General features: G+C 40.2%; 1 protein-coding gene and 1 long non-coding RNA gene across 6 annotated transcripts; one reads left to right on the top strand and one right to left on the bottom strand.

Annotated features, from left to right (window-relative positions):
• Window positions 1-3,868: 3,868 nt before the first annotated feature.
• LOC311595059 lies at window positions 3,869-14,288 on the top strand. Its single transcript, XR_014778299.1, has 5 exons — window positions 3,869-3,938; window positions 4,031-4,189; window positions 13,046-13,171; window positions 13,969-14,006; window positions 14,185-14,288. It is a non-coding gene; the product is annotated as an uncharacterized lncRNA (long non-coding RNA).
• Window positions 14,289-26,081: 11,793 nt separating this feature from the next.
• Window positions 26,082-125,182, bottom strand: PKIB (cAMP-dependent protein kinase inhibitor beta). 5 transcript variants are annotated; one of them, XM_084777252.1, is made up of 6 exons: window positions 124,963-125,181; window positions 105,430-105,522; window positions 66,306-66,373; window positions 43,714-43,818; window positions 31,061-31,237; window positions 26,082-26,799 (listed from the first exon to the last, which is right to left on the bottom strand). In XM_084777252.1, exons 4-6 carry the CDS (start codon window positions 43,796-43,798, stop codon window positions 26,732-26,734), a joined length of 330 nt encoding a protein of 109 aa, XP_084633378.1. In that variant the 5' UTR covers window positions 43,799-43,818; window positions 66,306-66,373; window positions 105,430-105,522; window positions 124,963-125,181; the 3' UTR covers window positions 26,082-26,731. The 5 variants fall into 5 exon arrangements, 4 of the variants coding, with proteins under 4 accessions (XP_084633378.1, XP_084633379.1, XP_084633377.1 ...); XM_084777253.1 differs by lacking the exon at window positions 124,963-125,181 and adding an exon at window positions 124,870-124,944; XM_084777251.1 differs by lacking the exon at window positions 124,963-125,181 and adding an exon at window positions 111,369-111,474.
• Window positions 125,183-144,179: the final 18,997 nt, after the last annotated feature.

Genomic DNA, 144,179 nt, shown 5'->3' with positions numbered 1-144,179 from the left:
GGGAAGGTAGCAATCAGAACTTCTCAGTCGGAAATGAGTTTGAATTACTCACTATACATTTAAGTCAAGTAGGCTTCTAAGCTCAGACCTATGGAATTCATAGAGGAAGTATATGAGGATGCTCATGATAAGTGTGGGACTAGCATATACAGTAACCGGAAGCTATAAACCCTCTTAAAACCCAGGGGTGTTGTTCTGCCATCTATCCAGAGCAGGAACTCAGAGAGTCACAATTAAAAGATTGATTCTACAAATAAGGACATATACGGATCCGGACAAGAAACCTGAAAAATCTGGATGTTTGCACATGCCTGTAGTTCCGGCACTTTGGACGCTCAAGCAGGAAGATCAGGAGTTAGAAGTCAGCCTCGACTACACAGCAAGACCCTGTCTCAGGAACGAAAGCAGCAAAGTAGTGGGAGGAAAGCCAAAGCAAGGCCCGTGTCACACTCCACAAGTTAGACGTGCTGCGTGGAACGGCTGCCTGTCAAACGCTGATGGGAAATGTGTCAACACAAGGTGGAATCAATAGTCACATTGAGTAACTTAAAGGTCAGGTATGTTGTTAATAACAGTGCTTTGCACAGCCTGAAAGACTAGATTTAAAGGGAATAAATAGGATACCGTAAGTACAGCTAGACCCTTCACAGAGCTCAATCATTTAAAAGGACCGAGAGCTGGAGGCACACAGGTTTTCTGGAGGGATAACGGATGTTATCCCTGCATAACGTTTGTGGAGTAAAGATAGATACCAGTGTCACAGGAAGGGATAAGGGAGCTGCAATTCCTGTCTGGATAGATTTTCTGTGTGGACATTGCGGATGGCATGTATCGTATGAGAGAAGAATCCGTAAAAAGGAAAAAAGAGGTTAAAGGGGGGCGGGGGGGAAGAAATGGAGTCTTTGGAGGGAGTTAAGTCAGAAGGGTGGAAGCATTAAATCAGATGGCATCGTATTAAAAAATAAATAGGCCCACCCCAAACATCAAGCTTGCTGACACCTTGATCTTGGAATCTTAAGCCTCCTAGGTGAGGAGAAAATAAGTTCTGCCCTTTAAAGTCTGCAACATCTTGGGTATTTTGCTACTAACAGCACCAGTGAAGGCCAGAGAAGCTGTCTCAGAACTTGTGTAGGGAAATGACTGGGCAGCTGGTGATTATTTCCCAGTAGAAGTCAGTGACTGGCACTACTGTTCTTATCAGTGTAAGCCTGGGGCACCGTGGTGGTCTCAACAGCACTGGGCCTTCGGAGTCAGCTTTAAGTCCTGGTAAAACATCAGATTGATGACGTAAGCAGCAGCGCAATAGAATAATAAACTGTACTGTTATCAAATGTATCTTCTGCCTGCGATGTCTTTTTTTTTTTTTTTTTAATCTCATTGCATTTTCAAAGTCAACTTTGAGGAACCTCTTGTGATCACTCACTGAAAAGCAGCAAGTGGTGAGTTTAAGGGACTGGTGCTCTGGAGGGGAAGATGACTGAACTTTTGAGTCACAAAACTCTAGGCCTGAGATTTTAGAGCAGATGAAGAAAACGGGGACAAAGTTTGGAAGTGAAGTAGGGTGGAAGGATGTAAAAGCAACAGGGTGGTTTGTCTGGAATAGAGAAGGAAATCCGAGTGTGTGGGCGCCAAAGCCATGAAACTACCAACTGCCGTGGGAGAAACATGAAAACTCGCCTGGTTTTCAAATGAAATATGACAGTTTCAATAACACAAAACCAACCTTCAGTGAACATATCACTCAGCATTAATGGAGACATAGTAAAAAAGTACTTGATATATTTTTTCTATTTGAGGCCAACTTTGATGTTTTTAAAGCTTTTTTAAAAATAGTGTTGTAGTAAATTTTAAAAACAGCTAATAATGTTTATTGTTAAATTTAGCCTATAATTATTACGGTGGCAATATCTATCCTGCTATCATAATCAATAAAGATACAGTCACCTGTTGTATTTTAGAATAGCCTCATTTTTTTCTGGGGCTGGGCAGATATTAACCCTCTAAACTACCCTTATCACTTCCCAGCCCCCACCTCAGGCCATCTGCTTTAATCATTCCTCTCTGGGCTACTTCCTGCCCGTAATCCCAAAATACGCACTAATGTTCTCCATCTGGGCTGCTTTCCTCCATCCACGCCGATCTGGCCATGTGCTTCTCTCCACACTAACCCATCACAACCTCTTCTTTCTTCCTCCTCCTGTACCTGTCTCCTCTCCCCATTCTGCCTCATCGTTTCCTGATCCCAGGCCTGTGCACCGCAAAATCTGCCTCTCTCTCTCTTTTTCCAAATCCCAAACCTCAGCATTATTATTATTATTATTTTTTTTTTTATCAACTGATCAACTTTAAATAGGTAGAGCAAGCTTTACACAACAAGGATAGGTGTACTGCTCATCTGGGTGGCAACCAGGGCTTGAGGGCCAGTAATTAGCATCAGAACACACAGCACCAGACCAACCCCCAACAAGACAGGGTTTCTCTGTGTAGCCTTGCCTGTCCTGGACTTGCTTTGTAGACCAGGCTGGCCTCGATCTCACAGTAACCCACCTGCCTCTGCCTCCCAGAATGCTGGGATTAAAGACTTGCACCACCACTCCCAGCTATGTTTCTTGTTAAAACAATTACATTTATTATTTGGGGATGTCGGCACGCATGCCATGACATATATGGAGGTCACAGGACAACTCATAGGAATCAGTTCCCTTTTTCTTCCAGTGGGCCCCAGAGATTAAACTAAAGTTATCAGGTTTGGTGGCAAGGGCCAAACATGCTGAGTCATCTTGCTAGCCCCACAAAATCATGTTCCTTACATAACTGAGGATTGACGATAACAGTGGGACCCAACATGTGCAGGAGCCCATTAGAGATGACCACTCAGACACTCTTTACCTTACTGTCTTCTTCTTCGGCCATTTGCACCTTGTACCTTCTGAGACTGTAAGAGCTACTGTCAGAGAGGAGGCTTCCATGTTCGTTCTAGCTCAGTTCCTCCAAACCCCATGTCTAATGTGTGTGGTGTTTTCAGCAACCGAGGGTGATCACAATACTCTATATTGGGTGTCTCTTGGGCCCCTGGCCAACATCTCAAATGGAGGTTTCCCTTGCCTAACACTATGGTTTTTAATAGTCTCTAACTCTGAGGCGTGGGAGGGAGCTTCTGTGCAGCAAAGAACGCAATCAATTGAGAGAAGAGAAGGCCCACAGCATTGGAAAGAATCTTGTGTATACATCCAATACAGGGTTAATATATATAATGTATAAACTCAAGGAATAAAAAGTGGGAGAAGGCTGAATGTGGTGGTGCCCACCTTTAATCCCAGCACCCGGGAGGCAGAGGCAGGCAGATCGCTGTGAGTTCTGGTCTACAAAGTCAGTCCAAGACAGCCAAGGCTACACAGAGAAATGCTGTCTCGGGAAAAAACAACAACAACAACAACAAAAACCAACAACAATAAAAAGAAGTGGGAGAAGGAAAGGAAGAGAAAGACAGAGAGAGAGAGAGAGAGAGAGACAGACAGACAGACAGACAGAGACAGAAAGACAGAAAGACAGAGAGAGATAGAGACAGAGACAGAGACCAAGAGAGAGAGAGAGAAAAGCCAAACCAAAAAAATGGGCTATGGATCTAAACAGAATTCTCAAAAGAGGAAATAAAGATGACTAATTCACTAAAAAGCTAAAAATGTTCACCATGCTTGGCAACCATGGAAATGCAAATTAAAGCTAAGTGTCTCTCATGCAGGAGGTGGTGGCTGTGTAGAAATGGCTCGGGGTAAAGTGAAACCAGAAAACTCTGTGGGTAGGATGTGGTCTTGACTCCTCTGCAAACTTTAAAGGAAGGCAGCCTCTCAGTGTGAAAGCCTTCATACCCTACCTTACAAGCAGGGCGCCAGATACTCTCCACAGCACAGTGCTCCTGCACCAACGGCCACTGTAATGTACGTGTAATAAGGATCAACAACACTTACAAAAGTCTTTCTTTGGCCCAGACACCATTCTGTTTCCATATATTCATGTGTTTAATTCACAGGCTTTGTGATGTAGGCTACTATAAAAATCACTGAGCCAATGAGGCAGCAGATAGGCAACAATCGGAAATGCTGAATTCATCTAGATAGATGAAGAGGAATTGACTGATATCAGCTTGATGGTCTATTCTAAGGAGCCCCAAAATTAGAATTCAAAACAGGTATGTGTATTATATCTGACTTTCCCACGGAAATGAGCTCATGGAAAAGTGGCTTACTGTGAACTGTGAACTTTTAGCTGGGTGGGATAGAGATATATCAGGTAATAATCAGACTATCAAGATGTTTAGCAAAAAAACCACAGAGAGCCATAATAACACAACAGTCCAGAAGAACGAGAAAAAGGACTTTGCATCTAATCTAATATTTCCGTTTTGTTTGCATCCGTCAGTTAACACTTGGTTTCATTTTCTTTCAGCACAGGCTTTGCTCTGGAGTAAAGACTTTAGGCGCTGCTGCTATGGGCATCTTACTCTCATGGCTAATTCTAGAGCAGGTTTCTTCTTCTGTTCAACTCTGTCTCTAACCTTAATGAGTTTTAGAAGACCCGTGAGCCAGTAAGCATCTGAGCCATCTCCCTGCTGTGGCAAACATGTCTTAAACAATAAACCCAAAGACACCTATACTTATCATTTCATGATACTGAAAACTAGCAGCATGCTGAAAACTAAATTATTCTTTCAGAGATATCTGGTTGCTCTCTGACAGATTGTGAACATAAGTATAGATGACTAATAAAGGCAAGAGCCATACTTTAAACATTATTATACATATTATACATAACACCCTGCTAACTTTATTTTAACAAATAATTATGCTGTAGCAGTATTTTTCACTTGGTTTATGTTCGTGTGTGTGTGTGGTTTTTTGAGACAGGGTTTCTCTGTGTAACTTTGGCTGCCTGGACTCACTGTAAACCAGGCTGGCCCCGAACTCCCAGTGATCTGCCTGCCTCTGTCTCCCAAATGCTGGGATTAAAGGTGCGTGCCACCATGCCTGTTGGTTTATGTTCTTTTATTAGCAATTGTTGTAAAAGACGAAGAGACACTATATAATTACATTCAATGTATATAAAACTTAAGAATGCTTTTATTTTAAAAAGGTAAGCTAAATGCAAAAAATATAATTTTTATTTTTCAAAGTATTCCTTTCTTTATAAGATAATCATACTATTGTTTTAAAAATACAAATTACAATTAATGAACATTAAGCATTTTAATTCATTTTCAAACATTTGCATAAGTCTTATGTGTGAATAAAATTATTATGTGTTCAATTTTCAGACAGTCAGATTGGCGTTACCATTCTTGTTATAGCTGAAATAACATAAGTTGCTTAATGCCATAAAATGTTCCTCAACCACCGTGTGTGACAGGTATGAGTGTTCTTAAGTATTAGTTGTTAATACTGAGCCTAACGTGATTTAAAAAAAAATAGTATGCTTGGAATTATAGCATCTTATTTATTTATTTATTCATTTATTTATTTACTTTGAGAATATAGCTCCTAGTCCATGTTGGCCTCCTGGCTCAGTCTCCCTAGTTCTAGGATTTTAGCCACGCCCCACACAAACTGATAGGGAGCAAGAATCTACTGTATATTTCCCTTTCTGTGATAGTGTGTCTTCTTCATTATTTAATTCTACTGCCTTCTACAGTCTTCCCTACATTCACAGCAATGCCTCCTGCCTCTTACTATGGCTTGGAGACCTAAGGTATAGTAAGAGAGAGTAATAGTAGGCACAAATATTCATGAACTTTAAGCAGAGCTGCCTTTGTTTTAAGGACATAGAATATATGTAAAGCTATTTTCCTGGTATTGGTCATGACGATGGATACTAGAGATATGGCATTATATCCTCTCACAGACTATCAGACCCTTTCACAGAGGCACTTTTCTTTCAATAATACAAATGTTCATGAAAATACACACTCAAAAGGAAGCTGTTAGCTGTTACTTAATTTCCATGGTTATTATCAAGGATTTGTGTTCTTTACTAACTGTGGGAAGCATCATACTTTCAAAATTAGAAAGCAAGGTACTTGTCTCTTTCATTGAGTTGCTACTTTGATAGACATAGTTACAAAAGTCTCCTTCAGTTGAACTCTGGTTTCCAATGGGCCCTTTCTGGGTTCTTACAGCAGCAAGGAGAACCAGTCCAGGTGATGGCCAATGCGAGTGTTCCTCCAGAGGGCCAAGATGATCCACTAAAATAACATCCAAAGGGACTGAATCATCTCAGAAATGATTTGTTGGAACCCCTGTGGGCAGGGAAGGAAATAATCTCTCATAGTATTTAAATAGGGAGTCACACAGCCAAGCTCATAGATAGACATCTCTCCCTGTCGCACGTCTTGTCCTAGTTTGAAAAGTCAAAACCCAGCAGAAACAAGCCAAACTAAACAATGTGAACCTCTTGACAACGCTGACCTGAACATGGACTTGAATACAGCAAGCAAGATACAGAGACAACACGTCGCCGGAGCTGAGCAGCGTACAGAAACCCCTAGACCTCCTCATCAGACAACTGGTTCACCTCTAACAGCTGTATACAGTCTGATATACAACATGACTTTTCTCTCTCCCTTTACCTAAATGCAATGTGAATTGAGCATGTCTTGCCATCAGAAGTTTAGGTGAATGTTTTAAATTTTCTATGCCATATTAGGTTCCAGAAAAAAAAATATAGATCACGATGACAGACTGTCTGGAAACTGCAATTAGAAGTGGAGATGCTGAATGCTCATATTCTCAGTGTTGAAATACATGACACACACTGACCAGGATACACAATGTGGCAACCCCTGAGCCACGTTGGAAAATTTAAGAAAGCTGTGGAGCTGTTTGACTGGAGTAGTATCCACAAACACAGGGTCCAGGGCTAAAAGAGTGATGGATACATAATGTGAAGAAAGCCACTGTTGGTCTTTCCATCGGCTCGACCTGCATTTCCCTAATGATGTACCCCTTCTAGAGGAGGCACGGCTCAGAAAGGGTAGGGCATGCTTCATTATTTCATTATTTTCCTCTGAGAAATAGATATTTTTTAAATAATAAAAATAAATAAACACACAATAGTCTGTCTGAGAAAAAGTAGTAGAAAATGGGATATTTGAAAAAAATTTTAATTTGTTTTTACTAGCACTTTATTGAAACATGGTTGATAGAGAGAAGTCTCTACACATTTAACATAAATCACCTGATGCATTAGGAGATCAAGAAACATAACAATAGCATCACAAGACTCTATTTTTGTAAATATATCTAATATATATATATATATATATATATATATATATATATATATATATATATATATATATCAGGGCAGATTCTAGAAGCTGCCTCAAGGAGAAGAATGGGGAAGAGAACGAAAAAAAACTGGCATCAAGTTCAGACACAGGGCAGACAAACAACCACAAGAAAAGGGAGGGAGGCTTTAAAGAGTAAGGAAGCCCACATGTTGGGGGAAAGGATCAAAGGGTTAAGAAAACACATTTAATAGTTGAGTAGTACTCCATTTGTAAAAGTACAACATTTTCTTTATCCATTCTTTAGTTGAGAGACCATCTAGATAGTTTCCAGGTTTTGGATATTGCAAATAAAGCTACTATGAGCATAGACAACCAAGTGTCCTTGTGGTAGGATAGAGTCTCCTCTGGGCATGTTCAGGAGTGGTATATCTGGATATTGATGTAGATTGACTTCCAATTTTCTAAGAAACTGCCATATTGATTTCCAAGATGGCTGTACAAGCACAAACTCCCACAGCAATGAAGGAGTGTTACCTTTTCTCCACATCCTCACTTGCATCAGCTGTCCCCTGTGCTTTTGATCTTAGCCATGCTGACAAGTGTAAGATGGAATCTCAGAATCATTTTTATTTGCATCTCCATGATAACTAAAGACATTGAATATGTCTTTAAGTGTTTCTTGGCCATTTGAGTTTCCTCCGTCAAGTATCCTCTATTTAGTTCTGTACCCCAATTTTTTAATTAGATTATTTGGTTTGTTGATGTCTAGTTTCTTGAGTTCTTTATATTTTGAATATTAACCCTCTCTCTGATGTAGAGTTGAAAATTTGCAGCCAAAAGTATGGAATTATAAAAAAATCCTGAGTGAGATAACCCAGACTCAGAAAGACAATCATGATCTATACTCACTAATAAATTGGTAGTAAGCCAGGCGTGGTGGCACACGCCTTTAATCCCAGCACTCGGGAGGCAGAGGCAGGTGGATTGCTGTGAGTTCAAGGCCAGCCTGGTCTACAAAATGAGTCCAGGACAGCCAAGACTACACAGAAAAACCTTGTCTCGAGAAAAACAAAACAAAAAAACAAAGACAAAAAAGAAAATAAGTTGGTATTAGCTGTAAAGTAAAGGATAATCATGCTACAATCCACAGAGCCAGAGAAACTAAGTAACTAGAAGGGTTCAAGGAGCACACATGGGTCTGTCTGGGAAGGGAAGTAGACAGGGTTAGTAGGGTGGGAACAGGAGGATTCAGGTGGGAGGAGGAGGGAGGGACAAAGTACTGGGAGAGACTGCTGGAATTGGCAAACATTTAGGAGCAAAGTAGAAACCCAGAGCAATAGAAACTCCCAAGAATCTATGAGGATGACCTAAGTGAAGACTCTTGGTAATGGGGGATATTGAGCCTAAACAGACCATCTTCTGTTACCAGGTAAGGCTTCCACTGTAGGGTTTGGAACACCAACCCAGCCACAAAACCTTCTACCTACAATTTGTCCTGTCTGCAAGATGTGCTGGGGTACAGGTGGCAGAGAACTTCTGGGAATGGTCAACCGGTGACTGTTCCAGCTTGAGATCCATGCCACAAAAGGAAGGCTACTCCTTACACTGCCTGGAGGGCCAGGATCTGGAGGTTGGAGAGCCCAAAGACCTAGAATAGAACTGAACAAGACTAGGGGAAAAACAGTCAGTGAAATGATTCCTAATGGTATTCTGTTGCCCTCACAGGCAGAAACCTAGTATAACTGTCATCAGAGAGACTTCATCCAACAACTGATGGGAAGAGATGCAGATAATCACAGCCAAACATTAGGCAGAGCTCAGTGACTCCTACTGAAGAGGGGCAGGAAGGATTGTAGAAGCAGGAGGTGTCAAGGACACCACAAGGAGACCTACAGAGTAAACTAACCTGGGCTCGTGGGGCCTCATAGAGACTGGAACAGACAGACAGACAGTATGGATCTGATGTAGGCCCTTTGCACATATGTAATGGTTGTGTAGCTTGGTCTTCTTGTGGGACTCCTAACAGTAGAAGGAGGGTCTGTCTCTGACTCTATTGCCTGTTTTGGGGACCCTTTTCCTCCTACTAGGTTGTCAGCCTTAATATGAGAGGAGGTGCCTAGCCTTACTGCAACTTGACATGCCGTGTTTGGTTGATACCCTTAGAAGGCCTGCCCACTTCTGAGGAGGAGTTGATCTGGGGAGAAGGGAAATATGTGGGGGTGGGGGTGAGAAAGGGAGAGGAAGAGAAAGAGGAACCGCAGTTGGGATGTAATATATGAAATAATAATAAACAAACAAACAAACAAATAGAAAGAAAAGATTAAGTAAAAAGAAAAAAGAAAAAGAATGGGAAGCAGAGACAGGCAGATCAATGTGAGTTGGAGGCCAACCTGGTCTACAAAGGGAGTCCAGGACAGCGAAGATAACACAGAGAAACCCTGTCTTGAAAAACCAAAATAAAGAAAAAAAAGAAAATGAAAACATATTCAGAAAATAGATAGAAAGGACAAAAGGAAGTTATGTTTCTGAATAATGCAGAAAAGCAGCCTAATTTACAAGGCCTAAATCCCTGAAAATTATTGCATTTGGGACAAGAATTCTGGGGAGCAAAAGTATAACATGTCCTTAAAGGGTTAGTTACTCCACCCTTTTTTATCAGGGCTTAAAATAAGCCTGCCTTTCCAGGAGTGGCCCATCAGCCTACCGGATAAACCTAGATCAATTGGAATGTGGACCGACCCAAGCCACATGCTATTCTCTAAACCAGAGGCGTTATTTTCATCCAATCAGGTCTACGCTAATAAAAAACCTTACTTTACATAGAGAAATAAGCAATGCGGTTAAACTAGTCATCTATTTTATGTAAGTAGAAATAACAGCACATTTACAAATCAAATAGTTCACTGATTTTAAGCTATGAGTCTTGTTGTTGTTGTTGTTGAGGCAGGTACTTAAGAATTGTGTAGATCTTACTACAAATTGTTTTAAATAATCAACTTAGTAGCAGAAAATGCATGTGAAATGAATTTAATTTTGCTAGGTAGAATTTTATGACCAATTATTTATAATTAAATATAGATTTTATTACAAAATATATAAAACTCCTTTACATCTCATGAGATATTGTTTTTTACTTTTGTTCTTTTATATACATGTAGGAGTGTGTGTGTGTGTGTGTGTGTGTGTGTGTGTGTGTGTATGCATGCACAATTTATCTCATGGAATGACATACTGAATCAAAAAGGTCTATAACTGACTAGCCTTTGCTAAAGCAAAATCTAGGAAAATGCAATTAATTTTAGTCCTAAATTGGAATTTCTAGGTTCACTCTGTACTAAAAAACAAAACAAAACCTATTCAATGTATGTCAGAGTCTATTAAATATGTCATCAGTGTTACCTAATTTTTTATTAAAATATCTGTATTGTTTTACATGTCAATTTACATAAGTAACAATGATTTATTTGAATTAATTATTTATTAGTCACTGTGCTAAGCACATTACCATTTCAGTCATGACACCTTTAACCACTTTTTGAGATGGAAACTATTTCCATTTCCTGTTTACAGTAAGGGATATATATTTACCTCACAATGTGTGTGCATGTGTGTGTGTGTGTGTGTGTGTGTGTGTGTGTGTGTGTGTGTGTTACATGACCATTCTCATCCAGTTTGTCTTCATCTTGAGCTAATGAATTGACCTACTACACCATATTATTCATCTTGTTAAACAGAAAATAGAAGGGGAAAAAAGAGAGAAAGAAGAAAAGAAATTGTATTCTGTTCAAATTTTTATTGTAAAATATTGTGTGTATGTATGTGCAAGTATGTATGATATAGCTGTATATGTGTATATTGCCTGATGATCCATGATATTTTGTGTAGGTCATGACTCAGTTTTTCCCTTCCACTGTATTTCTGAGGCAGAATCTCTTGGTTCTGCAGTGCATAGTCCAGTCTTGTTGGCCCACTGGGTTTTAGCAGCTATTCCCATCTCTCCTCCCATCTCTCAGTAGGGATGCTGGGATTACACAGAACAGCTTCTCACATGCACGATTCCAGGGCTATCCCATAGATAGATAGTTGGGCTTCAGTGTCGAGTGCGTTCAGACCCTGAGCCCTCCTGCCAACTCTTTTTATTTTTATTATTTGTCAAACATTTGTATGTCCTTGTTAGTCACTTATTTTGTGATTTAAAATGTTGTTTGAATTTTTATAGTTTTGTTTTCATACTGTCTATGTAAGTCAACATATTTTCCTCATCTTAAAAAGAAGTTTGTTGATTCTTGTTATTTTGGTGTGTGTGTGTGTGTGTGTGTGTGTGTGTGTGTGTGTGTGTGTATGTATGTGTGTGTGTGTTTCCTTCTCTTGATTTTATTGTGCAACGTCTTTCTTCATTTATTGTGACAAAAAGTTTTGCTGGGAGTAGTAGTCTAGGCTAGCATCTATGGTCTCTTAGAATTCGTAAAACATCTGTTCAGGGCTTTCCATTGAGAAGTCAGGGGTTATTCTAACGGGTCCTTCTTTATATGTTTCTTGTCTTGGTCTTGGTCTTTACATTGAGTATTTTGATTAGTTGTCTGAGGTCTTTTCTGGACCAGTTTATTTGGTGTTCTTTGTATGCCTCTGGTACCTTGATAGGTACCTCCTTCTTCTTCTTCTTCTTCTTCTTCTTCTTCTTCTTCTTCTTCTTCTTCTTCTTCTTCTTCTTCTTCTTCTTCTTCTTCTTCTTCAAGTTAGGGAATTTTTCTTTCAGAATTTTAATGAAAATATTTTCTGTATCTTTGACATTGGTTTCTTCTCCCTACTCTCTTCCTATTTTCTGTAGATTTGGTCTTTTCAGAGTGCCCCATAGATACTTCCTATAACTTTTCTGCCTGTCTGGATTCTTTAAGATTTAGCGTTGTGTTTCACCAAGGTATCCATTTTTTTCCCTATTTTATCTTCAGTACTCAAGATTCTTTCTTTCATCTCTGTATTCTGCTGATGAGACTTACCTTTAAGGTTCCTGTTGGAATTTCTAAATTTTTCAATTCCAGGGTTTCCTCGGTTTGGGTTTTCTTTAGTGATTCTATGTCTACTTTCAGATCTTGAACTATTTTCTTCCACTTTCTGTTTGTGTTTCTATAGACTGCATTAATGGATCTGTTCCCATCATCTTCAAGGCCTTTGAGCACATTCACAATCGTTGTTTTGATGTTATTGTCTTGTGCTTCAGCTATGTTGTAGTACTCAGGGCCTGTTGCAGTAGGATTGTGGAGTTCTAGTGGAGACACATATTGTCCTGGCTCTTTTTCTGTTTTTATGCTGGTGTCTAAGCATCTGAGTTGGGGTGATTGTAATTCTATTGGTTGATATGGTCTTGTCCTTTTGGGATGGGTGGTCCATTCCTTGGTTTCTGTTGCCCTCTCTACATTTTAGGAGAGTGTGGTGGGTGAAGAGTCCCTGGTAAAGAGACCTTGGGAATCCCTGCCTGGTGTGACCTCTGGGGATAGAATGTGTTTCTAGGCCTTAGGGGCTAGGCATTAGGAATGAGGATTGGCTGAGGGTGCTGCTGAGAGGGTCCAGAGGAAGGCGCAAGGTAGGTTTGCCATGAGGTTCTGATTCCCCAGGGAGAAGGATCAGAGAGGAAAGGCAAGACCCCTGTATGTGGTCTGCTGAGGGGCTGGTGATGAGCTTCGGGAATCTGCAATGGTGGAAAGGAAGGAGAGTGAAGGTCTCCACCTATCTGATTCCAAACCAGTGGGGCTGGTGGGTTCACAGGTAGAGAGCTCTGGATATTGACTGCCACAAAGGGAAGCAGTGATGGAGTGTGCCTTCTTTCTGCTAGCACTGCGGAGTCCTCAGGAAATTGAGGCAAAGGAAGAAGTCAGCTCCCGAAAACCTGAAGTAAGTATTTTGACAATTTACAAATAGCTTTCTTGCTCACTGAAACATAAAGTCTAGATGACTGTATGTGCATATCTATGCATATATGAATCTATACCTATACACATAAGCTATACTTCAGTGATATGAGCAAAATACACGGTGCCTTAGTACACACTTATTTTTCCCAGTTCTACCTAGACCCAGGAAAATACATGAAAAGAGATTATGACTGTTTATCCCTTGTTCCTATTTTGTAATTGATTTTTACTTTAATCCAAATAAGTTATTGGAGATTGTGTATCATGTTTCTTTTGGTACTGTTACTGGCATGAATTTTTTTCAGCTTTTATTTGCTCTCTATAATAACTGAAAGCCAAAGCAGTGTCATTATAAGGATGAACAAATAATGCTTAACAATGTGATTTTTATGTTTTATGTTATATCTTTTGAGTCTGTCTATAAATATTTATGATATAGGATTAACCTCATCCCTCAGATTAGAGCAAGTATGGCTCTGCAGCTTTCCTTCATGTGAATGCAAAGGAAAAATAAGACAGTTTAACAAAAGTGTGATTCTACCCAACAGAATACTGACACTTTTCCTTCCTATCTTTGTTTTGTAAAACAAGATGATTTCTCAAAGCACCTGGTCTATTTTTCTTATAACCCACCCACTACACCCCACCATGCACAGCCAGAGAGTTCTACAAATATAAATAGTAAGAATTTTGTCCTGATAGGTTGGTTTGGCGCAATATAAAGAATGCAATTTTTGCAAAACAGAATTAACTGCTTTCCCGACTTCCTTTTTCAAGGTTTGTTGGCCTTTCCAAATGCAACTCTACCTTCCCAGGTGGGTAGAATTTTCAAAGTCTGTCTCACTTTTCCTACATTCCTAGGTTTCCACCTTATAACTTATTTTCTTATTACATTGAAAGACATGACCACTTCTGGTTAGAAGCCGGCCATGGGCAATTCAGTGTTCATAAGTTCATAATGCCTGTAGTGCCTGAAATATGTTTGTTTTCCAGTTGATAATAATAGAACCAAGAGATGGGATCAGTGTGTCTCTCAGCAATCCTTAGGAAAAAGAGGACTTCTCCCAGTTAAGTGTGCTAGGCAACTGTTTTTTTTTGGGGGGGGGGGATTTATGTAGCTTTATTTCCTATCATTTTCTGTTTCTAGCACTGGTTCATCTTCCCCTTTGGTTCTAATACTCATTCCTATTTCATATTCTCTTAGTATGTAGTATTTCTTTTCCTTTTGTTTTCTTCCCTGCCCTCTTTTCTCTAACTAATGATCCAATAAGTTTACCTTAGAAAAGCAACCAAAACAAGTATTTGCCTTTAAAGTTGGGTTGTCAGCTACCATCTGTCTACCTCCATTTTGGGCTTAAAAGCCATTTTATAGCAAAGACAAATTAGGTTTGTTTCTGTTTATAATTAAATCTCTGATTTGAAGGGATTGGGGCAATGTCCCACCTGTAACCTTAACTGCAAGTGGTTTTACATTCTGTTCTAGGAAATAGCGAGCATGCCTCTGATTATTGTGACCACCTTGTTATGCTTACATTCTGCTTCTGTAACCACGCTTACACGCAAAACCCCCCACTCTATGGGTTTTGCCCAATAAAAAGGAATTGAAAATTTGGTTTGGGCTGGTCTCAGGAGCCCTGCCTTAGTGGGAAACACCATAGACTTAGGTCTAATGTGTAAACAAATAATGCTTGCGTTAACTTGGCCATCATTTGGGTTGGTGGTCTTTCTCCTTACATCTGTGGGATTAACGATTATTGCTTGCTCCTATCCAGACAACTCATAGAAGATCGTCTTTGAACACAGATATCCTACTTATTTACGCTACCCAATCCTGGTTGTGTCCCGGTGTATTAAAATGCAGAACTGTTAGTGTTAGAGCCAACAATAATTCAGAATCCAGTATTGTCATCTGCCTGCTTCTCCAATGGCTGAGGAAATTTCAAACGCTATTTTTCAAACAATTCTAAAACAAATAGAGAAGGAAGCTTTGATCTGGGGAGAGACTGCTTTTGTTAACACATCATCAGCTAGGGGACGGAAGATGAACATGCGATAAATGGATCACGTGTCCTGGAGGAGGTGTATGTGTGAGTATTGAGCAGGCAAGTCTATGTATCATGAGATTGTGGGTTTGCATTTTGTTGTTGAGGTAAAATTTACTAACACCTTCCAGATCTTTTTTTTTTTTTTTTTTTTTTTTTTTTTTTGTTGCATTTGTTTACAAGGTGGCAGCGGGGCAGGGGATGAGAGGGTGAGATGTCAGTCTGATCCTTCTGTGCCTTTGGGATCTCCTTAGAATCTCATTTCCAACCTTGAAGCTTGTATTTTTTTTTTTTTTTACCACTTTTTTCTGTGTGGACTGTAGTCATCCTTTCTCTCTACCCACACTTTTATTCAGCCGCTCTCATCTGAAATACTTGTCTTTCCTGCTGAGTTTAACCTTCCTTTGACTGCATCATCTGGAGGTGCTGTCAGGAGCCAATTGTGCAGGAATGGACTGGAGGCAAGCAAGCGAGCTAACTGGAGGTGGCCCACCACTTCTAGTGATGGGTGTGACCTAGGAAGGAAGTCCCTAGGGAGCTCATCTCTAGATTGTTTCTTGCTACTCATTGCCTTTCCTTGCTTGTATTTGCTGTACATGTGTGTGTGTGTGTGTGTGTATGCTATATACATATATAGATATAAAAAGTATATATATTCTTTATTGACTATACTCTGATGTAACTGCTTTTCTCTGCCACCAGATTCTTTCAGAATCATTAAGAAGGATGATTTTATAACTCTTGATACTAATTCCTAAATTGATTTGAGTGGCTTTTTTTAGCCCTTCCTGAAGAATAACTAAATCTGCTAGGAGTTCTGTGAGTTTTCACTTGTCACTGACACATAAATTTCACTAGTATAGGAACAACCTTAAAACAGATTTGTGACTTCAGATGGCACCATGAATCTTGATATGCACTGTAAATTTAGGCAAGTTGGTTTAAACTTCCCATGATCCCAAATTATATTGGGGCTACTGAGTAATGTCTATTTAAGTATAAACCTTAGGGATGGAGAGATGGCTCAGCAGTTAAGAGCACTGTCTGCTCTTCCAGAAGTCCTGAGTTCAATTCCCAGAAATCACATGGTGGCTCACAACCATCTGTAATATGATCTGATGCCCTCTTCTGGCCTGCAGGTGTACAATGACATAGAGCACTCATATACATAAATAAATAATTTTTTAAAAAAGTACAAACCTTAATGTCAAAAAACACAAACTGTTTCATTGTAATTCCTTATTCCTTGTCATCACATATGGTTGAAGTCCACTGTAATTTGCTTCATTCATGAGTTAGAAATATGTAAATATGTACATAGATACATGTTTCCATGTGAATGTGTCCATTTGTTTGGTTTTTGTATATATGTTACATGTATGTATGTCAATTGTCTCTCTGTATGGAAGAAGCTTCTTTTGTATTGTCCATTGAGTATATGTATGAATATGTACAAGTCTATATGTCTGGATGTTTGTCTATGTGTACCTACGGGGTGAATCCTTTGGAAACAGCCTTAGCAGCTGGTCAAGAAAGATTTTTCTGCACTTGCTGCAGTTTCTGCAGAGGAAATGTTAGCTGAAGTCAACATCATCATCATATGTAAGCTTGTGGGGATTTGTTGGTTGAAATGTCTTGTTTCATCTACCTGTTGAGTGAATGTTTGCCTGTGAGACCCCTTTCTTTTCTCTCCTTTTCTCTTTGACTAACAGAGGGATAAATAACCTTAGTAAAACCCTCTAGCCTTTACCAATGGTCTGAGCATGGGTTTACAGTCCCAAGCAATAAGCTCTGATTGTGAGGGCCTCATAGAGAGGAGAGGATGGCTGTACTGAACTGGTAAAGACTGGTTGAAGTCTCTGAGTAAACAAGCTAGAAGCACTTTGTCAGTCTAATTAAGACCACCTGTGATTAAGCAATAAAAGACATTAGCTAAGGAGTGGCTTTGGCTCCAGAAAAGCTAGAGGCCTCAGGCAATCCTGTAAAACATCAGATTTTAAGTCTGGGCCTTCAAACCCAAGTAGAACTACTTTTGAGTTAGAAAAAGAAACACTAGAAAAAGACCAGCCCCTGAGAAAGAATCATCAGTGTCTCTTCACATACAACATGCTCTGTCTCTTCTAAGTCTAGAAAAACTGAAATAAGAAGAGCAGAAAAAAAAAGGTTTGCAAGAATACATATTCCACTATTGTCAATGACGTTTTTTCTTTCAAAATATCTTCCAAAATGAGTCAAAAACTCAGAGTACCAAAACTAGGTTGTTAGGTGATGTTCCAATGACTTCAGTCTATGTACGAGAAAACTGAAACTCACAGGGCAGAGGCAGGAGGATCCCTGTGAGGTTGAGTCTAGACTGGTCTACAAAAAAACGAGTCCAGAACAGCCAAGGCTACACAGAGAAACCCTGTCTCAAAAAAAACAAAAGAAACAAACAAAAGGAAACTGAAACTCTAAGAACGTGCAATGAAAGAGAGTACACATGGAAGAGAACCGCCCTTCCTTCCTCTTTTGGATGTACTCGCTCTTGGTGACAGATTTACCCAGCCTCTGGGCCTCGTTTTCTGCAAAGAAACTGATCAGTTCATCCCCAACTCTCTGTTCACTATGGAGTCACCGTCGCCTCACCACCTCCTGGCTCGTCTTCCAAAGTTCCATTTTCTTGGAACATAGATGCTCTGGTCTGAGGAGCGAGACTGTTTACTTGCTAATTACCACTGGGAGGCAGACACCTGAGTCAGAGACTTACAGCCAGCTTGTCTGTGTTAAGTAACAAGGAATGCTAGTGAAAACAGGCTGGCGACAGGAAGCCAGCAGACATCTGGGTCACGGCCCTGCAACCTTGTGTAAAACCAGAATTATCACAGGGTGTAGCCCTTAGGGCAGAGGAAGTGAAGTAAGTTGTGACCCGGTGGAGGGGTGTGTGTGTGTGTGTGTATGTGTGTGTGTGCACCCGTGCTTAAATTTCAGCTAACAGGAACCAAGTACAAAGATATTCATTTACTGGGTATAATGGTGTCTGAGGAGACAGACAGTGCTGCTCTTGGGAACGTGGAGGGGGAGACACTCATGGAAGCAATATAGACCCGAGTGGGAGAAATCCAAACTGAATTCAGCAACTGCTCTCCAACTTCAAAAGGACTTTGTTAAAACAAATCATTCTTCTCTTTAAGCACATCCTTAACATCAATGATCACCTTAGCCCTTTAAGTCATTTGTGTGTTTCCCCCCGGTGCAAAACAGGCACAAGAGCAGTGCCACACCATAGGATTGTTCCAGAAATTAAAAGAACCCATGTGGGTGAAACTTTCAGAATAGCATTTGTACATGGGAGAACCTGCTGCTATTTGGGGACCTGACAGAAGGTCCCAGTTTGAAAGCACAGCTACTGAGGCCAGCCTGCCTCGCTTCAAAACGGCTTTGTCCCTTACGCTGGTGATCTTGGACAAGCATTTCCCACTTTCATGCACAGGGCTATTGTCAGAATTAAATTATTATACACAAAGCATTCAGGAAAATAGTTGATGCCCAGGGTTACATATTGCCGTCTGCCTCATCCCGTGCTACCCATTTCCATGTGTCCTATCCGGGGACAAGACTCTAGAGGCACCAGGAGCCACGCTCGGGACCTCTAACCCCCTAGAGTTTCTTGCCAAGACTTTTTGGCCAGCATCCCCTTTGTGCACTCCACTTTCCCACACAGCACACAGTGGGGGGAAAAAATCTATCTCCCCTCCGCCCACCCCACCCCCGCACTCCCCGACCCTGGGAGGACCAGGCAAACCACTCAGTTAACCTCATGTCCTTCCTTCGTGAGTACCATCTTGTCCATGGACGGGTTGCGCGGTGGTAGAAGATGTTCTGAATTAAGTCGAGGACAAAGCCACCCATTCACAGATTGTTCACTTGGGGTCAAGATGCCTTGAGAACTCCAAAGCCTCAATCGGAAAATAGTGCTTCTCACTTGAAAAAGGCTTCAAAGGCCTATTTAAATGTTAAGGTTTTAGACAATTCAGACTTGTTTATAATTTGATTTTAATGGAAAAAAGCATTTGTGCACAACCGTATTAAATTAGTAATAAAAAAGTCAGCAGCCCTTGTACATAAAAATGAAACTCTTTGTTGATTAGAAAAAGCTGTAACTTTTCTACACGCCTAACTATATTTTAAAGATGTGTTATAGCGCCCTCTTCTGACATCTAAGGACAGTGTTTCCTAAAATTACAGAGAAATCACCAGCCAGATTCGAGTACTTTATTATAGTTCCATAAACCATCTTTGAAGAAATGAAATGTGTTTGAAATCCTGTCGTTTGGGGATTCCACCCCTCCTTCGGATAATCCTCAACAACACACAACAGAATCAGTAACAAGACACCACCAACAAAAACCCGGAATCCTAAGGCAACCTGGCTGGGTAAAGTTTGGCTTTGCTTGGGTTAGCGGTGGAGTGAGATCGCCACCTCGTGTCCATTTTAGGAATTCTCCTATATAAATATTCAATTTGGGGAACATGCAAGCAAAATAATTTACCCAAGAAGCAATATAATTTACTCAAATTTTAATTCAAATCCATGTTTGTCCCATAATATTGTCTCATAACTTTAGCATATCGAAAAAAGGAGGGGGATTTATATCCCTTACATGATTGCAAATCCAACTCAGGTTGGATTTTGGGAGTATGTGTGTGTTTCGCTTTTTTTTTTTAAGTAAAGCAGGAATACCTGAACGTCTCTTTTGTGCTCTGCGAACTCTCACAAATCACAGGTACATGGAGTCTAAGGAGTGGGTTTGTTTGTTTGGTTTGGTTTGGTTTGCCCTTTGTGTTTTAGTTTTTCGAAATAGGGTTTTTCTGTGTAGCCTTGGCTGTCCTGAACTCACTTTGTAGACCAGGCTAGCTTAAACTCATATCGAACTGCCTGCCTCCCAAGTGCTAGGAGGCATTACAGATGTGTACCACCATGCCTGGTTTCAGTCCTTTGTTTTTAATTGTTGTTTTATTTTTATTTTTATTTTATTTTAATTTATTGGTTTTTGAGACAGGGTTTCTCTATGTTATCTTGGCTGTCCTGGACTCGCTTTGTAGACCAGGCTGGCCTCGAACTCACAGCAATATGCCTGCCTCTGTCTCCCAAGTGCTGGGATTACAGGCCTGTGCCACCATGTCCGGTTTAAATTCTTTGTTTTTAATTGCTTTTAACCCCTTACTCTCTGATGCTCCTTAAAGCCTCAGCAGCTGGACCAGAGGCCCTGCGCAATCACGGCTGGAAACACGTGCCCCTCTAAGGCATACCGACACAGCGCAGATGAGACTGGCTCAGCATTCAAGATGCTGGGTTTTTTTTGTTTTTTTGTTTGTTTGTTTGTTTGTTTGTTTGTTGTTGTTGTTTTTTTAAAAATATTTGCTGGCACTAGGCGGTGGTGGCACACGCCTTTGATGCCAGCACTCGGGAGGCAGTGGCAGGTGGATCGCTGTGAGTTCGAGGCCAGCCTGGTCTACACAGTGAGTCCAGGACAGCCAAGGCTACACAGAAAATCCCTTTCCCAAAAAACCAAAAAAAAAAAAAAAAAGAATGAAAGAAAAAGAATTCGCTAGTAGATACCAATTGCTTTTATGCACCCCTGCCCTTCCCCCAACTCCTCCCAATCCCCCTCCACATCTGCAGCTTTTTCACCGGTATCCCCTGAAGGGTTTACTCATTGTAGCCTTGGTACTAGTCAAAGTGGCAGCAGGTAGGACACATGAAAGAACTGGGTTTGTGACCCGGCCCCTTCTCTCTTTTTTGCCTCCCAGCTCCTGACCGCATGTCCCCGCCATGACCTTGCACTCAAACCTCTGAAACTCTGTGCCCAAACAAACCTTTTCACTTTTTGAGTTATCGCCAGTGTTTTTGTCACAGTACTCTAAAGGTGCCTGATAGACTTTCAGAATGTCAGTGTGTTTCCGTGCACTAGGCACGGGATGCCCTAGGCAACTCAAAGGGAGTTCAGGCCAGCAGTAGTGCCAGACTCAGACCATCAGAGTCTACTCTTGGAAGCCCAATAGAGAGTCAGAGTCCAGAGTCGAAACAAAAGCCAAGGAATTTTATTGAGCCGACACATTGGGGTCCACCAAGCTCTGAGGAGACGGAAAACCCCATTCTGCAAGAGTCGAGAATTAATATACAATATATAGAAGTAGAACTTAGCGGCAATGGTTAGTCCATGAATGATAGGCTAACAATAAGTGACCTTTTAGGTGAATGAGGGTCTGAGGTAGTAAATTCTAAGTAGGGTGAGATAGAGGCAGTAAATTCCGGGCACAGGGTTGAGATGGAGGCTAGTGGAGAATTTTTAACTTATTCTTCTCAGTTTACTGTTGCTTTGCTTGCCCTCGTTATCGTCCTGCAATTCTTTTTTTTAAACAATTTATTTATTTATTATGTATACAATGTTTGCCTGCATGTGTGCCTGCCCACCAGAAGAGGGCATCAGATCTCATTATAGATGGTTGTGAGCCACCATGTGGTTTCTGGGAATTGAACTCAGGACGCTCTCCCATTACTTTGGGAAAATATTGTCATCTATCAAGGACTATGGGTTTCCCACAGATTTTTTCATAGTGCATCCTGGGAAATTAATGATAAGTGAGTATTGTGTTTTCCATATAAAATCATATGTGTTGGGGGGGGGCAAGTGAAGAAATAGTTCAGGCGTGATTCTCCCTGAGCCTTTCAGTTTTCCTAGGATTCAGACAGGTTTAATAAAACTCTTGACAGAACAGATGTGGACAAAGCAGCCTTTGGTGTAGAGCAGGCGGTGCACACACACCCTGGCTTCATGACCTTTGTCCTGGCTTGCCGCTGCTATTCTGTGAGTTCTCAAGGACACCCTCCGAATTCATCTTATTCACGTACACGTGAGAACCGGAAGCAAGCACCAGTTCCCCAGGAACATGGGCACATTAACTGTTGCTACTGCCTCAGGCTCAGTGATCCAAACAGGCGATCACAGCTCCTGCTTCAACCTGTCCTTTGAGCCAGTGCTCCTGTCTTTGAACAGCAGCAGGTGCGTAATGTTCTGAGAACTGTCATCAATAACTTGGAAAAAGAAAAGAAAAGAAAAGAAAGAAAGTCTCTAGTGAAATAGCCCTAGTTTTAGATGAGAAAGTGAGGAGACAGAGGAGAAAAGACCAAGGAGGAGGAAGGAGGGAAAACTTGACAGGCAGCATGGAAACCAGCTGACAGATCGCGCCTTCAAGTTGAGGCAAGTCTCCATGTTCTGGCAAAAAGCAGTCATTTTTGCTGCGTGTCTGGCACCGTATGCGGGCACTAAGAATTTTGCCGGTGTCTGGTTCTTTCACCCTTATAACAATTCACCGCGGTCTGCACATTGAAGAAATTGAAGCAAATGGCATAAAATAATTAAGCAGAGCTATGAGAGCCAACAGCAGAGCTGTGCTGGAGGACACCAGCCAGATGCACCAACAGGGACAGGCTGGTGAGCTTATTAGATCCTCGCCCCTCCCTTGCCCTGCGAGCCCCGCCCCTTTCCCCACTTTCTTTCTCTTCATAGCCATTCTCTTCCACCCCCATGTCCTCTGTCCACCATGGTCTCACCTTTTCCCTCTTTTCTCTCCTCTCTTGGTCCCTTTCTCTTTCTCTCCTCTTCTCTTTCTCTCCCTCACTCCTCTTCTTCCTCTTTACCTTCCTTCCTGTTTTCTTCTTCCTTTTCTTCCCTTCTCCTTCTCTTACCCATCCTTCCCTCTCTTCTTCCCTCCCCAGGCACCCTCCCTCTCCCCCTTTCCTATGCTCGCTTTTCCTCTCCCCTCTCCTCTCATCCACCTCACATGCCCAGACCACTTAGACTAGCAAAGCTGAAGATACTGCATCGTTTTTGTTTGCAGTAGGATGGGCATCCCTTAGTCACAGTCTGGTAAGATTCAAACTTTCCCCTACCTAGCTCACAAAAATATTCCTGGGCACATGACGCAGAACAGATTACTTTTGTTGTTCTTTGCACGGGGCTAAGTTTCTGGACAGCCACTTGATAGCTTTGTTCTTCCGTTTGAGCCTTGGTATCTGACAATGTTAATTAATACTTTCGAATAATTGACTCAAGCAGGCTGCTTATACAAAGACAATGCAGAAATGAGTTGGAGGCTTCCTTAATAAGCTACAAATGCCCAGCTAAGCAATTTCTGTTGAAAGTGCCTACTTCCTAAAATATAATATTCTTTACACTGAAAAAAAAAAGGTGATGAGAAAATTCAATTCTGTCTTGAAACAACTTCTAACTTCTAATTCTCTTTTGTCTTGGCTTCTCCGTGAAATAATAAATATATTATCTTTCTCAATATTCTTTGTCAACAAGTCTGATACCTTGTATAAGACAAAATGCATGAATATAATGTGGCATGTGCATATGTATATGTGTGCCTGTGTGTGTGCTATGATAAATTTTGCTGTAGGAGACACAATAATCCAGAATATTTTATCACCACGTGTAATAATGAGGAAACACACTTTGGGTATAAGTAAAAGAAAATGACATTATTTGTGATACATTACTTATTTTCTTTCTATGTTTTCATAGAAAAAATTTACTCATTTAAATACTGACTCACAGTTATTTTGCTGGGCAGCTGTCATAAAACCCTAGTGGCAGTGACTCATCCCTAAAAAGCAGTGCTCATCACCCACCAGACCCTTACTCACATGACTGAATCTGCATTAATGTGGTAACTACTTCAATGTATTTCCAATGTAACCTACTCTCCCAAACCTATGAGTTAGGGACATATGTAAAATCAGAGCTACCCACCCACCTCTTGACCCATGAATGAGACCAAGAGCAAGGGGAGTAAAACATAGTGATACCCAACATTTACCAAAACATTTCTTTCAGGCATTATTCAAGTGCTTTACACACGAGATCTCATCTCTGCTTTCACCCACTGTCTCAGTTTATCACTATTGTTGTGATGAACTACCTCCAACAAAAGCAATTTGGGAGAGAAAGGGTTTATTTTGGGTAACAACTCCAGGTTACAGCCCATCACTGCGAGGGAAGGCACACCACCAGGACCTGGAGGCGGCCCATCACACCCACAGTGGAGAGCAGACAGGAAAAGCACGCAGCTGTGCCTTATTTTCTCCACTCTGCTCATTTTCTCCACTCTTATGCCGGCTTGGACCTCCAAACCTAGGGAATAGAACCACTCACCGCAGGCTGAGTCTTCCCATATTAATCCACGTAATCAAGATGAACCTCCGGCCCCCACCCCCCACACATGCCCGGAGGCTAAGCCAATCAAGAAAATTTCTCAGAGAGAACGCCTTTCCCAGGTGATCCTAGGTGTGTCAAGTTGATGGCCAAAGCATCACCTCAGTCACTCTATAAGATGTAGAATGTTATTGGTGCTATTCCACAGAGGATAAAAGGGAAAAACGTACAGGCAGGATCTTCATTGCTCAAGATCACCTAGCTAGTAGGTAGAGTTAAAATCCAGGCCCAGGGACTTCATCCTCTCCTAGTCTCTCAACATCAGCAACACTGAGAGCTGAAGCTGGACAACGCTGCTGGGGAGACCTTTGTAGGGGCTGAAGACTACACAGTTCTGAAGACAGTTCTGTCCAGTCCATTTCAGCAGCATCTTCTGTCCCCACACCTCTTTCCTCCCACGGAAATATATTTGAGAGCTGACAACAATGAAGCTCTTAGAAATCTGCCTTTGGTCTACATAATCAGAAAGGTAAACTTTGTCGGTATAGTCACAAGGGGGAGGGCATTTAGGGTAGAAAGACTGCCACCTCTGCCTTTCCAGTTGTGTCCCCCCCCCCCTTTTTTTTAACCCAACCTACTTCAGGAAACAAAATGAAGAAATTTTGCATCAGTTATGAATTTCGACTGTGAAATTTTATTCAGTTAATATAGTCAGATGTAGCCTGTCAAAAATCAACTAAAATATAATTCCATGTGTACGTATAAAAATAAATCATTAAAAAAATGAGATTCAGAATTATATTTTTTTTTTTCTAAACTCTGTTTAAGAAAACTGCTCTAAGCTAACTTGTTTTAAAAACAGGTTAAAATTTGCTACTGCTTTGGTTTAGTTTTTGTTCTCTTAAAAACAAAACAAAACAAAACCCTACTCTGTGGAAGAGAGGGACCAAAGATCATAAGAGTCAGAAGGGATGGAGGACCGCAGGAGAACACAGGCCACCAGATCAACTAAGCACGGCTCATATAGGCTCACAGAGACTGAAGCAAGCAAGTACAGGGCCTGCATGGGTCTGCACCAGGTCCTCTGAGTGCATGTATGGCTGTTAGATTGTTCTTATAGGATTCCTAACAATGGGAGTGGGTAGCTCTCTGACTCTTTTTGCCTGCTCCTGGGACTCTTTTCCTTCTGTTAGGTTGCCCTGTACAGCCTCAATATGAGGGCTTTTGCCTTGTCTTATTCTTTCTTGTTTTGTTGTGTTGTCTATTGGAAGCCTCCTCTTTTCTGAAGGGAAATGGAGGGTGAGTGGACCTGGGGAAAAGGGAAGTGTGCGGGGAGGAATTGGGGAGGGGGTATATTGTATGAGAGAATCATCTATTTTTCAATTAAAAAGAAAAGAAAAAAAATCTGTATTTAAACATACATTACAAGCATGTATTTTCTACTTTAACTTATAGCATTACACAAATTAAGTGATCACTACTACGTTAGCTACTTTAGGAAATATATACAAATGAGGATCAGCGTTCCTGATAAAGTTACTTTAGCAACAATTTCACATAGACAAAAGTCCAGAGAATAAGAAACAGTCTAAAGAACATAGTACCTTGTACAATCCACATTAAGACAAGATGCACACATACACCAAGGTAAGGAATATAATGAAGTTTATTTAACACGCATGTTTCAGATAAGCAGTTTTTCACAAATTTTACATTCTGTGGGTCCATATGAAAAATCACAGTATACACAGGCTAGGTGCAAAGTACATTAGACAAAATCAGCCAAGGGATGCTTATGTTGTCATAACCTTCACAATGTTTCCAGATCTCTCCTAATATTTTGGGGGAAATATGGTGTAATTTTGACTAAAAATAAACACATTTTATACATGTGATCTTTTACTATTAATTCCATCTCACCAAAAAAATATAATTTCCTACAAATTCTACAAAGTATTAAATTAGTAGGTTTTGGTTTATACATATCAAGAAAAATTCTCTAACTCGATAGGAACACAATTGTACGTGTATTTGACTAAACAAATCCCAGGATGGACAGTGAGTTTTGTTGGGTGTATAGACAATATGTTCTTCCTTGGGTGCAATTTTAAAGTGACACCTTTTAATAACCCATTTGGGTGTATGACGGTTGCAGTTTAAGGACAGAGCATCATAACCAAATTACTTAAAGCCGTAGATGTTACCCCCCCGTTACTACCAAACCAAACACCTCGGAATGCATAGCCACTACGTCTCTCAATGAGCATAAAATCAACAACCTTGATAGATTCTAAGGCTTCATTTTTCTTCATTTAGGGGCTGTTTCAGTTGGTCTTGGTCTTTCTCATCTTTTTTCTCTTTAGCATCTGCAAAAAGAAAGAAAGAAAGAAAAAGACTCCCCACTCATATGAAAAATAAGTTGAAACATAGCTTTAACATATATTATTTATTGTAATTTACTCACATTCCATCCCGATTGTTCTCCCCTCGCTCTTATCCTTCCGTTCCCACCCTCCCTCCATCTTCGGCCCTATTCCCCTCCCCTAGACCTCTTACAGGGTGGGCCATCCTATCCTGACCACAGGTCTCATCAGGATAGCCTACATCACCTTCCTCTGTGTGGCCCTAAGGCTGACTTATGGTGGCGTAGTGATCAAATTGTGGGCACCAGAGTGCATGTCAGAGGTTCAGCTGCAGTCCCCCCACCCCACCCCCGCCACCACCACATGGAGAGTCAGTTGCCCACCGGCTATGTTCAGAATGGAAGCTGTTTTTCTGCTCTGTCTCCCCAAGTAGTTTTTATCCTGGCTAGGTCATATTTTGCCCCTCAACATGGATATGAAGCGGCGCAGAGAGGAAATATTTGAATAGTTTCTAAGTCTCTCTCCTAGTCAACTTTCTTCATGGTCTATAGTTACTACAAGCCAGACAGACTCCTAAGGTGCCGTTATACTCGGACTTTACACCACTGGTTCTCCACCCGTTGATTCCATGTCAGATATTTGTATTACAATGCATAACAGTAGCAAAATTAAAGTTATGAAGTAGCAACAAAATAATTTTATGGTTGTGGGGTCAGGACAACCCGAGTAACTATATTCAAGGCTCAGAGCATTAGGAAGATTGAGAGCCACTGCTCTACATGGTACTAACCTTAAGCAGAAGCAGGTTAAATGACTTGTGGGAAGTCACAGACCATGAGCCTAGATCAAGTGCTAGGCCCTCGGTCATGTCCCTGTCCTGTGACGACACACTTTCTGTGCCTTGTTTATATTTTCTATTTCCTTTGCTTCTGGGAGATACCCTTACATTCTGCCCTTCAGCAAAATATAAAATCAATCCCATCATGTGGGGAACTCCCTCACCTTCCTATGACTGAACGCCTAAACTCTCCCCTAATTTGGCCTTATTGTTTCTGCTCTCGCATAATAACTGGAGATGTGCCTCTCAGGAATGGTTACATAACTTGTTAGCACTCACTGGAAGGTGAAGATGCAGCGGCTAGACTGATAAGCTACAAAGGAAGAGGAGGGCATCAAGTGAGTACAACCTTCTGTGAATGCAGGACCCTGTTCAGTGCCCTGTATCACACCTTTGCCATTGGCCCTAGCGATCAACTCTTACTGCCAAAGCCTAAGGCCCCCTTGGCTCTAATTCCTATCAGTTTCTGGTCCATAAAGAGGCTGACTCCAGGGCTGGTGAGATGGCTCAGCGGTTAAGAGCACTGTCTGCTCCTCCATAGGTCCTGAGTGCAATTCCCAGGAACCACATGGTGGTTTACAACCATCTATAATATAAGGCAGAGCACTGTATACATAATAAAAAATAAAAAATAAAAAAATAATAAAAGAAGCTGACTCCAGTGGCATTCTCTGCTCTTTATTTTACCAAGTTTCCCTTTCTTCCTGCTTCTTCACTTAAAATCACTACCATCTTTAAACTCTTCCCTTCCTCCCCTTTCCTCCCTCTCAAGACAGGATCTCACTAAGTAGATCAGGCTAGCCTCAAACTCATAGAGATTTATCTACCCCTGCCTTCCCAGCGATGTGATAAAAGACATGCAGCCCAGTTGCAATAGTTTTTCCTTTCATCCTTTGAAACGTTCTGTTGGTTTGTCTTCATTTAAATGAAATTAAGTTTCAATCATTCCCTCGAACTTTCTCCTAACAAAACCATCTATAGCATCTTTGAAGATAAGTCTGATGGGGTATATTTAGGATTCACCAACCTTAGCTATATAGTTTTAAGCCAGCTTGGGCTACAATGGGAGACTTCCACTAAAAAAAAAAAAATTACTAAGCTAAGCACATGACTCAGGTATCATCCAGTGAGTGATATGAACTTGACGAGAAACAAAATAGGTGGAGTGTATGGTTTATGAGGAGCGAAAAGAGTTCATGAGGTTATTAAATCAGGAGTAGAAAACAGGAATTGTCAAATGTCTTCAGGCCTGGCCATTACAAATTGATACAGAGTTGGCTGGAAATAAACATCTGAAAAGGAGTCATTTTGGTAAAGATTTGCAAAGGGGAGGTAGTGTGCTGATTGTATCACATGACAAAAAGAATTCCAGGTGAGACAGTAGCAAAGTCAAAGGGCAGCAATATGCAAGAGGAAAAGAGAAGAGAGAAAGCTCGAGATGGAATCCACGAAGCACCAATATCGTACGTAATGGGTGGAAAAATGGCGTATTTTATGAGCCAATTTTGAAAGTGCAGCTAACGGTATTTGCTAAAGGATGAGATGCAGGATGTGCAAGGTGGAAGGGGAGCAAGGATGAGTCAACATTTTTTGCTTTCAGCAATTTGGAGCTGTTAACTAGCTACTCACTGAGATTGGAAAAGTGTAGGATGAGCAGGTTTGAGAAGGAAAGTCCAAAGTTTCTTTTCATCCCATTAGATTTGATATTACTGTTAGATATCATAGTGATGATGTCATCCAGGTAGCTCCTTCTATGAGAGCAATCTCTGGGGACCTCCAACCTGAGATGCATGACAGTTAATCTTCAGTCTCAACTTGAGTTGGTTTAGAACTACCCAGGAGATACACCTCTGACTGTATATGTGAGAGCAGCTCTAGAGAGGTTCAACTCGTGAGTAAAACTGACCCTAAAGATGGACTGGGCCACTTTATAGGATCCCAGACTGGATTAAAAAAAAAAAAAAGTAAGCTGGAAAAAGCCAGCTGAGTACTAGCATTCATTCTCTCTCTTGGCTGGAAAGACAAAGGGGACAGCCACTTCCCAGTCTTTCCTGTCTTCCTGCTACGACACAGAATTAGCTTCTTACATGCCTGAACAAGGATTTCGGAGAACTCTTTTATAAAGTCATTCTACTTTGTTCTTGTGTTTGTATCACTGTAAGGATTGGGGAACCCAGCAGGTCCTGCCTGTTTTATTCAGGGTTCTCTAGAGGATCCTATATATAAAGATAACCACTCGCAAATGAAAACTTAGTGTCTCCCTGAATTTCTAAACTTCATTGCCCACAACACATTTTTTTTTTTTCTGGAAACACATTGAATTGAGAAGAATCGTCATGACCCATATACTGAGAAAGCTGGTGCTCAGGTTAACGGTCTCAGAGCTGGACACTGGGATCCCCCTGCTTTCTGAGCTTCAGCGTGTCTCCTAACTATCAGGGCTTAACTATGAGTAACCATAGCGACACAACGGTGGTCTCCCTGGGCCCCTTCTCTTTCTTACATTCTGATATTCCATATGTACGGAAAAGGTAAAACTGCTCATGTGGCTTACCAGAGATGGGACCATTTCAGGGTTTGGAGATTTAGTTAAGCAATATAGCACTTACCCAGCAAGTGCAAGCCACTTAGGTTCTAGGCTCCAGAAGAAAAGAAAGAAGTTGGTGTGTTTCATCTATAAGCAAATGTTTTTTTTATGGCATGCATGAACACGCTCAACTGTTTAAAGTGTGTATCTTTAATACAGAGATCTCCAGCAGGATATGGAAGGAAACAAATTCTTTACTTGTCTAATTCTCAAAACGGCCCTCACCTCAAGATAATCTATGTAGATGCTGTTACGTTGAACTTAATTATTCTAGGGGTTATCACCCATTTCCTTCTTCATCTCCACAAGATGTAAATTCATTATTAGCTCCTTCTAATTCTGCCTATTAGGCATGTCCCTAACCCTAACCCATGCACCTTTCCCCATTCTTCCTACCCAACTTGAATCCATCGGTTTTTACTTGGCATGTGCTAGCCAAGCTTGCTTCCCCCTCCTTCTTTAAAATACGATGCTATTGCTAAAATACATACATATTGAGAGAAACTGGATAGGACGTAGTAGGCTGGGGTGAAGCTCAGTGGAAAAGTCCTTGCCTAGCATACTTGAGGCCCAAAGTTCAAGCCCCAGTTTCACAAAAGAATATATAAAAATAAGTATGTGGGCCCAGCGTGGTGGCGCATGCCTTTAATCCCAGCACTTGGGAGGCAGAGGCAGGCGGGTCGATGTGAGTACAAAGTGAGTCCAGGACAGCCAAGGCTACACAGAGAAACCCTGTCTCAAAACAAACAAACAAACAAACATGCAAACAAAAGTTAAGAGGCTGCTCTATAGAAAAAGATTTAAAAAAAAAAAAAAGGACATGCCGGGTTTTTGATTACCTTCCTTCACGGACAATGCCCCCAGCTTGAGTGGGAGGTCTGATGATCCACCTGTAGCGACTGAACTCTGGATGTCGGGTAAGGCATTGCGGCGGCCTGCCCTCGCTGAAGCTGCGAAGTTGCTGATCACAGATTCCACATCCGTCATCTCTGATGAATCTGTCCTCATCACAGCATCTATAGATAGAATGTGCACATTAAGAAAGAAAACAAAACAAAACAAAAAAGAGCCTGTTCAGAGGTAAAGGGTTATCTCAGAGCCCGATGGCAAGATCAAAACCACTACAGGCTTGAAGATCGGATCTCGGGTGGCACACTCACACAGTGTTTGTGCCGTGACTCTAGGATGCCCACGTGAACATTTGCTGACTAGGGCAGGAAGTACTTCTGTGAAACAGATTGCTATAAATAACCCCGGATCCCAAAGCACCACTTGAACGCTTGAGGGTGCAGTAGGCCTGGACTTTCGTTCTGCTTTTCTGCGGATGAATCGGCCAAACTAGAGCTTGGAAACCAATGAGAACAGGCTGGTGTGGCCACTCCTGGAGTCTTTATTTTTGGTCCTTCTCTGGGCTGAAATCAAATTGCTGTAACTGCGGGGAATAAACAAAGCACTTTTTCTTACTCTTTAGAAATAGCACTCTACTTTATATCCGCGGATTTTCACTCCACAGTTGTGACTTCATTTATTCTGATTCAGATGACTTTTTCAGTGCACTCGGGTTTACGCTAAGCACCGTTTTCCTTGCCTTTGAGTGGGCCCCATCGCTGCGAGCACCTCCGGAACCGACCTTTATCCTGCCAGTCACGTTCCCTTCTCTCACAATTCCTAAGAACTCATTTGTTGTACGGGAGGTAGCAGGTTTTTTTTTTTTTTTTTTTTTTTTTTTTTACATATTTTGAAAAACCTAAACTGAACCTCTTTCATATTATTTTTTTTCTTATACGGTTTTCCTAAGAATTGATGAGAGTAGGTATTTTGTGTCAGCTTCCAGCAAGGCCTTCAGAATGCTGATGTGAATACACACACACACACACACACACACACACACAATGTATGTGTTTGTCTATGTGTTTATGTATATGTATGTATATATGTACATATGCATATATGTATGTGTGTAGAGGTGTATATATACATACACACACACACACCTGCATGGTTTTTGTACTCAGATGAACAACAGAAGGTATATGCTTTCTGAGAGATTATCTCACAGCACAAATAGGCTCAGTCGCCAACAAAGGATGGACTAAAACCTCCTTGGTGTTTATGACATAGTAAACTCTGGTGAAGAAACCAAGCCAGCCTTCGAACAGCAGTTGAAGGGTAGCTCTTCTTAGACAATCAACTTCCATTCAGAAAATGCTAATCTCCAAATGAGCGTGTGCACACATGCTGCATCTGGAATAGGGACGTGGCTCTTTGCTCATCATGTGGTGGCCTGTGTGTTCCTCGGGAGAGTGGTGGCAGTCTGAGACTGCCCCTAAAAGACACCTTCTGTTACTGTGCTAGGTAGTCTCCTTTTACAAGCATCAGACATGGCTTGAGGACACAGTCTGGAAATGAGACTTTCAACTGTCTGACATTTGACAAGTGCCTTGCATTGACAGCTTGGAGACGTATAATGCACGCTGGACTATTAGTTCAAAAGAAACTACTGGATTACAGCCTAGCAAGGTGACACTGGGAAATTCATTCACATTTATAAGTCACAGTTTCACGTCTACAGATCAGGTATGACAATTAGCCCATCTTATTCACAGGATTGTCTTTGTGGAAAGCTAGAGAGATGACATGTAAACATCTCTTTGTTCCTGTGAGAACAATTGACTACTGACAAGTTGCATCACTGTTCATCTCTCACTACATTTTATTTTACCCCCCTCCTGTGTGTCCTCTTTGATCCCAACAAGAAGCATCTTCCTGCTGTAGAGCTCTTGAATTTTCTGACAGAGAGACTAGCATTTCTTCAGTAACAACAATAGATATTTTTTAATCTATCGCCTCACTTAAACTTCACTATAATTCTATACAGTAATGAGGTATGGTCCCATTTTATGGATGTATCCACTGGGGCTGATAAGATTCAATGACTGATTTAAAGTTGCATAACCCCTAGTATAACATGGGTTAGAGGTGCGGTCCAGTTAACCCTGAAACCATGACAACACAGATTTTTAAAGAAAAGTTACAAAGTCCTGATGATATATGCAGCTAGCTGCATGTGTGCGTCCAAACAACAACTCTCTGCATAACTGTAAATACACTATGAAAGGCTTGGTAGGCCAGACCTTGATTTCATACTTGACTGTCTATGGACAGAGCCTTAAAGCTGAAGATAACAAGATATAAAAATATTAAATACACCATTTTAAATATTTAAATGTCGGACATGTTAACTCAAACAATACATTTCTTTATTTTAGGTTTTTCGAGACAGAGTTTCTCTGTGTATCCTTGGCTGTCCTGGACTCACTTTGTAGACCAGGCTAGCCTCGAACTCACAGAGATTCACCTGCCTCTGCCTCCCGAGTGCTGGGATTAAAGGTGTATGCCACTATACCCAGCTTACATTTCTTAACAAGGTAAGAAAAGTTAAAAGATTTTTTTTAATCTTATATTAAACGAGAATGTCTAGCCAGATGGTGGTGGCACATGCCTTTAATCCCAGCACTTGGGAGGCAGAGGCAGGCGGATCACCGTGAGTTCGAGGCCAGCCTGGTCTACAAAGTGAGTCCAGCCCGGCCAAGGCTACACAGAGAAACTCCGTCTCAAAAAAAAAAAAAAAAAAAGAGAGAGAGAGAGAGAGAGAGAGAGAGAGAGAACATGACAACATGTAGTTCTGTTTACATTTTGTATACTGTTTACAAATCACAACTTGAATATTAAAAGAGAGTGTCTAAAATGCGGCTATATCCATCAATGTGGAAGCAGAATTCTGGGGCCTGGGTTAATGTCTTTGCTATTTGGGAAGTTATCCCTTTTAACTTTATATTTATTATACCATGCTTCAATTTTCTAAACAAAAACATCACAAAACTATGCATGTCAGTTAGACTCAGTAATGATGATTTTACTGCATACAATGAGTCAGAACTGGCTGGCCAGAGAAAGCCAGCAGCCAGCATCCTTCCTCGGGGGCTTTGCTCTGCTGTTTCTCAGCTTACATTTGCTTTCAGCTCCTCTCAGAGCCTGGTGCTGAGGCTGACCAGGAAACCTACTATGCCAGGCCAGGCAACTCATCATCTCAGGCCTCAGAACCATGAGAAGGTGGGACATTCTAGGATAAACAGCTCTCTATCTTTCTGCCCCAAAGTGTTGGTGGCTTACAGAGAGCTTGCAGGGGGGCCCTGGATTCTGGTTATGGTATCGGACTTTTTAAAAATTCTCTGGCAGTAGTCTCTCCCTGAGGCACTGGACATAACTGAAAATAATGTGAATAAACCATGTACATCATGCTACTGATTTTATAATGCTAGAGTGAGGACAACGTGTCAGCTCCACCCACAGAAGCATGTCCATAGACTGATTTTGAAATGTAAAAGTAATATTTGTATCGTGGGAACAAAAAGGGGAAAACGATGAACATGAAGTCATCTCAATTTTGTACAAAGAAAGAAAGAGACCTATTTGGAAACTGCAGCCAAAGCAAGGACAATATTGGCCAGTTTTTAGTTCCTTTGACACATTTTAATCTGTAAAATTGAACATATATAACGTTTATAGTATAGAAAGATTGAAGCAAGACCAATCATGAGTCAGCAGACAATTCAACACGGAAAGTTCAAGCAATAATATTTTGAGTGCAAATCATGCAATATTATTCCTCCCTTCCCTAAGTAGTCATTTTATTTTTCTATGTCTTCCTAGATGGTAGCACTTTTATATTTTGTTAAGAATGGTGTATGTACAAAGACAACAGCTCTTTTTTTTTTAATGCTTCGTGACATTTAAAAAAACATAATTCATAGGAAGATGAGGTAATGCAGCCACCAAAGGAAATAAACCCGAGATAAGCTTCTAGGCATTTTAATTTTGCAAGCTTAAAAAGCTAATTACATGAATGTTTGCTAACCATGGTGGCTGACTCACTAGCCAAGCTTCCTCTTTCTCCTTCGTGATCAGAATTAACAGAGGTCTCTAGCTGAGCTCTGCTCTGTCAACTGTGCTGCCTGCAAGGGCTGGAGCCATTTGAATATCAGGAGATTTCATTGAAGCCCTGTATTCCGAGTGAGGGAATGCCCTTTGTGTTGTTGGCCTGGACACACTTGATCTCACATGAAAAGCCATGATAGTCACGTACACATGCACACGTTGCAATCTCTAAAGTATGGAGAATAAAACATAAGCAAAAATGAAGATAGGAAGATGTTCGAGCTACATAGAGTACTAGATTTATACATATCTGCATAATGTATGCATGTATACACATAAAAGTGTGTGCACACACACACACACGAGTAATCACTGAACTCCCAGTAGACTTATGAGAATGCTAGCAAATAGCGTGTTTCTTTGTTGAAAGTGCAGCTACAAATAGATTTTACCGTTTCTCTACCTACACACTGGGCAGTGCATCTTCTTTCTCATACTAGCCTTTCCTCAGATATCTTTATTTGAAGCTGAGAATATAAGCAGGCTGATATTTTCCTCTTTTTCTTAATCCCTCTCTGTCATCCTATATCCCTCAGTGAAACCACTACTTAATCTGTGCATTACACTTCAAATAAATTTCTTACTTAGTTCTTGAAAGGGTCCTATGAGTCAAACTGTCTTGGGGGGGGGGGTGCGGGGAAACACCTCAAATTTTTAAAAAGAGGAATTCTAAAAAGTATATTTTGGGAAGTCAGTGTCCTTCTTCTCCAAAATCAAAGAGAAGAAGACAGATACTGGTCCCAGCTGACACCTAGGGACTAAGGGTTCAGCTCAGTGAGAGAATTCAGGCTTAGTGTGTGTGAAGCTTCATCAGAGAGAAAAGAAAAAGACGAGGAAAGGAGAGGAGACTGGGAGGATGGGAGAGGTTGGGAGAGGGAGGAGCGAGGAGAGGGGAGGGGAAGGGAGGAGAAGAGAGGATGCCAGGGGCTGGGAGAGGAGATGAGAGGAGAGGGGAGGGGAGGGGAGGAGAAGAGAGGATGGGAGGGGCTGGAAGGGGGGAGGAGAGGGGACGGGAAGAGAGGGGAGGGGAGGGGAGGAGAAGAGAGGATGGGAGGGGCAGAGGGGAGGGGAGGAGAAGGGAGGATGGGAGGGGCTGGGAGAGGGGGAGAGGGGAGGGGAGGAGAAGGGAGGATGGGAGGGGAGCAGAGGGTCGGGAGGAGGGAGAGGAGAAGAAGGAAGGTTCTGTCTCTCTAATCTTCATACTTTATGCTTTCGTTCTTCAGTTCTCTGTTGGTAGAGGTCCTTATTTTGTGATTTTTCTGTTTTGTATACACAGAGCACCTCCAAGCATGGTGGGATAAGCAGAATAGATGCTTCTTTGGGCATCAACAAATCAGATATTCATTTAATCACATGTCTGCCCTACACCATCCCACAAGCCACAAAGAGGAACTAGAGTGTGCTAAGATGAGATGCAGTCTGTTTCCTTTCTTAACCTCAGGTTCTAATGTTAGAAAATTAAGCACATGGCGCCTGAATTAGCCATCTCCTATAACCAGGCAATGCTTCCAATGGCGGGGTTGGGACAGCAACGCAGCCACAAAACCCCTGACCTACAATTTGTCCTACTTATAAGACGTGCAGGAGTAAAGATGGAGCAGAAACAAAGGGAATGGTCCAGCCTGACACCCACGCTATGTGAGAGAGCCCACCCCGACACTGTTAATGATATTTTGCTTTACTTGCAGACAGAAGCCTACACAATTGTCATCAGAGAAGTTTCACCTTTTGCAGAAACTCACAGCCAAACATTAGGCAGAGCTTGGGAAATCCTGCAGAAGAGGAGGAAAAAGGATTGTCGGAGCCAGAGAGGTCAAAGGCACTACAAAAAACCAAACCAAACCAAAGAAAAACAAACAATAAAACAAAACTGCAGAATCAACTAATATGGCCCCATAGGGGCCCACAAAGACTGAACTGCCAACCAGGGAGCTTTCGTGGGATGGGCCTACACTCTCTGCACATACGTACCAGTTGTGCAGCTGGGTCTTCATGTGGGACTCCTAACAGTGGGAGCAGGGGCTGTCTCTGACTCTGATGCCTGCTTTTGGGACCCTTTCCCCTTACTAGGCTGCCTCTTCTAGCCTCAATAAGAAAAGATGTGTCTAGTTTGACTGCAACTTGATAAACCAAGGTGGGTTGATATCCATGGAAGGCCTCCTCTTTTCTGAAGAGAAAGGGAAGAGTAGATGGGGTGGGGAGAGGGTGTGTGCGTGTGTGTGTGTGTGTGTGTGTGTGTGTGTGTGTGTGTGTATGTGTGTGTGTGTGTGTAGGACTGAGAGGAGATGGGGGGGACTGTATTCATGATGTAAGTAAATAAGGAATTAATTAATTAAAAACAAAATAATTTGTAATATGCTCAACAATGTTCATAGCAGCCTTATTCATAATAGCCAGAACCTGAAAACAGCCTAAATGCCCCTTAGTTGAAGAATGGATAAAGAAACTGTGGTACATTTACACTATGGAATCCTACTCAACTATTAAAAACAAGAAATCTCAAAATTTGTGGACAAATGGATAGGACTAGAAATTATCATAATGAGTGAGTTAAGCCAGAAACAGAAAGACTCACATGGTATATACTCACTTATAATTGGGCACTAGCCCAAAAGGCATGTACCATGAAAGTCTTCACTTAACAGGAGATTGGGATAGATGTGAGGACATCCTACTGAGACTCTAGGCAAGAGAAATATAGGAGATGGGGAAATAGAAGGACCCACAGGGTCCTAGAAACCTACAAGAAGAACATCATGATGGGTGGATCAGGGCCCAGAGGGTCTGCTCAAACTATTGCACTAACCAAGGACAATACAATAGTAAACATCAAACCCCTACTCTGATCTACCCAATGGACAGGACATTCTCCACAGTTATTTGGAGAGTGGGGACTGACTTTGACATGAACTTTGGTGTTCCATATTTGACCACCTCCCCTTGGTGGGGAGGCCTGGTGGCACTCAAAGAAAGAATAAGCAGGCTACCAAGATGAGACGTGATAGCCTATGACCATATAGTGAGGGAGGAGGTCCCACTAGGTCATAGACCTGGGTGGGGGGGGAATAGGGTGAAAGCAGGAGGGAGGGAGGAACGGGAAGATACAAGTGATGGGATAACAATTGAGTTGTAATCTGAATAAATTAATAAAATTAAAATTAAATTAAAAAAAATAAAAAACTTGTAATACAAAAAAGATGTGAATCCTTTAACACATCCATTTAGTCTAATGACACCACCATTTTAGGCTAAGGCTTAAAAGTATTTGCATAAAATTACATGTTGACTTGGAAATATCACTCTTTGAAATCCCACCATTTGTGGTATACCTAAGTCTCTTGTGTAGGACAAAAATATTTTCAATGCTTAGATTCTTGCATGCAATAACGAATTCTCAACATATATTCACATGCAGGTTGAAGCTGTTCTAGTACAGATAATTTTTAAGCAATTAAGACTGTAGAATTCAAATCTAGACTTAATTTTATTCTCCAACAATCTTCCAGATGAATTCACACATATATCCAAATACCTTTCCAGCACCGTGACACTTACTCTTTCAAAGCAGGACCACCTATGATATTAACATGATCTGAAGTGGAGGATAATAAATACTACGGCCCATGGCACAGCAAGCACAGCTACCCCTATGGTGGTATACACTCAGGGGATCCCTTTACTGGGCCATGGTGTGCTTTCAGTTTTTCTAAAGAATAAGATTAAAAACATAAGGCTGTAAGTTCAGTTATCAATGACAACATGGATTTTGTTATACTAACATATTCAACTAGCTCTGCACGAAGGTCATAGGCTAGGAAAATGCAGGGCCTTGTGTGTGGGGGGGGGGCGGGTGGAGGGGTTAGCAAATGTTAGTTGTTATTTGCAGGGTCATAATTAAAGCAAAACTTTTACAACATCAACTTTTATCCTCAGCCAGGTACCCATGCTCTGACACAAGCCTTCTCTGCAAGGTCATTAATATTAAACTGGAGAAACTTACTGACCTAAAGTCGTAGCATGCAGTTATAAGCTGTCTGTTGTACATATGCGACCCCTGGTGCTTTAGGCCAGCTCCATTATCTTAACAGAGTCCCCTTTATTATGATTTTATTATCAACAAAGAAGACAACATCATGGACAAACGCTGTAAGGAAACTGCTCTACCACCACAAAGGAACTTAAGGCAGCAACTTAAGTGTGAACACTTTAACTCACGTACTCTCATTTTAGAAAATTTTTATAATGTGCATGCATACACACATTCATCTTTGAAAGGAAAATTGCTGCAGTGTGATGCAAATTAAACAATGCACTATGTACGATATCAAACAAATTTAAGAATCTATACATTTGCTTAACTTCTTGGGCCATTTTTTACGTCCAACAATACAACCCATTTTATACCTACATATCACATAATAGCATCTTCTACTTATTATGTGTCAGTATAGCTTATAAGAAACTTTTTATTTACAAATCGTATATCCCATTTGTTCACCCATCTCTTTGCACTAAAAGGGGCTTAACCTTCTAGTCCCAGCCTCTATAAGTAACTCAGATTTGTTCTTATTTGACAGAAAACCATTTCAAATGAGGACTTTAACACACACATTTTTGTTTTGTTTTGTTTTGTTTTTCGAGACAGTGTTTCTCTGTGTAGCCTTGGCTGTCCTGGACTCACTTTATAGACCAGGCTGGCCTCGAACTCACAGTGATCTGCCTGCCTCTGCCTCCTGAGTGCTGGGATTAAAGATGTGTGCCACCATGCCTGGCTCAACACACACTTTTGAGCCTTGGCATGACTCCTGCAGTAAGTTGTACCTGTTTCAGACGTGATCCTTTCATTTAAGTAGGCCACACAGAGAAATTGAAAGTCTGATTATCTTTAGATTCACTTTTAAGTGAATATTCCTGAAACTGGTTCCTTAATTTTTAAACTGTCTTTTGACTACCAGCAAAAATGTGAGGTTCTCTTATAACTAAATTCCTCCTCCTATTAACATTAAAGAATATTAAAGTAGGATTAATACAACTTGTTTTTACCATCTGGGGCTCAAGCAACCAATGGCTATAAATGTCCCTATTAGTAACTACACAAATAAAATGTGTTTAGCTGTCAATTATATTAATTTATCAAGGCTACAATAGAGCATTGTTATGGACACCAATGGCCCTCTTAGGCCAGTCTGTGGGTAATCTCTAGGGACAGCCTATGACATGGATTATAAAGACACAACGGTTAACTCTTGAGACATCCCTAGAGACCAATACTCCCATACACACATCACTTCCATCTTGGCAACCTTCTCCAACATCTGAGCTAGAAAAGTCTTTTGTCACAGAAAACACCTCCTCAGTTCCTCCCATGAGAGAGTCTCTCCCTAAAAGAGAAATTTCTTACATTCTTTCAGCAATAAACTGTCTTAATGCTGTCATCAGTAGTTAAACTGGGTCCAAATCTTCAATTGAGTTGTTTTTAAACAAAATCCCAAACGTTCGATTGGGATAAGGACTCGGGCCAGCCACCGGGATGAAAGCCTGTTAGCTCAGAGCAGAGAACGCATCCAGCTCCCTTTTCATTCAGCCAGTGTCCCAGGAAGAAAAAGCCCCTTCTGCTTAACTACAATGTCTGAAAACCTCCCTCAAACTGAATGTAACCTCTCTTCACTTCCTGTGTGCAGGCTCAGTTTTCTTAACAAATAATATTTTATTATGAACTTATTAAATGAGTCTACCTCCCTTCCAACCCGACTAGCCTAAATAAGAGGGAAAGGAGTTTAAGGAAAGCAGGACTGAAACCTGGGTGTCACTTCCTAGGAACTGATTCTCCTGGAGGAATCAGCAGGATTTCAGCAGACCAGCAATCCCAACAAACTTGTTGCTGGGACCTGGAGCAACCGGAACCAGAAGCCTTAGACAGAGCCCAAAGCCACTGAAGGCTTCCCTGGAGCAGTTCTCTTTAGGAGCCTCTCAAAGTGCAGGGATAAACAGCCAAAAACCAAGTCACAACAAAAAGCTCTGCCTCCTGTTTTTGGATATATATATATCTATCTCTCGGAGATAGATATGGATATATATATCTCCTCTCAGTCTGTTCAGGGATGTTTTTCAGCTGGCAACAAAGCCCCCCACGAAGTGGTTCGACTTCTAAGTGGAAAAACATCCTGCTCTCTTACATCTAAGTGGTAAACATCCTGCTCTCTTCCCACACTTGGGATCAAAACAAAAACAGGTTTATCTCCCCTACACCTGTGTGTCTCTCTGTCCTCTGGACTTCCTCTAACTCTCTATGATTCACTCCCTGTCAACTGGCTGCTTGCTCTGCCTCTTGATCAATGGTTGACTTTACTTATCCTGTTACAGAAAGCTCTTGGATTAAAGGTGTGTACTAGGGTAGGGCCACACCACAACTACTTGTTTACAATAAACAGAAAACTCTTGGATTAAAGGTGCATGCTAGGGTCTAACCAGTCCTCAACTAGAAATAGGTTTTCCCAGTTCACAGTCTCAGAGTTCACAGTGTCATCAAATATCCTGCCACACAATTGTTTCACAATGCTTAAAAGATAATATTTAGTCTGAGTAGTATTATAATTACAAAATATGACTAATAAAGATCATCTCCCCTCAATTCCTTATCCCCTTACTTTACTCAGCATTTGTTAACGTCTAGAATAAATATATTCTAATTTAAAAGAGATATAACCCCAAACAAAGGTAAAAGTAGGAGATATGGCTAAATTATTGAAAATGTTCATAAAAGTGACCTGGATAAATTATATATATATATACTTTTCTAGTAATTATTTTATTTTCTAGTAATTATTGTTTTATCCATTTAATAAAAGTTCTTTAGATTTTTCTTATTCCCTCTGTAAATAAATAATTTTCATATCTTTCCCTTGCTATGCATAAAAGAGGAAAAAACAATTGTACCCTTTCAAGCTCTGCTTTGTTTTTCACGAACTTCTTTTTCTTTTTCTTTTTCTTTTTTTTTATTATAAAAGAAAAATTTTTAGTGTTTGGTCAAATATGTAAATGCATTACTCTTTAACTACTTATTTTAAATCACAGGTCTTCATTTTTTACTTCATATTCTTGATAGTCCTCAACTCAAAACAATACCATTCACTTTCCCATTAAAATGTATTCTGTCTGCATACTTCCAGGTAATTTGGGGCTATCTACGGGATTCATACCTTCATGTGGTTTACGGCATTAAAATTAAGGTGTGGTTTGTGTGTGTGTGTGTGTGCAGCTCCAACCTCTGGTAAAATGGAGCGGGCCTTGACTTACTTAATGGCATGTGTCTCTCCTCTGCTGTCACAGTGGAATCCTAGTTAAACCATTCTTTTTTTTTTTTTAACTTTTTTAAAAAATTAATTTATTCATATTACATCTCGATTGTTAGCCCTTCCCCTGTTTTCTCCCATTCCTCCCTCCCTCCCACTTCCCCCCTTCTCCCCTCCCCTATGTCTGTGATTGAGGGAGACCTCCTCCCCCTATATATGCTCTTAGAATATCGAGTCTCTTCTTGGTAACTCGCTATCCTTCCTCTGAGTGCTGCCAGGCCTCCCCATGCAGGGGGCGTGGTCAGAAAAGGGGCTTGTTGCAGAGAGCAGGCACCATTCCTGCTTATTCCCAGGGGGCAGACTTTAGCTCCTAGTTAGCACGAAGCAAATCCTATCCTCTTTGGGAATACATACACAGCATATTCTCATTACTGGTTACAGCTCCTGTCATTCACTCCACCCTCTCCAAGCCTTTGCATGGCCTGCAGTGTGCTTGGCCTTGTGCTACGAGCATGTGTGAGCCCAAACTTTTGTGGATCTCATCTGTCCCGTGTCAGGTGTGCTCAGCCACTGCCAGGTCTCCAGAAAGGGGTTCTCTGCCTTACCAGTAGGATGAATAGGAACGAATGCAAACTCCTGGTGTCAGGAACTGTATAGCCTTCCGATCGGTGATATCTGAAGAATATCTAGTCAGCATAAAGTAATAGCTGTTGGCCAACTGGTTCTGAGATATGACAAAAGCTGAAATGGAACTTCTCATCGCTGGGGACTCTGATTTGTGTACTGTATGGCAAGCATGTTGCTTCTGTCAACCATTACTGTCTCTTCCCACGCTCTCTATGAAACCCTTGCCTCCAAGATGAATTTTGTTAATCATCCCCTGATATCACATGATATCAAGTTGAGCTTGTGGGACAGGTGGTCAGTCCTCTGAGGCCTCTTCTTCAAAGGGCAGTGCCTTGACCGATTTGAACTTCAGCCCTGCTTACTTAGGTTCAGGCTAGAGCTCTCGGGTCACCGTGTCTACTCTGGAGACTGTCATGGGTCACTCAAGGTTACAATATAGATATTGTTTGTCGTTGTACATACAAGGGGCAGGCCAAGGGACAACCCTTTGTAAGGTCTGTGGAAAGGAAGGAGACCACCATCCTGCAGAGAATTAAGCATGGCATTCCAGTTGTTGTTCATGCAGGGGTAGTGACCTTGCTGGGCTCCCGGGCTGCCGCCTCCCTTGCTGCTGTCGCTTGTTTTCTTTTGACCCCCAAGGGCATCAGGGTGCACATCCATGGTGGCCTGTGGCCCAGGTGCTGATGAAAACAAAAAGGGGGTAGGGAGAGGATGGAGCATTTGGCACTCAACCAATCTTGGGATGCAAAACCCACTGCCAACATGCCCCTGGGCTCAGCACTGTTGCCTAAAAGCACACCAAAAAGCTAATTTTGTAATTGCAAGCCCAAGACCCCATGCAAGCCGTAGACAGGTGTCTTTGCCAGACATGGACCTCTATCCCAAGAAGATGACTAAGACTCCCTGCTGGAAGAGGCAGCCACTTACAATGCAGGCCAACAGATTCCTGAACATTTCCCCCATAGCTGCACCCAAAAGTCTGTGCAACAGATGGCTACATAGACACAGAAGTTCAAGTATGAAATGTCACCTGGATAGAAACCAAAAACATTCCCAGAGAGGTTTTTTTTTCATTAAAAAAGGAGTGAAAGATAAAAAAGGAGGAGGGTTTATCCATATAATAGAAAATGTGGGGCTGTCGAGGAGGGAGGTCTTAACCAAGTTTTAGTTGCAGATCTAGGACCCTTTCCCTGCATCACATCTCTGACTGTGCTTCTGTGGCAACAAAGATCCTAATCCATGGGTGGGAGGGAAACATCCAGGGAAGACTGCAAGACATACCCTTGGCATACTCAATGGCACCTGGTACAGACATTAATCCAAACACAATGTCTTTAATCATACAAGTCAATTATTAACATGATTACAGCTATTGTCCGTAAACTGGAAGATACAGATTCCAGGAAGAAACCTACAAATAAGACAAAGGTGAAGGGGGAGCCCTCCTCTACCACCTCTACCAAATATGTTCTGTGCTCACAACCCTGACAAAAATGGAAAAAGACACAGTCACAGGAAAACAGCAAAACAACCCAGAACAAAATGGCACAAGTTAACCTAGCTGGAAATCCAAATCTTAACTGAAAGAATATGTCAGTTAAAGGTAAAGGGCTTTTGTCAACTTTTGTGTCTCTCCAATATGCTCTACAGTTTACGGTAATGCCTGTTGAAATGTACCAACTGGTAAGTTAACGTGGCTTTAAATAGTTCTAAGGGGGCCTGGAAAGATGTCTCTGCAGTTAAGAGCATCGGCTGCTCTTCCAGAGAACCTGGAGCCTATTTTCATCACCTGCATGACAGCTCATAATCTGTAGGTCCAGTTCCAGGGGATCAGGCACCTTCAAATCAGACATACATGCAGACAAAACACCAATGCACATAAAATAAAATAAATAAATTATTTTAGCTGAGTGGTGGTAGCACATGCCTTTCATGGCAGAACTTGGGAGGCAGGCAAATGTCTGAATTTGAGGAAGCCTGACCTACCTACAAAATGAGTTGCAGGACAGACAGAGCAGTCCACCTAGAAAGTAGATAGATAGATAGATAGATAGATAGATAGATAGATAGACAGACAGATAGAAAGACAGATAGAAAGACAGATGGGCCACTAGCAGGTAAATCTGAAGTGCTTCCTAAACTTGAACATAAGAACCCTCAGTCTTAGGGTAATAAATAAGCATAAAAATAAAGAACAACTTATTATTGCCCTGATCATCAGAATTACCATCTTATCCAAATTCCCTTAAAATTACCTTAAAAATATCACATGGTGGGTGTATACACATTCTGACCCAATGCAAATTAAATGAAATCTTTGACCCAAATTTGTCTGACAGAGTGAGAAATCCCGATTCTCCCACCCCTTACCCCATGCTAACACAATCAGCGTGGCTCACTTAACTCAAAATAGTGTCTTCATGGATTAAAGATTATTATGTAACAACTGATGAGTTATCCTGACTGATTCTCCACTTTACCATAATTGGACATATTGGGCCTGTTCTTAAATCTTGGGGAGGAAGACATAGTATGATGTTCTACAGTGGGGTTCTACATCTTAACGTAAGGTCCATTCCATAAAGGCCCATATAGCTAACAACTTAATAATTAGAAATGCTGACTCCATCCAATAAATAACTTACAAATATTTTACTTCTATTAACCTAATAGGATAGATTTGCCACACATTTCAATGGCCTCTTGGTCACAGTTGCTTCCACTTACAAAGAGATGCAGCACACCTTATCTGAGCTATTTACGGTATCCATGAGCAGCAATGCCACTGCACACATGCCCTACAGGCAAGTGCTTACAAAAAGAAAAAAAATAGAAACAGACAAAAATAGCTTATAAATGCAGATAGGCCACTACATCAGGCATAGGGGAAGGCCCTTTCACCTCTCTATTAAATACCTGAAAGTCAGTTGTTGGCCCATATGCCATGCCTTGCCTGACACTGTCAAGGAATATATACTGACATTCTCAGCACCTACACGGTGAATAAAAAGTTCAACATCTGTGGTGCTTTGGACAATAATGGTCCCCCAAAGGTTCATATGTTTGAAATCTGGTCCCTAGTTGGCAGAACTGTTTGAGAAGGAGTTGGAGGTGTGGCCTTGTTGGAAGAAGTGTGCCAGTGGAGTTGGGCTTTGAAACTCAAAACACAGCATACTCTCTGCTTCCTGCTTTGAGATCAAGATGTGAGCTCTCAGCAGTTCCTGCTGCCTTGTCCTTGCCTTATCATCATGGACTCTCAACCATTAGAACCATAAGATCAATTAAATGCTGTCTTTTATAAGTTGTGTTGGTCAGGATGCTTTATCACAGCAATAGAAAAGTAAATGGGACAGCACATATCATTCTCCTTCAGGGTCTAGAGACAACATACTCAATTAGAAATATTAATATTACTGCAAAGTTGGTCTGTGTTGAAAGGAATTCTTCTAATCCCCAAACTAGATAACCTGTCCATATTGCAAGTGCTAAGCAACCCACTAGTACCTACAGAGATTTTGACCACTTTATTGCACACCACCAGTATCTGGGTTGTCTAGGATAGTCATCAATTGCCCTTGGGATTCCAGTAGGAAAAAAACATGCCTTTTCTGCCCTCTTATTATATTCTCGTAGAGTGGCAAACTGGGAAATTAAAGTCTTGGATGAGAACCTCATATCCCTTGATCCTGTTCTCAAAAGCATCCAGCACTCATTTGCCCTGGGTCACTGAAGCAATATAACATTAGCTTGCCATATCTACTGGGATCCTAGATACAGAATGAAGTCACCTCTGGGCATTTTGACAAGTTTTTTCCCCAGCAGGGGTGGTCTTTTCTTTATTCTATTGCCTGCCAGATATCAAGATGTTCATGGTTTCTCCATGAATGTTTTATCTATTTCTCAATGTTCTTGGCAATATGACAAATTTCTTTGGATAAACTGTGTGACTAGAGTGGTAATATTTCTATTACACATAAGGAATCTTCATGAAGAGCTCTTTATTTTTGTCTTCTAGCCAAAACATTTCTAACAAAGGATAGAGGCTAAATCCAGTGGGCACACTGCCAGCATTCACCTTAGCATTGGATGCCCTGGCCGTTGGGCCCATCTGAATACATTTACAAACTTGCAGAACATTACCCAGAGTTTCACCTTCAGGGAAAGAATATGGGGGATTTCTTGCTTTACAGATACTCAAAGCATGTATCAGGTTAAGACATTTCTCCTAGTAGGCTTACACCACAACTTAAGCCCCAACAGGATATTCCTTATCTGATGAGGAGTCCTGGACAGCACTAGCAGCCTGAGAAAGCATGTAACTTAGTATACTCAGGATGGGAACTTGAAGAAGGCATGTAGTGTGAATTCAGCCTTCCATAAAGACCTAGAGATGACTAGGCCTGGAAGACAACCAATGTGATGAGGAAGCCTAATGGTCTCTCCAAACGATTCCTATTGAAAACACAGAACCTCTGCCACATGTCATTATCATCACAGACACTAGTTAGTGTCTGGAGACAATTCTATACTGTGTCACAGAGGTCTCTAAGTTGCCATTATTGGCTGGACAAGAGGATGTGTAGTAAAGTTCATGTTTTTGATTGCCATCTCAAAATACTTGGTCCTTCCTTTGGCAGATGCTTTGCATCCAAATAGCAATGCTTTTGTTAATTTCTAAAGGCACTGGTTATCATCTAGTTATAGAAGGTTGTACACTAGGCATACTAGGTAGACTAGTACATGTCTATAATCTCAGATGCAGGAGCATTGCCACAAACTTGAACCCTGCCTGGTCCATATAGTAAGTGCCAGGACATCCAGGGTAACATAGTAAGACCTTATCTCAAAACAAAAAGAAACAAAACCAACCAAGCAAACAACAACAACAATAAACCAAACCCACTTAAATTGAGGTCAGGCATGACTTATGGCACAATGCAAAAATTTAACCCTGAACATCTATCTGATATAATAATCTGCAAAAGGCCCAGCCACAAGTTCTCTCACTATCTTGCTATAAATAAAATTTCTGAGCCAAACACGTCCTTGTTAAAGGGACCAAACACAGCAGGTTTCCATTCTCTGCCTGCTTGCATAAAATTGCCCAGGCAAACCAATTACAGCCTTCCCTCTACACTGGCACCTGCGCATCTTTAGATACAAACTCTGCAATCCACAACTCTGCTTATTCACTGGATCCTCAAGTGTGGTTACAGTGTGGCCCTGGACACATGTGCACTGTCCTCTCCGTGCCCATTGCCATATCCACCCTGACCCTATATGTGACTGATAAATCACGCTCAGCTTTATGTCTTTAGTGTCAGGAGGCATTTGGCTTTTCCCGTAAGTGGTGTGAATACATTAAGACAATCCCACATCACCAATACCACTTTTCTTTCTCCCTTGAAAACGCACCTGAAGGATAGAAAGAGAAAAGGAATTATGTCCACATACATCCTGTGTTCGTACCAACCCTCAGTGGGGTATAACTTACTCTATTCTGCACACTTACAATCTATAATTGTCAAGTGTAACCCTAACATTGAGTTGAAACATACATAGCTTCGTGTTCTAGTACAGCCTAGAATACTTGGAGCTGAATGTTTCTTTAAACAATTCTTACTGATGCTTGAAAGCTATTGAATCATTTTGGAGTCTCTACCCACTGGAAACTGGAGCCTGGAAACTCTGAGGTGGCTTTTAAGCTCACACGCCGAGGTCTTTCTGTTCCCCACTACTTCTCCGCCTTCTGAGGGGCAAGGTACCTACGGAGCTTCTCTACTGTGTTCACCTTCCCCCCCCCCCCCCCCCCCCGCCCCGGGAATTAAGCTGCAATCTTCTCTCTCTTGGGTTTGCTAATTTTATTAATATTTCCAGTGCTGTTGCATTTCTGCTCAGTCAAGAGGGCTGGAGACCTGGGGAGCTTGGCAAATATTCCATAGCAAGTTCTCATACCACAAGTTCTCCCACTAGCTGGTAAATGATTCATTTCTCTTCCCAGAACCTATAAAACCTAACTCATGTCACTGTTTGCTTTCTCCTCCTCTAAGGGTTGCTCTCAGTTCTCCAGTGTCATCTCAGAAAGTTAAAGCCAGCCTGTTATCAGAAATAACTTTGGCTCTCAAGACAGCAGCTCTTTTTTTTTCTTTCTGACTTAATAAATGTTAGAAACTTGGGTGAACTTCTGTTCTAGATTGTGTGTAATGTTTTCTGCTAACAGCGTCCATACAAAACACTAAGGGAGGTTTAACGAGGGAAGAAATCTCAGTTAATAATTAAATTGTTATCAGCCATAGAAATTTAGCAGCTCTTCTCAACGGGGCCTTTAACTAGGCAGTTGTTTTATACACATATATAAACTGTATATTGCTTTATTGCATTATTTCATGTAATCATTATATGAAAGAAAACTCATAATTATGAGAAGACTAAAATTGAGTTTTCCAGACACTAAGAATCTTACCCTATGTTAGGATTCCAGATTCTTATATGTGACTCCAGAACATGGATTTTCAGTCATTTCATTAGGTTCTATCCAGTCTCCATCGACCCTTATAAATTTGATGAGATTAGAATAAAATAGAAGTAGTTTGCTTTAGAAATAAGCTACCTAACAGTTACATAGCACAGCCTTTTGTCACATGCATGAATCCCCTCAACTGAAACTGTCCTTCTATGACCCAAATATTCTCCACAGTATTTCCATTTTACTTATTTGTATGTGTGTTTGTAACTATGTGTATAACTCTCCTCTCTCTCTCTCTCTCCTCTCTCTCTCCTCTCTCTCTCTCCTCTCTCTCTCTCTGTCTGTGTGTGTGTGTGTGTGTGTGTACGCATGCCAGTGGTCATGGAAGCCAAAAAAGGGTGTTAGAACCCTGGAGCAAGAATTACAAGTAGTTGCAAACTGCCCAGTGCGGCTGCTGGGAACTGAATTTAGGTCTTCGGCAAGAACAGAAAGCACCCCTAACCACTAAGGCACATCAGCAGCCCTCCTCCACAGCCACCCCTCTGATTCCAAATTCAGTTTGAATTTACTCTTAAAAAGGAAACCTACAAATAGAACATTATTATGGGTGGATCTGGGCCCAGAGGTCCTGCTCAAATTATGGCACCAGCCAAGGACAATGCATGCAGTAAACTTCAAACCCCTACCCAGATCTAGCCAATGGACAGGACATTCTCCACAGATGAGCAGAGAGTTGGGGACTGACTTTCACACAAACTCTGGTGCCCCATATTTGACCACATCCCCTGGATGCGGAGGTCTGGCGGCATTCAGAGGAAGGATAGCAGGCTACCAAGAAGAGACTTGATACCCTATGAGTATATGGGGGGGGGGGAGATCCCCCTCAGTCACAGTCATATGGGAGGGGTATAAGGGGAAAATGGAAGGGAGTTAGGTATAGGAGGATATAAGGGATGGGATAATACTTGAGATGTAATATGAATAAATTAATAAAATATATTTAAAAAAAGAAAGTCACAGAAATGAAAAAATTATAATTTTGAATACAATATATATCCTTTATGCTATTTATTAACTATTATACAGCTTATAAATGGGAATACACATGTCCAATTCCTTAAAGGTCTTTCATAGAATAAAGAGAAAGAAAACTTCTCTATAATGTACCCATTGTGTAATTTCTACATGAGTTAATTTTACCTTCCACCTTATTTTCCATTCACAATAGGCAACAGAAGTCATTTGTTAAAAACAATATAAGGCCAATGTGAACTTTTGTTTATAATAACCTTAAGCTTTTTTAAAATGTTATTTTAGAGTTATTATTGATATACTTCATCCATATAGTTTTTATTAAAATATTAAAATAATTTATATCTTATAAAAATACTTTTTTTTTCCTGAAAAGAAGAAAAGACACAAATAATGCAGTAAAGGAAATCAGTTTGATGCTCTCAATGCCTGGCAGCTGGGGACTGAATGCAACTAGCCAGTCCTTTGAGTCCTTTCTTGATAACAAGGCAAACCTATACGAAACCCTCTGTCAGGTCCTGTGATTTCCTTTTGAAACATATAACTAAGAGCTGATAGCTTTCTCGCAGCTTACATGCACCTCAGCCTGAACATCTTTTTTGCTCAGTAGCTGCTGAATGATCCAGCCACTCTGCGGCACCTGTCTGCCCTGGCAGCGCCCTTGTCAGATTTTTCACGTTTTAGATACTTTTTTTTTTATAGTTTTGCTAAGATCATTTTACCTCCTGATGCCAACAGTGTGAATTAATTCCTCCTCTTTCTTTTGCACGGTTCCACCAAGAACTGGATTCTCACCTTTGCACCCAATTAACTTGTAGAAAGGAGAAGACAAACAGAATGAGGAAAATGACATCCCACCCGTGCCAGCCTGGAGCCCGACAAACTGAGTTCATGATAAATTAGCTCTTCCTGGGGTCTTTTTAATATCTTAATGTGATAGCCAAAGGGAAATACAAGAGGAGGGAGAGAACCAGAGTAGAGAAAAAACAAAACCATGTGAGTGCTATTTGCCGAGGATTAATCTTGTGCCAGAAAAATAAGGGCAGTATTTGCCAAGCTTGTTTGTGGATGACCCTCTATGATGACAGCTGTTATCAACAGACTCCCAGGCATTCCCCAGAGCTTTTGATTTAGAGTGTCTGGTATCATGTGTATTATTATCTCTGTAGGTAATTGAAGTTAACAAGTCGGAGAACTGAATTAGAATAAAGATTAACGTACTGCATTCTTTCTCACTACACCTTGCACTCCCTCCTACTTGCTTTTCCAGAATGCACTGATCAATTTGCTTCCACATCTAGAGGAAGTGTCACTTGCTCAGCAGCTTGTAACTGGTGGTTTTAACAATGTGCAGCAATGCACCTACTCAGCCTTGGGCACCTGCTAGTTTAATATCAGACCTAAGGAATGTTTTCTTTGTAGTAAATTAAAATTTGAATTAAGTTGAAAAATAATTTTTTTTTACACTTGTTACATCAATATATATGCTGACGTCTTCCTCTGGACTCTTCTACCTTTAGTTCTCGTAACTAGTCATGAGGTTCACTGATAAAACAGTTTACTATCACTGTCACTAAACACTATGTAGGGCATTTGGCCTCCTAGAAAGATACAGCCTCGTAGAAGGTAGGAACAAATACTTTCTGTGCTCCAACCATGGACGTCTGGGGTTCAGTGGAATGCTCTAAGTGAACTTTAAAACAACCGACCTTGTATCGCTCTCATTATTTGAAAAAACCTGTCTTTATACACAGCGCGGTTTTGGTGACTTTGATGAAAGAATAAAATTATCTGTTGATGTTTTACCCATTTTACATTTATATTCTGGGCAGTTCACATGGACCAAAAAAGACACTTTGAGTCATCACACTGCTCTAATTACAATGCCTTTGGCATTTGGTTGTGGATAAGGAAGAGCTTTGGAATAGGAAAATCCTTGCAAAGCCTTCTGAATTAAAATAACTGAAGAAAATATCAAAGCGAACAAACTAAAACGAAAAGGAAACAAACAGAAACCACACCTGAGTCTGCAAGTGTCATTCTCTCATGCTGCAACTTAAAGGAGAAAGGTTTATTCTAGTTTGCAGTCCAAGAGTACAGACAATCAACATGGCAGGATGTTGAAGGAGTTTATCACATCTTAACTCACAGAAAGGAAGCTGACGAAGATGAATGTCCGTGGCGGTTCAAGTGCCTTTCTCCATTTTATACAGCCCAGCATTCCAGCCAGGGAATGGTGCCACCCATAGTGGGTAGGTCTTCTCCTCTCAAATCATGTAATTAAGAAGATCCCCCATAAGCATACACAGAGGCCTGCCTCCTATATTCTGTCAGGCTGACAAAGTAGCATAGGCCATTACAATGATCAACCTTCAAATTAGCATTATTACAATCAACTCTCAAACAAGCATTCACAAACAAGAGTGAACAGGAAGACAAGAGCAAGTTTCGGGGGTACTGAAAACATCAGGAAGACTTTCTCACAGAAGTTCATTTGCCCTGAAGGGCCATCCTGAATCCCTATTGGCTGAGATCAATAGGGAATTAGACCTGTGCTCCTAGTACAAGCAGAGGAATGTAAAAGATGGAGTAAGCAAAAGGTGGCATGGAAGAGAGGATTCCCGGAGATGTTTCCTTACTTGAATCAAATAAATCAGAAAAACCATTTATAAGTGTGGCTGGCTAACATTGATCAGCTTCATAAAAGAATACAGGCAGAGACCAAATGTGTGAAAGCAGTGAAGGGAGACACGGCATGACCACTTTATACTATGTTGGGCATGCTTTCATTAAATTGTGAACTAGATATTTGCTCAATGTGATCATTATTCTTGGCTAAATTTTCCCAGACCAACTGCACTGAACTTTTTCTTAACTTCTGCCTCTTCCTGCTCTTGCAGCACCCCCCCCCAGATCTTCCCAGAACCCTCTTTATTTTATCTTGTCCAGATCAACTCTTGGGAAACCATTCATTTTCTCATTCACTCGCCCATTCATTGAAAGGGTTATGCTTCCTTTGTGGTTCACCACAAACTAAACTTGAAATTCTAAAATCCATGAGCCAAATCATTAGAGGTAGAATTTTCACCGATTAACTAATGGAGAAACAGAGGGGTTTCGCTTTTGTTTTTTCAAGAAGAGATAAATGTTTCATGAGTTAACAAATTTTTGTCTTTTTCCTATTTTCAAGTCTGGAAAGGGAATTAGGTTTGTGCTCCTAGTACAAGCACATCCATGACATGAGGAGATTTCTTAACCTCTTTAAGTTTCAGTTTCCATGGTACTTTTTGTGTAATGCCCTTTCAATGTTTGCAAGGATACCTATGTGTCTTTAGTTTTCTTTCTAGTAAATATATAAGTAGCCACTGCCTGTGGTCTCATTGACTCACCATGCTGACTAGTCAATTTGACACACTAACTAGAGGTCCCTGAATAGAGGAAAACTAACTGAGAAAATGCCTCCATAAGATCCAGCTGTAAGGCATTTTCTTAACTGGTTATTGATGTAGGAGGACCCAGCCCATTGTGAGTGATACTATCCCTAGGCTGGTGGTCCTGGGTTCTATAAGAAAGCAGGCTGACCAGACCAGTAAACAGTACTCCTCCATGGCCTCTGTATCAGCACCTGCCTCCAGTTCCTGTCTGACGTCCTTTGGTGATGAATGGCAATGCGGAAGTGTTAAGTCAAATAGACCCTTTCCTCCCCAACTTGATTATGTCCATGGTGTTTTGCTGCAGCAATAGAAACCTTAACTGAGACACTTGTGGTCCACAAACCTGCATGAATCAAACTCACCTAAAACGTTCTAGCCATTTGTTAAAAATAGTAGGATGTTAAGGAAGGACAAATGGTTAAAACATAGTCTATTTACTTCTAAGCATTTGAAAATCAATCTGTCTTCACTTTAAGACCTATGGACTAAGTATAATAATTGTAATAACCTTAATAGTTCACAGTTTGGAAGGCTATATGTGTAAAATTTGCAAAAACTATATCATTATTTGCACCAAAAGCATGAACCTAAAGACAACTATAATTATTATGTACATAATGGTTTTCATTTGCCTTGAATGAAATATATTCTGGTACAAGTTGCCTTGTCACCAGTCCATTTTCCCTGAGACTTTTAGTTCAAGAGGAGCTCAGTTTTAAATCCACAGATAGACACTCTGCCCTAGAAAGCATGGATTCAGAAATCCTCAAATTCTAGGGTGTGTGGGACTCAGAAAATACTTGAATATGCAAAGAGGAATGTTTTTGACATTGTCAGAAGCCCCTAGGTCAATATGTGGAAATAATGAAAAACAGAATAAATGCTCAAGTTTTTGTTTGTTTTTTAAAACATGTTTTCATGTGTTACATTCTTTTATATATTTTTATTAATTTATTCATATTACATCTAAATTGTTATTCCATCTCTTGTATCCTCCCATTCCTCCCTCCCTCCTGCTTTCCCCCTACTCCCTTCCCCTATGATTGTGAGTGAGGGGGACCTCCTCTCCCTGTATATGCTCATAGGGTATCAAGTCTCTCCTTGGTAGCCTGCTATCCTTCCTCTGAGTGCCACCACACCTCCCCATCCAGGGGATGTGGTCAAATATGGAGCACCAGAGTTTGTGTGAAAGTCAGTCCCCACTCTCCACTCAACTGTGGAGAATGTCCTGTCCATTGGCTAGATCTGGGTAGGGGTTCGAAGTTTACTGCATTATTGTCCTACATTCTTTAGCAGATTTTTAGGATGTCATAGAGATAAACAGAATATATCTTCCTTCTCCTCACATTGCCTCTAAGTCAGTGGTTCTTAATGTTCCTAATGCTGCAACCCTTTGATACAGTTCATCATACTGGAGTTATCCCCAGCCATAATATTAATTTTGTTGCTACTTTATAACTGTAATTCTGCTACTGTTATGAGCCTTAAGGTAAAGATCTGTGTTATCAGATGGTCTTAGGCAACCCTGTAAAAGGGTCCTTTGAGTCTCCAAAGGGGTTGCAACCCATAGGTTGAGAATCACTGCTCTAAAATCTAAAGTACTGTTCATTGACATGACTAAAATTCTAAGTCTGATTTACAGTAAATTCTAGAAAGCTTTATGCAGCTAGACACATCATGTTTCTTAGATGTATTTTAAATCCTAGTTATAGCAAGAAATTAAGTATTTCTCTATATTCATGACATTTGTTTCACTGATACCAAGTAACAAGGGCATTTTGCCTTTGAGTCCAAGATTATTTTCCTTCACTTAATCCTTTTAAAAAACTTTTTAAAAAAACTTACCTCTAGATTTATTTGCAAGAGAATGTTAGGTTACTCATCTCTGTTTCTTACATAAATATAATAATTCTCACTATACATGGAATCTGTATTCCTTTACAAACCTTAACTCTTTTATTGTCTGTATTTTTGCATTATCTCCTCCTTAGTGCACATGATTGTAATGTAATTACACGATACAGTCCCCAGCTACATCACAGTCTAAGACTGAGACCACGGGACTACTTTTTCATAATACAGTTTTAATGATCTGTGAACATCAGCAGTTCACAGAAGAATTAACAAGTGTGTGGCAAAATTTGGAAATCTTTAGGAGTGTTTTAGCAGACTTATTTTAAGACTGAGAGTCATATTTATAAGTTTACATATACATGTCCTAAGGATGATCACATATGTAACCCACTTTCATTTGTCCAATTTAATGGAATTGATGTGATTAAAGGCAGCCAGTGAAAACAAAAATGAGATAATCCAAGAGCCATGTGTCATTTTCCAAGAATCTTGGGACTTAGAAAGACCTTCCATTATCAGCTAGTTAATAAGACCAAGATAAACACTCATGGTTCCAAAGAGAGGGAGAGGAGTAGGTTGCTAGTTTAAGTGAACATGTGGTGAATTTCAAATTCAGGCTAAACATCACTGGACATATGGGCCAAACCAGGACCATAGATAAAATAGTAATCATTCTTAAATATTCTTCTTTCAAAAATAAAGACTTTTTTCAAACATCAGGCCACTTGAGGACCTGGTAAGATTCCAGTGGGACAAGATATGACGATGTAACTTTGTCTGGAAAAGACAACTAGACTACAGATGCGCCCAGTGGGAGAGACCCTAGTGGAAAGGACACAAACACCAAGCTATTGCTACATCACATTCTGCCTCACAACTACCCCTCCCAAGTTTACCCATGCCTGTAATATCTCTAACTCAGAGTGACAAAGGCAGAACCTCAAGATGATCCTGACTGTATATAGACAAGAGAAGGCCACAGAAATGTCAAGAAGCCTTAAACGCAGACAGAAGTGTGACAGGAAGAACCGAGATCAGATTCATTACAGCCTTCAGATTTACAGAAATCCTCAGCGAGGGCAGCAGAAACAGACATAGATCCTTCTTGTACAGTAACTACAGTGTGGTTATTGGGGCTGAAAGGTAAGATGACCTTCAAGCCTTATCTACTTTGCTTTTAGATGATTCAAATGAGAAAATATAGCAGATGAAAAAATATTTTTACAGATGCTTCTTCTCATCCTTACCACAAAAAAATTCTGGTATGGAGAATGGCAGCATGTAAGATATGAGCTAGTATATATATATATATATATATATATATATATATATATATATATATATATATATATATATATATATATATACACATGAATGTGGCTTCTTGCCTCAGTGGCCAGAAACTTATCCTTTATAACAACTTTAATTCCCTATTTTCCACCACTGATCTTTAGTCTCTCTACTATTTAGTATTATAGGCTCTTCTAGATAAAGATGTTTTTGTTGTTGGTGGTGGCTCTCTTGTCCTTATCCTTCCTTCCTTTCATTGGCATGGTAGCTCAGGCTGGCTTCTTCCCTCCCAAGCTCTGGGGTTTGAAGGATGTCCTACCACACCCACTGGCTCTTGGATAGTAATAGCCTAGACAGCTGTGGTTGTCAGCACACCACAATCCAAGGGGGGCTCAACAACATGATTGGAGAACAGAGTAAAGAACACGGGAGTCCATTCTGTGGTCCAGCCAGCTGCTTCTATATGAGCCGACTGTGATCGCAAAGAGCCTACCTCTTCTTGAGGGCATCCTTGTACCACCCATAATTTCATGTTTGAAAACAATAATTCATAAAAATAAAAGCAAAATGGCATTTGTAACGTGTAATTTCTAGTACAAACTGACCAGGTTTAAAAATACCTAGACATCTGATGTGATGCATAGTTTTGATTGACAAGTTGATTGGATTTACACCACCTAGGAGATCTACTGCTGTGAGAGTGTTTCCAGGAAAGAACTTTAAGAAAATTCATCTCTCAACCCAGGCAGCATCTTCCTGTCCCCATGAAAAGATAGCCTGGATATGGAGATATTGAAGGAAAAATGTCCCTGCCTTTATTTCTTCCTCCTGAGTGACTTTGCAGAGCACTGATGTTGTCATCCTCAGCTGACACCAAGTCCCAGTTTCTTTGGCCTTCTTCAGACCCAATGCCAGCGACTCTCTGAGGACCCTTCAAGTTGTCATCATTGACTGGCTTGAGATCCCTGGAGCATCCAGACTCTTGGCCTTAGAAGCTACAGTGTTCTCTGCTTTTCCAGCCTGCAGGAGTCATTGCTCGCCCTGTAGTTTAACCCAGCTAGTGTTCCTCTTCTTAGCTCTGATCCTCCAGACAACTCTAGGTAATACACTGGATTACTATTAGACTCGTCTGGGAAAGTGTTTCCTGAAGTGTGTGAGTAGACTCTGTGGGGAAAAGACACTCACAGTGTTGGTGAGTATCCTCCAAACCACCAGGGACTCGATAAAAACCAGCCAAGGAAAGGCAAACACATTGCTGTTCCCTGGAACAGATACACTTTTCCTTTCCTTCATTTGGGTATCATATCTGTTGTGTTCACGGGCTTTAAAATTTAGAACTTCAACCAGGACTTCTCCTGGATTTTCAGCTCTTAGCTTCTAACTGCGAGTTGCACTGTAAGCTTTACTGACTTTGAGATTTGAGGACTTGGACTAAGCCATGTAGCATTCCCAGCATCTCAGTTTACAGACCACTTTTGGTGGTCTTAACCTCCACAGTTGCAAAAGTCATTCTTTCCAGTAAGTTCCTTCCCGTTTAACCTGTGTCCTATTCTAGCTGCTTCTGCCTATCTCTAACATTTCTGTCTTAAGGTCTGCATCTCCCATTGAATCTAGAGAATATGAAAATGTCATTCCTGCAGGTTCATAGTGATTTTCAGTGGAGATGGAGTAGAAAAGCCTCGTTTAATTTGCAAGTGCAATGAAGATGTGGCATTTAAAAACAAATTATGAGACATTTCCATCCTTTGTCGGTACCCTTAATTGTGATACGTTGTTTTATTGTTGCTGTTACCAAGATTTGATGGTTGTAGTTTTTTTTTTAAAGTCAGTTTAGCAATTACCCATATGCTGTCTAAATTAGCTTTATTTATTGAGCAAATTGACTTCAGAAATGGAAACACAATTAGAATATAAAATCAAGGGAAATATTATATCACTTGGGTATTAAAAACCAGTAATCTAAGTGGCTAAAACTCATTTTGTTTTTACCAAAGCAAAAGAAAGATTTGTGCTTATTGTTTGCTTGCTTCAAAATTCTGAATAATTTTCTAAACAGATGATCAAATATAAGGTAGCTGCTTACTTATTGGTTCATTTGGAGAATATTTTTGTGTGTCAACTATATGCCTGATATGAAGCTTTAGAGCTGTTTTTATAGAAATTATCATAATCAGCCACAAACACAGGCCTTATATGTTTAACCACCACAGTAGTCTCAAGAAAAACAACATGGGGCCTCGACATCAACATCAGACTTATCAATAGTCTGAGATGAGAGAATAAGAACAACACTTGCTCAGAGGTTAAACAACAGTATTCATGAGGAGAGAATGAAGTGGCACATGTCATGGCTGTAAGAAGAATGTCAGAGCCCCCAAAGAGATGGCTCAGCTGCTAAAAGCACTGCTATTCTTGCTGAAGACCCAAATTTGGTTCCCAGAACCCATGTGGTGTCTCGCAACCATCTTTAACTTCTGACCTCTAAGTAATGAACATGGTGCACATATGTACATGCATGCAAAACACTCATACACACAAAACAAAATAAAATAAAATAAAATACATACACATAGAACATATACACATAAAATACATATAAAATTTAAAAAAAAAGAAGGGCTACATGGCCAGCGCACAGGACAGATAGTGACAGACAGCACAAGTTACAGGGGCAATGTGGTAGGAATCAAGTCACCCCCACTTGCTAAGGAGTAGGTGTGCACTAATAGCAACAGGAAGTCACTAAAGGATTTCAAGAAACAGCAGACACTTAAAACTGCATTTCAGAAAGGTCATGATGGCTGCAGCAAACAGCACAGATTGGAAAGAGGGGAAAATGGAGTCAAGAGGCTGGGGAAACGGCTTAGCCAGTAAAATGATGGCTGCCTATACACAAGGACCAGAAGTCTTCAGAATCTAAACAAAACCAAACCAAACCAAAACAAAAAAATGGTGAAATCTGTAACCCCACTGCTGCACTGCTGTAGAGACAAAGATGTGGGGTTCCTGGGGTTAAGTGGCCAGCCAAGTCTACTTGAGTAGATGACATCAAGGTTAAAAAAAGAGACCTGTTTCAAGGTGGAAAGCAATGGATATTAAGACACCCAGCACCAACCTCTGGTCTCTGCAAGCAAGTACACACACTTGTACTCTTAGACACATGAACACATATATATATATACAACACACACACATACACACACACACACACACATACACACACACACACACGCACCATGCATGCACATGCATACACACACACACACACACACACACACACACACACACACACATATAAAGAAATGAGTTTGCCCTGAGGACTCAGGATGGGTGAGCCGGCCCTGCCCTGAGAACACTGGAGTAGGGGAGCAGGCACTGCCATAATAACATGGAACAGGGAGAGTAGGCCCTGCCCTGAGGAAAGGAAGTGGGTTAGATGGCCTTGCCATGATGACATGGGAACGGAGTAGCTGGCCCTAGCATGATGACGCGTGAGTGAGAGAGCAGGCCCTGCCCTGAGGACAAGGGAGTGGGCCCTGATCCAGGGCTCTGAATGAACCTCACCCAAATATCTACCCCATGTATGACATACTGGAACACATAAAGGGACCGGACCTGCAAATTCAAAGGTTAAGAATCTCCTTGACACACAGCAACAACAGGATATCCGACAACAGTCCCAGTGAGGATCCAGGCCTCCAACCAGATCCATGACTCGTAGCAATGAACATTTTTGAAAGTAAACATGTGGACAAAAGGCTATACTGGGTGATACACTACAGCTTCTACGACAAGACATTTTGTTTGTCTGTTTTAGTTTACTGAGGGAAGGAGAGGGATTTTGGTACATGACGTATAAATCATAGACATTCACTAAAAGTATATTTTAAAAAACAAATGAGTTTGCAGGGACTGACAACTTATCAGTAAAGTACTTGCTAGCAAGACTCAGGCCTCTGTATCAGAGTGAGAATCTGGGTTGAGTCTCTAAAACCCAAGGAAAAAGAAAACAGAAAAAGTCCAGGCATGCTGCCACACACCTGAAATTGCAGAGCTGATGAGGTAGAGACAGGTGGCCCCTGGTGCTTGCTGGTGAGAGCCAAGACAGTCCAAATAAAATGTGGACCGCTGCCAAGGAACAATACCCAAAGTTGTCCTCTGCCCTCCACACGCATGCATACCTGCACACGTGTAAAATATAAGAGTTTCCAGAACATTGCAATCAGGTGCTAGGCATGGTGGCACAGGCCTTTGATCCCAGCACATGGGAGGCAGAGGCAGGTGGATCGCTGTGAGTTCGAGGCCAGTCTGGTCTACAAAGTGAGTCCAGGACAGCTGAGGCTACAGAGAGAAACCCTGTCTTGAAAAACATCAAAACAACAACAATAACAAAAGAATTTCAGTTGTCTAAGTGAGAGGTCAGAATAATTTACAAAATAACTCGTGTGTCCTACTTAACAATTCATAAAATCTCAAGTTATGTGCATTTAAAAGCTGACGTGTTTTCGCAGAACTGCATGCGGCCGAGCTAAGAGTCAACGATGAAGCATGAGGCGTGTATGCTTTGCAGAGGGCTGTCATCTGAGGCTCTTGCACATGTTTCTGACGTCAGACCTTGGGCAAGCACATCAAGTGTCTGAGCAACTTACATTTGTTTGGAGTTCACCAAACAAAACCTCCCCAAGTTGAGAAGCCTATATGTGACAAACGTACATGAGGTCTTACTCTCGTGGATAACCCGCTCATGTTAAAAGAAACCCAGCCCAGGTTAGCTGGCAGCTTCTTCTCATCTGGGAGATGATCCTCTCATCTGGGAGATGGTCCTCTCCCTTTTTGAAACCTGGTCTTCCTTCTGGATTCTTTTCTTCATTCATTCATTCATTCATTCATTCATTCATTTATATTACATCTCAATTGTTATCCCATCCCTTCTATCCTCCCATTCCTCCCTCCCTCCCACTTTCACCCTATTTCCCTCCCATATGACTGTGACTGAGGGGGACCTCCTCCCCCTGTATATGATCATAGGGTATAAAGTCTCTTCTTGGTAGCCTGCTATCCTTCCTCCGAGTGCCACCAGGCCTCTCCATCCAGGGGATGTGGTCAAATATGAGGCACCAGAGTTCATATGAAAATAAAGGCACCACCCTCCACTCAACTATAGAGCATGACCTATCCCTTGGCTAGATCCGAGTAGGGGTTCAATGTTTACTGCACGTATTGTCCTTGGTTAGTGTTATAGTTTGTGCAGAACCCCTGGACCCAGATCTGCCCATCATAATGTTCTACTTGTAGGTTTCTAGGACCCTCTGGATCCTTCTATTTTCCCATTCTCACATACTTCTCTCACCTAGAGTCCCAAAAGGATGACCTCACATCTATCCCACTTTCCTGGTAGGTGAAGACTTTCATGGGACATGCCCCTTGGGCTAGTGTCCAGATATAAGTGAGTACATATGATTTGACTCTTTCTGCTTCTGGGTTAACTCACTCATTATGATCGTTTCTAGTTCAATCCATTTGTCCACAAATTTCGGGAATTCCTTGTTTTTAATAGCTGAGTGGTATTCCATAGTGTAAATGTGCCACAGGTAGGGAAAACCTTCTGGATTCTTTACTAGTGAAGAACACAGGTGTGGAGTTTGAGAAGGGACACAGGGAAAGAGGCAGGAGGGCAGCAGTGAGGTGAACATGGGACAAACAGCCCCTCTCTTGTGCCTTGGACACCTTCCTGCTAAATGATATTTGATAAAGAAGATACCCTCACTTTCCAAATGCAGATGGACAGGTGAGTCAGAGGGCAATTCCTACCTGCTTACTGCTAGACTTCTCTGAAGCCCCATTCAGCACCAGAGAAACTGGTTTTTTCACTGGTGTTACTGGTCCCTGAAATGGCAGAGGCAGAGGCAGAGGTGGCCTAGTATAATAGGGGTACAGTGCAGCTGGAAGCAAAAATAGGATTTAACTCCATGCCTTCTCCTGTGGAAGTGGACAAAGCACTCAGCTACCCTCCTCTATGAAGGAGAGACCTAAAGTAGATGGTCTCCCACAGTCCTTTTTAGCAAGGAAAGTCGGCCGTTTACTGGGTTTCACACCTGGATATTTTTAAATTATTCTTTCATATATTACATTCCAACTGCACTTTGCCCCTCCCCTGCATTCACCCCCCCCCCCCGCCATCTCTCCTTGCCCCAGATCTACCTCCTCTTGTATCTCCTCAGACAAGAGCAGAGATGTCAACCAAATGCAGCATAACAAGCTATACTAAGTCCAGATACATACCATCACATCAAGGCTGCCCAAGGCAACCCAGGAGGACGATTAGGGTCCCACAAGCAAACCAAAGAGTTAGAGACAGCCCCACAAGAACCCCAAGCTACTCAGCCACAGTCTATGTGCAGAGGACCTAGGTCACGTCCCTACAGGCTCCCTGGTCTTGAAAAGCTCCCATGAGTCCCAGTCAAGTGATTCTCACATGGGCCTTGAATTAGACAGCTCAACACAAGTTTTGCGCTCCTTCTATTTGGTCTGTACTTGCCAAACATTAAGTATATCTCCTCAACCACACAGGGCCAGGCACACATACAGCTCCCTGGCTCCACATAGGACAGAGGGAGGCTGTGATACAAATTACAGAAATCAGAGCCAGTTTTTTTTTTTTTTTTTTGAAGTGCCAAACTTCTACTCAATTTGCTAAATTGGGATTTCAGGACGAAGACATCTAGGAATACCCATTTGTTAAAACCCAAAGCACAACATTTCCTTTAGTATTTATGACCAGGTAGTTTGAGAATCATCATTAAAGGAAAAGGTGTCTTTCTCAAAGTCTGGCCCAGGGACCACTTTGCAGGGTAAGGATCTAAGATACTTGTTGAAAACAACAGGAAATGTGGCTGAAAACAACAGGAAATGTGGCTGAAAACAACAGGAAATGTGGCTGAAAACAACAGGAAATGTGGCTGAAAACAACAGGAAATGTGGCCAAGAATCCATCCTGAAACAGGTTTTGTTTGTTTTGTTTTGTGTGTGTGACTCCACAGACACTCACTTAGCTCATGAGACAGTTTATATATGTTTAATAAGGAGGTCATCATTGGATAAAAGCACAAAGCTTATAAAAGGACATACAAAAGGCAGGGAAATACAGTAATGCAGGTTCGCTTAACTTCTACATAGTAGTACTATTCCATAATTTCATTTAGTTCCTGTTAAAAGCTGTGAAAGAAACACTGTAGTCTGCTTTGTAATATCAAAATGAATCATCATCAGAGAGGTCGGATAATTTTTTCAAGTTTGAATAATTAATACATGGATGGATTAAAACTGAGAAGTAACATCCCATAGCTAGGAAATAGATCATACCACTCCAGAATATTTGAGTCAAATACACCTTTATTTTTTCCTCTCTCTCTTTTTAATTTTTAAAAACTTATTCACTTAACAGCCCAATCATCGCCTCCTCCCCCACTTGTCTCCTCCTGATCCCACTCTTCCTCCCTCTTGCCCCCCATGCCCCTCCCCTTAGTCCTCAGAGGGAGAGGGGGAGCCCTTCTCTCCTATCAACTGACCCCAGCCTATCAAGTCTCATTAGGACTTCCTGCATCCTCTTCCTCTGTGTCCAGGTAAGCCACCCACCAGGGGGAAGTGATCAAAGAGCAGGCCACAGAGTCCCTGGCAGGGACAGCCCCAGTGCCCCTTTTGAACATACCTTTTAACTACACAATTTGCTAGATCCTATCTGGTGAGGCAAGTTAACAATATGTCACATTCCACTGACTGGCTACATTGGCTACTCTGCAACAAGTGTCAAGTTCATCATAGCAGCCATAGATTAACCAAGATAAAATGAAGATTAACTACTACGTAACTGATTTGAGAATCTCCCTCGATCCTAAAAAGATCCTAAGCGGTGATGTCACAACCCTCAGACACACAGATGTTTACAGCTGTAAAATCCTGACATGTGCTGTACAAGCTTCCCAGGCAGTGAGGACTCTGGCTGGTGGCCTTGCTTTCTTGATCTTTCTTTACATCACGGTCCCTGGAACTGCAATCTTGAACTTAGTATATATTCACCCATGATTGGCGTTAGTGCTAAGTGAAACAAGCCTTATTAAACTCCCAGTTTTCTTTCAAGTAATATGGGGTAAAAATGCTATCGTTACAGATAACATTGTAGGGAAGGTTTCTATTTGTTTTTCTATCACTGGTTGCTCTAAATTTACCTAATAACACATCTGTCAAAATGCATGTTTACCTTAAACTCTTGACTAAGAATAGGATGTGTCTGTCAGATTGCCAGATTATGAACTGACTCATTGGACATAATTATTAAGACACAGTAATATGCATTAAGAGCTGTGTTGAAACGGAACAGACCTTAGCCATGTAAGAGGCAGCATGAGCCTTTAAAATTTGATTAAAACTGTTAAGCATAGAAAATACAAACCAAATGACTTTTTTTTGTTTGTTTGTTTTTTATTTTTCCAGAAAAGGTTTCTCTGTGTAGCCTTGGCTTTCCTGGAGCTCACTCTGTAGGCCAGGCTGGCCTTGAACTCATGGAGATCTGCCTGTCTCTGCCTTCCGAGGGTGTGCTTGAATTAGAGGCATGAGGCATGTGCCACCACTGCCTTGCTAAGCCACATGGCTTTTAATAAACAAACATACTTCCCTGACCTACCTGTATTCACGCTCTGTCCTTTTCTCTTCCTTCTTACTTGTGTTATAAACCTTCTAAATTATGTGGATACAAGGCACCTCATTAGACCACTAGGTAACACATCAGCCTCATAAAATGTGTACACACAGATACACATAGGAGAAAAACCGCAATGAAAATCGCATCAAGAAAGATGAATGGGCTAAAAAATAAATGCAATATTCACTGCTTGTACATACATGCGGTAAAGGATTTTTGATTGGTGTTTGGTTTCTTTCTTAACAATTTGTGGCTACTTTTGAAAAGTGGTAGATCTTTACAATTTTCATGCCCATTCATATTTGTAACTATATTTGTCCAAACAAAGGAGCTATTTCTTTCCCAAAATCAGTATCTAATTTCCTAAGTACAGAAAAATAAAAGAATACTTACAGATCTCTGGTTAGAATATGCTGCTATGTCTAAAACAGGTGAAGGGTGAAGCTGTTGAACTTTCTTTCCTGAAATATAGAAAAGGAGAGAAGAAAAACACTTTGAAGAACCAGGAAAAAGAACAATTAAGCTAAAAATCAAATTTGAATATTTTGGCTATGGTTTTTTAAAAAATGAGGCTGAACTAATAAATGTTACAATTTTCCTGGCTTTCTTAGGAAAATTAGAACCAATGAGTTAATGGCGATACTGTATGTAGAAAAGCCAAAGGGAATGTACTCCCAACACCTGGTGTCCTGAAGACTATCAGCTACAAAATCTGGGGAGTAATTACTGCATTGGCACTAATCAAAGGCAAGCTGAGTAAAAAAAGAAAATAAATTCCTCTCATAGACACAATCCGCCACAGACATCGGTTCTACTCAACATTCACAGAAAGATCATGTAAGAAAATATTTGGCACTGCTATATTTTCAGGAAGTTTTAGGTATACATCACACATTTAAGACATGACCTTTCGTGTCTCATGTTGGGTTGAATATGAAATGTCTCCTATAGGCATGCGCCTCTGAACCTTTGGTCCCTGGTTGTAGGTTGATATCTGGCTGTGGGGCCTATAGGAACTGTGGGACCTAGAGGAAGTAAGTAATTAGGAGCGGGCTTTAATGTTATCGTCTGGCCCCAGCTCCATCTAGCTATCTGTTCTTTATTAACACATAAGAAACTGAACCATCAGCACCCACTACCTCTGGTGGCCCCAGCTGCCCTGTGTTTCTTGCTGTGATGAACTTTATCCCTCTAACTGGTGACCCCAAACAAGTCTTGCCTCCCTTAAAGTGTTGTTGTTTCTACCCAGCCAGAAATATAGCTGAAACTGAGCCATAGCATCTAGGTGCCCATCACAGATACGGAAACCACAGATAAGAAACAGAACCATCTTCTTTCTAACTATGAAAACAAACTACCTACAGTCAATTCCTCTTCAAAAAAAATGGCTCCAGAATCTTGGTTTAAGCACCTGATACAGATAGGGTGGAAAGTCGGAGGACTATGACTTGCCAGTTGTTTACATTAGCCACTCAAAGCAAGTAACCATCCTTAGGCCCCAGTTCACTGTGCCAATCACCCTTCCTAAACTACCAACAACCTCCTGAATTATATTCTTATATGCGTGCTTGCTCCCTGAAGACGCACTCCTTACCTACATATTGTGTGGAATCATTTGAAAGTAAATCCGCTCACGATCAACCTATGACTCAGGTTTCCAATCACTACAGAATCAAGCTCAAACCCATTTATTTGGTACAAGTTGTCCTGCAGAACTTAACTCCATTCTATGTTTGTCCTTGCCTTTCACTCAAATCCAGTGTGCTTCAATGCTAAAACTCTGATGTTACACTGAAGCAATGGGTTTCTATTTGCTTTTGTGGCTGAGGTTCTTTACCCTCAGTTTTCTCTTGCCCTTTGCTAGCATCAGTTCATCTATTCTGGGTCAGCTTGAATGCCCCTTGCCAGAATTCTTTCACATCTCTTTCAGACTAGGTAGAGTGTTAACTACATCTGATTGTACTTATCCCATGCATTCTAACTTTATTTTCAGTGGCCACCTTTCTTCTCATGCAAGTTTCAAGTTTGTTTGTTTTTTTTAATGTTTTAAGGGCATGAATGGTGACTCACTTTTCCTATCCCTAGCACAGTATTTCACAGGTGTTGGGAGAAATGCAATAAATAACTTGTTGAATGTCAAGGCTCATGAAGTAATTTTCAGACTTGCAGCTGCCTGGCTGTATACGTTATCACCTTGTGAGAATCTTACAAATTGAAAGAGGACGTTTGTTAGCCTTGTTCCTGCACCCAACTTCTCCTATGGTTTCTTATTGTTCCCCTCACTCAAGGACAGTTTCCCTTCTATTGAGTCTTATATTTCTCGGCTAAATTTAAGGAAGTGAGGGAAGGAAGAGAAAAATAAAACATGAAAGTCATATGGAAAGTAGCAAGAAGATAAAAATTCATAAACTTAAACATTTATATGCTATCTATAAACATCATTAAAAATCCAAAATAAAGAAAAAATGTTCATAACCCACTTTCCCTTTTTATATATTTGCATGTGGTCCTTGGCAAGGATCCAGAAGAAAGTGAAAACAGGAATTCACTGTTAAGTCGGTTTGATATAACTGTGCATTGTTATATGTGTTTTCACATGGTAATTAAAATCTCTATAATTTTATATCCTTTCCAGAATTAAATTAAATTTTAATACTAAAAAATTTTACTTGCTTCTGCCAATGACAGGAAATACAAAACAGAATAAGTATTTTTCCTCTTGACCTCTTTTTGACTGTTATGCCCAAAATACTTATTCAGTGGACTTTGGAAATGGTGTTATACCCATTATTTTGACTCTTTATATATCAAGATTCAGATCTACAGATAATATGATAAATACAAACAGTGAAAGTTGAGACTGAGTGTATCTCTACTCATCCTTAATTATTAAACATCTTTTGTACAACAGTACAAGTATTCTGGAAAAGTTTTAAATGGGATTCCCATATTGGTTTTTTTTTTTTTTTAGCATTGACATACTACAAAATATGTATTGACATAACCTAGAGTAATCTAAGAGGGAGCTCTCAATTAAGAGATTGTCCTAATGGGATTGTCCTGTGGTTTTCTCTATGAGAAATTGCCTTGAATGCTAATTAATATGGAAAAGCCCAGCTCATTATAAGCAGCACTAGCCCTAGGCAGGTGGCCCCCTAGGTTATCTAAACATAAGTTTGAATGAAAGTCAATGAACGTGTTCCTTCATGGTTTCTGCTTCAAATTTCTATTAAAATTTCTGTGCTGACTCTTCCTTCAATAATAAAGTGTAACATATAAGCAAAATAAACTGTTTCATACTGGAATTATATTTACTTCCAAACTCACCAGGAAAGTAGGACATAGGGGAGGACATCCTATTGGGACTCTAGGTGAGAGAAGCATGGGATAATGGGGAAATAGAAGGATCCAGAGAGTCCTAGAACCCTACAAGTAGAACATTATGATGGGCAGATCTGGGTCCAGGGGTCCTGCTCAAACTATGGCACCAGCCAAGGACAATATGTGCAGTAAAGTTCGAACCCCTACCCAGATCTAGTCAATGGACAGGACATTCTCCACAGTTAAGTGGAGAGTGGGGACTGACTTCCACATGAACTCTAGTGCTCCATTTTTGACCATGTCCCCTGGATGGGGAGGCCTTTTGGCACTCAGAGGAAGGACAGCAGGCTACCAAGAAGAGACTTGATACCCTGTGAGCATATACAGGGGAAGGAGGTCCCCCTCAGTCACAGTCATAGGGGATGGGAATAAGGGGGAAAAGGGAGGGAGGGAAGAATGGGAGGGTACAAGGGATGGGATAACAATTTAGATGTAATATGAATAAATTAATAAAATATATTTTAAAAATAATACTTTGATAGCTAAGAGATACAAGAAGACCAAAGAACAAGTGACCTCACCAAGATGGATCTCATTTTTCATAAGAAAAATGAATCAAAATGTGAATGCATCAGCGGAAATCCATCAAGTTAGAAACAAACATCTTCAGAATTGGGATCTAGTGATTTTGACTAGCATATCATCCAGTCACTTTCCAACTGTTTTATTTCCAATAAAGTAATAAGCAAATGACCACTATAAAGACAGACACATGTAGAATTTCTATGAATACCGCAGGTCTGAGACTCTTATTTTCCTTCCTGCTACTGTTACTCTTTCCAAACCAGATTATAGTTAGAGAACTAAATGGCCATTTGCCATTATAGAAATCTGATTCACTAAGCCAGAACAAGAGCAACCACTTCACAGCTGAATGCAATAAAATTGCTAAAAGCATTTGTTCTGAGTGTTCTCTCCCTTTCGTGCTCATCTTCCACAGCACTGGCTTCCTGCATAGCTTATTTTTTCCCAGAAAGATCTAGATATCATTTAATAAGCATAAAAATAATAAGGATATAAGACAGGGCAATTTTTGCCTGTAGAGTTAGCAAAATAGTGAACACATTTTATCTCTTTACTACTAAAATTATGACAGTTGGTTATATAAGTTTCTGTCTCATAGCATCTAAAATTATAGATGGAAATTTCAAAAGGTTATCTCAGTCAAAGGTGTGTCCTGATATAAAGATATTCATACATCAAGTTATAGGATTGGGCATGGAAATAAGCTGTTTTGGAACAAATAATCAACTAGACATAGGGTAAGATTTGGTCTAAGCTTGTATTTTACTGTTTTACAATTTCCATGAGGTATTAGGTCTAATTATGGCTCCTTCATGAAAAAGTTTATAGCAAATAGCTGTTTAGCATATAAAAATATGAATGTTGAAATGTGTCAGATAAGTACCATTGAGCTCTCTAAGGCAAATTAACCACTCCAACTGTACAAGCAAGCTTGAAAGGGCTGTTCATAGGATGTGTTTAGCCTCTCAATCATGACAACAGGGGAAACAACCATCAAAAGGGAATTATAATGACAACCAAGCATGTTCATTCATGACTACGCTTTTTTACCCTCAGCCCAAGGAATTAGCTTAGGACAGTAAGTGGCACATTATGTGAAACACAGGAGGCCTGCAATACATGCTTAGTTTATACACTAACCACATGAATAAATGCATTAATAATGAATAAACACTCTAATAGGGCTGAGAATAGAAAGATTAAGATAATACTTATAGAGTCTTAGGGAGTTCATGCTTTAGACCACTAACAAAGTTTAACGAATTTTAATGTTAAATTAGTTTTCCCTCAAAAGAAATGGGTTGCTTAATGGTGAACAAACAGAAACATAAGCAAAAAGTTTCTAGATGTGATCTCAGTAATGAGCAATGAAAACCCACCAGAGGGTGAAATTAATAAAATTAGAATAATGAGAGATGGCATGCTAGCTCCCCATGAGTAGTGACACCTTCCCCTCCCCATTCCTCTAAATAACGGGAAAGTTTAACACAAAGACTATTTCTCTGCCTCCTGTGTTCTTAGGTGTGGTCATCCCAAAAGATGGTTTCATTGAGCATGAGTTGTGAGAAGGAATTCTAACTTACTTCGACATTATACTCTGAAAGAAAGGAAAGTGGTCCCTTCCTCTTTCAAATGGCACTGAATCTGTGGGGGTGAGTCATTAACTACAAGGTTGACAAAGACTCTCCACTGAAGGTGGTACAAGATGGGAGGAGCCTCACTGGTGACCCTGTCTGGTCATTGTATGTCCCTGATCACCAAGTAGAACTGTCTGGCAGGAAAAACTAAGTTTACGCTGTGTTTAAGCCACTGTTATTTTTGAGGCTTTATTTTAAGTAACAAATATTTATGGTAAGGAAAATATTTACAACCTGGAAAATTGATGGTAAGTAGTCCTATGAGATACTGGGTGAGGTTAGCATGAGCTAAAACGTGAAAACATGTTCTAGGTTCAACATCTAGGAAACTAGGGCAATAACAGAAGCAACAGAATGACAGGAGAGAGAGATGGAGAGGGAACTGAGATGATCAGGACTCAGATGGTAGAAGAGACCAGCGAGGGGACCCAACAAATAACTGGAACCAGGAGTCTGGGACTCAGACAAAGGAGGAAATTAAAAATGGAAGACCAACAATTGTAGTATATGTAGTTTACAAATAAGAACAGAATGTCAGAATAAGATAACATGTACTTCCCAAAATTGAATAATGGTGATTTGCACACAAATCAGCAAAATGTATCAAAAACCAGCAAAAGAAAAAAATAAAGGCATTTCTTACATAGGACTACAAAATGACGAAGAAGAGAATAATATGAACGCAAGTGGGCAAAGACATTTAAAGGGATTTCAAGTCGTCTATATGTTTAAAATCCATATAAATATCTGGTGAAAGATTAAAACAATCATTTCTTGAAATAGAAAAGCATTCATCAAGGCTCCAAGCAAGCCAAGTTCAAGTTGAGGAATCCTAAGGGAGAAAGAAGAAGGACTTGAGCATCCCCTCCTTTTGAAAGAAACTCTCACAGTAGAGAAAGAAGGAGATAAGGTGCAAGAATAAAAGGCAAAGGAAGCAGAGATGCTGTGGCTTTGATACCTGCTACTTCTAGGATGCTGCTTACCCCTGGAAATGGCATGCTGAAGCAAGAGCCTCCTCCTTGGTTTTAATTGATTCTACATCTTACATTTAAGCCTCAAAGCTAATAAAATAATACAAAGTTTGCAAGAAGCTGTCTCCTACAAGGAAAAGGCAATAGTTTGGGAATTTATGTCATTTGTGAGATGTGTTCCAGCTACTGGACAGTAACCAACATTCTAGAGGCTATTACACTGTGTATTCTCCAAGCCCCCTCTCTATGCCCCTGGAGGAGGCCATCCGATGAAGACACAATTATTTCAAGAAGGAATCAGAGCAAAGATTTCTGTTTCTCTTTGTACTATGAACTTCAGACCAATCAAGTTTGTAAAGATTGTTTTCTTTCTTGAAAAACACACACTATAGCTGCTCATGGAACATTCAGGAAGATTCTAGGACTTTCCTTTAGAACCACTACTTTTCCATTGAAATCGTTCATGCTGAATCACTTTGTAGGCGAAACCGATCTTCCTTTTCTTTGAAGAGAAATCTGGTGGCAATCTCTTCCTTGCTGCTGCATAGCGGCTGTATTATCCATGGTCTGTCTGTCTGCAGTGGTGGGAGTGCAGTTTTCATTGCAGCTTTTAGGCTGTGGTGCTCAGCTTGAGTTTTATAAATTCTTTATACAAGATCATGTTTAGGATCCCACACTCCTTCTCTCCGGTGTTGGTTTCTTTTTCTTTTTCTTTTTTAATATAATGATTGGACATTACTCATTCTTCTTCCAAGTGGATCCAGGGTGAGACAGCCCACCCCCTAAAATTATCTTTCCTGTATAAGTACATGCAGAACACTGGAGCAACAGGGGCTGTTAAGGCATCAAGTAAGCTTGTGGTGGTGGTGGTGGGGGGGCGGTGAGAGAGTTTCTTTGTATGTTGAATTGCATAAAGGAAGGGTGTGCGGGAGTGGAAGCTGCAGCATGTGGCCAGTGTGGACCCTGTGGTGGTTGTGTTCTTAAAGAGTTATACTACGATCTCCAAGCCACTCAGATCAAACAGGGAAGTTCTTCTCCTGACCCCATGAGGTGTCATGTAAAAAACACAGCAGCCAAGCAGCAGGCTCACATGTGCTATGAGTTACTGCTTCTTAATGTTTGTCTGCAAACTTCAGGAAATGTAGAAGTTTTATAAGTTTCCCCCCAGTATAGTCCGTGTAACATTCTGACTATAATTGGTTTGTAAATGCCACATGTCTGCTGGGTGGCATATAATAGCTTTTTATAACAGGATTTTATTTTGCCTTCAAAAGTCAACAGATCAAGTGGTCCATTACTAGTTACCTTTACAAATAAATAAAATAAATATTAGGTAACATCTGGAATCATTTGATCCAGAGAAGAAAAAGACAAATATATTAGGTTAACTATTGGGTAACAAATAATATCATGCATGATTATAAGCTGAATTGAACTAAAATGATAATTAGGCCCCCAATATTGTTGTATGCAAACTAACAGATTCACCCTATGTACATGAACATTCACATTCATAAAGAAAAGAATCAACAAGTATCTTAGATACAAAAATAAACAGCTTGACTTTCTGGAAAGGAAGAAGAAAGGAAGGAAGGAAGGAAGAAAAAAGAAGGAAGGAAGGAAGGAAGGAAGGAAGGAAAGAAGAAATTGCTACTGCCTTGACTTTACTGAGGCTATATATTTTGCCTCACTGAATCTTTACATAAGACATAAGAAGGCACTAATAGTATCAGGTGTCTGAGCGAACCTTCAGTTCTACAGGAGTCAGTGCCAAGCAGAAACAAGATTTGACTCCAGCACTACCTGGCACAAAGCCACACTGACCAGTGACAGAACAATTGACTAAGTCAACTATAAAAGCCACACAACACAAAAATGAGAAAAGTAGGACAGATGGAGTCTACTGCAGTGGCCATTTGGGATCCTTCTGTTTAATGTTATGTTAACTTTATATTTTAACACCAGATGCTCCATCCCCATGTTAGTGCCATCAGTAACCTGCTCAGAGGAAGCTGGTCTGTTCGGGAAAGGCATAGCAAGCAGTGTGTTCTAGGGTAGCTCAAGATGGCCAGTCACTGTGTGATCGCTGAGTGCAAGCCTGACCCTTGACGTTTTGAAGCCATTTTTCTGTATGTACCTTACACTACACATTCCAAGTTTGCTTCAAATGTTTCACTTCTGTCTCCATGCTTCTGAGTGGACCACTCGGCGTGTTCTGAATCATTTTTAAAGGGACTTTGGAAGGCTGAAAGCTAAGCATGGCCTTTTGGTGAGAATCAACCTTATTTGAAAAGTAAACTGTAGTTAAAACTTTTATTTAGTCCATCAGCAAAGCAACTTTATTTTCCATGCTTTTCTTCATTAAGCTGTATAGCCTAGCTTTGGTTTTTGTTTTGGGAATGGGGTATTTTTGTCATAATTTATTGTGGGTTTTGGTGATTTTTTTTAAAATCATGTATATGAGCCCTAAGATCAAAAGCTTTTTGCTAGGGAGCTGTCTCTGTGGGTATGAGAACAGAATATACATGTCTCTTACAAAGAAGACAAATTCGACTCCCAGCACCTCCGTTGTGAGGTTCAGAGCTGCCCCTAAATCCAGCCCCGGAGATCCAAATGTCCTCCACTAGGCTCCCAAAGCACTGCACTTACACACTGACACACACATCCCTAATTAAAATATTTTTGACGAACAAAAATCTTATCTTTTCTAATCTATGGTCTTCCTAGAACTAAAGAGAAGGTGACAGTAGTCCACTTCAGACAGCTGCACAGACTGCCATCACAGCTGTCACTACGTCTAAGGAATATTCTCAGCTACAGTTAAAAACCACTGATGTCATTACAGTCGAAATCTAGAAATTAACATGTTTTAATGTACATTTTACAAAGGTGTATTCTCCTTAGATCAAAGGTTACTAAACAAGCTAAATTCTAAACATTACACTAAATATATTTGCTTTTGAAAATGAATTAACTTACTTAGACATAGTTTACCTTAAGGTATTAAATTAAATTTAAAGGCAAAAAGGGTTTGGATAATATTTTTTGAGAGACAGAAAAAAAATCAACACAAATATACTTAACATCTTTCTCCCCAAATTGATGACTACCTGTCTAATACATCTTGCCTGAATGTACACTTCCTATACCCGCACTGTATCCATGGCAGGGTTTATCTAGTTCTGAGAGAAACAGCAGCTGCAATGGTGACTCACTACCGAGAATCCCCAAAGCTGCTGCTCCTACCGATAGCAGTGCTTTAACGTCATTCTTTCACTGCTGTAAGAGCTGTCACCATGTCCCCAGCCTGATGTCCTGTGTCAATTGATATTCTCCTTTCATTGCAACACATCAGAAGGAACGGGTTGAAATACCATCTTGTGGACCTTTAAACACCAGAATAACCACACACTCATGAAAAGCCATCCATTTTGTAAAATAAATGACAAAGCATAACCCATTGCCACAGACGTTGAAGGGCTATGCGATTTTCAGTTGAATGATCCTACCCACGCTCCACGTTTTTCTAAGGGGTTGTTCTCAGTCTACCATATTCCAACTGTAACAGAAATATCAAATTTGTATCATGAGTGGACTGGTATCTCTCGAAACGATATATTAAAGTCATAATCCCTGGTACCTATGAATATAATTGAATCTGGAAGTAGTTATTTGCTGAATTAAGAAAGTCAATTAAGAAAAAGTCTTAGTGGAATACTGTGAGCCATTAAGTAAATATGACTGCTGCCTTTATAAAGAGAGGAAACAGTATGTCATCTCATGGCCTGCAGGCATTAATTGACACCAGATAATTGGTATCAACACAGAGACTGACACTCATAAGAACACAGAAGTATGTTAATAGCATTAGAATATTATTCCCATGATGTTTTCCCAAGCAAATCAAGGGAGAAGGAGATGATACCAAAATGGCAAGAGACTGTCAAGAGCAAAGAACTGAGACATTGAACTCCTGCTCTGGATTGTCTCTTGGGGAAGCACCAAGATTCAGATGCTAGAGTCAAGACATCTTTGAACAGAATTAACTCCACCACTGATGACCTCTGTGTCACTGAGAAAGTTAAACACCATCTGTAACCTTGAGTTTATGAATAAGAACCACAAGACTAACATTTTCACCAAATCCACACAGCAAGTACACAGTAATACCTAGCAATGTCACTACTTAGCTCAATGTTGGTCCAAACAGACACTTTACTCATGGGAGATGTACCCTTCCTTTTCTCTTTGAATTTTTGCTTTTTCTCTTTGAATCAGAAAGAAATGAAGCCAACTCTGAAACATACCTGTAGTACTATACTATAACATTTATGTAATGTTCCACATGTCCAAAAGAAATTTCTAGTTATCCTATCCTAAATATTTTCTCCCAGAGAAAAGAATACTTTCTCCTAGAAAATAAGCTGTACATAATATTTCCCAACTCTTCTTAACCGTTCTTAGACAATCAAGTGTTTAAACCTATATATAGTTGTGTACTTTAAAGAATGATAGATTTCAAAAAGATTTTAAGACCCAGAAATGAATGACTCCAAGGAAATTGTTTTCCAGAAACATCAGGGTGAATGCACACATGGACTGACAGGCTGTAACACTGTGGACAACACCTGCATAAGCTCAAACCAGACCAAATCCCAGCACAAAGAAGGCAAAGTAAGCATATAATCCCATCTCTTGGGCTCTCCCAAGTAAAAAGAAATAGAATAGAGTGTGATGGACAGGTAATGGTGAAAGTAGAACAGGAATAGTAAATATGGAGGGTGATGGAACAAAAGGGTAAACATGGGAATAGGCAGATGGACAGCTAACACTAAAGACGTTTTGAAAGAAATTGGAAACTGGAAACCTACTACTGTAGACGTTTCCTAAAATATAAACATATATGAAAGGGTTCTAAATGGAGTCACCAAATAATAGGGGAGACAGGAACCCAGCTAGACTTATGTCATCAGGTAAAATGTCCAATGTCAACAATGGGCTATATCATGGTAACTTATTGGCCAAAGTGGCCCCGTGGAACCACCCCCAGACATCACGGGCTCTCCAAAACCTCGTGGTAAGGTCCCATTTCTGAATACACCATTTACTTACATCATGAAAAACTGAGAAGAAGACCCAGTGTGTAACTAGAGCCATCATCTATACCGGAGAGTATTCATGATAGTAGAAGGTATTCAGCATGCTATCAGAAAGGAAAAAAAAAATATCTCCTAGATACAAATCCTTTCACCTACAACAGTGATCTGCCTGCCAGATATACTAATTAAAGAGTGGCCATTTGTATTTAGTTGACTTGAAGTCCCAATAGAACTCACACCTGACACCTGTTAAGTGACTAAGAACCTGAGACTAGATAGGCCATGGGTCTAGGAGAAAACCTATGACTATGAGCCTACTAAAAGAACATAGCAATACAATGACTCCTAATGACAAACTGCTACATCCACAGATCCGTGCCTCAGTCAGCCTGCAGCCGAGCAGCTTCTTGATAGAGATAGAAATTAGCACAGAGACCCACAACTTTGAAATATGCACAGAGCGAGAGACTTTAGAGTGCTCAGTCCGAATTGAGGTGTCTTTACCAAGCCCCTCGCACCAAGACTCAGGGATCTATGTGGAAGAGGAGGCAGAAAGACTATAAGAGCCGAACATGATGAATGACTCCAGGGAAACAGTGCATTTCAGATGCAACAGCATTGATGTACATATGAACTCACAGAAACTATGGCAACACTCATAAGATCTGAACAGGTTTAAGCCAGTCAAGGTCACAGCACTGAGAGGGGAAGTAGACACAGACAGTCCTGCTTAACCAAGAAGCTATCTGCAATTGATACCCACTGTGAAAGGGAAAATCAGTTTTCTCTAACAGAGTATCACTATGTTTATCAACCACACACACAGACACACAGACATACACACACACACACACACACACACACACACACACACACACACTCAAAGAGAAAGAGAGAGATAAAGAAGATGAATCTGGGTGGGTAGGGACGTGCAAAGAGGATATGGGGAGGGGAAAGAATGAGGTCAAATTATCTGATATTCTCAAGCAATAAATTAAAAAACATAAGAAAATGAATGGTGAGATTTCAAACAATTCATTTCATTTCATCAGTTTGGCCTGAGGTGAAGATCAAGTCTCCTATATATTATCCTTTCCAGCTTGTGTCATCATCATCATTGACAGAAATGTTAGTGTCAAATGTAGTTCTGCCAATGTGTACTAAAATTAAAGATAAATAGAGACTGTTCAAGCTTCAAATAGATCTATTTAAGAAATAGAGACTACGCTGGGTGGTTTTGTGTCAATTTAACACACAGACTAGATGTATTTGAAAGGAGGGAGCCTTAATTGAGAAAATGCTTCCATAAGATGCTACCATAGGACATTTTCTTAAGTAGTGATTTGTGGAAGACGGTCCATCCCATTGTGGGTGCTGCCCCCCCCCTTGGGCTAGTGGTCCTGCATTCTATAAGAAAACAGGTTGAGCAAGCCATGGGTCGCAAGCCAGTAAGCAGCACTCCTCCATGGCCTCTGCATCAGCTCCTGTTTCTAGGTTCCTGGACTATGATGTGGAAGTGTAAGCCAAATAAACCCTGCCCTTCCCAACTGGCTTTTGGTCATGGGGTTTCATCACAGGAATAGTAACACTAACAAAGACAATACTAATAAATCTTAGTGCTGAGTAGCTAAAATGGTTAAGAAGGCAATACTCCTAAGCTTATCTAAATGGTCAAGCACAAATCCTCATCAAAGTCCAAAGTTGTCTTTTTGAGGGTAGAAATTAATAATCCTAAAATTAATTAGAATAAAAAAGCAAAGCAATCATCTTAAAGAAAGGTGAAGGACACAACTTTTCTGATTTCAAAAGTTACTAGATAGTTATAGCTATCAAGAAAATAAGACACTGGATATAGATATATGTGAATTAGGAGTCAAGGAATAAACAACAGTAAATCCACTTCTTTCCAGCAGAGACAATTCAATGCAGGGGGAAAAACAGTCTTTTAAATAAATTGTGCCAGGACAACAGTATAACTAGAAGCGAACATTATGCCTTACATAAAAAGTTACTAAAAACAGAAGACAATTCTGAGTGTCAACGTTAATACTATAAAACTTTTAGAAGAAAATATTTAAATAAATCTCTATAACTGTGGGTTATACAACCATCTCTTGGTTATAACAACAAAGCATAATATATAAGAGAAATTAGAGATAAGTTAATCTTCACGAAAGTGAACAACTCTGAAGGATGCCATTCAAATGTGAAAACGCCTGGGTTTGAAGAAACTACGTGCAAATGATATCAGTCTGATACAATAGTTGCATCTCCAGTACAGAATTAATCTAACTAACAAACAATAAGAGTATTGGCAACAGATCTGAATGGACAGTCCTGGCAGAAGAAACTGAATGCACACATGAAATGAGATTCATCATTATTAACCATCAGCCACATGTAAAGCAAAGCCAGGACAAACCATTACTACACACACACACACACACACACACACACACACACACACAATGATAGTTATAATTTTTAAAAACACAATGACAAGTGCTGTCAGGAATGAAGGAAAAACTGGTTAAAATGTGAAAAAACGCAATCTCTTTGGAAAGGAGTTTGACAGTTCCTTCAATTGTTAAATGTATTTGCCTTGTGATGCAACCTCTCCATTTGTGTGACTATATAATCAAGCACGTATTCACGAAACGTGCTCAGAATGCTCATAGCAACGGTAAGGGTAGCAAGCAAACTATGGAAAAACAAACATCAACATAAAAAGTGGTATGTATCCACAGAATACAGTATTATTTGGCAATATGAAGGAATGAAGGATTGATTGACTCATGTTTCAATACAGTTCAACATTCAAAACAATCTGCTAAGTGAAACAAACCACGTATACATGAAATGCTCAAAATATGTGGATTGAAACAGGTTTGAGTGCCTTGGGCAACAAGAGTTTGGAAGAGATCAAAGGTCATAGAGCTAATGGTTCTAAGGTTTCTTTTTGGAATGTGGAATGACCTAAAATTATAATTCTATGTGATAATACTGCATGCCACTGAATTGTATGCTTTACGTGAATGTTTATTAATTACATATCTGTAAATATATTTTGAAACACAATTTACTGCAATAGCTACTCAGAAGATGGATGTTCTCTGTGAGCACAGAATTAAGACACCAAGGATATATTTAACATGTCTTTTATATATTCAATCTATTGAGTAGCCTGGGTTATAGGGAATATTGCAGGGATACCCAATCCTTCCATATAATTGTCTTGCATACGAAATGAGTGGGTTTTAGATAAATGGTAATATTGATTGCAAGAACATGTCAGTTTCTGAGATTTTTCCTTTTCCATTTATAATTCAGTCAGAAATTTATTTTTTCTGAATGAACTGCCTATTTCCAAATAAGGGCATCCGCTCCTTAACGGCTTAATAATAGGCACAACCATCCTTTAGTCAGTTCAAGGACACAGGGAGGAGATTGTATCTCTTAGCTAAATCTGGTATCTTTGCTTTGGTTTGGACCTTAAATGTACCCTAGCTTTTCTTACTCCTCAGAGTGGCTTTGGGAAGGGGAGGTGGGATGCAAAGTGTGGCTCCTGCTCCACCGAGACAGGCCTTTGAAGGAGACAATGGGACTCTTCATCTTCCTGGATGTCCCATAGATAACATGCTGAGTTTTGCTCTGCCCTGTGGTCCCCCATCATGATAAGGCTGTTTCATGGGACTAAAAAGCAAAAGAGTCAACCAATCATGGATTAGAACCTACAACACTGTAAGCCTTTCCTCTTCCCTGTTGATTATCTCGGGCATGCGCTGTTGGTAATGGATTTCCGCCTGATGTGTTACTTAAGACACCTTAAACCCTGGCAGCTCTCAGCACTGAGTATTAGAAAAGGAAAATATGGCCATGTTGAGGCTTTGGGTTATCAAGGAGCAGGCGTCCCAGGGCCACGGGATGAATTGAAATAGCCTTCAGAAGAGAAAATACTTAAACTCTTTTTATATCACCTGTCCAATTCCAGACCTAAGCTCCGGCATGCCTTTGCCTTGGTGAGTTGCTGGGGTGACTTAAGGCAGAATTAGATCAGGTCTTCTGAGAGCTGGCACATTCGCTGTTCTTTTTACCACGTCATATTGTTGTTCAAGGCACAAAACAACCCCAGTTTCTTTGTTCTGGGCTATGGTGTGCCCACTGGAAGGAAACTATGTAAAATAAACCCACCATGTTTTCAGAAAAGTTTTCTCCTACACATTAAAGTTTGCCAGGCTCTGCTATGTTAAGAAATTCCAGCAATTGGTTGTATTTAAACTTCTTATTCACCCAAAAATTTGTTTGACATCTAGTTAATTCTTACGGGAAAATCAAAGTGACTGATAACTTCTATGTTCTTGAAAAAACATTTTAATATGGCACACAGGATAAATATTTCTATTTTTCTTTTTCTCTGGTGTACAGCCTATTGCTGGCTGTCTCTCCTGTGTCATTTCAGACAAAGGGTTTTTGGTTTACTTTTTTTTTCTTTTTTCTTATTCACTTACTTTTGTTGTTTATTTATTTACTTTTTAGGGTGTTTTGTTGGTTTTGTTTTGTTTTTTGAGACAGGGTCTCTCTAGCCTGTCCTGGAACCCACTGAGTAGACCAGAATGGCCTTAACCTCACAGAGATCCCCCTGCTTCTCCCTTCCAGGAGTTGGGGTTAAAGGCGTACACCACCCCTTCCAGGGCCCTGTGTCAGGGTCCTATACATCCTCTAAAAATGTCTTGAGTAGAAATCTCTCAGCTGACAGATTTTTAAAATATTATACCTATTCATTTACAGACCCCTCCTTCCTAATTAGCTTTTGATTCAATTCATGTCACATACACAGACGTCACACTAAGAAAAGTTCAACACTGAGAGCTTACTAAGCTTGGGTTTTAAGTAACTAGTTAAGAATATGTCTCTTCTCACTTTAGGTGTGAGAAGCCTGGGAGAAAGAGGAAATAGAAGGATCCAGCGGGTCCTGGAAAACTACAGGCGAGTCTGGGCCCTGGGGTCCTCCGCAAACTATGGCAACAGCCAAGGAAAAAATAGGCAGTAAACCTCGAACCCCTACCCAGACTAGCCGATGGACAGGACATTCTCCACTGGTGAGTGGAGAAGGAGATCTAACTTTCACACAAACTCTGGTGCCCCATATTTGAACATGTCCCTTGGATGGAGATGCCTGGTGACACTCAGAGGAAAGATAATAGATCACCAAGGAGAGACTTGATACCCTATGAGCATATACAGGGGGAGGAGGTCCCCCTCAGACACAGACATAGGGGAGGGGAGGGGAGTAGGGGGGAAGTGGGAGGGAGGGAGGAATGGGAGGATACATGGGATGAGCTAACAACTGAGATGTAATATGAATAAATTAATTTAAAAAAAAGAATATGTCTCTTCTCAAACATGGAAACTCTAGTCTCAATCTGAGGGACAACAGAGAATTATATTTTCTCCCTCTGAGTTAAAATTACTCAATGTTTGTGCAAAGGGAGGCTACTCGATCACTTTCAGATAACATAAAGAACCAAGAGCTCGTGCAGCCTAATCTCATACCTTATTCAGTAGTATCTTGGTCATTCATGATGTCTATCCACTAAGGAATAACTTTTCTTTTTAATCTCCTCTGAGAGGAACCCAGCATCATTAGGGTTGAATATACCAGGTGCCAGTAACTGAAAACATCTTTGCAAAGAATACTAACAGCATACTGTAATTCTTTCTGACAAGTGATTTCCCTTGTCAACTTGACAGTATTAAAATCCATCTCATCCGCTAGTGAGACAGGTCTTTGGGTGTGTCTGGGAGGATGTTGCCATAGGTTTCATAGCGATGGAAAGGTCCACCTGGAATGGAAGCAGCAGCATCTCATGAGATGGGATCCAAGACTTCCTGATCCATGGATATTCAAGGAGTTCTGCTAATAATGTTCCTCTTTCTACTGTCCCTTCCGTGGTGGACTCTGCATCCTTTGCAACCATGAGCCCAAATCAAACTTTCCTCTTGCTAGTTGCTTTTTCTGGGTATTTGGTATAAGTGATAACAAAAGTAACAGTACAAGTAACTTTTTTGGCTTTAAAAAATAAGTGTATGGCCGGGCGTGGTGGCACATGCCTTTAATCCCAGCACCCGGGAGGCAGAGGCAGGCGGATCTCTGTGAGTTTGAGGCCAGCCTGGTTTACAAAGTGAGTCTAGGACAGTCAAGGCTACACAGAGAAACCCTGTCTCAAAAAAAAAACCAAACAACCAAAAAAAGTGTATGTTATGTTTTTGTAAATATTATTACCTTCACCAAATCAGTTAATAAGTACTAATTATCTATTTGTATTTATTACAGATCTATATCAGAAGTAAATTTTCAGTGTTTAGAACTATTCGTTTCCTGTAACTAATACAAGAATAGAACATTGCTCATTCAAAAAGTCCACATGACTTCTCTTTGACAAAGTCTAGTTTTTATTTCTCATGAATAAAGTTCATAATTAAATTTTAGATAGCCTCATTGCATTCTAATGCTTGTGTAAAGCAATATCTCCATTAGTCAGCACATGACTCTGTTTGCCCAGTGTATACACTGCTACCTAAGGAGTGCCCAGGGTTCTGGGTAAGGAGCCACTCAGCCCATTTGTTAAATTAGAGTTAGGCAAACAAATGGAATTGCTGACATAAAATCACCAGGTGCTTCGAATGTACTACCAGAAAATCTTTGTGGAATTTGATGTCTTTCAACACTAAACAGCTTTAATGGAGAGCAATCACTGACATTTCTATTTTATACACAAGTACCAAGCTCTAACATATTAAGTAAAATATCCAAACTTTCTCATTTAGAAAGTTTTGGGGCCCCAAACATCTCCCCCACTCTAAGGTGGCCATAATGTTGCTAAAATTATTGTCAATGACAATAAGATCATCGCACGATGGCTATGTGTAGCACAAAGTTTTAAGTTTGCATGTAAATGCTACCCTGACTGATCTTCATAACAATTCCATAAATCAGACAGTATTATCCCTAATTTACATGGGCACTGTTAGTTCCTCTGTGTAAGTCATGAATCGCCTCGCTGAATCGACTTAAGGGGACGTGTTTTTTGGTTTGTGTATTCTTTTTTTTCAGGCTTTCTTGACTCCATTGCATGGCCAGAACATTGCAGCAGCAGGAGTTGGTGGCGGAGGAGAGCTGTTTACTTCCTGGTAGCCAGAAAGCCTAGAGTAATTCAGGAAAAGGAGAGGAATAAGGCATACCAAGGCACTTGTGCCACTGCCCTACTTTTCCCAGCTCGGCCTCACCTTCTAACATCTTTAAAGTGCTGCTTTCAAAAGTGAAGGCATTCAGAATTTGAGCCTGTGAGGGACGTTTCACATTTAAACCACAGCAAAAGCACAACACATGCTATTCTGCCCTCATCTCATCAGTCTCAACTTCTAGGAACTTTTCCTTATTGCCCCTGTAAGTGAGAAGATGAGGAAGAAAGGTAAACTTATGACATTCTCAAAAAACAAACAAACAAACAAAAATTACTTAAAGTTCTAATTTGGGTAGAAGCCTGGCTAAAGCATAAAGCACAGGAGAAGCAATTTTCTACATTGTTGTTTTTAAAAACTGAAAGATGGTACCAAATGGACACTGTTATACAAAATTTTCCAGATAGGTACGGTCATCCCTACGTCATCAATGAAAAGCATCTGAGGCTGGGGCAGGGTTCCAAATGCACAGGCTCACAATTGACAGTATAGAGAGTCAAACTTAGATCATGAATCCAATACAAATATATCAACCATTGGTTCTTGCAATATCTAGGGGAAAAACATAGTATATATAGGATTTGGTAATATCCATAGCTTAGGTATTACCTGGGGTTAAAGCATGCCCAGCATATGGGGATTATGTCCCTATTGTATATAGTACAGTGTTCAGAGTGTAAAAGTACAACTACAATTTCTGAGTGTTATATGCACCATCACATATCAATGCTAATCAAGGCCCAAATCTTTAGTTACATCTTTCAATGGCACCAGCGTGAGTCACACTACTCCTGCGTTTGCAGAACTGACTTCAGAGAAATTTATTGGCTTAATGAGCACACTGAAGTGTGGTTGCAGGTCAGCATTTATGTTAGTTTACTCCCTGGTCTTTTAAAAATCAAAAATATGCAACTGAAAAAATAGCTCAATAAATACAAATATTGTTTGCTGGGGCCGGGGAATTGTTGTAAACAAAATTCCAAGGAATTCTAACCAGACACAGCACTTCAGACAACCTCAAACTGACAGAATCCAAATACATCTGCATTCACTCCCACATAGACCCCATACAAAATGCCACTGATTACACTAAAAACTAAAGCCATGCCTATTCTAAGATATTAGCCCATCATCTGTCATTCGCATCCGTTGATAGGAATAGAGACACCATCACAAATCACAATTCCAATTCGGGACGAATAGCTGTGGATTAGAGGTACGTTACCCCTGCCCCCACTGTCCGCATATATCTGACTGATTAAACCTAACATCACACTTATCAGCATCTTGGTGACACAAGTACTCCCCATGAGTGCTGCCGAGGACTATATGGCCAAGAGCACCAGTTTCAGATGCATGTTTTACTGGATAAAGGCAAACACCAAGGCTGACTGCTTCAAACAGGCTCATGTTTTCCTTGCTCAGCAGCAGCCAATGGTGCTATTCTAAAATCTGTGAGTCCTTTAGAAGTGAATCCAGGGGCTGGGATGGCTGGAGTCACTGAGGACTAGACTTTGAAAAGTATGCCTGTCCCTGGAGGCCTCACTCTATCTGCATCTTTCTGTGCCCAGGTGAACTTCTACAGCCATGGGTTTCCAATGCCAAGGCCTCCTCTATGCCTTCCCCAACATGGCGAGACTAAGACACATGAAGCCATAAGCCAACGTGGACATTAAACCTTCCCTCATGTTGCTTCTAGGCAGTAATTTTGTCATCTTGAGGAGAAAAGTAACTATTGTAATAAAGTGATCCATTGAAAGCTTGGGTAACTGTTCACTCATTTAACTAGGACCTAGTAGGTATAATCCCACAGGGAGCAAAAAGAAAACCCAGAATATATTCTACATGTTTAACTAAAAGATGTGAAGAGGGAAATTATGCTGTTGAAACATCAGATGTCAAGATGAACTTTAATCTAATAGGGAGGTCAGAGAAGCCTCTGAGGAAGTCAGTGAGGTAGGGAGACCTGGCAGATCAACAGTGTGTGTGTAGAGTAAGTAAACAAAGCCACTAGCAATCTCACCTTCCACAGAATGACTCATTTCATTTGTATTTTATATCTGCTTTTGCATCTTGGTGCCACACCTACAACTTAAGGAGGTTTTTTTTGCTCTTCTGGTCCTCTCCTTAGGACTTCCAAATCCCTTCCCAGGCCTCCTCCCTACTCCCACCCCATTCCCCTCAACTGGGTCCCTCGCTGACTGGCTACATGCCTAGAGATTCACGTGGTGGTTCTCTGCACTGAGGTCAGTGAGAATCAGCTAGGTGAGTGGACAAGTGAGGGCAAATATACACAAAATGCCCTCAAATTCAAATGTTGTATTAATTGAATGCATAAACAAAAATCACTGAATGCCTACAATTTGATTATTTTTCAACTAAGGTACAATGTGTTTAAAAATCTTAATGCAGTTTTGTTAATCAAGTGATATTTATGAAAGTGCACAGTTTTTAAAAACCACTTAAATATTAATATCTATATAACATTTGTTAGACATTTGCCAGATCTGTTATTTCATAGAAGCAAAAGTTTTGTTGGCCAGACAGACATATGTGCATACATTAGCCCCATAAGCAAAATTTTAAAACAATACATTTGAAGTTACCCTAAAAGAAGAAAACCTCCAAAAATATTACATATACAGGAAAACAAAACTTACAATACCATTAAATGGAGGATTGCTGTCAAGTGAGAGAAAACAACAAACTAACACATTTGTCTTTGAATTCAAAATTGCTAATTCCACATATTTTCTTCTTAAATCTTTAAGTTTCATAGCCCTGAATGTCCACAAAACACAAACAGCTGGGTTTTTTTTTTTTTTGTCTGTATTTTATAGGTAGGAGAATAAAATTGAAAATTAACATTTACCCATGGAACATCTTATAAGAGTCATTTAGTTTTAAGTAAATTATATTCATAAACATGAACATACTAAGGTCACTCTCTGTAGCAATCTATGTTTCCTGTAAAACTCACTTATAATGAGTAACCATATATTTGAATGTCTGTTTGATTATGTCTGTCTTCTCTCCTAAACTGAGAAAGCTTCCAACCTAAAATTGACTTAGGAAAGCAATATGTTTCCAGTAGACACTATACTTTAAATTTTGATCTTTTTCTGGTACAGAATAGGATGCTATCTCAATAGGCTGAGCAGTAGCAATGAGTGGATTCCAGTCACTCACAGTCGCTGGCACACAGTCCTTACACTGCAGAGCCACTGGGATGCTGTATTGGGTAGGCCACATGTACTAAATGCAGTTTTGATAAGGTTAACTTTGATTAACTAAGACTTCACAATTCATTAGTCAAACAAAAGAGTATCCTAGCTAACGTCTAAAACAGAGAAAGAAAACATTATTTTAAGCTTGCAATTTCCTCTACACAAATGACTGGAAATCAATGTATTCTCCCATGCTAACTCCTTATCTCCTATAATCATGTTTCAAGCTGAAACTCTCATCTTTCTATGTTGTTTATTTCTGACATAAAATAAATTCCCTACCACATAGAATTCCTTCTCAGAAAGTAATCATTGGGGGGGGGGGGGAAGGAATAGTATGAAGAAGTTTAGGGTGGAGACATATGGGATAGCCCAGTGAAGCTTGGAACAGCAAACCCCCCTCAATGCTGGTGGGTTTTTGTTGCCACTAGGAGGAAGCCTTCTCTACTGTCTGAGGAGGTTAGCCTTGCCTAAGAACCTGTGTGCCTGGGGTAAGACTACTCAAGTAGAAAACCCTACCTGTGTTTGTGCTTGGAAAAACAAAAGCCAACCAGAAGGGAAAAAACAAAACAGGCTTTTTGATGCTCTGCAGAGATTCATGACACCCTCAAGGACTCGAGAGATATAGCAGTAAGTTCCCACCACCCCTCCCAGTTCCCAGGAAGTTCACCTATTTGACCCATGTGGACCTTTCCACACACCCTGAGTTCCTAGAGGCCTCATAGTGTGAAGCATTTTAGAAGATTCCATCATAGGTAAAATGGAGGTCACACTTGCCCCTTATGGCCTCCCAAGGAAGCACAGTGTCTAGTGGGTCGATCAATTTGGAAAACAGCACATTTTTAACTTACGCGTGCTGCTCTGGCCCACTGATCACGTGGTCTCAAAAGCTGCTTGGAATAAGAGAGAGCTCTGCAAGAAGACCAGGCTTCTGTGTTCAGTCATTTGGGGCTTATGACTCATCAGATCTGAGGGTGGTTGAAGTGTCAGTAGCTGACCAGGATGCTGTTTGGAGCCCACATCAGACCCTACAAGTGAGTCACAGTGAACCCTGAGGATTCGTTCACAGATAACTACCTTCCTTTGGAGAACTAGCATTTGCTTAACTTTTTAACTAAGTCTCAGTAATAAGTCTATCATGGGCCTTCAACTTACCAAAAGCATCAGGAACTAGCTTACTGGACATACTAGTACAAAAGAACGTCAATACTAAATGGAGGCCGTGTGCATAAGACTGAACACAAGCAAGTCCCAATGCCACAAATGATTTACATCAGGAACTAGCCCACGTTTTCACAGTCTACACTTGTCTTCTTTCCTACCAGCTCATACATATGGCTTCATCAAGAGTTGTCTATAACACACTGACAGAAAGAGAAGCTTGAGTCCTGCCTTACAGACATTAGTGCATGATATGTGTGTACTATATGCAGGTGGCCATAGCTTCTTTCTAATGTATATCCCTGAAGGATAGAGTGGCTCACTCTACCAGACAAAGAAACATAGTGTATTGAGGTGCCTGCTTGGGAGCAAAAGGAATAATGAATGGTTGGCACAGAAGTTTGTATTAAAGCACACAAGCTCTGGCTGTGTATCCAGTTCTAGAAAAAGGCATAATTATGAGTACTTATTTTATTATATGTATGTGGGCTTGCTTTCATCTTCCCTTTCAGCATTTACCACCTAACCTTTATTATAGCTGTTAGAGTTGTATCATAGTGTCTAAATAACCTGATGGACAGAATAGTAAATATCACCCAGTGGCATACATTCTGGCCAGAATGGGTTAGGATAGTTTTGGTTACAAAAGCATGCTTCAAAAGAGTTGTACCATCTTACAGAAGAATGACTTCTTCGTTGTTCCTGAGATGAAATGTGGTTTAAGGAAAGGTGTAGAGGTGCTAAGGTGACAAGGGTTGGACTTGGATGACAGCTCCATGAGTCAGCTGGTTGAGGTCACTGCCCTCAGTTATCACAGACTGACTTAAGTGTTGCTGTGAGGTATTCTGTAGACGTCATAGCATCTGCAGCCAAATGACTCTCAAAAGTTTATCCTCAATAATCAGGGTGGGCCGGAGCCAATCATGGGACAGACTTGAGAGCAGAATAGAGGTCTGTTAAAATGAAATTCTATCGATCTGTGGAAAGACATTCCAACTATCGCTCCAGAGTTGTTGGCCAGTCCTTCTCCCAGCTCCCAAAGTCCCTTAAGGAAATTCCTTGTCATTTCCCCTTCTGCATCTGTTTCTCTAATGTTCCTGTACAGATACAATTATGCCCATATTGTGAGGATGTGTAAGAGCTGAGCATGTGAAAATTATTTAAAATATGAGATTTTCAATAGAAAGGGAAAGCTGTCTCTCACCAGGATTCCCTGAGGCATACCAAGTTACTGTATTATATGAAGAATGGAGAAACTGAGGAAGTAAAGCACCATTGGGTGAAAAACCTGCCCCAAAGCTGTACAGGAGGTCAGAATCAGAATTCAAAACATTAGTCAAATAATCACTTAACTGCTATCTGCTGAGTGAATGTTGTCCCTAGACCACATTTACCATTATAGTCTATTTGAAAAATAAAACACAGATTTTCCCCATATTAAAAAGTCTTTGGAAAAACTGATTAAGTTTTAAATTTTTATAGTAAGCTAAAAAATTTTTTCTTTACCATAAATACAACATCGGAGTGACAACCCAGTGGTTAAGTATACTTGCTGTTTTTGTTGCGGTCCTGGGGTCAGTTTCTCACCCATGTCAGGAAGCTCAAAATCATTTATAACTTTGGTTTCAGAGGATCTGTTGCTCCTTTGTGGCCTCCACAGGCATAAGGCACACACATGATGCACATACAATACATGAAGGTACAAATATGAATGAATACATATTCTTAAAAGCACAAATCATGAGACTACTTGAATGTTGTTTTGAGGGGTCTCCAGTGACCACAGATACAGTATATGTAAGGTCTGAGCCCAACAATAGAAGGATGGGTATCCTAAAACTCAGGTGATTCAATGTCTAGTGTCCTGTTCTTGGCTAGATACAGAATATCCCCAAGTCAGAAGAATATGGTGTGACACTCCCTCCCTGCCAGGAAAAAGGCCAGTCACACGCGTGTCACAATAAGGAAATTGACTCAGCAGCTGCCAGCGGTTCTCTTCCTCTGCAAGCAGGCTTCAGCACACAGCAATCACCTGCCTCCCTTCTTTTCTCCGATACGCGACCCCTTCCCAAGGATAACGCCAAAAAGTACAGGAATAGCACATCCATGTTCCACGTGTCTCTTAACCTTGGCTCCTTGTGATCAGTTCCAACTGTCTTGAATTCTGTGTTCGAAAGCTATTGCAGCTTTCCTAGACGAAGCTTGCCAGGTCGATCCTAAGTTGCCCATGAATTACCCTTGCTAGAAATAAAGGACACCTACTTGACTAATACACTGGTATTTTACAATTATTGGGAAAGAGTCATGTGACCCTTAGTTGAAGAATTTCAGTGTCAGTATCTAGGAAGACCTTCCCGCTCCTTGCTCCAGCAACCCTCAATCTTCATAACTGCCAAACCTGAAATATCACAGCTTTTATGTCATGGGGATTTCACAGAATATAGCAGCTGCGTTAGCATCCTGGATAGCTCACTATCCCATCCACCCAGGCTCAACCCTGGGGCCCCGGAACCTATGACCAGCCCTCTCTGGTTATCTGCCCAGATATCACCTTGCCTCCAGACTCTGTGTCACCATGGCCGACCCACATGCTGGGATACCATCTGCTGAGCCTGCCTGGTCCTCATGGACTCCGACCTCTTGGCTGTCAGGTCCACCTCTGCTGCCATCATCTTCTTCCCTGATAAGGAGCCTGCTGACTTACTTGGACATTCTCCCATCAGTTAAAATAAATTCCAATTCCAGTGGCTTCTTGCACTCTGATGGTGATGGTGCATCTTTAAACTAAACAAATGGATACAGCTCTCCTCCCCCAAGCTCTCCTAGGGACATTATACTATTCTCTTCCCTATTTCTAAATGAGAAAAATACTGCAATTGAGCAGGTTTCAATCCTAATCAAAACAAATGGTTTGCTAGTTACTAGCAAATGATAAGTCATGTGCCAACCTGTACTAAAGAAATCTGATAAAGAGTGGAAAGTTCTAACAGATAAACAGGAATAAAAAAAAAATCAGTCATCAAGTTAGCACTTCATATAGCCAAAGCACATATGTGAGGACACGATATTAGCTCTTTAGCATGGAAACAAAATGTTCACACAATCAGAAAACTATTTTCAAAGCATTTACAGTCATCATCATCATATATGAAGCTATGAAATATTTAAGTATTTTATTGTGTGTCTTAAAGCAATTTTTTAGTCCTGCAAATAGTCTTTGGTTTTTCTAAAAAAGTGAAAAATACAATCATCAGTGTTAGACTCTCTATTAAGAGTCTGCATCCAATGTTTTGATCAAACAAGTTTAGTAAGTTAAAAGTGCATTGGGAACAAACAGCCTTAAAATGATATATATGACCTCCAAACTGGAAAAACTTCGCAAACGTCATAGCAAGTAACACCAAATAATAATAATTAAATGGCCAAATGAGGAAACATTCTATACTATATAAACAACAATGGATTTAATTTTAATAACCTTAGGATTGAAATATTAATGTCAGTTCTGTTTTACAGATAATAGCACTGAGGCCCATAAAGAGTAAATAATTTGCCTGAGTCCATGAAGTTCATAAGAGGAACAAGGGAAACTCAAGATTGGCAACCCATGACTCAATTTCCACACTGTGCTTGGCCCTGAGTGATATCAGAGACCATGATAGCCAGATGGTGACAAAGCATGGTAGGAAAGAAACTTTTACGATTTTCAGATTCTTTCCCAAAAATCTTCATGGAGTCTCAATGCTCTTCTTGTGTTAGAAGGCAGGCAGCCAACTCCAAATTGATACAAGCAAAAACAAAAAAAAGGAATCAAACTTGCTATTGTAATCACAACTTCATGTGATAATCTTAAGCTAAGGATACGCACTTAAATGACAACAGACTCCACACACCTTTTGAGAGGTTCGTATTGGAGGCCTCTCCGGAATCAGCTCACAGGGTTAAACCATGTTCTCCGTTATATACCAATAATAATGTAGCCCCATAGCAAATTCAATAAGGGAGAGCCTTCAAAAAATGCAATGAGAATGTGACCTGAAAGACTGTCCTTTTAGCCACACTTCCACAATCACAGCCATAGATAGGCTTATTAAGCAGCAGCTAAAACACCACAGTGCCTTCCAAGGTCGGAAAATATACATTCGGTGACAAATAGCAACAACCAGCTCATGGGCAGCTGTGGACAATGATGTCACTCTGGGACAATGATGTCATCTTTTTAGTTACTGCCTTGACCTTCTAAGGTTGTACATTTACATGTACAGTTTTCTGCCAGTCGAGATTTTAATAATTACTAAAGCAACATGTATGTTGTTTGCAAGCCAAGATAATAGTCTGGCACTTAGTTTATTGACTATTTTGTTTTCTTGAGCATTTATAAGTTATAATTTTAATAAATTTATTTAAAGAGAATATAAATTAAACCTGATACTTAACCCATGACAGATTATTATCTTTAACATGCTATTTAACTTATGCAGAATACACTAGTGTTTTAAAATTCTGTTTCTAACATACTGGTCAACAACGATTTTATTTATTTTATAGATATGCAAAAACATCTTGGAGAATCATGAGCAATTTTGAAGTGAGTTGAATTTAAAAATTAGTTACATTCCTTTTAATCTTAAGAGTTTTACCACTGTCAAAGTTTAAAACCAAAATGAAATAAAGATACCTTTGCTACAGGACCATGTGCCATTGATGACACAAACTCAGTGTCTATCTACTGTCCAGAACTGCTGAGGAGGCCTTCAGCTATAGGAAACCACAGGCCTGGGTTGGAGCTACAAACTTGTTTTTTATGCTGACACAGATAGTTCTGACTCCAAAAGAATGTTGGCCTACCCAAACCTCACTAGAAATGGGCGTGTTCCATCTGTTACTTAACCCTAAATCAAATCAACCGTGGGGCACAACTTTGGTGAGAAGTCCCCAGGAAGGCTATGGACTCTCATGACCAGTGACTTCCAGTTTGTCAAAATCTACTCTCCTCTGTGTTGGGACAAATGAGACAGAGTGCTTCATCCAGAGGAAAGAGGTTAGTTGGTCAGATTCCTGATGCAGAAGAGGCAGCCGAATGGGGAAACGTGACAAGCTGAAGCTATATGGTTACCAGCCATTCTGAAATCAGAATAGCAGACAGTCTCATTATTTTGATGAGGGAGCTCTACGAATCCATTACATTCTATTTGTTCACACATAAGCAACATCATAAATAAAAGAATAGTATCCCATGGAATTATTTCCTCATGAGATGTGGGCTGTGAACTAGAGGACCATCATTAACCTAGCTACATAAGTAAAAGAAAATGGTCAATAAAAATTAAAAAAAAAAAAAAAACAACCAATCCTACTAAAACTCAAACATTGCTACACACATGATTGGTTAGTAAAAATATTAGAGCCATTTTTAAGTTCATCTTTTTTGGGATCATGGTGGACTTGAAGATATTTTGCATCAACTAGCTTTATTGAACAGAAATTATCCAGGGCCCCTCGAGTCAGACATAGAGTTGTGTTGAATGATCCGTGAGTCAGGCAGTACATGAAACTAGGAGAGGGACAGAGAGCTCTGTCCTGCAGCCCAAGTGCAAAAGCCAAGAAGTGAGTTGGCTGGCAACAGCCAGTTCGATTCATTTGGGTATGGCTTTTTGAGGTGTTCCTGCTTACACAGCCAATCAATTGACAAGCTACAGGCCTGTAGCCGGTTGACATCCGATTCCAGAGTTACACTTCAGTCACACATCAAGCTTGTTGGTTTCATTTTGCCTGTGCAAAGGTTGTGGGTTGTGGGCAAAGGTCTGGAGATAAACCCCAGACACAAGAACTCTGTTTACTTTGAGAGAGGCAATTCACCTCTTATGGTCTCACTTCCTTAACTGTCTGATTCTCCATATGACTCATCTGACCTGGTCTAAATCTAGTCACATTTTCAACTTCCCGTCTACTTTAACTTTTATCATCTCCAAATGGCTTCAGTATTCACAACATAGAGACCCATAAACTTAGGATACTGTGGAGGTTAATCACCACGGTCAAGTTAAGCAGTTGTGAAGAGACAATAGAAACACACCTTTTGGTTTCTAAGAAGTAGTTTCCAAGAAAATTTACCTGACTTGGATAGCTTCAATGCATGGACCAGAGTTCCAGACTGAACAAAAAGGCAAAAGTGAGGTGCTTATCAGCATTCATCACTCTGTGCCCCCCCCACCCAACTCTGGTAAGACACCTCATGTCCCCACTCCCATGCCTCCCCAACTCTGATGGGCAGCATACTCAAAAACCTGTGAGCCAAACAAACCCCTCTTTATTTCTTGCACAGCTTTTGTTCACAACAAGAAAAGTAACCCATAAGGATGCTTCCTTCTAACTCTTCCAGCAATGACACCCGGCTGTCATGAACCCTCTTAAGAGGTAAGCAGATGAGTGGACAGGAACAGCACACAAAATGCCTGCTTCACTAAGTGATGCAAAATTCCTAAAAGAGAACAGAGCTTGGAAGGCAGAACCTCAGTGGTCTTAAAAATGTAATGTAAAAAGAAATAGATCCCTTTTGTAAATCTAAAGTACAGAAACCAAACAAACAAACAAACAAAACCACTGAAAAGATAACAGAAATGCATGAGAACAATGTGCACTGCTCATGATGTTTCTGAGTTGACTAACGGTTGCACCATATTAAAAAGGGAGTGTCAGGAAACATCACAATGAAATGTGCCCCTTTCTCAGAAGTAGGAGTTGATTTTACTCTTTACTCTCCATGTTGCTTAAATGTCCCAAGATAACAATTTACAAAAGTTCCTTGACTGGCAATGGGCTCGTGTTACAATAAAATTAAGTTTGAAAACCTTGTAGGTCAAAAATTGTTCTGCACATTTAACCTATGAAACACTAAGGCTTGGAAATGTCCCTTTAGAGTTCTTATTGTTCTTTTCATGGTTGCTGGAAGCTGCAGCTTACTGTTACTGCTTGTCATAGCCAGTGTTGTAATACATGCTGCCGTTGCTGCGAACACTAACATTCGGAGTTCAGAATACAGTTGCTATTGAATGGGTGTCCCTTTCACGTCATAAAGTGGAAAAAATTGCAAAATCAAGCTATCATGAAGTTGGGCACTTCCTACCTAAAGACAATAGAGAGAGTTCTACACACAGAGTGAGCTCACCGAAGGCCAACTGGGAAAGGAAAGCGCTGAGGCGTATTGGCTCATCTACTGTAACTGGCAAGCATGTTGAGCACCAGCCACAGCTCACTGGGTTAATACGGTAACAGACAATTTTAACTGCTTTATTTGCCCTCTGTTAGAATGATCTGGGAGCAGCTCAACCATCCGAGTCCTTTCGGGTTTCTCAATGACCAGTGTAAACTGTTCAGTGATTGATTGCCACAGCATGACTGATAAACAGGAATTGATTGCAGCACACACAGCATCCAAATTCCAGCAAATTCAAACTCACCAAAACATGCACAGGCGTGCTGCCTTTGAACGGGTTGTAGCACAGTCTTTGCCCAAGAGCTCTTCTGATTTAACACACTAGAGTTGACAATCTAGATCCCTTGGCATAATCCAAAAACAACAAGCTGAGCTAAGAATAAATTAAAATTGACCATAAACTAATCACAGACAAGAGAATGCTAACAAAATAGAACAGTTTCTACTGGTATATATTTACAGGCTTTTTTCAAAACATTTTAGAAAGATTTTGTTCTCATGAATGCCTAATGGAAAGGACTTTTAGCTTAAGTGGGTGTCATCTTCACATTCTAGATTGCTGCAGGCAGTCTAAAAGTACTTTCCAAGATGAGATCTTACTTCTTTATTCTAATAGTACCATTTATCAAGTGCCCATCATATCTAAGCATTCTGAATTGCTTTGCTAACAATCATTTTATCTGGTTCTCACCATCATCTTGAGTCATATCTTTCCACTCTCATTTGCCACTACTGGTCCTTTACTACAGAAACGAGGGCTCAGAGATGTTTAATTTAGCTAAAGATTGAGGTAAGTCACAAGGTTTGTTGGCTTAGCTTAACTCAAAAGTAGCCTGGTGGGGTGTTCTTCATGGGAACCCTTCTCATCCACATGGTCTAAATTAACACTGGAACTAGTTACTGTGACATCTGTTAATCACTCACTGCCCCCTTCAGTATTTTTGTCTCACTTATCCACTTCCGGTGTTACATTCAGTCTTAGTGGTCTGAGCTTCTCATCTGTCTCTGAATAAAAAGCAAAAATGTTTTCCTCTGATTTTATCCACTCAGACTAGCTTTGCCTTTTGAATACACCAAACTGATGTCTGTTTTCACATCATATTTTTTATTTTTCTCTTATTAAATATTTATTTTTTAATATACATTTGTATTATTACACATATATAGAATAAACTACCTACAGCAAAAAGAACCATGAAACAATCAGGAATTATATAAATGTTACATTCTTAGTGTTTTGGCTATTTGTATTTGGCAGCCTTGAAGAAGACATCTTTCCTATCTTGGTGTGTCTGAAATTCTGAATGTAAATTAATCTCCATCACAGCTTGTCATTATCAACTTAAAACATCTGTCTAGACCTAAAAACATCTTGACCCCTATATGATTAATTGTAAAAACTAAACTATCTGGTTTTCAACCCAATCAGAGAATTGAGAAGGAATAAAATTACTTGAGTACACAGGGGGTGCAGGTTAGAAGCTTCCCAAATAAGAAGATGACAGAGACAGTTTTCTGCCTGAGCAGTCACGCAAAACTCTCTGTAATGTTGGAGCATCATCTTCAGCCTTCTGGCTCAATATATCTTCCAAATGTATTTGTGAGACAGGAACTATTGAGGACTTGCTTACCCTGTCTTGGCAGAGTTTGGCCATTGACTCTGCAAGCTTGCTCAGGCAGAATTATGTCTGTGGTATAGAAATGAGGACATTTTTCCCAGTGGCTTGTTTGTCACATTTGAAGCCATCTCTTTAATGCTCATCATCCTCTTTGAGGTAGGCTGGGTGTTACCAGAAGTTTACCTGTCTCACTGTCAATGAGTCTTTAAAATAATAAAAACATTTTTAAATGCCAGCCATATTTAGTATGTCTCTGAGGTTTTTGAAGACCTTTTTAAAAAAATTTTTTTATTAATTTATTCTTGTTACATCTCAATGGTTATCCCATCCCTTGTATCCTCCCATTCTTCCCTCCCTCCCATTTTCCCCTTATTCCCCTCCCTTATGACTGTTCCTGAGGGGGATTTCCTCCCCCTGTAAAGACCTTGTCTAACTATTTTACTTTATCTTTCTATAGAATCATATCTATCTGTTGCTCCTAAGATGTATATTCTTGTCATAAAAAGACTAGTAATTGATATGACCATGATTTGCTCAACTAACAATTAACTTGTATAGCTTATTTATCCTAAACAGTCTGCAATAGCACTTTCAAAGTATTGGAAGTAAATCCTGTATTATAAGTGTGTTATATGGGTACAATACCACATATTAGAGTAGAAATATACATAATGTGTGAAGAATAATCTTACATTTGACTCCTATACCACTGTATCTGTATTCTTGAGCCTAGTGAAGTTAGCATGCATCCACAGAAACTGCTGGGCACTCCTGATCTGAAGCTACCCGAGGTCTCCTTAAAGCCATCAGTCAGAAGTTCTTAGGTTCATTACAGCTGAATCACAGGTAACAGTGCCAGGCAGGGGACAAATGGGGCACTGTTTCAGAAACTTCTTGTTGGATGAAGGAATAAGAAAAAGACATTCCCATACTACAGATAGTAAATTAGCACTTACTTTGATGCCAAAGAGAGCCTGCTAAACTTGATCGTTTCTACTTTAGTTAACTACAAAGGTGTCTACCACGTCCCTTTTGTTTGTTGTCTATCTTGTTTTGTTCTCCGCTTTCTCTCCTACAAATTGCTACTTGACAGACCTTTTTTGCTACTGCTGGTTTTTACAGTCTTCAAAAAGTGACAGTCTGGCAAGTGTGAAGATTAACAAGGCTTCGTTATCGTTAGACGAGTGTGTGTTTGATTTTGTTAGTCGTTTAAAATAAAATGGTAGTCTCTTTTTTTTTCTTTTCTTACCCATGAGATAAAAATGTTTCTGTAGTTTTTATTTTTAATTTTAAGACAGTTTTCTGCTGCACATTTTAAAAGTACTTACTAAGATAAAGGAAAAAAAGAGAAAAGAAAGATACCTATTTTAAAATACTTTTGTCCAGGGCTGGAGAGATGGATCAATGATGCTCTTCCAGAGAACCCAAGTTTGGTTCCCAGCACTCATTGCAAGTGGCTTATAAGCACTAGTATGAATTCCAGCAAAATTCTCTTCTGGTCTCCATGGAAACCTTCCTTCTCATGGTACTACACACACACACACACACACACACACACACACACACACCCTTTAAACAAACAAAATACCTATGTGTATTCATAAAGAGTATTGCAAAGGCAGTAATAATGCATTCCTTTCCTATTTTCTTGTGATTTAGACATCTTTCAAGCATGTCTTCTGAGCCAGAAGGATATGTTTGTCAATGGATTCAACTTTCAGAGTACCAAAACGTCTTGTAGGAAAGATACATAAGATGGCTGTTGGCCAAACCCTAAGACCAAAACCTTCTTAACAAGCTATGTTAAGAAACACTGTAGTGTTGATTACAATGATTAAAGTACCAAATTCAACTAAGGGACAATGACCACTGAAGAAAGGTGAGGAAAGATGACTAAATACATAGCACAGCACAATTTAAGCGCAAAAAGAAAAGTGCAACACAGAGGAGAAGAACAAGAAGTTCATTCAGCTGAGAGAGTGCTGGCAGAAAGGCATGGATCAGCATGCATGCTCTCAGGGAGAGCAATAGTGGCCAAGAACCAATGCTCAGCTCAAAGACATGGATCCAACCACAAAGACTAGAAAGGCCATGGCCAGTTGGTCACTCTTTCCAGAATCCAGCTTGTATGCCAACAGGACCTCAGGCTAAGAATGTGTTTCTTTTTCACTATTAGGGCCAATTGGTTGTAATAGTACAGGGTGCTGTTGCTTGTTAGAAAGCTTTTATACTTTTATCCTTTCTAACTTTTAATGTAATTATTGTCATGTGTACCCCCTGTGCATGGAGGTCGGAGACTATGTCCAGAACTCAGTCTTCACACTGTGGCTTTGAGAGACTGAAGTTGTCAGGCTCGGGTGGCAAGTGCTTCTGCCTGCTGAGCCCTAACACTTAAAACCTGCAGTGTATGTTTATGCCACATTTGCTTTGGGGCCCCAGCATCTGAAAAAGAACAGCGGCTCTAGATGGAGGTGAAGCAACCATCTTTGTCACGCTGCACTTTACAATAAAAAGCCACGGGCTGTTTTTCTTCGAACTTTATCACGGTGGCACCCGCTGCTGTTATCTACTGCATTTCAAAGACTGGAATGGCCAAACTTTTAGTAATTATGACACAGTTTCACAAGTACAAAACTTGAATTATTCAAAGATGTTACAAATAACTTCTAAAACATGCACTGATGAGCAAGAATTATAAAAATGTCCACTTAAAAAAATCTCCCACTCTTGTGAATACTGTAGCTCAAATTTAATTGATCTTTTTGATGGAAATTTGCTGTTTTTCTAGGTTGTTGCTTGGAATGCTGTTATTACTTTTAGCTGACCACACAAATACACACACACACACACATATATATATATATATGTATCACAAAGGCACTCACCAATCTATTTTCCTCCAATTATTTCTCATTTTTCTTCATGTACAAATATGAAGAAAAGTGAGATATAATTTATATATACATATGTAACATATATATACATATATATATATATGGATATGTTATGACTTAACATGTCCATCCTTTGGTGATATTTGCTGCAAAGTGTGAAAAACCAACTTAACCATAGGCTTATTCTTCACTAGGCCTTAAAGGATCATATTAGAATTTACTGATTCATTAATTCTACTCTCAAAATAAGCAAAACAAAATCATTGTTAGGGTCATGATGTTTGTGTTTCCTGCTCATTTACATATAAGGAAGTTTTAATGCAATTCAATCTTTCACTCTTCAGGCATGGATTCTTTTTTTAATACTACGGCATACAATATCACAAAGTCATTCACCAATCTATTTTCCTCCAATTACATCTCATCATCTTATTCTTTCATCAGTTTTTATTCAATACTTATGAATTATATTAAAATTATTATTTTCCCGAACTTTAACCAATTATTGTTATGTCATTGAATAGTCAAGACCTTATCAACATGAAATGCTGTATTACATGTCACTTTTATATATTTGCTTTTATATACTTCCAATTAATTTAGTTCCTACTATATTAGTTCCTACTATATTAGTCACTTTAGCATTGCTCTGATAAAATACCATGACAAGAGAAACTTTAAGGAGAAGAATTTTGTGGATAGAATCCACAAAGACAGGAAGAGCATGGTGACAGGAAGGTACAGCAGCAGGGGCAGGATGCTGACTGGTGACGTTTCAACCACACACAAGAAGCAGAGAACAATCAAGAAGTGGGGGTGTGGCTATAAATCGCCAATGCCCACTCTCCAGTGATATACTTCCTCCAGCAAGGGTGCACCTCCTGAAGACTCAGCAGCCTTCCCAGACAGGGCCACCATCTGGAGACCAAGAGTTCAAATACAGGAGCCCACACGGTTTTTATTTCTCATTCCACCCATCACTGCTCCTCCAAGTTTCTATTTTAGTGGGGGCAAAGTAGCTCAGTGTCCGAACTATACCTTTTAATGGGTTTTAATACCCAGAAGTGGCAAATTCTTAAACCATCTTTTTTTTTTCCTCAAAATTTTTCTTTCCCAAGCCACTCATTCTTCCATTCCAATAGCAAGCTTTCCCCCAAATTCTTCTTGAGGTTACAAATTAAGTTACATTAAATTTATAAGTTAATATGGGGTAAATAACACTTATACAGCATTTCCTCTTCTCACTCAGGAATGCAATATACACATTTCTCAGTGCTGACTTTGTTTCATGCTTCTCAGTCTTTTGTTACTCTCGTCATTTAATTCTTATATACTTCCTATACTACTATCTATAAGCATGCAGGACTTACAAATGAGATTATTTTATCATATTGTCTATTTATTGTGAAAAAGTAAACTGTTTGATCCAGTTATCTTTTCTAACCCTGAAACTATGCCCTTTTATTCCGATACTCTTTATTTTGATCTCTTTTCCCAAATAATCATAACTTGGCAACATTACAGCTTTTAAGAGACAACAATGTACAGTATTTAAGACTAAACACTCAAGGGTTAAAGCACAGCAGGAGTACTAATTCAGTTTTGTTACTTAGTGTCTGTGTGAACTTGGCCAAATTGTTTAGCTTCCCTGGGTCTCAGTTTCCAAGTTCCTAAAATGGAAAGAGATAGCAACTAGTACCTCTGAGAAGTTAAAGTTTTAAAAATATGCATTATAAAGAATTTTAAATGGTTTATAACACAGTTAATAATTACTTCTCTTTCTATTTTATACATTAGAATTTATAAAGTGAGCTTAAATTCAGGTGATCAAACTTTTTGCAGTCAACCTTTAAGAGGTTTTTGGGTTGTTTTATTTTCCCCTGATTTCTTGGAAATATTCTATGTTTTAATTAGCTTCTGCTATCATGTGTGTGTGTGTGTGTGTGTGTGTGTGTTAAGTTTGTTTCTTTTTAATTCGCTTTCTAGTCTTGTCATAGCCCCCTCCCTCCTCTCCTCCCAGTCACACCCTCCCCCCATCTCCCCCCTCTCCCCTCTCCCCCCTCTCCCCTCTCCTATTGTTCAAAAAAGAGGAGCCTCCCTTCCCATCTACCCCAGCTCATCAAGTGACATCAGGACTGTGCGAGCTTTCTTCCCCATGGCCGGGCAATGCAGTCCCACCAAGGGGGGGATGATCAAAAAGCTGGCATCACAGTCCATATCAGAAAGAGCCTCCCGCTCCCCTTACTAGAGGACCCACATGAAACCTGAGCTGCCCATTGGCAGCATGGCCTAGGTCTAGCCCATGCAAGGTCCTTGGTTGGTGCTTCAGTCTCAGCAGGCCCCTCTGGGCTCTGGTTAGTTGGCTCTGTTGGTCTTGTGAATCTCCTGTCACCTCCAGGTCCTTTTCTCCTTCCCCCAACTTTTGCTTTTGTTACCTTAACTTACTAAGTGGTATACATGTGTGTTTTCTTAAAATGAGCACTTGGAGTCTGTTAGAAAGTCAAAAGTGCATTTAAGCTGGTAAAGGCTGACTACAAAGTTTAGATGGCTATAGCTTGAACCTTATGATTGTTTCTAAAGAGCATATAACAAATCAATAAATAAGGGTTGTGAGATTTGCATCATTATACTACTCTGAGATCTTACGTCTTCTATAAATACAGTTTCATTAAATGTCAGTTAACATTAAAAAAAAGAAAGTAAAAAATGTAGGTATTATTTTTTGGTCTAGTATTATAAAATGATTTAAATAAAATTTTCAACTTTGAACATCACATTTCAATTACACATACACTCACTGCAATTTTTTTTTTCTTTTGTGATTTGTAATTTCTATAGCTAATATTTTGAAGTTGAGCTTTTTCCTCTTTTGTCACTTTTTGGGGGGGATTCTAGAGTTTAATGTTTTACTGTAAAACGAATTTGTGAAATATGTTACTCCTGTCAGAGTTTAGTGGGTAGAGAAACAATGTGCCCCTTAAGAGTATATATTTCAGCAGCGCAGGATAGATGTCTGAGGAAGGTATGATGCTGTGCTCCTTTCAAGTCAGTATTTTAGCTTTTGCTCTCCACACTGGCCAAGGACATAGGTTTAACAGCAGACAGAATTAGACTCGTATCCAACCTCACCACCCACTGACTAAATATGTGCAGTTGGCCAGCCAGCCTTCCTTACAGACGGCACAGCCCTCTTCACCGCCTCCCAGAGCTGTCATGAGAATGAAGTGGATTCTGTTTATAAATTTTGAGCATTCAGCCCACCATACTGACCCAGTAATCATCTTATATATCATCTCTAACTGTTCAAGTGCAAAGCAAGCATTTATAATTTTATTATTTTCCACACTGTAGAGATTAGAATGGCTCCTGTAGAAATTAACATTTTTCACAAAATTATTTTACTGAAATCATTTCCTTATAAAAAGTAAATGTCAACAATGGTGCTATTCTTCATTGACAAGTTTGAAAACTGACATTAAAATTCAAATTTCCAGTGAGATGTGGAACCCATCACAAGAATTTGAATCTTAGTAGATAAAAAGAAAGTACACACTGGTCTCCAGAAACCCAGGGAAACAGGCAAAGGCCCTGGTAGTGTCTTCCACTTGATCCCACTCTTTTCTTTTCTCTTTGGGATCTGAGTGTAGACCACTTCAGCCCAGGCCAGAGACTATTTCACCGTCCTCCTAATATCATGTAAACTCTAACGGAAACACAACTTTCTCACTCCAGATGGCAGGACACAGAACTAAGGATTAGAGTGGCCTCAAGGCAAGTTCCACTATTATAAAATACCATTAAGATTGCAATATGAAGGTGGCTTACATTTTCAGCATGCCTGTCAAATACATGTCTTAAATGTGGGCATACATGTCTTTATATCAAGATACATATACAGAAGTGGTTTAAAGATACTGTTTTTCCTATTCTTCAAAATGTATTAATTTGAGCTGTATGTCCACCTATCGGCACCATCAAGAGTATTTCCTTGAAAATAGTTATGCAATCTAACATTTGTGACGCTGAGGCAAAGGCCAGGAATTATGTAAATGCTCAAGACCAGCCCAGGCTACATAGCAAGACCCTATCTCACAAAACAAAACAAAAAAAAACAAACAAAAGAAAATATAATTGACATGCATTGCTTACTGTGGTCTCTCAGAAGAATATTTTCAAGGTGAATACTTGATGATATGATTAATTACTCTAGAGAGTTAAATGCTAGAATTTTTAAAGATTTGACTGGGTCATTGGCCTTCACTGAGAGCACAGCTAAAAAGAATAGAAATATCAAAATACATTCTTTCTCATACTGTCCCCAGACCCCCAGGAGATACCACATGGAAATATGCATATCAAGTATTCTGTGTGTATTGCTTGCTATTAACTTATTACTAGAAATTGTTGTCACATAATATTGAGTGACTTTCTAAACTGAAGCCATGTCACCCTACCATTTCTTCTCTGTCCTCTGGCTTTATAGCAACAGCGATACACTCAGTGACAACCTCATCCAAGGACCAACGGGACAAAAAGTTTACCTACCTTTATATTTGCTGCCTAGATGTGGTCTCAGTGACTTTATGATTTTCTCCCTCTCCAGATTTGTCTTGAGTGGTGTTCAGTATATCATGACCACTGAAGGAAAAAAAATGGGAGGGAAAATTGTAAAGATAAATGTCTCTAGTTCTTTGTTCATTATTGAAATGAACAAGTAGTGTTTTTTCTTAGCAAAAACATGTCACTTAAAGATGAAAAAATAATTTTTGTCATAATTTTTGTTTCTCTTGTACTAGGTAGACAAATTTTTGAGCAAATAGTTTCTACTTCATATATATGTAAATAATAATATGAATATGTTATACATAGCATTACCTTCTGAGCAACCTTTCTTATGTTTTTGTCTCAAACTGTAAGAAAAGCTTACTAGCCAGTTAAAATGAAAACACATTTTAAATCATAATTTCAAATTTCCACTTTAAATCTATTCTCTAGATTAGCAGCAGCCTTTCTCAACCATGGGGTTGAAAAAGCGATGTATCCCTGGAGTGGTTGTCTTTGAATCCCAATGCCAAGGAGGAAGGCCATTGTTTTCCTCAATCACTTCACACAATATTGGAATTTCTGGAGAAAAAAAATCCAATAAAATCGAGCTTGCACACAATGCCTCAGTGTCTAACATTAACCTGGAGGTTTGCTGTGAGCAGGCAAGCTGACCCACTTGCACAATTTTTCTGTTTGTATTCGTTCATGTTTTCTACATAAAGTGCTACCATTTTACAGCTAATATTACACAAATCAAGCCCATTATTTTCATTTCCATACATATGTGATAGATGTGGCTACCACTGAAGTCTGGGAAAATAGGCCCCCTTCACTTGAACAGTCAATGTATGTGAACAGACACAGGACAAACACTTATAGTCCCAGTTGAAAAAAAAAATAACGCTTTGTTTTGTTTACATTTTATAGAGATCATCTGATCACTGTTGTCCTAAACCTAGAGTTGGTATCATCAACGTTCTGCTCATCCATGTTGTCCAACTTTAGTATAGTTATACGAGGAGAGGGCCGAGTCTTACACCATGAGTTTAGAGACTAGTGCTGTCTACTCTCTTCTCTTCCCTGCCTTGTTAATCGGCCACCGAGTCCCAGTTGTTCTAGACTCAGGATCTGTATTTCACTCCTTCAATCTCATTCCTTCTGTACTCATCACACGTCTGGCCACTTCCCCCTTGCACAACCTTTGTTCCAGCTCATCATCTCCTGCAGAGATCATGACAGCCCTCGCCAATCCATCTGCTCTAAGACTTTCTTCCTCTAACCCGCCCTCCACAGACACTTCATGTTAATAAATCAAACTTTTAGCGTCTCATGTGTGAATTACATGTAGTGATATTTTACTATGACTCTCAGACTAGGTATCTTTCTCTCACAACATGTACATTGCTTTGGCCATTCTTTTAAGTTGGTTTTCAAGAAATTTGATAATTCTTTCTCCATCATTTCCTCAAACGGGCATTAAGGGCATCAAAAGGGCATTGGCATGCAAAGGCACGAAGACTGATGTAAGTACTGGCTCTAAATCATCCACCTATCAGGTATTGACTTGGAGCCTCATCACATTTGCTTCAGGTAAATGACGGGGCTTTGGCAATCCTGCCTGTCTCTCTAGACTACTCTGGGATTCAAGGACGGTCCTCTACAATGAAGTAGCAACTGTGCAGCTGTTAATCTCCCTGAAGAACAAGAAATAGGAAAAGCAAACAAAAAAAATGGGCTTCTTCTGTCACTAGATCTTTCCTGGGGCCCTGGGAAGGAATCTGTTCACAGTCCTACATCTTCCTGCTTCCCTTGATGGATGGAATGTTCTAAAGAGCGTGCTTCTATGTCCAAAGAAGAGCAGTATATTTATGTGAGTTTGGATTTCAAAAAGACCATGAAGTTAAAAGTGGAGAGAACAAATACTTCAAGTTCTCATGCATGTCTGGAATCTAAGACCATGGGTCTCATAGAGGTGCAGAGGAGAGGAGCAGTCACTAGAGGATAGGAGACAGTGGAACCAGGGGTGGACAGATGCTGTGGAATGGGTAGAAAGTCACCATTAAAAGGAAAGATTCTGATGTTCTACTGCAAGGTGAGGCGACCACAGTTAAGATTATTAATGTTCTTACCACAAAGAAATGATAAGTGTTTAAGATAATGTATGTGCTAATTACCTGAGTTTATAACTTTCCATATGCAACATCATGTTGCATGTCAGTTAAAAGTAAAATAAGACCAGGACTCAAAACAGCAAAAAATTTTGATTTATCAAACGTAGAGTGTAATTAAAATAAGGTATCATTTAGGAGACACGTATCACCCATTTTCTTTAATACATTGTCAATGATACAATAAATTAATAGAAACGTTTAATATAGATATAGCTGGAAAGCTGGCTCAGCCATTAAGAGAACTTGTTGTTCTCACAAAGGACTAGGATTCAGTTCCCAGGACCCCCATCACAACTGCCTGAAACTTCAGTTCCAGGGGATCTGCTATCTTTTTTTTGTTTTTTTGGCCTCTACAGGCATCTACACAATGTACACACACACACACACACACACACACACACACACACCACATACACATACCCAGAGAGATAAAGTTATCTTTTAAATAAATATATACCTTATCTCAATCATTTAATTACAGATTATCTAAAGATATATTTACAACATGGCATTTATTTAGCTTCCAAATGAAAAATACCAGCTCAGTTTCTATATACTCAATATAATGGCCTCACCTCAAAGACACTTTTTGTTTGGCCTAAAAGCTCACAAAGAAAGGTCATTAACGCACTTTTCTCTGTCCTCTAATCTATGACCTTGCATGAACATTCTATTCTGCTGGAGTTCAGGTAAATTTTTTATGAGTGTCTAGCTGATGACACTGGATGAAATAAATGTAGTGTCCTCTTGCCTTGAAACCTCTACTGCTTTATATAAATTAATCCTTAAACAAGGCACTGGGAATCACAAACCAAATGGGGAAAGATAAATATACCCATGGGATAATTGATTTTTTTACCAGACTAGTCGATTAATACTAACTAGCTAGTTAATACTAACAGACTAGTTAATTTAATAGCAATTCTATTCTTTACTGTAGAATAATACACATAAAATTACCATCTCCATCAACTTAGGCAAAGAGTTGAGTATTATACCTATCATATAGTTGTACAATTTCTCTGAAATGTTATCTTCTATGCCCATTATTCAACCATCTCCATCCCACTCCCCAACCTCCCTGCCCTCCAGTAATTATCTTCACTTTTCTGCTTTACACTATATTTTTCTTACAAACCTGTTATTTTGTGACTTAGCATGACATCTCCCAGGTTTACCCATGCGGCAGCACATGTCCAAATTCCCTTACTTTTTAAAGGCTGGATGATACCAGAATCTATATACTATGTTTTGTTTATATATTAGTGATGTGAGTTGCTTCTACATTTTGTATCATGAACCATGGTGAACAACTTACACTTTATTCCATTTAGTCATCATAATCTCTCAGAATGAGTGTTTTTCGAAGCTTGATATGGTGTATCTATCCTCCAGGTCACACAGATAACAAATCCCAAAGCCAGGATTTAAGCTTAGCTTTGTCCAATCTAAAACTGGACACCATGAGACATAATATTGTGCCTTTATTATCTTTTCACATTTATGATTTTTCTCTTGAAAATAAATGATTATCTTTATACTCTTTAAAGTCCTAAAGTATTTTTGAAGGATGGACTCCAAAAACTATTTAAAATCTTATTTATTCGCACTAATTATTTTCTAACCATTTATCCTTCATTCACATCTTGCGCCAAAGAAAATATACTTTTCTATTATATAGAAAAAGAAGAAGAAGAAGAAGAAGAAAAAGAAGAAGAAGAAGAAGAAGAAGAAGAAGAAGAAGAAGAAGAAGAGTGCTAGATGCCTTCTGAGTCTACTCTCCTATGCAGAGAGCTCTGTGAAGACAAAGAAACTTGATCAAAGGAATTCTTACTGAGGAGAGTAAAATCATAAACCAAGCAACTTAGTTCCCCAAGTGATCATGTGGCCTTTGCTTTCCTGTACTTTTTAAAAGTCAAATTCATTGTAAATACTCACTTGGGTGCTCTCATACAACAACTAGTGTTTGTGGCAGGAAATAATGATTAAATGCATGGGTTTTGAAGATTGATTTTTCTGACTTTAAAGCCATACTATTTTTGGCCAAGATACTACGTTTTCTGGAACAGACCAAACTACCGTGGATAAAATGCCTTTAAGAGTCAAGTACCTTGTATATAGTTTTTAGAATCAGCATATTTGTCTATAAACAATGAATATATAAAGAAAATGTGTTGCTTATACACAATAGTTTTTGTCTAGCCATAAAGAAAACTGAAATCTTTACATTTGCAAGAAAATGGATGGAATTAGAAATAAGCTGTACTCAGAAATCAAAATATCACATTTTCTTTGCTATCCAAATATATATATATACACATACTTGTATATATTGTGTTATGAAAGTAAAAAATAGACTATAAGAGAGGACAAAGATATCTCTCCTTTTGTTTGTTTAATTTTTTTTTTTGAGACAGATTTTCTCTGTGTAGCCCTGCTCACCTAGAACTCACTCTCTAGACCAGACTGGACATGAACTCAGAGATCTGCCTGCCTCTGCCTCCCAAGTGCTGGGATTAAAGATGTGCAACACCACCATCCATCAAAAAAAAATATCTTAAGGGAGATTAGAGGAGATAAACTAATTAATGTGACATGAAAGCAGAGATGGAGTATTTGGAGAGAGCAGGAGAATCTGCAGGAGGGAGTAAGAGGTTGGGAGCTGCGTGGGAAGGAAATGAATTAGAACAAAGTATATATGTACATATGTATGATATATATGCTTCATAACATATGCACATATATATGATGCCATAAAAATCCTTTGCTTTGTGCTACCTTAAAAATTAATTTAAAATAGACAAATACCTTTTTAAAGTTTAAATAACATATTATTTTAAGTCACATGGAAAAATTTCAAGCCATAACTATCCCCTATGTGTCATTTCATCAACATGTATTTAAGACAGATGACCATTCCTGCCAAATGTAAATGTACATAGGATAGAAACCGTGTTGAGCACCCTACAGAGATGTTCACTTGCCTGTGACTAATGGCATGAAGTACCTTGGTGATGCTGTAATGGTATGGTCTTACGCAAATCACTGTAAATGAATATGTGTGAAACAGATCTCTGTATGCAAGGCTTAGAACGCATTTTTTAAATGTTTAAGAACTTACGGAAAAATAAAACAGTTCAAACGGAGAATGAGGACTCCACTCCTGATGGAGCCTGGGAATTATCACACCCTATCCATACTGAATCTTGATCTGTGGGACATTTGCCTGAATCTTCAAAGAGATGGCTCAACAGAGACACAGCAGCCCTCTTCAGAGATCTGGTGAGTTTCAACATTTTTTTCAACTCTTAAAGGATACCGTATGTGCTATATAAACATTAAAAATAAAATAAGACAATTTCTGACCTTTCTATATAGAAAGAAAACTCAACAGTGTATGTCAAATCCTAGGAGCAAATTATGATGAATCAAGTACTTGACTCTCTAGGGCCTCTTGACCGGATTAGAATTAGCTTGCTAGCTTTTCTCAAATGTAAATATTTGCCTGGCTAAATAGTAATAACAAGGAACATTAGCTATTCCATGCAGCACAATGAAAAGCTACATCCCGCTAGCCCAGGAGGCTTCTTACAATCAAGCCTGAAGGACAGAAAAGCCACAAGTTTGTGTGTGTGTGAATTTCCTACGCCATTGCTACATACCCGTCCCCAAACTTATATTTAATTCAACTTAGAAACAATTCCATAAAAGGCATGTGTGCCCGTAGTACATAAGTTACCATCCTTTATGATAAGGTCAGACACTTACTGATAACAGCCCCATGCCTCTGAGGGAGGTTCAGACCTTGTCAAGAGAGGACCCTCCACTGCTTTAAAACTCCATGGAGGATGATGTGGCACTAAGAGGCCCCTGGTTGCCCAGCAACAGTCCCTTATGATGGCTCCAAAGGGACTGCTAGGCAACAGTGCTGCTTTTGCCCCAGCTGCTCCTAAGAGCACTCACAGCTCAGTGGCTCTCAAGTGGGCCAGGTTCATGGGATGTTAGTGGCACCTGGTTCTATAACTAGTTACATCACACACACACACACACACACACACACACACACACACACACACACTTCTCAGGAAGCTGTCCGATGTTGCTAAATAAAAATCAGGGCAGAGTTAGTTTCCAGCGTGAAGGAGGCCTTGATTTAAACTCGCTCCTTGGAGACTTACGGAATCTGTCAGAAAAACTAAAGCAACTGAAGCAAAATGCACAACAAAAGCCTAAGTACTAAAGTAAATAATAAATGAGCCAATCTTTATTTAAGTCACACTAAAAGCACACCTTCCAAAGTTCTCGCCTACCTTCTGCTCACAGAAAAGTCTGGAAACAAGAACTAAATGCCAATGTCCATGGAAAACTATGCCTGACATATTTGGAATTTGGTATGATGACACACCATTGTGATTCCAGTATTTGGGAGGCTGCGGAAGACACATTGTATGAGACCAGTTATGGCTACATAGTAAGATTCTCAGGAAGAAAGAAGAAAGGAAGGAGAGGGAAGAAAGGAAGGAGAAAGAGAGCAAGAGACAAAGATGAGAGAAATTTTAATTTTGCAAAATACTGTAGTGCAGAACTCTAGTTTGACCTAGCAACATCTATGTAATTTAAAAAAAAAAATTTATGTATAGTTAAACCCACGTTCAGATGTTCTGTCCCAAAGTCACCATAGTTGCACACACTACAACTCAACAAACCTAAATTCGTCACATTTTTCCAGATCTGACCTACACTTTGAAGGCAACACATTATGAGTAAACCTGAGAACTTTCTCCATCCAGCCACGTGTTCGGACCTGTCCTCATTCTCCCCTTAATTCAGTAGAGAAAGAGCAATTCATTGAGAGAAGCATGGGCCGGCAGCCACGGCATCACAGTACAAATGAAATTCAATCCCCCTCCAACTCGAAGCCTGCAGTAAAGGCCAGGCACACAAGACACTTCTGGATCTACTTCCTGTTCAGCTTCAAGCCCCTACAGCACACTTCCATTATGCTGAGTGAATCACAGTTCCTCAAACACACCTTGCACTTCATATTTCTTGCATTTTTCCCAGAACATACTCCTCTTTACCTGAGAAGTGACTGGTTATCTTCTAAGATCTGGCAATAATGTCAGCCTCCTCAGAGTAAGTGGCCCTAATTTCAAGATTACCCGTAAAGATAGGTGATCACGCTCATACTTGATTAAGGTTGCTATGGTGACTTTAGTCACATTGTTCTGAAGCTGTTTACCTTCCCAATAACCTTTTGCTCTTCAACAGCTCAGACCACGCCCAACTTGGTCTTGCTGAGGCTGGACCTAGTCCTTAGAATTAAGGAGGTGACCATGGTATAATGTATTGTTGATTAGAGGACACAGTACTTCTGAGGGAAATTGTATAAATACACAAATGCTGGGTGCCTGTTGGTGCCTTTGGCTTTTTCTATCTCCTATGTGGCCTCCTAAGCTATAATGACTGCCGTTACACTAACACATCAGATACCCCTTGATTGACATAGTCCTTATAACCTGGTCACCTGTGTTTTCTGTTCTTTTCTTCTTTTTCCTTGCAGTACCAACCCAGCTCTTTGGCAAGTAGCACAAGCATTCCACCACTGACCGGAATGCCCAGCTTGTGTCTCTCTTACTATACTAACAATAATCATAATAATGCACTACCCAAGGGAGCCATATATCCAGGAGCTGATTAATCACTGACATTGATCTGGATCCCATCTCAGAACAATAACTTCCGATCAGCAATTGGGTTTTGCTTGGTTTTTGTTTTGAGATGGGATCTCATACAGCCCAGGCTGGCTTGAACTTGTTACATGGCCAAGCAGGACCTTGAGTTTCTGATTACTGACTTGCATCACCTTGTTTGGTTTATGTGTCTGGATTGAAGCCAAGTTATTCCAACTGTAAAATCTTTAAAAAAAAAAAAAAAAAAGCTTCCAAGTCTGCATTTACTCAACATCTGCCTCTTTCAAAGTACTAGCTAGGAAATTAAATAGGACCATGAGAAAATAATGCACAAAAAGCCCATGCATCCAGCCCTCGTTCACAATATCACATGGCCGTTCTTTCTCTCCACCACCCCAGGAGCTAGAGCTACACATCAGCCTTATTCCACAGGTGTATTTATTGCTGCAGAATCCTAGGGCCATCCATGCCCGTGCTTGCACAACTCTCAAGCACTTTTAAGCCAGGAGCAGCGTGGTTATCTAACTTGATCAAACTCTTGAGGACTGGAAAGCTTAATTCCTAGCCTGCCTGAGTTGGCACACATGGAGATAATTATGAATCTATTGAGTTGAGGAGTTACACACCCTACGAAGTCTCTGTGTCTTCAACTCAGGAACCAGGGTTGTTAGAAGCAGTTGCCAGATCACTGGTGTGTGGAATCAGAGGCGAATGATGAATGGTAAGTATCTACACAATTGTGCATGGTACCATATAGCTTAAAATAGGTGCACTTCAAAATAACATAGATATGTTTATAGGTTAGAGTGCAAAATGGATATACATTATATACATTTTAAGATGGATATGAAATTTCAAAGAAAATAATCTTGCCACCAGATTTAGTTATTCCTCTACATTTCTGTGGCCTTTAATGGAAAAAAAAAAAAAGAAGCCTTTGTCTTTGGAACCCACTCCTAGATTGTGTTAAGCTTGGGATTTCTTCAGTTTCACAGACACGGACACACAGACACACAGTCACCCTTCCTCCTCCTCCTCACCTCCTCCTCCCCCCCCCCCTTGGAGCTAATCCACAGTCACCATGTTTAAATACAGATTGTGTTGTACCTTAGACATACCTTTGTTTTGGGGTTGCAGGTTAAACTTTACAATATCTTTTTAAATTTTTGAGGTAAATATTTTTCATTCTCCACCATTAGTCCTCAATCCGCATGTGCCTCCTAGACCCAGTCTAAACCCTTATGAGCATAAAACAGACCTTTACAATAACATTACAGTCACAGCAGTGGAGATGAAGTAGATGCCAGGGGAAGTGATGACAAACAAATGCTGTTATCTCTATAATGTGAACACACTGAAGGAGCAAAAGTGAGAAATGCCTGGAAAATAGGACAAATAGGTAGTAGAGCTGAGTTCTGAAGCCAGAGCTAGCTCAAGCTCATTCTTTCTGCACTACCTTTGTTGGACGGCCACTTGATATCACTAATCTCTACCTATTTGGCAATAGATCAGAATCCTCTATTATTTTACAGATTCTGCCAATGATCATTTTCTTTCCATCACATATGGATATAAATATTACAATTATAAAATGTACTTTCTAACACACATACACGTATATATTTAATCTGATATATATTCATTCTGATTTATATGTATGAATACATATGATATGTAGACTATATTCAGTCTGATATATATATAATATATGTACATATATACACATATTTTTGTATCTCTATGTGTATAAAAAAGCTATATATACATATGTAGAGAATATATATAGAAAAAAAAATATATATATACATATATCAGACTGAATATATATATATATAGAGAGACTATATATTCACAATAGCCACATAATTAGCACAAAATTTTCAGGCTGATACATATGTAAGTTTATATGTACACATACATAGTATGTACATTTGAACATATATACATATACATGACTGAAATTTTGTGTTTAAATTTGTGGCTAATATTAATTAATACCACTTTTTATTAGCAATACACACACACACACACACACACACACACATATATCACTCATAGATTTGTTCACATATAAACAACCAGCTAAAATGGATTCAGGTTCACAAACACACAATATTCATTAACATTAGCCACAAATTTAGCCCCAGTCTTCATTCTGGTATTTAAAACCCTCCACAACAGCTTCATCTCCACTTCTACTCTTAACCTTCTCAGGATCCTGAATATTCACAGCTTTCCCTTATTTTTTTTTTCTGCATTGTACTTTTGTTCCTGCTACCTTCTAACTCAAGGTTATTTTTGTTGTAGTTATTGTTGTTGTTGTTGTTTTGGGTTTTTTTTTGTTGTTTTGTTTTGTTTTGTTTTGTTTCCCCATGGAATTTCCTTGAGTGCTTAAAGGACCACTCAGTTACTACATCTTCTGTGCAGTTCTTTGCTTAACCTTCAAGTTTATCTTTCTCTTCTTTGAAGTCTCTGAAGTGTCTCATCACTTTCTTTTTCTTTCCTAGATGGACAGTTAGGTTTATTAGCTTTGATCACCTGCTGTGAGGACACAGGATTCTTAACACCCTATAAAGAAGGCAGAGTCTCATATTCACATATATCACTAATAAACACACAGAAATGCCTGCAACTAAGAGGATGATTTTAACTGGGCATTTGTTTGTTTAAGTTTAGTTAGGCTTTTACCTCAATTAAGGTTTTTTGTTTTGTTTTGTTTTGATTTTACAACCCTTACCAGCAGTTTTTTTGTGCTGATTTTATGATGAGCAATTAAACTCAATTTCTTCTTAGTGGTATAATCATGTTGAAAAAAAAACTGGTCTCGAAAAATAAGAGATTTGTCTGCTATCACATGACTAATTAAAAGCAGAGGTGGCCACATAGCAAACTTTTTAATTTGCAGCTTATTGAGTTATTATCTCCAAAATTTTTGTCCATATTTTCTCAAGTGTTAGCCACAGACACATAATTATTTAAAGGAGAAATATTCTCTTTCACAGTTATTGTTTCTCTTTAAATTATTATTTGAATGCAGAATATATATAATAAAATATATTAATGATAATTAAAGAGGATTATACTGAACAATATTTCTATAAAGCTTACTTTGCAATCTAAAAGGCCAATAATACAGCAAAACATCAAGATATTAAAAGTTACTGTTATTCAGTCCAAATAAGTATCACTAGAAACCTACATGCTAATAATATTCATGGTTTTCACACATAAAATGACCAGACCTTCCTTTGCACCTCTGACTTCATTTTAACCCATCCATCCTCAGGTTAGAAGATGTCATTAAGGATTTTCCTTGTTCAAAATTTCCGTTAAGGAGTCTTCTTTCTCTACTCACACTCTGCCAGATTCACTCATTTCCAAGCATGAGCCTGAGACCACGGCCAGATTAATCAAAGTTTCACAAGTCCCTAATCACAGCTATTTGTTCAGCTGTGGCATGACTCACACCTGCCCAGAAAGCTTGGGCTGTTTTCCTCCATCACTGCACTTGCTTCAAAGATGGGCTTGTGGTACAAGCTGATCAAGCAAGAGACAGGTACTAAAGCCCTAGGGAGACATACATTTTTTTTCTCTTTAAATTAGAAAACAGTTATAGAATGGATGGTAGCTTCTTTTTTTTTTTTTTTTTTTTTTTTTTTAGTAAAGCTTGATACTGAAGTAAAAATCAAGAGGTAGAAAGAAGCTGGTTTCTTTCAAAATAATTTAAATTCTGCATCAAGCTGTGACTAAAAAGCTGAGTATTAATATTTCATAAACCTCAAAAACACCCCTTGTCCCTTTGTGTTAACTTGAAATAGATTCCCAATTATAGAAAATTGTTATAATACTTAAAGCATGGCTAATGATTCAAACATCTCCATTCACAACAGACATGAAGGGTTATCTCAAAGAAGGGTGGAAAAGAAATGTCTTAGACTTAAGGAAAAGTGTCAGTCCACAGCTTTAAAGGGAAAGTGAAAGCAAGCGCTTTAAAAATAATAATAATAATTTCTACTTTCAAAATCAGGGGTCTTTAAATCAAACCAGAACCCCAAACAATGGCTTATAAAGGTCAAACAAGTTCTGCTAGGATTTATTAGATGCTTAACATCCTTTACACATACCCTATTTTAGAGAGCTGCCCGGGGTCTACTGTGTGGGGAAACTGTTCCTCGCTTTCTTTGAAACCTTTTCCCATTCTTCCCAATGCAAAGGAACGAAAGCCAAGCAAGGCTCACCCTCTAACCAGTAAAGACATGTCTAATTTCCCTATTGTTTACTACCGTACTGGACCCGGAGATAACTGGTCTACAGCAGTGCTGTGGGAGAGTGACCCGGAAGGCTACAGCAGATGCACCGCCATCATTATCACTCTACTTTCTCTGTGGCCATCTTTATAACTGCCACTACGAATGCCAGCTGAGTGTGTACCACAGCTAGACTTTTTAAATGTCCAGTATGATTGATGAGCTGTCCCTTTCGATTCAGTTCCATTTCCAGGGAACCAAGGATTTAGATTTATGCACCAAACAGCCTCTGGTGCTTTCTTTAAAGGATTGGAGAAGGGCTAAGGAGATGCCTCAGTGGGTAAAATGCTGAGCAAGAATTATAAGACCCACGTTTAGGTCTCCAACACTCCCGTGAAATCATGGAGCTGTGTGAATCTGCAATCCCTCTACACAGGCCAGAGATAGACCTATCCCAGTGGCTCCCTGGCCAGCTAACCTAGCAGAAATGGCAATCTCCAAGGACAGCAAGAGACGCTGCCTCAAAGGACAGAAAGGAAAATAATAAAGGCAGGCATTTCCATCAACCTCTGTTCTCTACCTGCACACGAATGGGTGAGTGTACATAATACCCACACACACATTATACACACTCGTGTGTGAATAACGAACTGAACAAATACTCTTCATTTATTCAGCTAGAAGATGCAGCCAAAATACCAGCTCCATAAGCTGAAAAATAAAGGAGGCGCTTGAACGTATGTAGTCTGAGGCCTGGGCAAAGAGTAGTTTCCCTTTCCTTAACACGGCCATTTCCATGGACAATGTATAATAGCCAGTCTCTCTCAAGCATCCTTTACAGGTCAAGGAGCACACAGTCTGTTTGCGACTCCCACTTTTGCCCTTATTATAAGTGCTCTCCTTTGGAAAAACGGTCCCAAGACTTATCTTTCCTAGACTCACAGCCTCTCCCACAAATGGGTTCTTCAAACACTGAGTGAAAATGAATCTGACTATGCAGCTCAAGACACCAACTTTCTCCACCGTCACCTCAACACTGTGACATAGCTGTCTCCTTGCCTCCTCTGCGCTCCTCCTCACAATCACAAAGCCGTTCATCTTACTGTTCTTCTTGTCAAATCAAAAGCTGTTTTAACCTCTCTCCTGCTGTTACTCTTACAACTATGACCTGTGGCTCCATAGACATCCTAAAGCTCTGCCCGCACTTGTTGCTCTAACAAGTCTCTTCTCAGCTTTTCCTGGGCTTCCCAGGGCACATTCTAACCTTCTATTTCTGTGCATTCTTACCAGAGGGGATCTCAGCATACACTCTCTCCTACATATCAATACCAACTAAATGCTTATCTCCTGAGCGTCTATACAAAGGCCTCATATATCTCGTCTCTGATTTATCTTTTGCACCTAAGATAGGCTCCTATTTTCGTATAAGGCCACATTCTGAGGTTCCGAGAAGGATGAAAACAATGAAGGAGACGTAACCCAGGATGCTCATCGAGCATTGTCAAATTGCCACACCTACAAACTGTGCCGGCTTGCAATCGCACACCAAGAACCTGAGATGCGTTCTGTCCTTACCTAACTCAGCTGTCCCCAGGCTGGCCATTTTCATTTTCAGGCTCCGGTATTTCCGGCATCAGAATATTATCTAGCCTTCTTCATTTGAATGACTTAGTTGTCAGAAATATCTGCTTTAAAGTGCCACACAGTCTGTACCTACCTATGACTTGTAAGAGTGGAAAACCTCTATAACTTCCTGCTCCCCAGGATGTGTGAAAAGGCTCAAATGAGTTGGTTTTTATTTTCTGTCTAACTTGTCACTCCTGTGCACAGTTCTTCTTCTGTCCCTCATCACACAGAATGGTGACAGACATCCTCCTTCAAGGACAGAGGAACTGAGAGGCAACGCGGTTTCGCCTTTTGTAACTTCTTCTTTGGGTTTGATAGACGCCTTACAAACCTTCAGATTGTAACAAAAATTCATCATGTCTCTAATGTGGCTGTTTTATTAGATTTGAAAGACCTTTTGGGAAAGGCAGGCAAAGGGGTCTTATTTCATCATTTTGAGTTTAGTATTACACTTTGCTCCAGAGGCTCCACAATAAAAGTGCTTATTTTCATTTTAAAAAATAATAAAGTAATAACTAGTTTTTGGGAAGGTTTCAAGATAGGGTTTAGTAATGTAGATGGTTGAGCTGTAAACTGTTCCTATTTACACATGTGTGTACATGGAAACAGAGAGAGAGAGAGACAGAGAAGTTGAGAAAGACTTTTCTCCTTTTCTCCTTTCTCTCTTTTCTCTTTTCTCCTTGAGGTATGTAAGCTCGGTGCATAAAAATTAATACAGAAATAAGCAACTGTGTGATGGTTAGGTTACAGGCATGCAGAGGACGGGTGTGGGACTCCTTTTCTTCTGTGCTTTTATTTCTAAGGCTGTCAGAAATAGACTCTGGGCCTCGGTTTCTCCTTTTACGTCATTCTCCAAATGATCCCCCTCACAGAAATGATGCTTGCTTTCATGAGCAGAGCAAATGTTAGGACTTCTAAGGAAGTGGGAGTGGATGGGGAGGGTCCTAGGAGGATTTTCTACCTGCCCATCCAGCACATAAGTGTCAACCATGTCCTGACTCCACACTGTTTGAAGCATCTCTCTTCCCTTGGCCCTCTTTCCTGCCCAAAAATTCCTGTTTCTAATTAATCCAGGATTCTAGATGAGATTGCTGTTTCCTGTTCAGGAACAGACACAAATCTCAATCCACTTCAGTCTTATCTCAACATCTCATAACCTTCTTCTCCCCCAAAAGACAAAAAAATAAATAAATAAAACCAAAAACAATACACACACACACACACACACACACACACACACACACACACACACACACACAAAACAAAGCAAAACCAAAAACCCATCTCCTAGACACTGTCATATTAAGACTCTGAGTGACCAAGGGGCACAAATCCTCATTTTCTATAATGTCCACAGCAGTAGCCCTACCTGGGCAGATGCACAGAGAGCTGGGGGGAAAAAAATGCTTCTCTCATTTGAGTAAAAAGTAGAAACTCTGTTTCATTTCTCAAAATCAGTTCTACTTCTAGAAAGAAGAAAAATAATAACCCCTTTTGGTTTTGCAGGTATACACAGGAGTGTGGCCTAGAACTTTCCTTGTGAAATATCAGTAACTCACAATGACACAGAACAGCTATATACAAAGTATATGGTACTGTGGGAGATGAACAGGATTTAGAAAAACATGTACCAGTAGGGAAGGTTTTAAAAGGAAGGCTTCAATCTTGAGTTTATTCTTAATATGTGATTTTTGTAGATTTAATTACTGAGTCTAGGAGCCTTAGATTTTCCCACCTGCACCAGGAGAGGATTAGTTACCATTTGCATGATGTTTCAGTTAAGGAGGCTTGGAGGCATTTTGTTGGTGGTGGTGGGTGGTGGTGGTGTTTGTTTGTTTGCTTGTTTTTTGTTTTTCCAGACAGGGTTTCTCTGTGTAGCCTTGGCTATCCTGGACTCACTTTGTAGATGAGGCTTGCCTTGAACTCACAGAGATCCACCTGCCTCTGCCTCCCAAGTGCTGGGATTAAAAGTGTGCACCACCACCACCCAGCCAGAGGCTTCTTTTATTGTAGATCCCATTGACTATTTTGATATTCAGAAAGGAATCTTATTTTTCCCTTAGCAGAAACTCTTGCACTAAAAGAATGGAAAGCAACCAAATTTAGTGTCAAGGCACACAAAACTGAGTGTTATCAACATCTGAAAGTACAAATTTCAAATAGATTTCTTTCTCGTTTTAAATACAAATTCAGTCTTGATTAAGCCTCCTGGTTCGCTTTCATTTGCCTAAAATAAATCTTTGAACAAGAAATATTAGTGGAAAATGTAACCTTTTTTTTTTCAGAGTAGTTTGATATACTTGAACTTTAACTTGTCTGTCTGTCTATCTATCCATCAATCATTTATCATCTATTTATCTCTCATTCACTCACACACCAGATACACACACACACACACACACACACACACACACACACACACACACACACATTTGATCCCCTAGAACTTTCTACATTTTTGTACATATAAAACTTTTACTGAAACTCATGCTGTTAAATGAATGAGTTCCATAAAAGAGAGATATAAACCAAGAAATGTCATGGTTTAACATCTACCAAAAAGAAATTAAAATATGAGCTCACAAAGACTTATACACGTGAATGTTCTTAGCATTGAGGTTCATAATAAACCAAATTGACAATAATGCAGAGCCAGGAAGATTGGCTCAGTGGATAAAAAGCATTTGTCTCCAAGCCTGAACATGGGAGTTTGGTCCTTGGACCCAAAGGTAGAAGAAATGAATTAACTTCCCCAGGTTGTCCTCCAACCTTCCTAATCATGTTGTGGCACACTTGGACACACACACACACACACACTATAAATAAATATGTTGTTAAAAGCATTCCTGCTACCATATACGGGACCAAGAACTTGATGCTGAGTAGGTCATAGGCCCCAGAAGAGAACCTGCTACTGTTATTGTTCTGAAAGGATATAGTATTAGACCAACACTTAAAGGCTTATGACCCATAGACAAGTGCGTCTCTCAACCCTCCTCGTAGAAGCTCCATTTTGCTGTAGGAGGTGATTAACTCCCACAACTAATCCACAGGTGGAGAATAAGAGACTTTGAGTTCTCAGCACTTAGAAAGACATATGTATCACACCCTCTCCTCTCAAGGATCAGAGATAAATCACTAAAGAGGATTGGAAATACTGTAAGAGCCAGAGCCAGCAGTGCCTATATTGAAGCAGTATTTTCTGGATATAACAAAATAGTTGCACATAATCTTATAGTGCCTGTGACTACAGGCACAAGACCTTTACAAGATCAAACCTTAATGCCCCAGCATGAATGGGGAGCTGGTCACGAAGTCTTACCCCTAGCTGTAAAGGTATTGGCAACTGATGATGGGAGAAAGGAATCGGTTTTTTAAAGAGATATGTGCCCTGAAGGCTACCCATGCTTCACTGTATGGTCTCACAGCCATGCATATGCAGGCAGCATTAAGTGGGCTCAGTGAGTTTGAAAAAGAAAGAAAGAAAGAAAACATCAAATTGGGAGGGAATAATGGATGGAAGGAAAGAAAATTGGAGGTGAAGTAAAAGGGAGTTGGACTCAATCCAACCACGTTATATGGATTTATAATCTTCTCAAATAACATATGGCTATATAATTAAAACTAAAATGTCCAAATGCACATCAACTGAAAAATGGACAAGATACTGTATGTTCTCACAATGGAAAATTACTCAGCAGTGAAAAAGGAATAAAACAGAGATGCATACTACTATGCAGCTTCACAGCAAAATCATATGGTGAACGAAGCCAGAAACCAAACACATAGTTTAAAAAAAAAATAAGCCTGAAAAGTAGGCGCAGAATTTCCTGGAAGGGAATAGAAGGCTACAAATAGGCACAGTGGACCTTACAAGCTGTTGAAGATTAAAACCGGATATAATAATTACTATGCATCTTGGTGGAAGTTCTAAAAATCATTGATAGATGGCTTTCTAAAAATCCTTTGCCACCAGGTTTAACCCTAGCACTTGGGAGGCAGAGGCAAGAGGATTGCTTTGAGTTCAAGGCCAGCCTGGTCTACACAGTGAGTCCAGGAAAGCCAAGGATACACAGAGAAACTCAGTCTCGAAAAACAACAACAACAACAACAAAGCAAAGAAAAAATCCTTACCCTTTAAAGAGGGTAAAATTTATGATGTATAAATTTGTAGTCTATAGCTCAATGATTTTACTTTTTAAATCTGTAATGTAAACGGCATAGGAATTTAAATAATTGTAAGGCTGTTAGAAAAATAAGTGGACCCATCATTAACTTAAACATATGCTCACTTTGACTAAAGAGGACGGGGAAATTCTTTAACAAGAACGGAATTTGGCACTTCCTAAAATATTCTAGATTGAGTAATCCGCTCGCCCCGCCCCGCCCTGCCCCATCCCACCCTCCCCACCCTCACCTGTGATACTTTGGTGAAGTCATAGAAAAAAACTTAATGAATTACTAAAACTATTCTGTGAGCCTTTCTCTCCCCAAAATTAGACTTTCGTTTAAAATTAAATCAGTTGGGCTTGTCAAATGCTTCTTTTGGAAAATAAACTCCCTCGAGACAGTGTCAGTTGACGGACAGAGTGATCAGTGTCTGGCGGTCACAAGACGCAGTGTTTTGGAGGTGCAATATTTGGCGTCACAGAGTTGTGGTCACCAGTTTTCATTTAGTAAGGCAAACTCTGAGCTTTCTGAGTATTAAATTTAAGGAATTAAAAAAAAAAAACATCAGTAAGGAGGAGGTAGAGATATCCTGTGAAGCGGATAGACAGATTTTTTTGTTTAAGGTTATGGTATACAGAGAGAAAACAACCCTCAAGAGTAGTTCTAACCCAATATTTTTTCAGTACGCAACCACCGATGAGAGTGTTTCATTTTGGTTTGCCTTTCCTGACTGATCATGTGTCTAAGTGGAGCCATCAGCATCCTATCCACCTGCTGGTCCGGCAGAGTCCAGCTGCTAACTCCACTGTTTGCTTTAACTGCTACCCTTGGGTCCAGCACCTGCTCCTCAGGGCGCTTTCCTGATTCAGGAATGCACTCTGATAGCATCTCTCAGACGGAATGCCACTATCTCCTCAGCTGCGCTTAAGAAGGAAATTGAGTTGTGGGATCTGAGACGTCCATAAGACTGGGTCACCCTTCCCAGAAGGCACCTTCAAGAAACTCCCAAAAGGCTGTAGTACCAGCAGCCAGGACCAGCCTTGACTGGGACTGGGGTTCCTTCTGCCTCTCAGGGACCACCTGACACTTGAGTCCCTCCTCCTTAATCAGCTAGAGTCCTAGCAGCAGGGAGAGTCTGAAATAGCTCCAGGGCGACCAGGTGGTGGTCATTGGTTACCTCACAGGCATAGTTTATCAAGGAATGGGAGGAAACCGGTAAGGTGAGGTGACTTGGCTAATGTCACAGCTCTGGACGCTTAGGGCGGGTTGGAACTCAGACCTCTAAGGCTCTGGTGGCCCTTTGAGCCAGCCAGGCGCTAGGAAAACGAGGCCGAAGGAAAACGACGTGGCGTTGATGGCGCGACCAGAGAAAGGCTCAGCAAGTTACAAACAGAGATTCCATTTACAGCACCAAAGCAGGCAAAAGCCAATGAGCAGACCTACCAGGCGCACCTGGTTCAGGTAGAAGGACTGAATCTGCTCTGAATCCCCCCGCCGGGTGTTCAGACAGAAAAACGGCAAAGTTGCACTTACATTTTCGCCCGCTCAGTCTCCCAGACTCCCGAGTCCTTTCCCTCCATCCTCCCTCTCTAGCTACACCCCGCTCGCAGTCTACCCCGTACGTACCAGCTGTGCGCAGGAGATGCGGGCGGCGCTGGGCCAGGTCTCTCGCGGTGCCTCCTGCCGGCGTCTCTGCGGCACCGAGCTGCGACGCGGCTGGAGCTTGCCGCCGCCTCTGCTGTGGGACCCGGTGGCGTCTGGGCGCTAGGTTGAGGCGGTGGCGGCAATGAGCGGGGCGGAGGGAGCGGCTCGGTCCCGCCCCCGGGAGCAGGGCTCCGCTCGGCAGGACCTGCCCTGCTAGCAGCACCGGCCACCGCGGAGCCCCAGGGGACAAGTGCAACAGTGGCTCTTCCCAGCTTCCTAAGGGAAAAGCTCTCAGTATGCACGTTTACAGAGAACCTGAGTCAGTCAGCTCCCTCTGGATTCGGTTAAGAATTTGCTGGGGAAAACTGCGGGAAGGTCGCGCCTCTCCTGCTGTCTGTCTGGGTGCTGTTATCCCTCTCTTGGATTGGTGTGCCTTTCCAGGGCTTGGGGTCCTGGTGACAGGAGGTGCACTTTATCTAAGAAGGGATGTTTGGAGAAAGTACTTCTGTTTGCACCTGGAAGCTGAGTGTTCCCGTTTATTCGCGAATTCTTTTACCACATTGGAGTCTCACGCTGTGCAGAGCAGTGTGTGTGTGTGTGTGTGTGTGTGTGTGTGTGTGTGTGTGTGTGTGTAATGAAAAGCAGAAATCAATGTCTATCAAGCTTCCCTTTTAGACTGTCAGTCTAAGGAAAATAAAGTTCTTACTATTAAGCTGTTGTTATGCCCTTTAAAAGTTGTAGGGAAGAGAAGAAGATGTTAAGAAAATTAAGGAGACGCCTCTTTGCTTCTGGAGGAGGTGGCCTCTTCTAGAAGTACCAAGGGCCTTTGATGTCTAGCATCCCTCACCAGCATTGCAAGTCTTCTCAGCTCCATTATCCTGCATCTGGCTTGCAGAAACTCCAGGTCTCAGATACCACTTCCCCAGCTACTGTTTCTGTAAGTGGCCTCACTTACAGAAAGACTGTAACACATTAAAATATAAGCGGGTAAAAACTTCACTTTAGTATCTACAGAGTATGCATGAAGTAATGTCTCTATTTGCAGATAACAGACTGGAACTCAACAAAGTTATGTCAGATGCATGAGGTGAAAAAGGAAAATCCAAACCTTGGCCTGTGAGATGACTCAAAGGGGGAAGATGCTCACTGCCAAAGCTAGTGGGCTGAGCTTGATTTCCAGGACCTGAATGGTAGAAGGAGAAAAACAACTCCCATAAACTGTAATCTGCCTGACACACGTACCCCGTGCACATGTGTGTATTCACCAGTAAAAATGTATAACTTTGATTTTAAAAGTTAAGAGAGGGCTGAAGAGATGACTCCACAGTACAGAGCTCTTGCTGCGCTTGCAGAGGACCAGCACTGCATTCCCAGCGCTTTTGTTGTACTTGGCAACTGGCTGAAACTCCAGTCCAAAGGTTTTGTCACCCTCTTGTGGTCTCCAAGACACTACTTGCATTTGATACACAAATATATTTACAGGCAAAACACATATGACATCAAATAAAAATAAATAAATCTCATTTTGAAAGAGCCCAGCTTATTTTAAAACTCATGTCTTTCTGCCTTCAGAATCGATGGCAGGTTTAAATTACATCCTGGTAACGTGATGTGAGTTTTCTAAATGTTGGGATAAGTACTTCCCTCCCCCCCAAAAAAAAACATTTACATAGTCACAATGTATCCATAAAAGAGATCAAGCACTGTTCTGTCATAAACATAGCTTGAAAATGACTATTTGGCACAGTTCTGAGTCCCAATATTAGTCCACAGTGTAATACATGTGCTATGTAGTTATTCTAAAGCTAATTCCACTAGGGATCTGTGATGGAGTGTGAAGGCAAAATATCTGAACTTATGAGCTATTATATGAAAATAACCAAAGTTTTATAATTGGGCAACTGTAGTCCTTATACTCACAATTTGTTTTTGTTTTTAAAAACCTGTATTTAGAAACAAATTTGATTTTAAAAACTAGTCCCTAATGATAAGCCTTTAAATTTTTTTAAAAAAATAAAGCACTTCATACTTAAAATTATCTGAAGGTAAATCTCATGATATGGTGTCCTCAACACCTAAGAAATCCACAAAAATAGATGCTTAGAGAATTTTTTTTCTTTAATACTGTACTATATTGCTTATTTATTTACCATAAGTAATACAGTGCCACAACATGTATGTGTAGGTCAGGGGATAACTTTTAGAATTTAGGTTTCTTCTTCAATGATGGGGGTCCTGAGACAGGTCCTTATTTAATGAGTAGTTTTTAAATGACCAAACAGACTTTTTTGTTTGCTTTTATGTGCAGCGACTTAAAAAAAGAAAAAAAAACAGCATTTGTAAAATGCTCTTGTCTACTTAGAGAAGATGGAAGATTTTCTGTGCCCTCTTATGTCTAAATGATGCCAATGCCACCATGTGGACAGCTTGAAGGTCTGCAGCAACTGCCACTGGACAGTTCAAGTCCACGAATTGAAGGTAATAGTATTTCCCCATGACCGCCTTAAATTGTGTTAGATGGTGACTGTAAACACAGAAAGCTCAATTCGGCTTCTAGTTGTATCAAGAGATGTGGTGGAGAGATGGTGGAGAGACAGTTGGGAAGTGTGGGTGCTGGGTCTTAAGGCAGATGAAGGAAGGGGACGTGCAGTAAAGTGAAGACAAGATAGAAAATAGGTGAAGGTGAAAGTTGAGAAAGAAGAGAAGCTAAAGCATTGGGATCTCCCTCAAATTACACAGACAAGAAAACAAAGGCCGTACTTAGAAGGTTGGGTGGCATTTGCAGAAGTTTGCCCGGAAGAGTGATGGCGTAATCTATGGAGAACCTGTGGTAAGACCGGCAGACTATGGCAGTGACCAAGAAGATGCAGAGTAAGGTATCCACATAGGCACTACCGACAACGGTGCCTGTGCGTGTATGATTAGATCGTGGTGTGAGAGACATCCCCGGATGTAGAGGAAAGATCTGGAGTTGATGGGACACTGCAGCTAAGGGAGAAAGTGCACATCCAGAGAGGGAGAACCCAAATGGGTGACAGACCATCATAAGAGGTGGCTAGCAGTTCAATACCAGAGAGGGACGACGGGGAAGGATGTGTGAAGCATGAAGCAGCATGAAACTTCTGCCACTTATAATATTATGATAGGAGATTTCGTTTTAATGGGGCATTAAGATGTTCAAGGAGAAGGGTTGTGCAAGGTCTCAAATGCATTCTGGGTTCTGTGCTGTCTGGGGCAGTGCTGTCTGAGATCTGAGTGGAAGTTGGGAGCAGTAACCAACAACCCACTCTGTGGTTCTGCAAGCATTTTCGCTTCCTAGGGCTGCCATAACAAATTGTTAAAACCTCATTCATTTAAACCAGCATATTTGACAGGATATCTCTGTCTCTGTCTCTGTCTGTCTGTCTGTCTGTCTGTCTCTCTCTCTCTCTCTCTCTCTCTCTCTCTCTCTCTCTCTCTCTCCCCCCCCCCGGGGGAAAAGCCTCTCTTTTGTCACCTCTTCTGGTTTTCAATCATAAGCCACCCTTGATGCAGATTGGCTTGTAATGCATGTTATTTTCTCTCTGCCCCTCTCATCATGTTTCCCCAGATTTCTCCTCTACTGTCCACATCCTGCACTTACGGAAGGACACTTGTAAGGCCCAGTCTGTTATGCTCAGGTGATTTCATCTAGACACACATACCTTACTTCAATATTAAAACAGTGGCTCTCAACCTTCCTAATGTTGAGACCCTTCAATACAGTTCCTCAAGTTATGGTGACCCCCCCCCCAACCAAAAATTATTTTCCCTGCTACTTCATAACTGTAATTTTGCTACTGTTATGAATAGAAATGTAAATATCTGTGCTTTGCAATGGTCTTAGGTCACCCCTGTGAAAGAGTGGTTGAGAACCACTGCCTTAAAAGCTCTTTTAAAAGGAGATCGCATTCATAAGCACCAGGGTCTAAGATTTGAATGCAATGCTTTTAGTGCAGTATACACGAATCTGCCAAGGCCATGGGAATAGGCAGGCGGGATGGTACTGCCAACTGAGAGATTTTCAGATCTATTTGGCAAGCTGAGATATCATAGACATCTGATAAGCACATGAGGCTTAGCGATGCTTCTGAAGTATTTAGAACATTATATTCAGTATAAATAAAATTCTGAAGGTAAAACTTCCCAGAGTGATGTCACGTCTATGAAGTAGTGACTTGTCATTAGAAACAAAAGCCCCAAGACAAGGAAACCTATACCTAGGAGACAACCAAGTCCAGGTGCTGATAATTGAGAAAATGGGATTCTGTGGTCCTCTTTTTCACCACCCTCCGTTAGAGAGTACTGGTGTAGCTCCCTGGTGCTTAAAGATAGCCTATGGGAGGGTCATATTCCATCTATCCCTTAAAACATAAACTGAAAGGGGCCAGAGTAGTATTCTTATACCTTTCTGACATTGGCATCAAGGTTGAAATAGTTTCATAAGCTGTCTCCATGTAGGAGACGTCTTAAGCATCCTTCAGAAGGGAGAAGGAACTACTTAAAACAGTGTTAGCCATGCTCCTTTCCCCTCTGGCTGGCAGACACTCAAAGAAGCATTCAAGTAGCTGCCAGGGCCTAATGGAGCCATCCTCAAAAAGCAAAATGCCCGGGTTCGTTCTCTTTGTTAAAGGTAAATAATTAGAAATTCCAACAAAGTTCCCACACCTCATTTGCTCAATGGTGACAGTAACAGATTTCAAGGCGGTTTTAAGAGGGTTGTTTTGGAGCAGATTAGAAGATCCTTCATTGGGAGAGGCCTGAAAGGAAGTGACCCTGAAACCAAGTTTGAAAAATGTAATGCCCTGAAGCACAAAAGGTAGAGTAAACCACCATTGTTGAAAGAGTAGGCTGAGCCTTCTAAAAGGGAGGGGGGGGGGTCTCTGAGGAGTCACAGAGATTTCAGAGGCCAAAGGCTACCTTCTTGAAAACTTGTTTGGGAACTTTCTAAAACGTAAACTTAACAGTGTCATTAAAGGATTTAGTTGGATCTGGGTTGACTTTTGCTGTTTCCAACTTTTCCCACGTGATGCAAAAGTTTAAAAAGCATAAAATTAACATTATCCCATAACTCCAAGACACACAACAAGAGCGTGGAGGTCAGAGGACAACCTGTGGGACTTGGGTCTCTCCTCCACTGTGTGGGCTCTAGGGATCAGACTACCAAGCTTCACAGCAAGGCCTCTGCACAGTGAGGCATCTCACTGCCCCAGCGAGTGTCTCCCCTCTAGCTCTGAGTTTGTCAAAGCCAGTCCTCTTAGTTAAATCTTTGTGATCTTCTCTCCTGCATCCAAAATATCCCCCTGTGAGTCATCAGTAGCTTTGGGCACACATGACTTATTTGGGGTCAGTTGTACGGAAGTGAAGAGGAGGAAGTGATACTTCAGAATAGAACTTTAGGGAGGTGACAATGTCTGAGAAGAAATTTAAGCATTACTCTGCTATCTGAGATGGCACCTTCATCTGCAAATGGGACTTTTGCATTGCTAAGTAATCAATGCGCATAAGACAAACTGTTTCCCCCAACTGTGTAGAGGTAGAGAAAGGAAAGAAACATTCGAAATGGAAGGAGAGGGGATGGCTATAAAACAACCACCTGAAGAGGCTGCAGAATCCCAGAGAGGCTTTCATTTTAAATATTGATTGTAAGAAAAGGGGTCACAGAAATTTCAGAAAACAAGTCATTTTTCTCAATACTTCAAAGAAGCTTCTATACTTTATTCCATTTGGAAAATGCACTTTCATTTATTTTTTTTTTAAACAAATGCCAGGACTTTGTATTTTCTAGTGACGTTATTTTGCTATGATGTCTTTGCTATAGGTATTTTCATGTTCTCTACATGAGGGCCATTGTGTGAGTCAGCTTCCTGCAACTGTCACAAATACGCGCGCGAGAAAAAAAAATTTTTGAAAGGAAGGAGCGATTCTTTTGACTCATGGTTTCGCAAGTCTTCCTGAATATTTTCTTGACGCTATGCTTTGAGCCTACAGTGCTTACAGTGCCTCGTGGCAGGAGAGCACGTGGTGGTCCGCTTACCCCCATGGCAAATTGGAAACAATGAGAGACACAGAGAGAGTGCTCCTGTCTCAAGAACTGCCTCAACAACACGTCCCCAGTGACCTAGTTTCCATCCTCTAAAGGTTTCAGCCTTTCCAAATAACGCTGCAGGCTGGTGAGCAAGCTTTTAGTGCTCATACCTTTAGGGACGTACAAGCTGCACACCATAACACTCATTGAGCTTTGCAGACTGGAAACCTTTCGGTCACATATTTGTATAGTTTTACTTCCCTTCCTGAATGACTCCAGCTTTGTCATCTCAGAGTAAGATGTGCTTGTGACCCCCCACCCCCACCCACGACAACTGAAGCAGATTGCAGATGCTACATTCATTTTGTGTCTTTTTTCTCTGCGTGTTTTAATTTCTGTACTTTTGTTAGCCTGCTTTGAAGCTCACTGGTATTTTTCTGGGCAGCACTTAATCCACTGATAGTACTGTACACTGCATTTTTTAATCTCAGATGCTGCCGTTTTCAGCTTTAGAAGCATCATCTTTTTTAATTTTTATTTTTTTTCATATCTCAGTTGGGTCCACTTCACGTCCTTACTCTTCCTTCTACTTTCATTAGCATATAACTTAACACAATAATTTCTCTGATGTCTGCCGCTGTCGGTTACTTTTTCTCGTCAATCCCGGTCAGATTTTACAGCTTTATTGCAAGCCTGACAATTTTTATGGATTGTAAGTTTTTTTAAAAATCTCATTAGGTAGGTGGAGAATATTTTTATTTTCAAGTTTTAATATTCTTGAAATTAATATTTGATCCTATTTTATGGCAAGAGTTTAGTGTTTTGAAGGTTTGTGTTGGGTTCTGTGAGGTATGGGTTAGAAGGAAGTCATATGCCTCTAAGGCTTGCTTTGCTCACATACTGAAGTAATAACTTTCTATCTTTTGGTCCCTGTCTATCTCCGATTCTTCTCACTTCTCCTTCCTCCCTGCCCCACTTCTTTTGATACAGGATGAATGTGTTCACTACGTGGCTCAGGCAGGCCTCAGACTCACCCTTTTCCCACCTCAATCTCGGAGCACTGGTGTTAGAGGCATACCCATCTCTTAAAATATAAGGTTTTCCATTTTTTCCTGGCATGAAGGTGAACTGTTTCCACAACTGCTATTCATTCCCCAGGTATGACTAATCAGGCGACTAAGCCCCAATCCTGAGTAGTTGTCTCGTGTGAAGACACAGATTATACTGAACTAAAGATTTGTGAAGGTTTTCTATAGATTTCAAGTTCTTTCCCATACAGACCCATTTGCTAGAGAACTCCACCCTATGAAATGATCAACTCCACCTCGTCAACTCTGGGAGAGGACTGGGCTTGGCTTGAGATCTTCTCTCTGCCCTATGGCTTAGACATTCACTTTACACAGCGCTCTGAGACCCTAGTATGAACCTTACTCATTCCTTCTTGCCCACAGTTCACTATTCTGAGATGCCTTGCTGACGTGCAACATCTGAGGAACATCCCAGTTACCTTCTTTGATAATTTTCCAAGGCAAAGGGGTACATCTGGTGCCAATTACTACCTCTTGAGTGGAGCAAATGACCTATAGTCTTTTTAAATTTTTGGTTTTTGTAGTTTTGTGTGTTTTATAGAAAGCTTTTTTTTTTCACATTAAGACATTTAGTAACAACTCACTGTATACAGTGCACTCAATAAGTGATTCAGACTGAGCAAAATAAAACATAAAGGCAAAAAAAGGACTTGATTGCATTTTTCTCAGAGGAATTTAATCTGGAGAATTTTGTCGATGACATAATTCTGAGATAAAGAGTTCTATTCTTAACTTTGTGTGCACTTCTGTGGTCTTAACTCTTTATGTCTAGACTTTTATATAAGACGGCAATTGATATTGACATTCTACCTAAATTATATAGAATTTTCATGTAAAATATGAGTAAAGGAAGTTTTAACAAGGATTATAATTAAATTCTAACTATATTATGAATATTATCTGTTTATAAATTGTTAACAATCAGTACAGGGCTCATTTCAAAGTGTAATTTCAAACATAATTGATAAAGTCACCATCAAGAGCCACATTGAAGTCAAGGAGAGGAACAAATATAAAATACTTCTCAGTTCAGTGTTAATAATCTAAACTTTATCATTAAACTAATGACCAACAGATTTTTATTAAGGAATAGCCCATTCTCATAAAATATTTCTACAATATTTATTTATAAAAACTATATAAATTTATGTTGTTTAAAAAATAAAAGTATATAAAGCCAATTATTTTTTCACTATGACCTTGGTTTATATATAGCTATCTGGGCAGAGGCCAATAAAATATGCAGTTTTATAAAGGGTTGAGGAGAAATTATGAAATAGGAAGCGATAAATCGGGGAGCATAGTAGCAAAGAAAAACTGACAGGGTTAAATAACACTAAATGCTTTCCCAAAAAAGTCACAAGAAAACCTACTACTGTAGGATCTTCCTAAAATATATCTGTACACATAAATAAAGAACACAAAATGAATCCCTGTCATGAGGCTACAATGTCTCCAGTAGACGCCATACACTAGTAAATAAAAGGCCCACTCCTGGGAATGAGTTACGTCTTCTGAAGCTGTTGGTCAGTGAGGTCCCAAAGATCCCCAGTCATCAAAAGCTGTTGCCAACATTCCCTCTAAACCCTCCACAACTCGATAATAAGACCCCATAGCTGACTATATACTTGAGTCATAGAACTTGCTCAAGTAAAGCGGGTTCTGACCTGGAAGCTTCATCCTTACTGCTCAGCTTTAATAATGCTGGAAGGTGCTTTGCTGCTGCTAGAGAGTGGAAAGCATCACACATACATGACTGTGAGCTTTGAGAATAGTAATAATTACTGGCCTAACAAGACATGCCAATGGTACAATAGTAACATGAACATTGTGGGCATAACCAACCACTATGTGATTGGATTTATTGTTCAGTTCTGTAGATGAAACCCATACACGGAACTACTATCATTCAAGAACATAGGAGTAGAAAGGTCATAGGCACCAAATGAGAACCTATTATGATTACAATTATTCTGCTATATGGGCATAATATTAAACCAACCGCCGCTATGACATTATGACACTCATAGATTAAGACATCTCTTGACTCTCATCAGAGAAACCTCCGTTTATACTAAATGATGGTCAACACAGAGACCCACAGCTAGCCAACATCCAGAGAATAAGAGTCTGCAGATGGCCCTAATGAGATTATATATGCCACATCCCTTTCCCTTAAAAGCTCAGGGAAATCTGCAGAAGAGGGAGCAGAAAATCTGTGAGATCTGGAGGCAGGTAGGTTATCTCAAAGGGAACTATCATCCAGACACAAAAGGGCAGCTAAATATACGAACTCACAGCTGTAACAGCATGAACAAGACCTGCTGAGCCCAAGCCAGACAAATGCACAGCACACAAAGGAGAGCTGGGCACGATGCTCCATACCTGGCTGAGGAATGATCAGCAATTGTCAGCTGCTGGGAACTGGGCTGGTTTTCTTTAGAGTGTAGCTGCTGATAAGCCAACCTGCTCCAGTGCAGGACCATATCCAAGAATACTTGAGCAGCACAAACAGGCCTGATTGGGGTGGGTGGGGGTAGGCACACAAAACTAGGAGGGAAGGAGAAGTGGGGTGAATATTGGAAGAGTTGGAGAAAGGAGGAAAAGATTCATTGTACAAAATTCTCAAAGAACTAGTAAAGAGATTTTTAAATCCATAATGTAAGTTGCAGGGATACACATTAGCATGGCTTTTCATTACTGGGCCCTTTACATCAGTGTTTACATCTATGAAAGTTCTGTATAATGTGGTACTGGCACAGCAATAGGCTGGTGGATCAATGGACTCGAATCAAAGACCCAGAAATGAGCCCACACACATATGGTCACTTGATTTTTTTACAAATCTATTCAATGGAAAAAGGATAGCATCTTCAGAAAATAGTGCTGTCTAACTGGATGTCTACATGTAGAAAAATGCAATTAGACCCATATTTGTCACCATGCACAAAACTCAAGTCCAAGTGGATTAAAGACCTCAACATGAAACCAGAGACACTAAATTGGTTAGAAGAAAAAGTGGGGAAGAGCCTGGAGCACACTGGCACAGGAGACAACTTCCTGAACAGAACACCAACAGCCCAGGCCTTAAGGTCAACAATTAATAAATGGGACCTCATGAGGCTGAGAAGTGTCTCTAAGGCAGGAGACACTGTCAACAGAACAAAGTGACAGCCTACAAACTGGCAAAAGATCTTCACCAACCCTACATCTGATAAACACGCAGCACACAAAGGAGAGCTGGGCATGATGCTCCACACCTGGCTGAGAAACGATCAGTAATTGTTAGCTTCTGGGAACTGGGCTGGTTTTCTTTTGAGTGTAGCTGCTGATAAGCCGACCTGCTCCAGTGCAGGACCATATCCAAGAATACTTGAGCAGCACAAACAGGCCTGATTGGGGTGGGTGGGGGTAGGCACACAAAACTGGGAGAGAAGGAGAAGTGAGAGTCTATATCCAAAATATATAAAGAAATTCAACACCACTAAACCAAATAACCCAACTAAGAAATGGAGCTCAGAACTAAACAGAGAATTCTCAACAGAAGAATAGCGAATGGCTGAGAAACACTTAAAGAAATGCTCAACGTCTTTAGTCATCAGAGAAATGCAAATCAAAACAACTCTGAGATTCCGTCTTACACCTATCAGAATGGCCAAAATTAAAAATTCAAGTGACACCACATGCTGGCGAGGATGTGGAGAAAGAGGAACACTCCTTCATTGCTGGTGGGATGCTAACTTGTACAACCACTTAGGAATTCTATCTAGTGCTTTCTTAGAAAACTGGGAATAGGGCTTCCTCAAGACCCAGCTATTACACTCCTTGGAATATACCCAGAAGATGCTCCACCACACAAGGATATATGCTTAACCATGTTCATAGTAGCCTTATTCATAATAGCCAGAACCTGGAAACAGCCTAAATGTCCTTCAGTTGAAGAATGGATAAAGAAACTGTGATATTTTTACACTATGGAATACTACTCAGCTATTAAAAACAAGGAAAGCCCGAAATTTGTGAACAAATCAATGGGTCTAGAGATGGTCATACTGAGCGAGTTAACCCAGAAGCAGAAAGATTGACATGGTATATACTCACTTATAATTGGGCACTAGCCCAAAAGGCATGTCCCATGAAAGTCTTCACTTACCAGGAGACTGGGATAGATGTGAGACATCCTGCTGAGACTCTAGGTAAGAGAAATATAGGAGATGGGAAAATAGAAGGACCCAGAGGGTCCTAGAAACCTACAAGAAGAGCATCATGATGGGTGGATCGGGGCCCAAGGGGTTCTGCTCAAACTATTGCACTAACCAAAGACAAAACAATAGTAAACATTGAACTCCTACTCTGATCTACCCAGTACACAGGACATTCTCCACAGTTATGTAGAGAGCAGGGACTGACTTTGACATGAACTTTGGTGCCCCATATTTGACCACCTCCCCTTGGTGGGGAGACCTGATGGCATTCAAAGAAAGAATAAGCAGGCTAACAAGACGAGATGTGATGGCCTATGACCATATAGTGGGGGAGGATGTCCCCATCAGTCACAGACCTAGGGGAGGGGAATAGGGTGAAAGTGGGAGGGAGGGATGAATGGGAGGATACAAGTGATGGGATGATAACTGAGTTGTAATCTGAATAAATTAATAAAATAAAAATAAAATAAAATAAACCAAACCAAACCAAAGATCCATAGATAAAGTGATCTCCAAACACTCATGGGTTCAAATCTAGAATATTAGCCATACCTGAGCCTAAGTCTTAGAGTGGTGCACAGTGTGGTTCCATGAGCTCTCTGAAGTAAAATTGAATTGTTAGGAACATAAAACTGTGGACCCATCCTAGAATTCACAAACGTCAGTTGACACTTAATGAAATTACCAACAAATTGTGTCATTTTAAATTAGAGAGGCCCTGTTGTACAGGCATCCTAAAGTAAGTAGTTAACCTCCTGAGGCTTCACTGTGGATAAACTGTACTTGCCTTCCTCTAAGGAAGAAAATTCCTTTCATCACTGGACAGTAATCCTAGGATTCAAGTTAATCCGATTTCTGGCATGGCAAATGCAATTCATAAAACAATGTCTCAGAAGAGCAAGACAGACTATATGGGGAAAAAAACACTAAAAAATATAAGAGTCCTTCTCTTCTGAAAATGAGCCCCAGATTCTTTGAATGTGAATCTTGAGGGTACTTAGTTTTAGAGTAATACAACAATAACTCTGTCATCATTCTATAAAATGATTAGAATTCTGCAGAATTCACTTGAGCCTATAGTTTACAATAAGACCAGTTTTCAATCCACCTCATTGGAGTTTCAATCAAGTTACTTAAAAACTTATCATCTTTAAATTTTTTAAGTCGTAATAATGGAAATTTGGGTTAAAAAGTAATGCTGGAGGCTATTTAGTCAATCCATTTAATCATTTAGTCTAAAGTTATTTAGTCATGCCATTAAAAGGAAATTAGCAGCAATAAAGTTATAGAGATCAAAAGCTATCTTTGATGCCAGATGTCAAAATATTTGTTATCGGACAAGATCAGATATATTTTTAAAAAATCATTAGTTTAAATTCATTATTTTTAATGTAAAAAAAAACAAGTGAAGTAAATATGTAAGTATAAAACCTTAGCTCTGTTTGTCGAGGTTGAACATTAAATTTGGTAAAGTCACAAATTTGATTCTTCAATAAAGTGCAAAAAAAAAAAAAAAAGGAAATTGTTGATAAAACCAAGCAAGCAACAAAACAGGCTACCCACCAAGCGAACATTTGTAAAACTATTTTTAGAACGCCAGCAGGGGATATAAAGAAGAGTTCGTGCAGCTGCTTGAAATCTCATATATAGAAGCTCAGTTTGATCTAAACATTCATCCCAAGAAAGATGTGGAAATTTGTTTTATAGTCAGTCTACCGTGACTGGTTCTTGAATATGGTGGTTTGAGTAAGGATGGCCCTCGTTGGCTCTTATATTTGAATGCTTGATCGCCAGTTGACGAAACTGTTTGAAAGGTTTTAGAGACTTAGTTTTGTTGAAGGGTTAGGGTTAGGTTGCAAAACTCTGCCCCATTCTCAATTAGCTCTCCCTGCCTCATCCTTGCGGACCAAGATGTAAGCAAGCTCTTAGTTACTGTTTCAGCGCATGCCTGCCGCCTATTGCTCTACTGTCGTGCTCGGGCCATGGTGGTCATGGGCTCTAACTCTCTGAAACCGTCAATCCCAGGGAAATCCTTCTATAACTTTCCCTGGTCACCGTGTCTAATCACAGCTATAAAAGCTAAGACACTGAATAGAGTCTAACATATAGTGAAAATTCCAGGACTGCTGAATGGAGGGAAACTGCTAATAGCGACAGTGTGGTTTAAATGCTTTAAAGAAAGCAGAGCAGGCTACGGGAATGTTGGATGTTAACTACTGCATTAACAACTAGCTTTAATGAGTTCAGTCTATGAGGGGTGATTAGCAAAAGATGGTGAGCAAACGCTTTCTTTCCTTCCTTCATTATTCTTTTTATTTACCTCTGGACCACTAAAATATCTTTTGAATTTACCTTCCTGCCGCCACTCTGAGACTCCCACCCATTCACCACCAAGATACGTGAATTAGATTCAACATTTTCTTGTCTTATAAGGGAAGCAATAGAAAATAGTCTCGCTGCAATTAACACACAAAAGCAATACCATCTAGAAGCCCTCATTTATCCAAAGGAAAGTCACGCACTCATAAATGGTTTCCCTAGCCTGGCAATGTGTCTGTATGCATTGTGGGCATGTAGGCATATGGTTGGGAGTGCTGACATGACAAAAATCAGATGAAAATGAGACCTTGCTAACTACAGAATTATTCAGCATGGAGAATCTGGAACTGCGCTAGGATTTCCTTCCTGAGAGACAAACTTAAAAAGTAGGAAAACCATCATTGCATAGAAGGCTAAGATCAATGTGTTTTGGGGTGTTTGTTTGTTTATTTGTTTTAAAGTTCACAAAATATACTTATTACAAGCAAGGGTGGTTCTAAAAGAAACACCAATATATGGAATAATTTAACACTGGCAGATGTTTTTCACACTCTTAAATATCTCATATCTATTTTTTTCCTCCATCTTTGTCAATAGAAATAAAGGTGCATAGAAGGCCTGTGGAGGACCCACTACACAGCCCCACTGCCTCCTTTACCTCCAGCCTCCCCCTGCATGCCCTCTGTCTCTCCTTGACTCCTTGGCCAAACTAGACCAGAAAAGATTTCTGATAGGTCTATCATCTAAAACTTGAAATACTTGCTCTGGAGATTAAACTCTCATCCCGTTGGTGTCTTACATTCACCAGATTAACTACTAATGCAAGGTTATCACATTACCTTCCGTCCGCACCTTATAATTCCCCTAGAGACAAAAAGTAACCCCTCAGCTTCCTGAACTCTCAGGGAGCCAGTGACTGTCCATCAGTACCTCACTATGGCACCATCGAAACGGTCCGTGCAATGTACAGTGTTGTAAACTGAAGCACAAACAGGTACAGTATCTACCCAAGATCTTAACAACTAGGTAATCAAATGATGATGTTTCAAAGCTTCTGTGTGCAGCATGCTGACCCCTGTGATCTTCCCCAGTCAGCATCCCCCTCTTCATGGCCTTCCCCAAAGAAGAGGAGAATAAGACAAGGCAGAAGAAGAAGAAGAAGAAGAAGAAGAAGAAGAAGAAGAAGAAGAAGAGGAGGAGGAGGAGGAGGAGGAGGAGGAGGAGGAGGAGGAGGAGGAGGAGAAAGAAAAAGAAAAATAAAAGAAATAAAAGAGAAAAAGAAAGAAGGAAGGAAGGAAAGAAAGAAAGAATTCCAGGATGAAGGGAAGAAGGAAACCAAGTCCATCTTATGTTGCCCATACACTCTCTGGAGCACAGTGATTTTTTTTATTTACACAACCAAGAACCAAATACAGTGGGCTAGGCCCTCCCATGTTAATTATTAGCTAAGAAAATATCCCACTGACCAATTGGATAAAGTCAATGTCTCAATCAAGGATCACTCCTGCCAAATGACTCTAATCGGTATTAAGTTCACAAAAACTAACCAGCACAGTCCCCAAAATATGATAACACTTTTTTAAACAACAAAAAAGATATGAAGTTAAGAGAGGGACTTGTTGAAGAAGAGGTTTAGCTTAATGAGGAAGAAGGTGAGAGAGGGCTGTAGGTGAACATATCCAAAATACATGTGAGTGTGAAAACATCAAATGATCAAAGTAAGTTTAAAATACAGCTAGAAATATATCATAGAAATACAGTGATACAAAATTGTTATAATACATGAATTGCCACACAAGCCACTGAGCTCCAATCTCAATGAGATACTGATGGCTTATTAAAATGCCACACCCAAAGATTGACCATGGCCAGGGACACAGTGGACTCAGGAGCCAAACTGTGACATTGGTCTGCTTCTAAGGCAGGCTTTTTATAAGAAAAACCATAACCCAGTAACAACCAGGTAACCAGGTGGGAAGAAGGAGGGAGGGCAGCATTACATCATTTTAATTAGCTAAACACAAGAAGACTCTATTTTGTTCTGAGCACAATGTATCCAGGTAGCTAGACAAAGCATTTTAAGATTATTGACTAGGATATAGGCTTGGGGACTTTCCAGTTTCCCACCATTCTGGGAGAAGGGAACATAGAAGGGTGTTTCGGTTTTAACTCTAATAGAACATACATATGTCTTTAACTCAGGCAGAACATAAATTCATCATCTATTGGTTTATTCTAAGCAGCAAGTATTGAACTATCCTGGTCTTGGGCATGTAGGACCTGAGAATTTCAGTTTAATTTCATCTTATGAACAAAATGGAGATTTGGAGGCAAAATGGTGGTTTGGAGGCAAAATGGCTTCTGATAGACTAAAGGCAACTGCAGGTGTTATCAGAGGAGATCAGCTATGCTAAGAAGTAAAGCAGGTCTCAACAGAGAGACTGTAGAGTTTAAGCAGGTTACAACAACAAAATGAAAAACCATATTTCAGTACCAAGACTGTATCTAACAATTAGAACACAAATAGAGGTTATTCTAACTAACTGCAAACCTACGCTTCTCTGTCCAACTCTCTGAGCCTTAGAATCTCTGTCCCTAACTATCTTTTTAGCTGGCTGAGAATTCAAATCTATGAATTACATTAATTTGCTTGGTCTTCATGGTCATTGCCATTTTTAGCTCAATAGATCATTGTTTACTCGTAGACAGTCTACCCACACAAGGTAAAGAATGACTCATCCGCTGACTGGATAATTGTAAGCATGATTTCACACAAACCCTTTATCAATTTGGTTGTTAATTCCATTCAGAGCGCACTGGTCATGCCGCAGGTATTGTGCTAGCTGCTAGGGGCATGACTAGGATCACCATAAGAAAGACGCCACCTTCTCATGGCAGCTCAGCTACATTCTCAAATCTCAAAACCAGTGCTGTCTTTAAGTGTGTCATCTAGTTATGTATTTTACAAAGACTTAGCACGGCTAACATACCAGGGAAGCCATAAGAGCTCTAAAACCATTCAAAATGTCCATTCCCAGCCAGGTGGTGGTGGCTCAGGCATTTAATCCCAGTACCCGGGAGGCAGAGGCAGGCAGATTTCTGGGAGTTTGAGGCCAGCCTGGTCTACAGAGTGAATTCCAGGACAGCCTAAGTTGTTAATAATAATAATAATTAATAATAATAATAATAAATTGATAAATAAAATTTAAAATGGCTATTCCAATAGTTCAAGAAAACATACTTCACAATGTAAATTTTAGCAACAAACTCGAAATTAAGAAGCTGGGTTTCTGGTATACTTTGATTAATTTGCAGTGTTTGCTTGCATAATTTAATTATATCTCCGGGGAGATGACTTTCACTGGTATGAGGAACACAGGGAGCACACACGATCTGAAGCCCCATTCTGCTTGAGCTAGGGAAGCAGTTGGCACACATAGCCAGGCAGCCAGTTCCAGAGGCAGGTGAAGGGAAAGAAGCTCAATGGCTCAGTGACGCTTCCTGCTCTCGGCACCTTGCCTGCTACACAGGGTAAACATGCTTCCACTGACCAGACATGTTTTAAGTAGGACATTTGATATAGCTAATATTTTGGTACCAGGAGAACTCACTTAGCTGCAACCTCCTACTTTATTTTCCTAGTAGATTGAGGCCACTTTCATGCCTATAAAAAGTAAATAAATAACAGTGCAGTTTAATCTTTCTTTGGTTGTATTCACTACTAAACTTATTCACTCAAGTCCCTCTGCCACAAAGTGAACAAGACTGGTTGTCTTTAAACCTAATTTTGCATCTTTCTTGTAAACATGGATTGCAAAAACCCAAAAATCCCAATAGAAAAACAGTGATTGTCAGAAATTTTTGTTGTCTAGGCTACTACTTGTCTCTGTTTCTATGTCACAGACTTTTGCCTGCCAAAACCCAAACTTCAATCTACAACAGCCTCAAGATAAACCTGCAGTCTCGCCAAAATCAGGGAATTTTCATATCTACAGTCTGTGAATAACAGGCTTCTGACGTCCTCCTATACTGCTTAGTTAATTCCTTTATGCAAAACCAGCACTGGATAGAATTCTATGGTACATGAGTTAATCTATCTTTCCTCATAACATGCAACAGACACATCACCTTTGTGCTAGTACAATTAAATTTTGCTTATAGACATAAATTTTTACTTTCTCATTTGATATCCTCATGAGATTAGAACAAATTATACTATTTGGGGAAATATGAAAAAATAAGATGGAGAAAATGCCCTGAAATGTTATGCACACTTGATCATTCAACACTTTTCACACTCCTCCATTTATTTTTTTTTCATGCCTCCATTTCTAAATATACTTTTTCTTCTGATTTCTTGCTCATGTTTTAATGAAACCTTTTCACCCTTACTGCCAACATTTAAATAGCTGTTTGCCTGGCAGACGATCTGTGTAAATGCTGTGTAACCTCCTCCAGGTAAAATTAGGTTATCTCAGCCTCCATGAACATAAACAACACCTTCCACAGTTCCTCTGTGGCCTCCCGATTTAGAACCTCCTGCTCTGCCGACACTAACGTCTAACTTTACAGCTCCCGGTGCAAATGAAACTGCCAAAAGAGGTACAGCCGGTCAGCAGAAAGTCAGACAAGCCTAATAATTGGCTGTCTGCACTACTCGCCTTGCCTTCAGATGTGCCCATGAAACTGTGTCCATGAAACTGTGCCCATGAAACTGTTCAGCTATGTACTTCTCATGTTAGAAACAGGAAGTTAAAGGCTGTAAAAACAAACTAATACAGAAAAGCTTGGTGAGAGTCTATATATCATAACTTACTGTTGGTGTTTATTTTTGCCTAAAAGAAAAGTAAAAGGACACATAAGGGGGTGTGTGTGTATATGTGTCTCTGTGTGTGTGTGTGTATGTGTGTGTGTGTGTATGTGTGTGTTTAGTGTTTAGATGCATTCTCTTTTCTCATTTTTTTGGGGGGTGGTGGTAGGTTTTGGGTTTTCAAGACAAGGTTTCTCTGTGTAATATCCCTGACTGACCTGGAACTCGATTTGTAGACCAGGCTAGCCTCAAACTCACAGAAGATCTGTCTGCCTCTGCCTCTGTCTCTGCCTCTGCCTCTGTCTCCTTGAATCCTGGGATTAAAGGCATGTGCCACCATGCCCAACTAGATGTATTTTCTTAAAAACAAATGGCTAATAAGAAAACGGACTCTGAGCATTTAACATATTAGCACCAAAGTTTTAACACAACAACCTGGGAAGCAGATTAGAACACACACACACACACACACACACACACACACACACACCACACACAAAATTACCGTGGAGAACCATTTCTGAGTAAATGGATTCTACAAGATAAATTATGAATCTGGACTTTAATGTTTCTGATTGCTTGTAATCCATGTACTATGGAAATGTGAGCACATTCTAACTCAATGTTCAGTGTATGAATACGGAAATTAAATGTGTGTATATTCTAATAGCTATTTCCTTAAAATAAATAAATAATTTCATGTCTCAAGGCACAAAAGTCTCTGTTCTGTT

This window comes from Acomys minous (genome assembly GCF_964271855.1).
Source record: "Acomys minous genome assembly, chromosome: 3".
Taxonomy (NCBI): Eukaryota; Metazoa; Chordata; class Mammalia; order Rodentia; family Muridae; genus Acomys; species Acomys minous.
The sequence above is the reverse complement of the archived record's forward strand: the minus strand, read 5'-3'. Positions and strand labels throughout refer to the sequence as shown.

What these genes read in the sequence shown, in the direction of transcription:
- PKIB (XM_084777254.1), bottom strand. Translation starts at nt 43,798, where the DNA reads ATGGATGTGCACCCTGATGCCCTTGGGGGTCAAAAGAAAACAAGCGAC. An exon ending in CAGCCCGGGAGCCCAGCAAG is followed by an intron (nt 31,238 to 43,713) that starts GTCACTACCCCT and finishes TTCTATCTATAG; the next exon opens with ATGCTGTGATGAGGACAGAT. An exon ending in GGCATTGTCCGTGAAGGAAG is followed by an intron (nt 26,800 to 31,060) that starts GTAATCAAAAAC and finishes TTCTTTTTGCAG; the next exon opens with ATGCTAAAGAGAAAAAAGAT.